We start from the raw sequence: 117,237 nt of genomic DNA, 5'->3' as shown, positions 1-117,237 counted from the left end.
CTGATGAATTAAATGGCTATATGATGGGGCAAACTATCTATGTTAAGGGTGGGGCAGATCCCGTTCTTATAACTACTGTCGTTCTCAGCAGTATTCAGTACCGTTTTGGTTTACTCTCCCGGCAGAGGTGAGCAGGGGCTCCCACACAGGCTCCCCCACTTCTATAGCTCTTATTCCACAGTCCAAGGACCTGGGCAACACGGGGCTAATCCCACCTGCTAAGTATGTCCATTTCAACTGTGCGTTTAAGGGCTTGGGAAATGACCACCAGGTGGGTCCGTACACTCAGGGGACCTAACAAAATCTAAACAAACCTACAGCTAACTGAAGCAAATCTTGGCCAGGACTTTATCACTCGACCCCAAATGCCCTCCCTCTAACAGGGGCCATGATGACGCTTCAGGTCCCCAGGACCCTGCGTCCAATATTCCTTGAAATGGTTGTGTGTACCCCGCCCCTGTCCCCCCAGTGTAGGGTTACCCAGATGAGTGACCTTAGGTCTCTTTGGAGAAAGACTGGGGGAGATTATGACTGTATACAATGGCAGCGATGTCGGGAATCTGGGCTTTCCTTCAGTCAGTGGGGTCCAGGTCTGAACAGTGAGTAAGGGGTAGAGGCATTTTATTGGGGGCAGAAACCCTCAGCCTCTGGATTATCTTTGATTTCTTTAAACCTCACTCACTGCCTGTGCATCTGGCCCCTAGGAACACTGTGTTCTATCCACCATCTTCATGGCTGTCTGCATGTCACCTCCTGCTGGCTACCACGCCAACCTTGCCACTCTTTACTGTAACTGTATCTACCCTGTTTCTGATCATTAGGCACCGCTGCTTGGCCTCTATTATTCTGAGATCCTGTTGTCCCCATTGTTACCAGGGAGCTCAGACTCACAACAGCATCTCCCTACCATGAGCCCTCGCCGGGCGCACTTCTCACCAGTCACTGCTTTGGTAAAAGAAGTGATCCACCAGGACCCCCCATGGAAGCAAGTTGGCTGGTGGGTTTGCTGGCGTTACATACTGCATCTACTCTAGCAGGACTACTTCTCTGAGCCTTTGACTCTTTTCTCCACCATATCCCGTGGCAGGGACGGCAGTTTTCCTTCATTTAGTGAAGGCCACAGCGTTTTGCAGGCTTTCAAGAACCATACTAACAACTAAGATGATTAGTCCCGTGTCCCTGGGTCCTTGCCAGGGTCGTAAATCCTATACTGTATGGCAGAAGTTCTGCCACAGTGACTAACTCTCTCTCATCCAACTTTTCATTCTATCCCCTGCTGATCCAGCACGTTGGGATGCCGTCCCAAATACGGCCTCCAGGCTCTGCTGGGCCCTACAGCTCCTGTGGGTCTAGTGCCTTCTTCCCAGCAGGTCATGTCATGACTTGACCCTGGTGACAACTCTGGGGACAGGAGGGGGCTAGTGGGGAGGATCCCGAGAAAGGTGAGTGCTGTCTTGCGTGCAATGACCTCTATATTGTCTTCGAGAAGCCCTTTACGGGGAGGAGTGGACCACTTCTGTAAGCCCAGAAGATTCAGGGGAATGTGGGGATTCTAGATTTTTGAGTACATCAATCCAGATGTCCTGTTCAAATCTCAGTCCCAGGGCTTCCCAGTCACACGTCTCATCTTGGCAGAACAGACTTCCTGGAGTTGAGAAATAAACCTTCTCTGGAGCTCCACTGCCCTTAAAATTAATGTTGAGGCTTCCCTGGTGGCGCAGTGGTTGAGAGTCCGCCTGCCGATGCGGGGGGCACGGGTTCGTGCCCCGGTCCGGGAAGATCCCGCATGCCACAGAGCGGCTGGGCCCGTGAGCCATGGCTGCTGAGCCTGCACGTCCGGAGCCTGTGCTCCGCAACGGGAGAGGCCGCAACAGTGAGAGACCCGCGTACCGCAAAAAAAAAAAAAAAAAAAATTAATGTTGGACCTGATCCTCAGCTATTTCTGATCTTTGGCTGCAGAGACAAGGGTTTCTTTACGACCTGCCAAGGAGGTCCTCTGACTCTCAGCCTCGGCCTTCATTGTCTTTATCCACTGCCCTGGCAACCCCACAGCCACCAACTGACCCCATGGTTCTTTCAGATGCTGAAGATAGTGCCCTCTTGCTGGCCTCCCATCCCTCCAGCGCTGGGGAGATTTTTCACAGTTGCATCCCTACTGCACCAGGTGCTCAGTTCTCCCACTCTTATATTAATCATGGGGATTTCAGTTCAGCTGGCCAGTGGGTGATTCCGCTTCAAAGTCTCAGGTTAGAGGCTGCTTCCCCAGACCACTCCTGATAGCAACTATATTAGGTGGCGGTCCCTGAGAAAGTGGGTTTGTAGCCCCAACTCGAATGGGGACTCCCCGGGGGGAAGAGGGGGGAGATAAGCCGCTTTGGTTGAATTTCCCCAGAGAGGAGCTTAGCTGGGAGCCAACAAGGACCAGTACTCCTTGTGGAGTGGGCTTTGGTCCGAGAAGCATCGGGGTGGCCGTCCACAGCATCCGTGACAGTGGTTTCAGACTTTGGCTCATTTAGCCAAGGTGCACCGTGTGTACCGAGGAGACAGCAGAGCAGGCTCCTGTCTTCCTGGAGCTTGCGTTCTAGCGAGGAGGAGACACTGTACATCCCTTTACACAATTTCTCGTTTAGGTGCAGCCCGGAGGAAGCTGATGGGTGGCCGTGGGCCACCTGGCGAGGCACCCGGAGGTGCAGGTCAGGGGAAGCTCCCCGAGGAATGACCCACAAGCCTACTGGGCTTGCAGGGGTGGCAGGCTGGCATAGTTTGGGTGGAAAACTCAGTTTTTACATGATTCAGACAGAAGCTGTGCTCTGAAACTCCGCTCTGAGGCGTGGACGGTGTGTGGCTCACGGTGTGTGGCTCACGTGGACGGTGTGTGGTAGGTACTCCGGAGGGAGGGGCTGGGCCCAGCGAGGCGGAGGGGCAGCGCCAGGCAGCGCTGAGGCCTCGGAACCCGCCCGCCTGCCCTCCTGTGACACCTACTCTGGCAGAAAGCGCCAAGTCCATGTGTGTACCTTGTCCTCATGCTTTCGGGCAAACCCTGACTGACTTTGGACACTAGTTAACCAGGCTTTCCTGGAAAGGGCTTGCTTGGGTCTCTGACAACAGATGATTCTTGCCCTTTGTTTGAGAAACAGCCCCTCTGTTCAAATAAGAGGAAAGCCGTGGACGCCCCCCTCCTCCACTCCAGGAAGGTGCCCTGAACAATTATTCTGTCTGTGTCTTCATGGATGTAAGGGCCCTCCATCAGATCTCTAGGTCCCGGGAGATCCCGGTTTAAGAAAATCCTGGTGGAATCTAGCTCAGCCCGGATTCTTCTGCGGGGCGTTGCTCCAGGGGCTTGTCTTTAGGGATAATTATTGGAGGAGGCGTCTGAGCTTATCTCATTCAAATCCCTCGCTTTCCTGGTGAAATAGATGAGGACTAAAAAGGCCAGAATTGACCAAAAAGTCACACAGCTGGTTACAGGTAAAGTGACAGCTGGTCACTGCTAATTTGGGGAACTCACAACAGTACCAGGTAAACTTCAGTCTCCTAAATGATCCTGTTAGATGCAGTTTTATATATATATATATATATATATATATATATATATATATATATATTTTTTTTTTTTGCTGTACGCAGGCCTCTCACTGTTGTGGCCTCTCCTGTTGCAGGGCACAGGCTCCGCACGCGCAGGCTCAGCGGCTATGGCTCACGGGCCCAGCCACTCTGCGGCATGTGGGATCTTCCCGGACCGGGGCACGAACCCACGTCCCCTGCATCGGCAGGTGGACTCTCAACCACTGCGCCACCAGGGAAGCCCAGATGTAGTTATATTTGAATGGGGTATAAATGGGCACCCAGAACATTCACCAACAAGGCATCAATACTGTGGTTTTTCCTAAGTGGGGGCTTCCTCTGACAACCTTTAACTTTTGTTTTTGATTGAAAAGTTATTATTTATTGAGAAATAAATCTAAATTACAATGAGGTATAAAGAAGCAGAGAAATGTCCCATTATCCCAACTCCAAGATCATCTCTGAAACCTTGGGACTGCTGGACTTATTCACACACTCAAACACACTCACACAAGTACACATTTAACATGACTGAGATCATATTGTCCACATAACATCATAGTTTGATTTTTTCATTTAAACTTGCGGTATAAGTGAACCATGTTACTAAGAGCCCTTAGGAAAGAGCAATTCTACTAACTGCATAAGCTAGTCAGCGTTTGGCATATAGGTATTGAGTATCGTATGCATCTGACAATGTTGAAGGTATAGGGGATTCAGAGGTGAGCAAATCAACCTGTACTCATGGAACTCACTTTCTGGGGGGCAACTGGGGTGGGAGAGGAGACAGAAAATGAAAAGGCAGATATGAATTTTAAAAATTACTTCCAGAGAGTGATCAGTACTTTGAAGAAAGTAAAGATAACAGGCTGGAGAGTTCAGATGTGGTTTACTTTTGACATCTCTGAAGATGTCACATGTAATTTGAGACCCAAATATTGGGAAGGATGCAGCCATATGAAGATCTGGTGGACCAGTGTTATTCAGCTGAAAGGACCAGCAAGTTCAAAGGTCCTGGGGCAGAAATGATCTTAGCAAGTTTAGGAACAGATAGAAGGTTTTGTCTTCTAGGCTCACTTGGAGAGGAGGGGACAAAGCCTTCTAGGCAGACCCCTCAGATTTCACAAAATGATGTCAGTTACCTCGTGGCTTAGATGATGGAGTATACAGCAAGGCACTTTACTGGCCATACAGACTGATACCTGCCCTTCTGAGGCTGTCCCCAGGCTCTGGCCACTTCTCCCTCTCCTGGTGCCTGCTTCCCAGCCCTTCCCTCTGACTGACCTACATTCTGGGCTCTTCTCAGATGTGGAGCTCAGGATTGGGCCTCCCCAGCCTCTGTGGGCCTTTGTCTCTAGGAATGTTCGCCTCTCAGGCAAGGGAAGGTAGGGCCTGGAAGCCACCTTGCTTTGTGGACTTTCCCTCCTGGGGTGAGTCCTGGCCACGGTTACTTGGTTCATTCATTCATTCAGAAACTGCCGATTTCAAAAGCATCTCCTGCCAGGCTTTTATGTTTCAAACACTTTCTTTGCTGTGATTTTCTCTAGTTATTCAATCAATTATCTTTTTTTATGAATGACACTTTTTTATGTGCTCTGCCTTTTTCTCTAATCCTTTCATGACTCTGAGGAACTTAGGGGCATTCAGGGTACAGAGCCCCCACTCCCTGCAGCCAGCCCCCAGAACTGGAGGCCCCAGGCTGGCGCCCTCCTCCCGTCCCGACTCCTGAGGCCCTGGTGCCAGGTCTCTTTCCTGGAGGCAGGAATCCTTAGCTGCATGCACTAGCCCTGCTTTCCCAGGCCCCAGAATGCCTGCCCACCTGCCTTCCGGGTGGGAGGCGAGGACTCACCTAGGGACAGTGTTAAGGACGTGACCTACAGGGACTCATGTCCGCTCGACAGTCACCTCCGCCCAGACAGGCCCTCAGTGCGGGGTGGTGACCCTGCTCCCTTGTCCCAGATCTCAGATCTCACACCCTCTCTCACGGTCCCGCAGAGAGGGGCCAGGCCTGTGCCCTCCGGCCTCCACAGGGCCTCCTAAGCCTAGAAGTCCCCCTACTCCCCACAGCTGTGGGAGAAACACGATTCCTCCTCGTGCGGCACTGGCTGGGGTCCTCGGTGGACCCTCGGGGCCAGAGGACTCTCCACAGCCATGCGCCCTCCCCCACTGCTCACAGACAAGCCGGTTACTGGCCACAGCTGCCCTGGCTGCTCCGGGCCCAGAGGAGGATTCTGCCTGGCGTGAACTTTCTGGGCAGGAGGCTGGGGAGCCTCTGTTGAGAAGGCCGGGTACTTGGGGGTCAGAGGCCAAGGTCACTGACCTCCCTGAGTTCCCCCTCTGCCCCTGCTCAGGCCAAGCCCAGCCAGTGTTCAAAGCTCACAGGTGGGTGCCCCTGACGGGAGACTCTGGGCTCCCAGCTTGGCCACGGTGGGCAGGTGGAGGAAGAGGTCTGGGTGGGACGCTCCGGCTCTCAGACTCCACAGCATCTTCTGCATCTGCTGCAGGCCCCGGGGGCCTGGCCGCCCTGGGCCAGTGAGTTCCCCTTCCTTCTCTCCCTAACGCCTGGAGGGCAGGAAGCTGGTGCATCCTCGTCTAAGGGCTTAATCACCGCAGAGCTTTGGGCCAAGCTTCATGAACTAAGGGCCCAGCCATGAAGAAGTACACAGTCCCATTATGGCCCCCCTTTTAATAGACTTCCAGGGGGCCTGAGGTGGGGTCGGGTGGTGGACGGGGAGGGGGAAGGGAGTGAATACCATTCTCCATCGTGACTGAAGTACTAGCGTCAGCGTGGGTGAGGACGCTCAGAAATGGCGAGGCAGTTGGAAAACTGTTTTACGCTTCTTTATGGCGTTTGATGGACGGTTTAAGAACGAGTGTTTGCTCTTGGGCAACAGGATACATGTGTGATAAAGATAAGTGTGTGGACGACAAGGAGGATAACAGGAATCTGAGAGCCCTGGAAGGAGCCTGGTTCACAGTGTCCACCATCACCCAAGGGACCAAGGTGCCAAATGCCACAGGGGACTGTCCTACCAAGACCTTGGGTTGTGAGTCTGGACGGGAGAACCCAGACTCTGGGAAGTGTACTGCTGGGCGAAAGGGAATGGATGGGAAAACAAAAGCTCCCATGGGTAGAGTGGGGTTCCCAGAAAGTCAGGAAGATTTGATAAGGCGGGGGCCAGAGGATGGAGGTGCTCTGGCCAAGGGGTGGACTTGGAAGTTGGGAAGCAGGGTTAATAGCCGAGGGCCACCCGGGAGGGAATCTTAGAGCACGATTCTCCGGGGGCTTTCTTCCTCATGGACCGTGGAAGAGCTCTACACAGTGAGCGTTATCAAATGCCTTCCCTCACAGGTTGTCACCTCTTAGGCTTCTCTCAACCTCTCAGTAAAGTCTCTTACAGCCAGCCCACCTGCATGGTGAAGTGTGGAAAGAAATGAGGTTGGCACTGCTGGAGGGAGATGAGCTCTGGCCGTTCACCTGGCCTCTGGCTAGATAACCAATTCTCACATGGTCCTGGATGCAGTTAGCAGCAGAGAGAGCTATGGTCCTAGGAGCAGTGAACAACTGCTGTTGTGGAAGTTGCTTACTAGAAGGTATGTAGTTCCACAGAAATCCCCAGCACCTAAACAATACTCAGCATACAGCAGTGATTCAATAAATGCCTGAATGATACTTTGTAGGCTATCCTCACCAAATATATATGAATGCCCGTGAAAATGAAAAGTGTACATGTACATAAAAAGTGCTTGAAATCAGTAATTACCAGAGAAATGCAAATTAAAACCATAATAAGATACTATTACATACCTATTAGAACGGCTAAAATTAAAAAGACGGACACATCAGGTGTTGCCAGGGGGTATGGGGCAACTGGGAATCCCATACGTTGCTAGTGGGAATGAAAACCGATGCAGCCACTTTAAAAACAGTATGGTTGTATCTTGTAAAGTTAAGCATATTCTTACCATACAATCCAGCAATCCTATTTCTAGGTATTTATCCAAGAGAAATGAAAACTTATGTTCATACAAAGACTTGTATGTGAATGGTCTTAGTAGTGTTATTCATAAATAATAAGAAATAAAAGCAACTCAAATATTCATCAACTGTTGAACAGATAACCAAATTGTACTACGGAATACTACTCAGCTGCAAAAAGGAATGACATATGGATGAATCTCAAAACATTAGAAAGGAAAGAATTAAACACAAAAGACTATGTACTGTGTGATTCCATTTATATGGAACTCTAGGAAAGGCACGGTTGTCATGACAGTTGCAGTTGCCTGGGGCTGGGGTGGGGGAGGAGATGAACTGCAAATGAGCACGAGAAAATGTTTTAGGGTACAGGAACTGTTCTGTATCTTGATTGTGGTGATGGTAGCATAATCGTGTAAAATTACCAAAACGCATCAGGCTGTACACTTAAAATGGGTGCATTTTACTGAATGTCGATAATAATCGGGGGCTTTCCTGGTGGTCCAGTGGTAAAGAATCCGCCTTCCAATGCAGGGGACACGGGTGCAATCCCTTCGGGGAACTAACATCCCACATGCCGCGGGTCAACTAAGCCTGAGTGCCACTACCGACTTCTCACGCCTCAATTAGAGAGCCTGCGTGCCGCAAAGTACAGAGCCCCTGCGCTCTGGAGCCCAGGCCACAACTAGAGAAGAGAAAACCCGCACGCACGACACAACTAGAGAGAAGCCCGCGCGCCGCAAGGAGCGCCACAACGATAGATCCCACATACCGCCAACGAAGATTCCGCGTGCTGCAACGAAGATTCCGCGTGCTGCAACGAAGGCCTGACGTAGCCAAATAAATAAATATTTTAAAAAGTCAAATATAAATTTTAAGTTAAAAAACTCCACATCCAGATACATCTCGAGCAAAGAACACATAAAGAATGGAGCGCATTGAAAATGGTAAAAATGAATGTAAATAAAAATTACAAAGGTATCCAATAGAAGAACTAAAAACAGACCACAAAGCTTCAATATTGATAGAAGTATCTGCAGTGAGCCTGTGCGTGGCGGATGGAAGACAGATGGGACAGAACCACAGACACCTGGCAGAACAACAAGGGAGCGGCTTCATCCTGGTTACAAAGCCCTGAAGCATCGTTTGGTCCTCATCTCCCTGGGAGTTAGGGAGGCTGGCACATATTATCCCTGCTTTATAGGAACAGAAACATAGCCTCAGAGAAAAGGAGTTACTCTTCCAAGAAGCCATGTTAAGTAACAACAGGATAAGGTATGTGTCTTTCGAGATAACTTAGTCCAGTCCCCCTGAAATGAATCTTGGAAGCTGTGTTGCTGCTATCCAGTCCTCGGGAGGGCTCCTCTAACGCGGGGCGAACAGCTTTTTCCCGAGGCTGCTGAGCGGTGGAGGGGTTCGGCGCTGTCACCGGTCAGGGACGCTGAGGCAGCCCCACCGCAGACACCGCCCGCGTGCGCGCGCAGTCGGACAGGGCCCGGGGCGCCGCCGCCGGTCCGTTGCTAAGGCCGCGCCGCCCTGGCGACCGAGGGCCGCGGCCCCGCGCACGCGCCTTGGCCGACTCCGGTGCACTGTGGGATGGAAACCCGAGCGGCGCGTCTAGGCCGGACCTGGCGGCGGCGGCGGGGCCGGCGGCGGCCGGGTAGCGGAGTTTAGGCTCGGCGGCCGGCGAGACGCGGGCGGCGCCGCCATGAACGCGGCGGTGGTGAAGCGGACGCAGGAGGCTCTGGGGAAGGTGATTCGGAGGCCGCCGCTGACGGAGAAGCTGCTGAACAAGCCCCCGTTCCGCTACCTGCACGACATCATCACGGAGGTGAGCGCCGGGCCGGGGCGGGGGTCGGGGTGCAGTCCGGGGTTCGTCGGGGTCGGGGCCGGGGTCCCGGTGCGCTGTCTGGGTGCAGGCCGGGGGTCAGGGCCCTTGTGGGGCTCGGGGTGCGGGCCGGGGGTCAGGGCCCTTGTGGGGGTCGGGGTGAGGGCCGGGATGCGGGTCGGGGGTCACTGCCGGGTTGTGGGTCGGGACCAGGGCTGGCGTCAGGGTCGGACCTCGCGTCGCTGAGCGCGTCCCCTGCCCGAGGAGCCGGGCTTTGGCCGGATTCCGCGGCGCCTCTGCTCTCACCCCTGTGCTCCCCTTCGCGCCAACCCCCTGAGCCCCCTCTTCCGGGGAGACTCCCGGCCCCTTGGGGAGCATTCTTATTTCTTCCCATCCTACCCATGTATCTCTCAGAGCACATCTTCCACTCTACCTGGCAAAGCTGTTTCTGTGATTTTTTTTGCTGCGGTGTCTAGCATGTGGAGAGTGCTTACAAATCCCGGGAGAAAAAAATCATTCTTTTTTTTTTGTATAAACTCCCTCTCCCCAAGTTTTCCTCCACCTGCTCCACTGTGGTCACCACATACTGGACGCTTAATCAGTACCTGTGGGTGAATTGATTGAAGGTGGTTTAGGGGACCTGAAAAGAAGACGCTATAAAAGAGCAGGTGAGTATTTGCTGATAAACGACAGAGCATGTCTTGAGATTGGTCGTCTGTAAACTTTTCCCCACTGGCTGGTGAATTCCTGAGTGACGTGGACGGTAGCTTGTTTGTTGGCATATCCTGGGTACGGTACACAGAAGGTGCACAACAAACATTCATTGTTGAATGGAATCAGTCAAGGCTCCTGTAACTCAGGGTGGCAGCGCCCATTTCCGTGGCACACCTGAGTGCAGTGTTGACCTTGGAAACTCGGGCATGCTCTTGGGGAGTTAAGAGCTCAAACTTGCAGGTGTCCAGGGGCTCAGGCTCCCACTCTTGCCCCATGTTTGTCCTTAAACTTCACTTCTCACTCTTTCCAGCAGGTGCTGGAAATTACACAAATTTTGCTTTGCTTGTTTTTGCTATCTCAGCTTAGCTTACAATGTGTGCCTCTCTCTGTTAAAAACCCTAATCGTGCTTACAGCTCTCTTGAAACCCACCCACATCCCAAGGGCTGCCTTGACTGGCCTCCCGCTCCTCCTAAGCTGGTGCAGCACTTAGACCTGCCCTGGACAGTGTTTGGGGAAGGGACGTGGCTGCGTGGAGAGCCTGCGTGGAGAGCTGGGCCTTGAGCTGCATCACCCCCGCCCTGTGAAGTAGGCAGGTAGCGTCCTCTAACCCAGGAGGGGTCACGTCACTTAGCCAGGAGGTAAGTGGCCAACTACAGCGGTTGCCGCCCAGCCTCACACTTTCATTTCCTGTGTTAGTCCCATCTCTTCACTGAAACAGAGCCAGGAAGGAGGCTGGGGCCATACCTCGTCCTGTGGGTCTTGGTGTGGCCCTGGGCTCATGGTGGCTGCTGTCCCCACCTCCTGGAAGGGCAGAGGAGGAGGAAGGTTCGGGCAGGAATCGGCTTGGTTGGCCAGGTAGCCAGGGTGTGGGGAAGGAGTTCCGTGTTCCCAATCGGGATCCACTGGTCTGCTTTTCTTCCTCAGTTTTTTCCTAATCTAAGGTCAAAATTAATTTCTCTACCTGTGTAAAGATAAATACGTTAATTGTCACCTACTCAATAAAGATGTTAGGACAGTTGACATCTGGAAAGCATTTTCAGATAATAGGTGCAGATCCTTGTACGCAAATTCTTCACTGCCCCTGAGTATTGTATTCAAATCTCCCTGTTAGTATTTTAGCTGCTGCTAAACCAACTCTGCCTCTTTCATAAATTGAAGCACTGATCCTGCGAAATTCATGTCTCTTGTTGGTTAAAATGACTGCTCACAAGTTTAACTGTCAGCACACTGGAAAAAACTCCAAAGGTTTTTCCTTTTGAGGATGCAGAAGTTCCAGGAATATTAAATGCAGGATACTCCTAAGATTCCACCCGTCTTGTCAGGAAGAAAACCAGCACAGCTGTTAAGTAGTTTGAGGAATGAAAGCTAGCTTAATTAATAGCTAGCTAGTTGTAGCTTGGTCTCAGAGAAGGAGCCTAATATTAGTGTGGGACTGTCTTTTTTTTTTTTTAAGGTAATAAATACTCTTTATATCTGACCCAGGACACACACATATAGGCAATATTCATCCTAACTACATACAGTGCAGTCTGATATTTTCTTATATGTTTTATTAAAAAAATGCTTATTGCTACCCATTACATTGACTTTATAGTGACCTGCCGCATTTTGAAAACCTCTGGTCTGAGAGAAGCCAGGGCCCTGGTGTGTCTGGAGGTGGGGAGGAACGGAACACATCACCACCCCCAAAGCCTGACTGAGGGGTAGCTGGGAGGTCCAGGTTGACTGAGGAGAGGAAGGGGTGGGGAGAGAACAAAAGTGATGTGGCACAGAGCACCCCTGTGTCCCAGGACGTGAGTGACACAGTGGTGAGGAGAAACCCAGGCTGGGAAGTCCCTCTTCTTTCCAAAGTCCACGCTCTCCACTGCCCTGAGCCGTCCTCACAGGAGGCCGTTTCCTGTCTGTGCACCTCTCGGGGCCTCCTCGTGGTCGTGAGGCTAAGTCCATATTCCTGATGGCTTCAAAGGCCATCCAGTCAGGCCCGTGCTGACTCCCTGGCCTCAGGCTCCTCTTGTCGAACTTCCTCTGGCCCCGTGAACAGGACCTAGTTGGACCTTGTGGGACTGTTTCTTTTGCCTGTCACGTGCTTCCTCAATACTCGCTCCCCCAATTCTTCTCCCGTAAGCTTCTGGTCTTAGTTTAGATATGATTTGCTCTGGGAAGTGTTCCCCGACTCCCCGGGGCCTCCTGCACCTGGACCCGTTATAGCCCCACGGGTCCATTGTGTTCACCTGTTGTCACAGCCAGGCTGAGTTCTGTGAGGACCAGGCTGGCTCCTGCCGGGACGAGGCCTGGCACATGGCAGACGCTCAGTGCTCATTGCGTCAGTGGATGAATGACGTCCTGGGCGTAGACAGATCCAGGCGGCCCTTAGCGTGGGCAGTGGGTGAGGCCAGGGCACGGGCTGTCCCGTGGGGCGCTGACCATGGCCTCGCTTTATCTTTTGAAGGTGATCAGGATGACTGGTTTCATGAAGGGCCTCTACACAGACGCCGAGATGAAGTCCGATAACGTTAAGGTAGGTTTGAGGCGCTGTCCCTGCTCGCCTTCGTGAACAGGGTTTTTGTGAGCGGTGCGCTGTGGTGGCCCCTCGCTCACGGCTGACCTGTGGCTGGCATGCGAGGCTGGTGGCTCTGGGCGTTGCCAGGTTCCCTTCCTCACTTCGTGGTCTTTGCGGCAGCTGCCTAGCACGCTAACGTTATCCTGGAGAAATGGAATGAGTGTTCCAAAGGTTAATGATGCTAGCCCACCACCTACAGCTAAAAGCTTTACCGAAGATTTTTTTTGGTGGTTGTTGTTATAGTCAGGATTTCTAAATTTAACACACATCTAAAAATAGCTTTTTATCTAAACGGGAACTGTGCCTGTTGGACATACTGAAGATAATGCAAGCTCTTTTTGAAGTATTTTAATATTTGTGTTTTAAATGGAAATCTTTCAGGATAAAGACGCCAAAATTAGCTTCCTTCAGAAGGCCATAGACGTGGTGGTCATGGTCTCCGGAGAGCCACTGTTGGCAAAACCGGCTCGGATCGTGGCCGGGCACGAGCCTGAAAGGACCAACGAGCTGCTCCAGAGAATCGGAAAGTGCTGTCTCAACAAGGTAGCGCCGCCCCCGAGCTGGAAGCTGCCAGCGCGGGAGGGATGACCAGACGGGGAGGGCAGGCCACGCAGCGGAGCTGAGGTGTTTAAGGAGGGGGTTTTAACCCTGTGCTTGCAGTCTGACCCCACCTCTCCTGGAGCCTCAGAGTTGCAGAAGTAGTTTAAAGCTGTACACTGAAACAGATAAGGCAGTGCTACGCACAGGGTCTACGAGCTGTCAGCATCAAATAGGGACTCCACAGGCACTTTGCTCGTGGGCACGTGGCTGGAGGCTGCGTGCCCAGCCTGCTGAGCCCTGCATCCTTTCTCCTTTTGGGCCTCCTTTCAGGGCAGGTGACTGTTTCCAACCGGGTGGCCGGAGGAGCTGCTTTTCTTCATCTTTGGGGCTTGTGGGATGTCCCTGTTCTCTGCCCGCCTTTCCAGCCTCTTGGGTCTGCTTCCCTCCCTCTTTCCCTCCTCCCCTCCATCCCTCCCTCTCCCCTGGTGGGTGTTTGCAGAGCTGTGCTGCCTTCAAAGAGATCCCGTTTCACTTGTGCAGGGACTGGATTTCCTGAGATCCTCACCAAGGGCTGGAATCTTGGCTTCTCCCTCACAGTCCAGCTGGGCCGTAGGAGCAGGTCATCCCCAGGGCCTGCCTTCTTTGTGGGATCTGAGTAGCCCCCAGGGGAGCGGAGTTGGACCTTTATCAAGGGCATGACTAACAGAGCCCTTCATGGACCTGATGGGCTGAGGGCTCACCTTCCATGTTACCAAGATGGGAAAGGTGGGCTTCAGCTCACACAGCAGCAGTGGGAGATGGAGAGTGGGATCAGACTGGCCCCCGGGGCCTCAGGGTAGCCTCGCCCTGGTGTGCTGGGTCCAAGGCATGGAGACGCAGAGGCTCATCTTCCAGTGCGCTGACCTCTGTCCCCCGCCCCCACCCCCAGATCCTTCTCGTTGCTCATCTTTCCAAAAAGCAAATCTGACTAGCCTTCCTGCTGAATCCCTCGCCCCCAGCTCCGTGCACTGCTCACGAAGCCCGTCTCCTCTGATCCTTTTCTCTCATCTCTCACCTTGTGCCTGCAGCCCTGAGGGCTCCTGCCCTGGTCTCACTCCCTCAGTTGTGCTGCTGCTTTCTCTGTGCGGAGCTGCTTCCCGGGAGCCGTGTGGGATTGGCTGCTCTTGCTGGAACCCCCGTCGTGTTCCCCCAGCGCACTGACTTTTGGTTGTTGTGTTTGGCGGCCTCGCTGGTGTGCAGCGTGTCCTCGGCCCGCGGTCTAGTGCCGGGCGTGTAGCAGTCACTCAGCGCAGGCTTGCGGAAAGCGGGAGTGTGTGGCCAGTGGGATTCCTGACCCGAGGTGTTCAGAGACTCTCGGGGGCGGTCAGGGTTGCTGCAGAAGGGATTTTGGCATTTGATGGGGCTCCGGTTAGATCATTCCTTAGGCCCTTTCGGTGCTGGGCCTCTGTGGCCCCGTGAGAAGCGAAGGGTGTCGTAGAGTCGTGTGGCCAGCTTTGGTGTCCTTGAACAGCACACACGTCCACGCTTGGCACCTTGGGTAGAAGGGACCCAGGGTTCATTTAGCTTGAGTGGACTGTGCGGTTACCGCAGGAGTGCTGGAGGGCTCGGTTAGAGGAGATGCTGTACGTTGTCTGTGGTAACGTTCATTTCCTTTTAATATTTTATCCTTTGAAATCCATTAGGAGACAAAGATTCCGTTTAATGAGCAATCTTTGAATGTTGACATTCATGTTTATTAAATGTACTAATTTCATCGCAACCTTGCATTTTATTTCCTCACGTTGGGACAAGCTCTCCAGCGACGATGCGGTGAAGAGAGTGTTAGCCGGAGAGAAGGTGGAAACAAAAGGAAGGTCCTCACTGACGTCGAAACCTCAAGAATTGGATAATAAGAACGTGAGGGAGGAAGCATCCAGGGTTCATAAGGATAAAGAGGTGAATGCAAGTTACGTGCATCTGAAAATGAAATAATGAGGCTTTTTGTGGTTCAGGTAGACATTTATAAGTGATATTGTCATCCAGCTTTTTTTTTTCCTAGGATAGAAGAAACTCCGAAATAAATGAGAGGAATACAAGCGGAGGTCGAAAACAGAAAGAGGAAGAAAGCAAACCAAGAGAAAAGGAAAGGGACAGGGAGAAGCCCAAGGAGAATGAACGAGACAGACACAAAGATCCCGAGAGAGACAAGTGCCACGAAGGGGAGAGCGAGCGGGCCAAGAACAGGGCCCGGCCAGAGAGGGCCAGGGATAAGGGCGCAGAGCGGGAGAGCGAGCGGAAGAACGAGGGCGGAAAGGAGGAGAAGTGGAAAGACCGGGAGATCGAGCGCGAGCGACACAAGGGCCAGGAGCGGGCCCGGCAGAGGGTGCGGGACGGGCAGCGCTCCAGGGACCCCGACAGGGAGAGGAGCCACGAGCGCGAGAAGCCGGGGAGAAAGGTAAGTCCTGTCGGAAAACCTCTGCCTTTAACTTAGAAAGGGTTCGTGGTGTTCTCCACAACGACTCTGGTCTTGGTTGTAGTGTGATTAGGAAACTGGATTTCTTTATCACCAATTTAAAATTCTGACAGTCGTGGATTCCTAGGAGAACCTTAAAGCGATACTGGTTTTTGCTTTTCCTGTCTGCTGTGTGTGTGTGCCTTTGGGCGTTCTCCTGGAGACTGGGGATCAGTGGGTCCCGTGGCTTTGTGAGCAGCGTTTCCAGGCAGCCTCAGTGTGTGGGGTCCCCGGGGTGTGGGCATGGCTGCGTTTATTAAGGATTGGGGATACTTTCTAAGTCTCTGAAGCATTAGCAGATGAGTAAAATGAGACCTCAGTTTACTGAATTCTTGTTTAATTAAATTTTCAGGTAAATTTAGGGTTTTCCAGAAAATTCTTTTGGTTTCAGACACTGTTTTCTAGAGGTGCAGGTTATTTCGGACCTGCTGTAAATAGGGTAAGTCTCCTGGCAGGGCTGGCATTGCAAATGCTGGTTCTTGCAGGGACATCAGATAACTGTAAAGTGTCCTGGGCAGGTCCTGGAAATCCTCTGGTCTCCAGCTGCTAGAAAGGAGGAAGCTGAGGTCTGGGAAAGTACAAGGTCTGCTGAGTGAGGCGGCCAGGCGGTGAGGGGCTAGCTTGCTCTTTCCTGCTGAGCCGGCCTCTGGTTTTGTGGCCTCGCATCCCTGGCACCGGGAGGTGAGCGGGCTCCGTGGGACGGACTGCACGCCAGGCCTGGCAGCTGGTCTGCTCGGTGGTTCTGTTGGCTGTCGGTATGCTACCTGGGACCCTGGGGTCTCCCAGGGACACCCTGGAGTCATGTAACCCACCACGGCGTATGTATCATAAAAGCCTGGTTTCCCGTAGGAGTTTTAGAAATAACAAAGACCTTCCCCGTCTTTTGCTTCTTTCTAGAGGTCTAAGAAAAGTCTTTTTCGCTGAGCCGGTTTTAGTGTGGTGCTCGAACATTCTAGTGCACTTTACTGTGCACGAGGCAGCCCCTGCCTGGGGCACCTTCTCAGCCCTCCAGGCCTTCAGACCCAGTGTCCCACCCGTGATGTTCACTGAGGTTGCTGGTGGTATGACTGGTTTTTTAAGTAGAGAGACAGTTCCAAAGAGAACTTTTATAGGTGGATATATGGGATGTATTGGAGCCACGAGCGAGGCGTGCTTTTGTTTAAATGTGTGAGACCAGGGTGAACGGACTGCGTTCCTGCTCCCAGCTGGCCGTTGTTGGCCGAAGGCAGGTGTTCATAGACCTGTCGTGGTGATTTTGCTGGACTGGCCCTTCTGTGTCCATCTGGGGCTCCTTTGTGGAACAGGGCTCTGGGGGCAGGCTGCTGTCTCCCCCAGGAGTGGTGGGACCCCCAGAGAGCCGAGCCTCGAGGCTTCCGGGAGGGCAGCTCCAGGGAAGAGGAGACTCAGCTCTCACCTGGGCCCTGCCGGGCAGTCTGCAGCCTCCAGTCGAATCCCATGACTTAGAAGAGACGATGGTGAGACATTCTCAGCCTGTGAAACAGCAGGTATGAAGGCACTCTGAGAAGTCACGGGTGTGTCCCCGTGTGGCGGTGGAGGATGAGTCTGAGGTCAGAGTGGCCACGTGTGGGTGCTGCCCTCCTCCCATGTCTGCAGGGAACTGAGCACTCTGGGCTGGGGGGACCCCAGGCACAGAGCCCGGCCCGCACAGGAAACTACTTCGGATATAGTCTGCTACCTTCATAGTTAAGTCGTGAGGACAGTTAATTGTTGAAGTACTCAACAGGCATCCACTGCTTTTCATGGAGGAAAATCTCAGTGATCGTGTCTCTTCTACTCCTTATGTCGAGATATGTCTTTCTGAGAGTTGATTTAAGTGTGAGGTTTTTTAAGGTGTTGATTTAACATGCTTACAGTTTTCACGTCATTTTTGTTTTGAGAGTGCTTTCCTGATGTAGCGTCTGGAGACTTTGCTCAAAAAGAACCGCTCCATTGGGAGGTGAGAGTGGTTCCCTCACAGAAGATAGGAGTGGGCGACTCCCTCGTTTCCAGATTCCCTGTGTGTCCCTGGAACATCTCCGAGAAGTCTGGCCTGGCGTAGGGACCGCGTGGGCCTGGGAGACGCTGCTCCCTGTGGTTCCCTGCGAGGCCCTGCCCCTGCTGCCCTTGGCCTCCTGGTCAGCCCCCAGTGGGCGGAGATCTTGGATAGGCCTTTGGAGGTCCAGGCCACACAGTGACCACCGTGGGGCGGGGCTGGGATGTGACGTGGTGCTCCCGTGTGAAGGGTTATCTTGTTGGTCAGCGTTAGAGAAAACATCTCGGCGCGTTTTTAGATGTTACGGACTTGAGTAATTCTAGAGTTTGAAAAAAGAAATTTTTTTTTATAGTCCTCAAGCTCAGGAGAGATGTCTAAAAAGTCGTCAGATGGATCTTTCAAAGACTCCAAAGCTGAAACAGAGGTAAACTTGAAAAAATAATTTTGAGAGACATAAACCCATAAACCCATAGCTGTGTTGAAGTAGTAAGTGCTGTGTGTGGTCCACCCCCAGTCCACGGAGGCACGGGGTGGGGCGTGGCGGAGGCTCACACACAATAGGTCCATATTTATTTTGTCGTAAAAGTACCGCTTTAAAGGGTTTACTGCCTGCAAGGTAGGTGGGGTGTGTTTATTCTCTGCTTCTCTGTGGTGACTCTTGGGTCTCCTCGTACCTTTATGTGACAAGTATGATGTGCGGAGTACAGAGGGGTAAGGCAGTCATTTGGGAGAGGATGGAGGTGGCACTTTGGAGGAGTCTGGGAGAGGATTAAGTCATGAGGCAGGCAGGGACCGGAGGGCTGGCTGGAGGGACCCGTCCAAGCTCTGCCTGGCCCGGTGGGACCCTGCAGTGCAGTTCCTGTGGGTGAGGTCCAGGCCAGGCTGGGCTGTCTTGGGGAGGTTAGACTCACCCCAACTTCATCGTCCAGTTTGCATTTCAGAAAGTATATCCGGGCAGCCACAGGCAAGATGGACAGGCGTGGAGTGGAGGCTGGGAGGCTAGTTAAGAGGCCCTCGTGGCAGGTTGAGGGAGGGGTCGGGCCAGGGAACTGAGCCAGCGGTGGGAGGGACGGGATGTGCTGTTTTCTCTGATTTACGCTCTGTTTAAACACACTGTGTACGTTTTCACTCTCAGAATTGTTCACAAATGCATTGAGGTAATTAAGCATTATAGCGACAGAAGTCGAGTCCTCATAAACTCATCTGATGAGAGTGATTCTCAAGGTATGGTCAGTGGACGGCTGACCTTTTTAGGGCTGTACCAAAAAGTGGAATTCTGCATTTAGAGTGAAAGAGCTTTCGGCTTCCTTCTAATCCACACTCTTAGGTCTTAAGTGCTTAGCTGCGCTGACTTGGAGTCAGTTCCCCTTTGAATGCGTAGCGTACGGATGTTGTTGTGTTTCCTGTTTGTTCTTCCTTGAGCTTGAATAATAAATCTGCTCATGGTGTCGCTCTGTGGTGCATCAATTAATTTATTTTTTTCATTCTCTTTTCTTTAAGACTGAGATTTCCACTAGAGCATCCGGGTCAGTGACAACAAAGACATCAAAACGGCGATCCAAAAATTCAGTGGAAGGTACTGCAAAACTTATCATACAATGTAGCTGAAAATACTAGATTCTTTTTTCTTAATTTATTTTATTTTTGGCTGCGTTGAGTCTTCGTTGCTGCGCACAGGCTTTTCTCTGGTTGTGGCGAGCGGGGGCTACTCTTCGTTGTGGTGCGCAGGCTTCTTATTGCGGTGGCTTCTCTTGTTGTGGAGCATGGGCTCTAGGCGCGCCGGCTTCAGTAGTTGTGGCACGCAGGCTTAGCTGCTCCGCAGTATGTGGGATCCTCCTGGACCAGGGCTGGAACCCATGTGCCCTGCATTGGCAGGCGGATTCTTAACCACTGTGCCGCCAGGGAAGCCCAATACTAGATTCTTTGCTTTAGTCACAACATCTAGTAGGAAAAAGCTTCTGTGACTAGAAAGCGGATTTGCCTTTGGAAGGAACAAAGACTGTGAAAATGATGAAGATATATGGTTTTCACACCCACATGCATGTGCATGCCCTCGCACACATGTGTGAGCTCACGACACCAGGGGCAGAGTACACCTGCGTGATCTGTGTTCCAATCTAAAAGGTGTGACTGAATGTTAATTTTCCAGAAATATTTATCAGTCATCCGTGTCTCACTGACTCTTCTGAATGGGTAAGCAAGTTTAGTCCTGATGCAGGACGGACATCAAGAGCGTCCTGCCCTTAGACAGGTGATGTTTATGCATTTAAAACATAGCAGAAAATGTCACTGGCAGTCATGCTAAAAGCCGAAGCTGAAGCAGACGGGCCTGGCCTGGGTTTGCCCGAAGATGTGTCTCCTTGTGACAGACCAATAAGTAGGGAAAGAATGTCAGTCCAATGCAGGGAAGTACAGTTGGAGGCTGGCAGTGTCGGAGGCTTTCAGTGGAAGCATGAAGTTACTTTGAATGAGCGGTAGTAGTTCCTGAAAAGTCATCCTTTTCCTAAATTGTAAAACTTAAAGAAGTATGGCAAGAATGTAGTAGTTGGAATTTTTCACTGAGAAATTGAACTTAGGTGGTAAGTTCCACTCTTTGACATTGATAAATGCTTTAGTGAACTTCTTTGTGACAGAAACTTTCTCTTCCTTTTGGGCGATCTCTGTGGGATAGGTTCCCAGGGTATAATTACTGGCACAGAGGGCCATTATGGACATTGTAAGGTTTTAGCTACAGTGGACACTGTCCGTACCCTCTACCCCACACCTTCTCTGGGGATTTGTTTGAAAGGCTCGCTGATTTTGATAGATGGAAAACACTCAGAGTCTGAGTGTTCTTAATTTGTGTGAGCTCCCTGTATGTTAAGGACATCTGCCAATTTTTTTTAAAGTATTTATTGTTTTATTTTTTTTAATTGGGGCATAGTTGTTTTACAATGTTGGGTTGGTTTCTACTGTACAGGGAAGTGGAGTTCCCTGTGCTAACAGCAGGTTCTTATCAGGTATCTATTTTAGGTATGCATGTCAATCCCAATCTCCCAATTCATCCCACCACCACCCCCCTGCCGATTTTTAAATAAGTATTTGTTTCTTATATTTTTTTTCCACTTTTTTAATTCTAATTTTGTTTGGTTACTGACTTGCCTGGGTGTTTAATTTTTTTTTTTTTTTTTTTGCGTTATGCGGGCCTCTCACTGTCGTGGCCTCTCCCGTTGCGGAGCACAGGCTCCGGACGCGCAGGCTCAGCGGCCATGGCTCACGGGCCCAGCCGCTCCGCGGCATGTGGGATCCTCCTGGACCGGGGCACGAACCCGTGTCCCCTGCATCGGCAGGCGGACTCTCAACCACTGCGCCACCAGGGAAGCCTAGGTGTTTAATTTTTATGCACTGGAAGCTACCAGTCTTTTTTCTGTAGTTTTTCCAGAGATTTGAGAGATGAAGGTTTGTGTTTTGTCATACGTTTTAATATTTAATCTTTTTGGTTATCTCTTATTTTAATTCATGGTATAAAATGAGGCTCTGAATTTATTTTTTCATAATAACTCATCAGGTGTTCCAGGGTCACTTACTAAATTGTTCCCTTCCCTCCTGCTCTGTGATCTCCCCACATGCCTTTTGGAGTCTGGAGTCTGGTGTTTCTGTTTTTGTTTTTTCTCTACGGTTTTCTGTTTCACTACTAGTTCCCTATCATTTTTCTTTTCAAAGACGTTTTAAGCCCTTTTATTTGCTATTCTTCCAGATGTATTTTGTAATCACTTCATGAGTCAAAGAATCCCACATCCCACAAAACAAATGGATGAGGATGTAATTGGACTTGGGTGAAACTTAGGCTTTCGTTATTCTGGGAAGATTGGATACCTCTACTTTCAAGTTAGACAGGGGTCTCCTCCTCTCCCGAGATGTGTGTTGGGTGCTTGGGTGTGTCTGTCAGTCAGGGATTGCTCGATTGTTTGTTTTGTTTTCAGTTTTTTTGGAAATGGTATCTTTCTTCCCCTCATTAATTTTTAGTGATCGTTGTTGGAATATAGAAACTTCATTGATTTTTGTAAATGTATCTTAAATCTAGCTTGTATTGAATCTTAACCCATAATTGTTCCATTGATGTTTTGATTTTCTAAGCTGATGGTCGTATCATCTGCTTTTCTTTTTTACTAACTCAGGATGTTAGCATCTGAGTTAACCGGTAAGCTTGAACTGTAGGGTTCCTTGTATTTGATCTTTGAGAGATTTGGTTATCAGAGAGTTGCCAGCTTTAAGACACTAAGGTTTACTGAGCTGTTGACAAATTGGTGAACTCTTTCTTCCCTGCCTCTGCTAGTCGGGCACTGACCTCACCCCGGGTCCTTGCCCAGCAAAGCTGGCGCTGCGCCCTGTCGTGCTGCCTCGCTTTAGCGGGTAGCATTAGGGGAAGGGTCCGGCACCCAGGAGGTGTGCGAGACACAGGTCCTCTGTGTGCCCGCCGAGGAGCGAAGCCTTGCCTTTACTAGAGAGGGAGGGCATCACGTTTGTTAGACATACTTAGAATCTTAAGGCCACACTAGAATCCCTATAGGATCCAAAAACCATTCTGAATATGATAATTTTTGCTTATTCTTAACCAGTGGAGACTAGCAGAGCAAATCACTTTGAGTTAGTGGGTGCATTTTAATTTCATTTGTTTGATAATATGCAGCATCGTAAATTAAGTTTAATACGTATTTTCATTGTGCAATTTCATGTTAGGAAGAAGGGATTCTAGAACCAGTGAAAATAGTCTCTCCCCTGAAAAAGAACGTAACTCTTCCTGCAGTAAAGCTAAGAAGGAACACGCCGGGAAACAGCTCGGTAAGACTGAGCGAACCCCAGGGAGGCTGCGAGCGAGGGTTTGTGACTCGAAACCTTTAGCCGCCTGATCCCTTGCTTCCGTCTGATCGTTGAACAGATGGAGCCCCGTGGGTGGTGCAGGGGAGATGCGCGCTGTGCTAGAGACGCGGCCCGGGTGCTAGAGCACTGTTCTTGGGGCCCCAAGGGGAGCAGGGGCAGGGGACCAGTGAGCCCCCTTGTCTGAGCCACGGGGCTGCCCCCGCCGTGCATGGATTCCCGTCCGTGACCCCCTCACTGGCCGAAATCGTCCATGTGAGCCTTCCTTTCTTAATTCTGCAAATATCTGTGGAGTACCTGCCCTCGTGGAGAGTATGATCTAGAAGGAGAAGACAGATAGTAAAGAGAACTCAGGATGTATACATTCGTGTTAGTTAACCATGAGTCTTTTGAAGGGAGGTGAAGCCGAGAGAGGTGGAGGGGGTGCGTAGGCAGGGAGGGCCACTGAGGAGGGGGTGTCTGGACAGAGTCCACTAGCGTCACAGAGCACATGACCTGTGGGTGTCCAGGAATGGCCAGAGGCCCCGAGCTGGGGACAGGCCTGCCTGTTTGAGTGACTGGAAGCCAGGTGGTGAGGCTGGAGCAGAGAGAGGGCAGGTGCCAGGAGAAGGGGCTCGTGAGCGGGCAGGCTGGGGGCAGTGGAGTAGGTGGGAGCGAAGTCCCGGGGTGCCCAGCAGGACAGAGACAGGCTCTGGCTTAGGTTTGAGAGGCGCCCCCCTTAAAACTGCAGGGGCGGGAATGAAGGCCGGAGAGCAGTTAGGTGGTGCTGTGGCGTCCAGGTGAGAGGCTGCGACGTCTGGGACCCAAGGTCACTGCTGCGGAGATGGGGGGTGGGGGTGGGGCGGGGTAAGCCGCTCTCACGGAAGGGATGACAGTGGCGCCAATGGACTGCACGGCGCCTGTTAGAGAGGAATCACAGGTGGGATCGGTTGGGGGTGTCCGGCACCTCCGTGGTGTCATTTATTGAAGCGGGGAAGGCTTTGGGAGAAGCTGGTTGGCGGATCCGTTCTGGAGGCGTTAAGTTCAAGATGCCTGTGAAACAAGCAGGTGGAGGCGTTGGGACAGCGGGCGGGCGTGTGGGCCTGAGGTTCAGGGGCAGAGCTGGAGAAGCTGACGTTAAAATGAAGAACTTGGGGGTTCCCAGATTAGCGCGCGGGCTTTCATGCAGTAATGGCCTCCGGGGAGCGTGGAGCCCAGGATTCGAGGGTCGGAGAGGAGGAGAGGCTCTGGCAGAGGAGACAGAGGCCAGCAAGTTGGGGGGTTGGAGAGCCAGCACCCTGAAAGCCAGGGGCTTCCGGAGGCGGAGGGGCTTATCCAGCGCTTCCGAGACAGGTCCCGTGGAGGCTGAGGGTTGACCGTTGAGTTGATGGGACAGTTAGTTGGTGACCTTGGCATAAAGCCTTGTAAATCCCAACCAAAGCAACCAAACGCGAAAACCTTTGCAATAGTTTAATCTGTTGTTCACTGTTTTATGTCAGGAAGAAAGGAGGATGATATTTCAGCTAAAATTTTAGACCCCATAGTGTCTGGATTAAATAATGAACCAGATCAGGAAACTACAACTTCAGAAATAGGTAAGAAAAATATATTCTTTAGTTTAAATTCCTCACCACTTTGGTATGAAATATTTACATCTCAGTGGGGTTATCATTATTCTTTATTTTTCTAACCACTTTAATGTTCATCAGATTTCTTTTTTCCCACAGTGTACCGAAGAACAGAAATGACTTGATAGTCTGTTTGCTTTAATTTGCTAAGTTTTATGATAAAGAAGATGAACTTAGCTCTAAGTTAACCTTTACATGCTTTGTTATGTGTAACATCTTTGCATCTAAGTCAAAATGCTTTCTTCATCTTACTCCTGGAATTTTAAAAAGTGTTGTGGCTAGTTAGAGAAATTATCTTTCAGTTCTGCGACGTGCTCTGCTGTGTTCTGTTAAGAAAATGCTCCACAAGAACTATTTTCAAGTGCTTGCTCGGAGCACCCGGGGAAGGTGTCCCCGTGGCACACCTTTTACATTCGAGGCTGGCAGTGTGACGTGTGTGCACATCCTCACCCTGCTGATACCGGCTGATTAGACGTACGGATATGGAATTTCGGTGGGATGATCCAAGGTTGTAACTGTATGGAGTCTTCTGTGATGTTTAACTAAATTCTTCAGAAATACGGCAATTCTTGAGTGACATTTGAGGGGAAAAATAGTGTAAATCTTGCCCCCGGGGAAAGATAAAGATTTTTCTAGGCTGAACTTGCCTCGGATCTACCTGGTTTTTTAACATTCTGTAACTGTAGCTAGAATAACAATAAGCCCATCTTTCTGCACTTGCGTTCTCCCTTTACTAGTTTTTGCTTTTCTAAGAGGGGTGTGTTTGCAAGCCGTCTGCTCCATCGCTGGTTCAGCAGTGATGGTCTGTGGTTATTCTGTTCCAAGTAGGTCAGCTCTGTGTGGTTTATCTGCGTCTCTAGCAGTGTGGGAGGACCGAACGACCTAAATTGGGACAGAATGAGTTCTTACGGATGAAAATGCTTTTCTCAGTGGCCACGCCCGTTGCAATTCAGCTGCATCTTGTGATGTTTTATTTCATTTCTGCAGGAGCTTTTCTCAGCCACAGGCGGGTCCTGTGGGGGGCAGCACAGGGCAGTCCTGGTACTGCAGGAGAGGGGAGTGGGCGGGGCGAAGCTTGAGTGAGGGCTTGCCTTGCGCAGGCCCTGGGCGGCCCACGTGGGCACACCTCGCATCCAAACCCAAACCTGCGTACCTGCTGCCCTGGAACGAGCCGCACAGGTGTGCTCTCTGAGCCAGTGCCTCCTCGTGGGTACACGGGTGTGAGAAGACCTGCCTTGAGGGTAAATGAGGTGATGATCGTGAAGTGACTGGCTTGTCACAGACATGTCGTGCACCATTGCTTTAGTACCCATCACTTTATATATAAAGTTTACTCGAGAGCCCCAAGTCAGGGTGAGTCAGCGCTGTCCTGAGATGGTATGCTGGATTTAAAATAAATTGGGGTAGTTCTTTAGACATATGTTAGACTTTATGGATCTGTATAGATCTTTATCTGCATGTGTGAAAATAATAAAAGCTCAGTGTTTAAGAAGCACAGAACATTGCAGCAGGCGATTCTCAGTTGAGCGCTTTGTGGAGATTAGAAGGAAGCCTGGCGCCACCTGGTGGCCGCCAGCAGAGTCCTGTGCGCTCCCTGTCCCTGGGTGGCCCTAGTGAGCCTCCCTCCCCGCAAACCCTTCCTCCCTTGAGTCCTGTCACTGCACACACCCCGGGTCCCTGTCATCACAAGTGTCGTCCTGCACTGGCAGTCATTTTGCTTCCGGAATTCAGGGTTTGCCAGCAGTCGTTAGGGTTCCTTAAGTTTCCAGATTGATTATGGCTTCCAGATCCAGGCCACTGGGTGTGTCCTCCCAGCCCCCTTCCTCTCCTGGCCAGCGCTTCAGACCAGCGCCTGGCCGGCCCGCGTTACTGTTGGGGTGTCCCGGGACAATGGTTGGGCTTGGTGGTTCTCATTTGCCTTTGCCGGTGGATTGGAATTTATCCATTTCTTTCTCAAAACATGAACGTCTTCTTCCCCTGCTCACGTTGTCACACAGGCTGTCTGAGGAGACTCGCTCCTTCTACAGCTGTTTGGTCGTCTTATGTTTTCCCGGAACCTTACGGCATCCATGTCTTCATTTTGCTCGGGTTCGCTCATTTCGTTTTGTTTCATTGTTTAGACATTTTCATTATGAAAAATACGTAGAAAGAGTAGAATGACTCGCACCCATGTACCTCTCATGTAGATTCAATGGTCCTAACGTTCTGACACATTTGCTTCATCTATGGTGACATAGTTTTATGAAATATTTCAGAGTATTTAAAAAATATTTTAATACTTTAAATAATTCCATTTAAATACTTCAGCATGCACCTCAAAAAAAAAAAAATGTTCCTACATAACCGTAAAATTATTGTTGCACCCAACAGACTTGTCATTCCCCAAGAGCATCTAAAACCCAGGCTGCATTCTTATTGTCTCAACAATGTTATTTTAAAAAAAATCAGGATCCAGAACACACTGTATGTTTTTTATTATTCTTTTTGTGTCTTTAACCTCTTGAATGTGGAACAGCCCCCCTTCCCCCACCTTCGTTCCAGAGCATTGACTTTGTGCAGAGGTGAGGCTGCTTGTCCTGTACATTGTTCCCTCTGCCCCTCTTCCCCCACCTTCGTTCCAGAGCGCTGACTTTGTGGAGAGGTGAGGCTGCTTGCCCTGTGCAGCGCTCCCTCCTCTGTGTTTGTCTCATCGCTCCCGTGCTGTCATTTAACTTATGGCGCCACCCCCCGCCCCCGGTATTTCTGTTAGATCTAAAGGCCTGATCAGATTTGGGTTAAAGAGATTGCTTCTCCCTCACCCCTACGTAGGTGATGCTGTGCCCTTTACCTTGTGTCCTGTCAGGATGCACTTAGTGTCTCTGCATCCCATGATATGATGCTAAGGCTGGTCACTGGGCCAGGCAGATCCGCCCATTTTAAACCCTGGTTATTTGCATTTACCCTCAGATGTAGTCAGCACCTCCGTGCAGCTGAACTTTGCACAGAGGCCTGGCAGAACGGCAAGCTGCTTGTGCAGTGCTGTGGGCTCTGCGCTGCTTGGTGAGTTTCAGGGAGAGTGACTGGTGCAGACTCCGTGGCCCCAGCCGGTGCCCCCAGCTTTGCGCGGGTGATCTTATTGGGATGAGAACCCCCTCAAGGCGCGGTGCTCCGCCCACGTCCTTACCTGCAGGGCTCAGTAATGGCCGCTAACTCAGCAGATTGTGCTAATGCACTGTTTTTTTTTTTCCAATTCATAGTAATTTTAATTTCTTATGGGTGCGTTATTGTTTTAAAAGCTGTTGTTGGCAAGTTGGTTAACCTGCCCTCTGATTAGGAATCGATTGTAGTATTATTAGTGAATGATAGTCTGTTTTTATGTTCTTTCTGTTTGTGTGAATTTGGGGTTTAGTAAACCTTACTTAAGAATACCACTGGAAACGTTAAAACAACCATCATAGGCCTCTCAAAAAGGTAAGGAAAGAAAGAGCTTCGAGGAGATAAAATTGTGCAGAGTGTCATTGGTCTCCTCAAGCTATGGACAGAAGTAATGCATTTGTAATTTACTTACTGTGCTGGTGGGTTTTGTACAATATAGAAAATATTTGATACTTTCAAATAGCATATGACAACTTAAAGTTATTGGGGTGTTTTCTTCTAAAATTGACAATCTACAGCTGCCTAACTTACACTTATTTTTAGATTTGTTTGTTTTAGAACTTAATGGTATTTCTTGTTGGTCCTATGAGATATCATAAATAATTAACTGTAGACATGAATCAGGCTGTTTAAGTCAGCATCGTTTTTGCAGATCAAAAAAAAAAATTTCCTCAGAAAATTATATGTTGTCTATTTTATGCAGTTGCACTACATAAAATCAAGCAGTTCTCTGATAGTTAGTGACAGTTTAATTCTGACATAAGCTATTTCTTTGAGTACTTTTAAGAAATTATAAGATCGTGTTTCAGGAAAGGGAACATTTTCCTAATTTTATTTTTGCCTCCGGATCCATTTCAGAGAGTGTGTGGGAGGGTCCTTTAGTAACGGGTCAGGTTTCCTCCCTGGGTCCTGCCACAATTCAAAATCTGTTCCCCCAGCACCCATCCTTTTGTTTTTACTAGGAAAAAATGTTTTATTTCTCAGGTATTTGGTGTTTTTTTCTATTTTTATAAACATTCGCATATAAGTCAGTAATCAGGAGGCAAGCGTTTGGGAGCTTTTGACACGTCTAGGACTGTGCACAAGGCCAGAAATATTTTTCCTTCTCCTCCTGCTTTCCTGAAGTTGCAGCCTATTTGCAGCTTGTGACTCCCAGGCCTGGCTGTCGTGGGGAGATGAGGGGAGACTGGTAGTGTCGGGTGGTCCTGGAAATGGGGGGCCAGGGTGCTTTGGCTGTGGGAGCCCAGGCCTCTGCCTGGGCCACGTGGGCGGGGTCTGCTCACGTCTGGGTGTCCCTTCGTGCTCTCCTGATCCCAGAGCCAGGCCTGGGAGGGGTGTTCTAGGTGCGTTTTCTAGAAGCTGCCCTGGGTCATCCTTGGGAAGCTTGTGGTGGGGAAGCACAGATGAGTAAGGTGCCTGATGACCAGTTCCGTCTTAATAACCCATTTAACTGTCTTACATCAGGAACAAAGGAAGCTAATACTAACTCAGCTAGTGTTTCAGATGCTAATTCATCTAGTCTGCCGCGAGAAAGTGCTGAGCCAGAACCAGCAGTAAAGCAGAAAGGTGAGAAAGGGGCCCCGTGTCAACCACTCCTGTCCCGTGAGGGAGACCCGGCGCCCTGGATGTGGCGCGCTTGTGTGGATGCCTCTCAGCCCGAGGCCACGGCTGCAGCCACAGGTCCCTGAGTCTCTAACACCCCCAGAGAGTCCAGGCCCTCGTTCTCCGCACCATCAGGACCGAACGTGGCAAATGGCTCACTTCTGCCTTTTTACAGAAACTAGAAAGCGTCTTCTAGTCACTGCCTGATGGCAGCAGACTGTCCTGTGTCCCCAGTGTTCCTCCTGAGATACTGTGGGAAAGCCCGGGGTGTCGGGACGACAGGAACAAGCCTCAGTCGCTGCTGGGGGTCCCAGAGGCCGAGCTGCATCCCCCAGGTTTCAGGTCCAAAGAGGACTTTTAAGCAGCTCAGAGCGCTGTCACGACTGTGACTTTTCTGTCTGTGACATTCTCTGAGTGTCTTAAGTCCCACCTCAGTGGGGTTCTGCTTTTGGCATAATTTTTCTCAGCAGTTAAAAAAAAAAGTCGTGGTAAAGTCCAAGTTCAGCATTTGCTTTTTAAGGCCCTGGAGCTCCTTCGAGCATGGAGGGGTGCACGTGCCCCAGTGCCGGGCCTGGTGCAGGGTGTTGGGACCGGGGCAGCAGGGGCACGGCCAGGTGAGGGCCGACATTTGTCAGTTTGTTCCAGTAGAAAATGTTGGTTGAAGGCCTACTGTGTGCTAGGCCCTAAGGCAGTGAGTGCATGAGTGGGCAGAAGCCAGTAGGTGCCCTAAGGGGTGCTGGGGGTGGTCTGGGGGGAGGGACTCTGCACTCTCTTGGGGAGGGTCAGGGAGAGCCTTTGAGCAGGGTCAGGGGTGAGAGCTGGGGCCAGTGGCCACGTCAGGGAGCTTCGCAGCAGGAAGCTGATGGCATTTTTACGATGAGTGGCTAAGCCCTACTCAGATGGCCTCCACGTGGGCAGAGCAGCGCGTGGTCCAGAGGCGAGAGCGGCCTGGGCTGTGGAGTGGCGGGGGAGGGGGGGCGGCAGAGTCTCGAGGCGCGCAGACACCTGAGGGCAGGCTCCCAAGCTCAGAGGGGGGCGCGGACGGCTGTGAGGGTGCTCTCACCTGGGACGAGGGATCCGAGGGGGACAGAGCGCCTGCACGTCCGGGCCCCGGGATCTGGGGAGGAGGTGGAGCCGCAGAGGACCTGGGCATCCGTGAGGACGGGGCGCCCAGGGGCCGGGCCGATCTGTGGGCGGGGCTGCCGTGTGCCCTCACCGCCTGGGCATCAGCTCGTGACTCAGCCACCTTTCCGGGACCCACGGCCTGTCCCCAGCGACACCGAGGGCATGGGCTTTGGAGAGAGTCTGGAGGTGTGGCGTCGGGGCCCCGGGGGCCCAGCGGCTCTGACGCTGGTCTCTTTCCCGTGCACCAGGCGACAGGGCAGCAAGGAGGGCGGCTGCGGCCGCTGTGTGTCCTCCCGGGCAACCCCCGTCACCCCGTCTTCCAGAGGCTCTGTCTGGAGCCACGCTCCCCAGGCCTGTCCTCACCTTGTCCCTCTGTGGGGCGGGACCTCCGGGAGGCTCTGTGTCCCACACAGATGGAGTCCTGGAGGGCTCCCGGGTCCCCCCGATGCCCTAAGCGGGCCCCCGCACCCCTAGAGCCGCCCTCTTTGGAGCAGCATTTCTGTGGCTCTGACCACGGCGTCCACAGGCCACCCAAAGCGCTCGAGGTCCCCCCCGCCGGTGCACAGCTCCGGGGTCTGAGGGACGCTTGTCTGTCACGTCTGTGTGTCCTGAGGGTAAGCTGGGCCCATCCCCGGGGGGTGTCTGTCCAGGCCCTCACCTGAATCCAGGGAGTTTTGGGTCTTCTGCACACGTGTTCATGCATTTTAGGAGTGTAACACAGAGACCTTCCTGGGTCCACCCACCCCTGCAATGCTTCACTCGTTGACTGTGGCCGCGTCGGTCACATTTGTCCCCATAAAGTGGCACTTGAAGGGTCCTGGGGGAAGAGTGCCAAGGCAGGCCTGTGTGGAGCAGAGACACTTTCTTCTAATTTAGGAGCCGATGGAGAAACACTCGCTGCTGAGTTATGTAAGACGGGCTCTTCTTTGCTTCCATCCAGAGCCTGGAAAATGCCCCAAGGTGTGTTCGCCAGTTCACCCCTGGCTCGTCCCACACACATGGAGTCGGTCCATCCGTGGCTTCGAGGCTCTGTCACCTTCTCCCTCTTCTGTTTCTTTCATTCATCCCTTTGATGGATACACTTTCTTCTCATCGCTGCTTCCTGTTTCCATGTAATAACATGTTCTGATTCATAGTTTTGTTTGTTCTCTCTTTGAAGATAAAGCAGTGGCAATAGGAAACTAGAAAAAAGGCTATGAGGAAATGACCCCTTTTTTCCCCAATAGACATCCAAAATTATTAATTATGTATTTCTCTCTAATCCTGTTCTGCTCATTTAATATACTGAGGTTTCCTAACACAGAAGTTGATTTTCTGATGTACCTTTTTTTTTTTTTTTTCCAGGTGATTCTCCTAGTGATGCAGGTAAGGAATAGCCTTGAGTAAATCTGTTTGGTGTAACTTGTGTACGTGTGTATAGTTATTAACATGTACTCTCAGGTTTATGTTTTACAAACTGTATTAGTGAAAGTAACTTAAGGAAACATAACTACACCAAGTTAAGATTTAATTTTCATATTTTATGAAAATATGTTTCAAAAGAATACATTTCAGAATTTCTTCCTGAGTGTAAACTGTATTTCCAATAATCAAGTTCTGATTTTATTATTTTCTAATGTATAAAGTCCTTTTACTTTAAAAAGTAAGAGTAAATTTAATTGTCTTAATATTATAGCTTGGGCTTATTATTTACTGATTAAATATTTATCAAAATGAACAAAACTTTATTCAGATTATAAAAACAATATGGTACAGAGCCAAAGTGAAAAACCTTAAAAATGCAGAAAACTATGGAGAAGAAAATGAAAAGCAAGTGCCCCTGCTCGTAACTCTAACGGGTGTCCTTCTAGAGCCCACCTGTGTGTGCAATGATCAGATACGTTACCCTACTCTACTGATGATACGTACATTAACATGACGACTGTTTTATACGAGGGTCTCACAGACCGCAGCTCCCTGAAGCTTCGTAGTGTCTGTCACTGTTGTAACTGCTGATGGGTGAGCGTCTTGACACGAGGTTACACGTGTCCGCTTCTTTCCTTAGCTTGTATTTCCTTTAAGTTAAATTGCTGACTTGATTGACCTACCTTTTGAATTCTGTTTCTGGAGAAGTTAAACCAGTTTGTATTCCCAGGGTTTGAGTGTGCCCGTTTCCCCAAATCTCCCCCCAAATTTAGATATCAAGTGTCTGTTTGAACTTCATCAAAATGATAGATGAGAGACGTGTTGCGATTGGTGGCCGCATGGCTGTGCCCATCTCGGGCCGTGGGGCCCGGAACCTGCTGCAGTTCCTGCGGCTGGTGGGGCAGCTCAAGAGAGTCCCACGTACTGGCTGGGTATACAGAAATGTCCAGAAGCCAGAGAGCGTATCAGATCACATGTATAGGATGGCAGTTATGGCTCTGGTGACCAAAGATGAACATCTTAACAAAGACCGATGTGTACGCCTAGCCCTGGTTCATGATATGGCAGAATGCATCGTTGGGGACATAGCACCAGCAGATAACATCCCCAAAGAAGAAAAACATAGGCGAGAAGAGGTTTGTTTTGAACTCTAGTATGCTTATGGTTGAAATTCATGTGGGCATCTTGCAATTCATCCACAAGATGTAAAATCCATAAAACTCTTAGAGGAAAACATAGGCAGAACACTCTATGAAATAAATCACAGCAAGATCCTTTTTGACCCACCTCCTAGAGAAATGGAAATAAAAACAAAAATAAGCAAATGGGACCTAATGAAACTTAAAAGCTTTTGCACAGCAAAGGAAACCATAAACAAGACCAAAAGACAACCCTCAGAATGGGAGAAACTGTTTGCAAATGAAGCAACTGACAAAGGATTAATCTCCAAAATATACAAGCAGCTCATGCAGCTCCATATCAAAAAAAAAAAAACAACCCAACCCAAAAATGGGCAGAAGACCTAAATAGACATTTCTCCAAAGAAGATATACAGACTGCCAACAAACACATGAAAGGATGCTCAACATCACTAATCATTAGAGAAATGCAAATCAAAACCACAATGAGGTATCACCTCACACTGGTCAGAATGGCCATCATCACAAAATCTACAAACAATAAATGCTGGAGAGGGTGTGGAGAAAAGGGAACCCTCTTGCACTGTTGATGGGAATGTAAATGGATACAGCCACTATGGAGAACAGTATGGAGGTTCCTTAAAAAACTATAAATAGAACTATCATACAACCCAGCAATCCCACTCACTACTGGGCATATACCCTGAGAAAACCATAATTCAAAAAGAGTCATGTACCACAATATTCATTGCAGCACTATTTACAATAGCCAGGACATGGAAGCAACCTAAGTGTCCATCGACAGATGAATAGATAAAGAAGATGTGGTACAGATATACAATGGAATATTACTCAGCCATAAAAAGAAACGAATCTGAGTTATTTGTAGTAAGGTGGATGGACGTAGAGTCTGTCATACAGAGTAAAGTAAGTCAGAAAGAGAAAAACAAATACCATATGGTAATACATATATATGGAATCTAAAAAACAAAAAAAGGTTCTGACGAACTTAGGAGTAGGACAGGAATAAAGATGCAGATGTAGAGAATGGACTTGAGGACACGGGGAGGGAGAAGGGTAAGCTGGGACGAAGTGAGAGAGTGGCATGGACATATATACACTACCAAATGTAAAATAGATAGCTAGTGGGAAGCAGCCGCATAGCACAGGGAGATCAGCTCGGTGCTTTGTGACCACCTAGAGAGGTGGGATAGGGAGGGTGGGAGGGAGATGCAAGAGGGAGGGTATATGGGGATATATGTATGCGTATAGCTGATTCACTTTGTTATACAGCAGAAACTAACACAACATTGTAAAGCAATTATACTCCAATAAAGATGTAAAAAAAAAATGATAGATGAAAAAAAGCTCATTTATATTTGCAGTTGTTTGATTGCTGTCTCTTCACATATTTACTAGTTGTTTGTTTCTTTCTTTGTGAACTGCTGGTTGGCTTGCTGCCTGTCCAGAAGGAGACGTTGGACCTTCTGGCCAGGAGAAGTGTGAGGTGCCGGAGAATTCCGAGCTGCCAGGCGAGCTCCCAGCCGCCGTCAGGTTCGTGTGCTCTGGTTCCCACCCAGGCAGCTGCCCTGCTCCTCTCCGTACCTTCCACAGCTCATGTAATGCTTGGGCTTAATTGTGAGGAAGTGTGTGTACAAAGAAAGCAAAAACTGTTTTTCTTGTACCTGAGGTGTAACTAGCTCACGTAGAATGTTTTAGAGATTTAGGGAAATTCGTACTTAAGGCTAAATTATGTCATGGTTTGATTCCTGATAGTTAGGTTACTACTTTTTGTACCTTAAAATTAACGAGAATGTAAGATTAGAAGATGGATACTTTTAGACTTGTCAGGCTAATGGAACGTTCTTAATATTCTGCAGGCTGTGTCCTAACTGGCATATTGATGGTGGCCTGGAAATTAGCATTAACGTTAATGTGGGTTTTCATCTGTCCACTTTGAAACGTGCAGGTGTTTTGTATCCCTTTTCAGGAGGATACCTCGGCCCGGGAGCGCACGGCCCGCGCCTCCCCGGGTCAGGCGGCCGGAGAGTGCGGAGGTGCCGACGACGGACAGGTGAGGCCCTGGAATCGCGTTGGCACCGAGGGGCAGGGCTTCCCTGGCGCTGGTGGGACAGGGACGGGTGAGGATGGTGCGTGTGCTGAGAGATGGGGGCGGAGCAGGCAGCAGACGGCGCAGGGAGCACCTGCTATTGAGTAGAAGAGAACCCGGGGTAGAGCGTCACCTCAAACCTCGTGCGTGCCACACACTTCAGATAGAAGTGAGGGAAAACACAGGTGTTCGTGCTCGTACAGTTATGTCTTTACAGTTACAGGGAAAGTGGATTGCCCCCATCTCTACATAGAGGATTTTCTGAGCATGAAAACAATTAGGGGAAAAATAGGATAAAAAAATTTTAAGGCTTAATTGCACAAAAATTAAAAAACAAAAGGTGGTCAGAAAGTCATCAGCAGTATAAAGACAAGCCTCAGGCAGGGCTTTTATAAATTTTACAAATCTACCTGTGGATCCAGTACAGAAAATCAAAACAAAAAACTAGGAAGATGAGAACAGGCTGGTCGGAGTGGGCTTCAGATGGAACGGGAGGCAGGGCCTGGAGGCGGCGTAGACGTATGGTTGCCGGGGGAAGCGGAGGGATGCGCAATGTCAAGGGAAGTTAGGGGTCTCTGTTTTTAAGATGAGCCAGCTAGCACATTTTTGTGGTGCGGGGGATGGTCCAGTGGAGAGGGGGAGACTGGAGATGCCGGCGTTGCGGGATGGGGAGAGGGGACTGTGGGAACAGAGCCCCTGGGTGGACCAGGACGTGTGGAGGGAATGGCCTCAGCGAAGGCTGGGGGGCTGGTGGGTGGGCGAGATCCCAGGAGGTGAGACCCTGGCTCTTCATCTTTCTCCTGAGCCAACAGCGAGTCTGGGCGAGGAGGGGCAGGGCTCAGAGGAGAGAGGAGGTGGTGGATAGTGTCCTCCACGAGAGGGGCTGGTGAACGGGCGAGGGCAGAGGTCCTACCCGGGGGCCGCCCCAGCCCGGGGCCACATCTGGGGGCGTTTTGTAGCACCGTGATTGGGGAGGAGGTGCAGGGGAGGCCCTTGGCCTCTAGGTGGGGCTTGGAGCCAAGGATGCTGCTGAGCATCCTGTGGAGGACAAGCAGCCACACCCCAGAGGTCTGTGGCGTGCCTCCCAGGGCACGTGGGGTGGAGTGATGGCTCAGCATCGCGTGGACTTTGTTCTCCGGCCGGAGCTGGGAAGATGGGTGGGGGAGGCCACAGAGTGCGTGCTTGGATCCGCGGTTAAGCATTTGCTGTCAGTGGCAGTGACTAGGCATCACTCTGGGAGTGATTTCTCAGCCCTTGAAATCCTCAAGAGTGAAGCCAGGAGCCTGGAGTGCGGGGTGAGGCCCGGGATTGGCAGGTGGCGGCACTCATGATGGGGTTCAGGACGAGACTCTGATTCTCGGGGAATCTCTGACAACGTGAGATTCAGAGTTGGGAGATTTTAGGGAGAAAGATCTGGAAGCCTCCATAAGCCCAAGGAAAACCTCGATCCTCCTCGGGACCTGGCGGTCGGAGGCCAGAAGGAGGAAGGCCTCGCAGGGCAGGCACGTGGCGGCAGCGTTCGGGGGCGAGGGTGAGGGTGGGGAGGGTTTGCTGAGGGGAAGGATGTGGGGAGGGTTTCGGGAGCTGGAGGTGGTGGGATGTAGGCCGGACGGGGTGTACAGAGGGCGTGGAAGACCAAGGACGAGACAAGGTCGGTCCTGGTGGGGCAGGACGGGCGGCTGGGAGTGTCTGAGGACCCTGGGGGTGGAGCCGAAGGTGTTAGTGGGAAGCGGGTGTTGTGTTGAGAGCTCACACCCAAGTGCAGGGACTGCTTCCGGACCTCCCATCCCACTGAAGGGTGTGTGTGCACGCGTGTGTACATGCGCTGGAGAGATAGTGGCAGGGGCTGAAGGGTATTTGTTGAAGCGTAACTGTGTCAGGTTGGTAGGGAAGAAATGAGGGCAGGAGGGGCTGGTGGGGAGCCATGGAGTGTTGGGGTCCGGGGGCTGTGGTCCAAGTGCACGCGCAGCAGAAGTCAGTGCCTAAGCAGCAGGCAGCTGGTGGTGGTCTGCCGCGGGGTGACAGTAGGCGGGGCAGTTCCGGCGGTGGCCACTGGAGGCAGGAGAGAGCCCTTGGATGGAGGCGGTTACCAGGGAGACCAGGTCAGGAGCCCGTGGACATCGGACTGGTCCAGAATGATGGCAGGCCCTCGGGGAGAGGCAGTGTGTAAGTGAGGGTGCTGGGCGGGGCCGTAGGTCAGGGACAGCACCCAGCAGCCAAATGAGGGACCTCGAGGAGGCTGCTGTGTTCCCGCGAGAGACCAAGGATCAGGGTCTGGGGTGGCACTGGCCAGCAGGGCCACCAGTGAGTGCCACCCCTGCCCTGAGATTTGCGACTTGGGAGACCGGGCTTCTCCTGGAGAGGGGCTGCAGGCCCAGGGCTGGTCCCGCAGCGAGCTCGGCTGGGAGGAGGGCACGGCGCGGGGCGGGGTGGCACAGTGGGGCGGGGCCTGGCGGCTTTCCCCCAGACTGCACGTTCGCAGACTGCGTCTCAGCTCCGGCCTCCTCTCAGGGAATCTCAGACACAGTTCCGGACGCTGGGATTGATGAGGACGTGTGACCTGGAGAACGTTTCTAATTTAATCTGATTTCTTTTCATTTAGGACAGGAAGTGGTAAAACCGTCTCAAATGTGATCGTAGAGTCACAGAATTCTGACAGTGAGGACGCCGACCAGTTTGTGGTGGAGGCCGCCCCGCAGCTCTCTGAGACGTCAGAGCTTGAAATGGTTGGTCAGCCACAGCGTGTGTTTAATAATCACACTCAGACAGCACTGGAATTAATTCTCCAACTTAGAGATTTGTGTAGACGGCATTTTCCTCCAGCGTTTCAGTTAGTTCTCTGCCATCTTTAATTTTGTCACCTCTGCTGAGATGCATGCAAGCATGAGTTTGAGATTCCAACAAATCTGAATCTCCTTTTCTTCTCCTTCCTTTCCTGCTCAGGTACAGGCGGTGGAATTAGAAGATGAGAAGCACGGTGAGTCGTGGGGTTGTGTGTGCACACGTGTGTCTGCTCTGTGTGTTGTGAAAGGATCTGGTGAAATGAGCTTTGTCTGCCAGGGTTTGGTCAGGGGTCTGAGTAGCAGTAGATGGGATGCCGTGGGCACGGATGCCTCCTCCATGTGTGGGTTATTCTGGGAGGCGATGGAAGCTGCTGGGGGGCGGGGGGTGGCCAGGACCCCAGAGGGCAGCCGTAGGCAGTTGTGGGGATGACATCACTTCTTTTCTGCACGGTTAGACTGTGGGATTGGATGACCCCTGAAGTCCTTCCCAGGTCGACAGTTCTGTCATATTGTTTTCTTCCCAAGCACAATGTCTTCCTTGATTTCAAACATTTATAGAAGCAGAGAGAATAGTCTCGTGAGCCCCTGACGGTCGTGCAGCTTGTGCGGTGAGCGGTCATCTGGTCTGACCTCAGTCTCCACCGACTGCTTTCGAGTCCTGGAGAGCATCATTTTTGCCATAAACATGTTCTTTTTTAAAAGGCATAACCGTCACTCCATTACTATATATAAAAAAAGCAGTCCTTCCTTAATATCATCAAATGCCTGTTTTTTTTCCCAGTGGTTTTGTGTGTTTTTCTTCTGGTTTGTATGAGTCAGAATCCAAATAGGGTCCCTGTGTTTGCAGCTGGTGGATCTAACTCTGAATCCGCTCTTAGCCTTAGGTCCCCTACCACCCCATCCCCCTTGTAGTTTATTTGTTGAAGAGGCTGGTCGGTTGTCCAGCAGAGTTCCTCACCGTTGGGTGTTGCTTGTCACACCCCAGTGTTGTGGGTTTCTTCCATGTGCTTCGGTTCCTGTAAATTGGTTCTAGAGACTTGGTCAGATTCAGGTTTTTCGGGCAAGAACACTTGACAAGTGGTGTTGGTTCTTCATCACACCTGCCCGTCTCTGTGCTTGTTGGTTGGTCTCAGTCTGTTGTTTCATGAGGGTTGTGGGGACGGTGACCATTCTCGTCCCGCCCCCTCGCCCCTCCAGCACGTTTTGGTGGGCAGTCTCCACACTGCGAGGCTTCCCTCTGCAGGAATTCGCCGCTCCGAGGCCCAGCTTCGTGCTTCCCCTTCATTGATCAGTTTTCTTAATAGTGCATTTGTCTCCTGGCACCTTCAGGGGTGACTAACGAGGGCTTTGGTGGTGGTGGTGGGTTTTTTTTTTTTAATATTTATTGGAGTAGCTGATGTACAAGAATATGGAACGAATTTGCATGTCATCCTTGCACAAGTGTCATGCTTATCTTCTCTGTATCGTTCCAATTTTAGTATATGTGCTGCCGCAGCAAGCGCTTGATGTCTGTATGATGTCATGGTTTTTAACACGCTTGACGTGTTCCATTTCAGTCCATCTCAGTTTTCTCCTTGATGTTCTGTTGTCCAGTGTTTGACCTTGGGGGCCTTTTGACACGTCCCAGTGGACTTTGTAGCTTCCTTGTTTATGGTAGGACAGATGTTTCAGGCTCGTTTTGTGTATTTCCTGCCCGGTGTCTCTAAGGAGCCTGGCTGCAACTTGCTTCTGGGTTGGTCATTGTTTCTGGGGGTTTTCTAATTTTTTTGTAGGAAAGTATATCCTGAGTTTGTACTGGTATTTCCAACTTAGATTTATGATTGCAGGGTTCTTCCTAAGTTTATTTTTGCAGGTACGTTCGTTCCTGTCTCGTGCCCCAATCCTGGCTCCCAGCAGCAGTAGCTGTTTGTGTCTTTACCCTACATTGTGCACTCACAGCAGTTCAGAGCAACACCACTGGTGGTTAACAACGACGTGTTTACTGGAAACACCTGAGGATCGTTTTTGGCAGATCTGCTTGCCTTTTTGTTCTCAGTGCACATCCCATTAGGGACGTGCAACCGATTCTTCTCTGTCCGGTTATGCTTGCCAGCATGATACTATTATGTTTACTTTTTATTTATTTATAAAAAATTAAGAAGCAAAAGCAAAAAACCAAAATGAAAAAGTCACCATCGCTTCTGTCCTCAAGGAGCAATTAGAAGGGACTCTTTCATGATATTTGCTTCATGGTCCCTCAGAACCGGAAAAAGGGAGGCATTTGCTCCTGTGGGTTTTCTCTGATGTACCTCCAGGGTCTTAGGGCTCTGGTTGCAAGGCATGATGGGAGAAGGTGGACGTGATGATAAGTGTGTTTGGCCTGCATAGCTGTAACGGGGGGTGGGGCGGGAACAGGGTCAAGGGGAAGGAGGCAGGTCTGATTTCAGGGTTTCAGATGAACCTCTTCTTCCTCGGGTCTCAGTCCTGCAGAGCACGGATTGTGACACTGCTCCAGCTTCTGATTCAGTGGATACACGATTTCAAATATGAGCTAACAGTTCATGATGCTTCAAGGTTTCGATACTGTTACGTTTATAGTTTCATTTTGCTTTCAAGTTTTAGGCTTTGAAATTTTTGATTTAATTTTGTTTTACCTATGTAAAATATTCCCTTATGTGAAATATTCACATAGTTCCAAGGTCAAATGTACCAAACAAGATATATTCAAATGGTTTTTCATATGATCTTTATGCCCCGAGTAATCCTTTTAAAAAAAAAAAAAAGTTGATGACTTGTCCCAATATAAAAAAAGTATTCGTACTTAGTCTACAATAGGCTGAGAGAATTGCTTTGACCTTTTATCATACAATGATTATCTGAAGCCGTTTCAGTATAGAGAGAGAAAGGATAAGAACTAAGTATCCCTCCTCACCCCCAGCCCCCCACCCCTTTAGAACAGGATAGCTTCTTAGGGCAGAGAATCACTTTAACATAAAACCACTGGTTTTCAACAGGAGGACTTGTCAAAAAAATTTTGGAGACTAAGAAAGATTATGAGAAGTTGCAGCAGTCACCCAAACCTGGAGAGAAGGTAACAAAATGATTTTTGTCAACAGTGGCATTTTAGCAGTCTGTTTCACACATTTACATTTGAAAACTAGAAGCATCTTTCAAATGTTGTGATTATCAGTAATGTCTGTTTACATGTTTACAATCCCCTTCCCATCTCCCCCACCCTCCAGTTGGGAGGATAGAAGATTTGGGGCTTTTGGGGGGCGACGTTGCTTCCCTGGACCCACATCCAGTCCCGTCCTGGGTAGGGCAGTGGCCTTGCTTGGGAGCTCAGGAGTCAGGGTCCAAGGCCTGTTCTGCTCTGACCCCCTGTTGACCCCTTCCTGCCGGGTGCATCCCTTCTCCCTGCACAGAGTGGGCAGGCTGTCTGCATGGCCCTGGCTGATGACAAAGTAAGAGTCGGGGGACGTTTTCAGGGCTGGCTTGTAAATACACGTGCTATTTGTATGTGGCCTCCAGCCGTCTCCCTTACAGGTGTGTGATGTGGCTTTGTTGGAACCCACGGCCTCCTACCAGCCACTACCCTTGGGCACGTGACCTGGGGTGAATACCTGCAGGCCGGGTAGTGGGCCTCAAGTGCCACGGGAGGTTTCCGTTACCGCGCCTTAAAAAAATAAGAATAGATCTTCATTTTGTTTTTTTGTTTGTTTTTTTTTGCGGTACGCGGGCCTCTCACTGCTGTGGCCCCTCCCGTTGCGGAGCACAGGCTCCGGACGCGCAGGCGCAGCGGCCATGGCTCACGGGCCCAGCCGCTCCGCGGCATGTGGGATCTTCCCGGACCGGGGCACGAACCCGCGTCCCCTGCATCGGCAGGCGGACTCCCAGCCACTGCGCCGCCAGGGAAGCCCTGTTTTGGGTTTTTATCGGAAGTTTCTTGGTTAGTTGCTCTGTCAGCAGCCAGCAGTTCCAGTAAGTTTTACACACACTCCCACAGACACTTTTCTTTCCTTGCAGTTGAATGAACGGTTATTTGTTTTAGATAATTTTGCTTAAAATGTCCTGGTTTGGCACGCAGATACGGCCTGCAGGATTGATAGCTACTGAGGAGAGCTGCATGGTAGAGCCCGCCGTTAGAGGGAGCCCTTTACAGCAGTAACGGGAGAGTAGCGTAGCCTGAGTTCTGCCGGCAGCACCACCGCCAGCTCTTCTGAAAGAGAAAAACTCTTTCTGCAGTTTATTGTCTGTTGCTGTGGAATTTTAATATGTCATAGTCCTTTTCATAGGCCTGAGGACTTGTCCCGGTGTCCCTGGCAGTGTTTCTGCAACCCTGTCAGGAACCTCCAGTGTAGGCCTCGGGCTGTTACTGTAGGTAACCTTTGAAGCTTCAGTTGCTTTAAATTTTATAGCTATGTTTTTCTGCAAAGCACACTAGGCCTGTGTTTCAGTTTCCTCTGAAGAGTAGATTTCAGATTAGTAGATCTTCTGACTTCAGAAGATAAAAGGGAAGAAATTCCCTCGTTTGGTGAACATTTGGGGCTTTAAAGGAGTACAGTTTGTGAATGTTCTGAAGTCAGGGGCGATGTGTATTACAGTTGGGCGGGAAAAGTCAGCAAGTTTCTCTGCTTTTTTTCCTTTGGTATGTTATAGACATCAGATTTAAATTTAACTTGTGGGTCTTCTAAAAACGTTTTAATTAGATTTTCAAAAATAAGTTAAAATGTATTGGGAAAGTTGAAGTCCTTTCTGTCCTCGCTCTGATCCTGTTCTCACGAGGGCAAAACCACTAAGATGCGTTTGGTGTGCTCCTTACTTTTACGTGTATCTGCATTGCTTTGTGAGTTTGTAACTTTATCCTGTTGTTGATTTGTCGTGCAAGTTGCTTTCTTCAGACAGCGTGATGTTTCTAGTTTATTCATTTTAATTGATGAATGGTATTCCAGTGTTTGTCAGTAATTAATTCCTTTACTGATGGACATTTAGGATTCTTCAACCTTTCGCTGTTTGTGAACAGTGCTTCCACGGGCTCCTTAGCGTGTGCCCTGGCACACAAGAGCCAGTGTCTCTCTCCAGCAGTGGTCAGGAAACGTCCTCTGTAAAAGGCCAGATAGTAAATATTTAAGGCTTCAGAGCCATACAGTGTCCATTGTAACGTCTCATCTCTGCTGACGAGCTTGCAAACGGCTGTAGCATAGATACCAGTAAACAGATGTGTGGCCGCGTTCCAATGAGACGTTATTCACAACCGCAGAACCAGGCCTGGGCCTGTGATTTGCGACCCCCGTCCTTTAGAGGCCGTGCCAGACCTGGAATCGCTCGCCAGAGCGCGGGCAGAGCTGCAGTTTCACCAGGTGCTGTCAAAGGCTGTACCGATTTGTTCTCCAGATGGAATGAAAGCCTCTGTTGCCACACAACGTGCAGCCACAGCCAGGATGACGGACGTGCCCACCGCCCTCAGAAGTGGCCTTGGGCATCCCTCCCACCCACTTCTCTCCATGCGCCCCCCCCCCCCAGTCCCCAGCAGCTGCTCATCTGCCTTCTGGCACTTTAGTTTGCATTCCTAGAACTGTATATGAATGGACTCAGTTGGTATATACTTTTTATTGGGTCTGGCTCCTTTTATCCATCCTGATTGTTTTGCGATATCTCCACGTTGCATCGTGTATCAACAGTTCACTTTTTCTTTTACCGCTGAGTAGTGAGTAGTCGGCGGTGTGCGTGTACCGCCGTGCGCTGACCCACGTAGCAGCCAAGGAACATCTGGGTTGTTTCCGGTTTGGGACTGTTGCAGACAGAGCTGCTGTGAACAAGTCTTTGTGTGGACAAATACTTTCATCCCACTGGGTAAGTACTTAGGAGTGGGACTGCCGGGTCATGTGGTAAACGTGTGTTCACCTTTTTAAAACACTGCCGGACTGTCTTCCAGGGTGGCTGCACCACCTCCCATTCCAGCCAGCAGTTGAGTTCCAGTTCCTCCACACCTTCATCAGCACTTGGTGTGGCCAGTCTTTTTAATTTCCTGTGGTTTTGATTTGCATTTTCTTAGTTGCTAATGATGTTGAACGTCTTTTCTGTGCTTATTTTTCCATTCTAATATCTTCTTTGGTAAAGTGTCCAAATTTTTTTGCCCCTTTTAAAATTAGGCTGGTTGTTTTCTTCCTGTTGAGTTCTGAGAATTCTTCTTATATTCTGGATACGAGACCCTTATCAGACATGATGTGCAAATATTTTCATCCAATCTGTGGCTTGTCTTTTCCTTCTCTTAACAGCGTCTTTCAAAGAGCAGAAGTTTAGGATTTTAAAGTAGTCAAATGTAGGGGTTTGCTCTTTTGGTTGGTTGTGCTTTTGGTGTTGTGTCTAAGAAGTCTTGCCTAACCCTCAGTCATAGAGGTTTCTTCATATATTTTCTAGAGGTTTCATAGTTTTAGGTTTTATATTTTGAGTTAATTTTTGTATAGAATGCGAGGTATATTGAAGTTTATTTATTTGTTTCTGCATATGGTACCCAAATGTTCCAGCATCATTTGTTAAATTGTCACCCTTAACAAATTTTTTGCCCAATCTGAAGGATGTACGATTGTATCTGCTTGTTTCTTTAATTTAATACTAATAGCAACACACACCTGTTGCCTCCCTCTGTGCTAGGGGCTTTGTATTGATTGCTCTGGCCTCATATCAACCGTCTGGTGTCAGTTCAGTCACAGTCCTGTATGCAGAACTCCTGATGCCAGAGGTATTTGGTTTTAGAAATGTGCTGTGGTACATATGCTGTATATCCTCTAATCCCTACTGAGGTCAGAGGTAATCAAATGCATGAGCAGTTCCACAGCAGCATGGATTAGGAGTCCCACTAAGGGGGTGGGCAGAATGCTAAAAATAACCTCACATGAGTTTTGGTGCCAAGTTTATGAAAAATCTTTCCATTTTCAGCACTTGTGGCTTTTGGAATTGACACTGTGGTTTCTTCTCGTGTGTTGCCTGTTCACATCTTTGCCCATTTTCTTTAGTGGTGTTTTTCCTTTTGTTATTGGGGTGTGTGTGTGTGTGTGTGTGTGTGTGTGTAAAATGGTTGCATATGTCATATATCCTATAATAATAAATATCATATATGGTATATGTAATGGTTGCATATATTACATGTGTCATGGAATAATCCCTTGTGTCTCATGCTGTAAACATCTTCCCAGTCTGTTACTTGTCTAACTTAATGTCTTTTTATATACAGAACTTTTCTATTTTGATATAAAATTTAATCAGCCTTTTTCTTTATAAGTTGTTCTGCTCTTGCCTTAAAAAAAAAACTGTCCTATCCTGGTAGTAGAGATGGTCTCAATAGTTTTCTTAAAATAGTTTGTTTTCTTTTTTACATCTAGGTCTCTAATCTGGAGTTTTTGTTTATGTCGTGGGTAGGGATCTGCTTGTTTTCTCCTTGTGAGTGGTGCTGCCCTCTAGTGAACCCAGACCCCTCGTGTGTGGGTGTATTTCTGGGCTCTGCTGTTTTAAGTCCTATGTTTCTATGTCTGGGAAAGACGTTCTAATTGTTCCCCTCCACTCCTCCCACACCCCAGGTTGTCTTGGCTATTACTCCTAAATCTTTCTGGCTTTGCATGAGCTTTAGAATCAGTCTGTGTGGTTCCATTGGAAGGTCCTGTTGTGATGTTGACTGGAACTGTTTTCATCCTTCTTGGTTTTGCTGTGGCTGCTCCCCCTTGCTCCATTGCCTGCCTCCCCACATAGCGGAGCTCCGCAGTGGAACTGGATGTGCTCACCAGCTACAGTTCACCCCTTCCCATCCTCTTGTGAATGACTCTTCTGAGTTGCTCTCGTCAAGGTCACCTGCCGTCCTGGTTGGTAAATCCTCCTCGTGATGCTCAGTCCTCATCTTACTGGAATTAGCGGCAGCACCTGGTTCACTTGGGCGCTCTTCCTGGATGTGCCCTCTCCCTTTGGCTCCCAGGACAGCAGCGTGCCTCTCTGGCGCCCTGCTCGGTGCCGGTCACCCCTGCTCCGTGCCGGTCACCTCTCTCTGTCTCCACTGCGGGTCTTCCTCCTCTCTCACTCTTCTTAGTATTGGCGTCTCTGTTGCTGGCTCGTCTGTTCTCTCAAACTGGTCCTTTCTGTTTGCTTTACCAAGTCACTTTCCTAAGCGAGTCTATTCCATCTCCTATTTCTTTTTGAGTTTATTATGGTAATTAATATTTGAATCAGTTAGGATTAGGGTTACCTGTGGGTGCAGGAAAGATCTGAAGCAACAGTGGCTAAAGTGGGCTGGAAGGTCCCGAGTCAGTCTGGAGGCGGTGGTGATCCAGACCCTTCTGCCTCCTTCCTCCATGCGTGACTTCCATTCCTCAGGGCACCTCGTGGGCCACAACGGCTGTTGGCTCTAGCCTTCGCGACTGCGTTCCAGCCAGCAAGAAGGAAAAGGGAAGTAGGAGAAGGGCCCACCTCTTCTCTTTTAGACTATTAATGGAAGTGATGCACACTACTTCCATTTACATTATATTGGCCAGATCTTTGTCACGAAGGGGTCTGTGAAGTGACACCTTTATTCCAGGCATCGTTTGCTTAGCTAGCAGTCAGAGGTTCCATCACTACAGACCACAACTTGCCAGATTTTCTCATTGCCTGGCATGGTCAGAAAATGATGATTTTGCAAGGCACTTGGGTAAGTGGCGGAGGCTGCCTGCCTGGCTAGGGGCCGAGGGTTCTGGAACCAGCCCGGCTACCACATGTGGGCTGCACACAGGGCAGGAAGCTTTGCTATAAGTAGGGAGGTCAGACACGGGGTCAACCAGCAGTCCCTTCCACGGAGCTTCTCTAGGAAGTTGCTTATTTCATGCACATTTTACGGAGTCATGGCAAAAAGATCTTTCGAGATACTTTTATGATTTAAAAAATATATCTACGGTTATAGTTTTCCTTTTCTTCCAAAATTTTTGCATCTTTTTTCCTTTGATAAGACTTTGAAAAAACTATTGAAGGAGACACCCTCTAGCAAAGAATCAACCTTTGGTTTTGTAGATATTCACTTTTATTTTCATTTCATTGATATCTACTCTTTATTCTTCCTCTTAATTTCTTTGGGTGTTTAGTTTTTCTAGCCTCTTGAGTAAAAGACACAACTCATTTATTTTTCGTCTTTATAATTTTAAACAAATATATTTAAGACTGTACATCTCCCTTTAAGCATGCTTTATATCCTTAAGTTTAAAATTTTTTGAATACTAAAAACTCCTTGAATTTTAATATGAAGTAGTTGGTTGTTATTTCTTCTTTAACATGTGGGCTATTTAGGAGTCTGGTCTTTAGTTTTTTGCTCCTTTTTTTCTTTTTGTGGTATGTGGGCCTCCTAGTGTTGTGGCCTCTCCCATTGAGGAGCACGGGCTCCGGACGCGCAGGTTCAGCGGCCATGGCTCACGGGCCCAGCTGCCCCGCGGCATGTGGGATCTCCCCGGACTGGGGCACGAACCCGTGTCCCCTGCATCGGCAGGCGGACTCTCAACCACTGCGCCACCAGGGAAGCCCTGGTCTTTAGTTTTTAAACATAACGGTTTTTAAAAAGTTGTTTTTTTTTTTTTAGCAGTATCTAACATAGTTGCATGTTCAAAGAATTTGGTCTGTATGATGTTGATTATTTGGAATTGAGACTTTCTTTGTGGCCTAGTTTGTGGTCAGTTTTTATAAATGTTTCAGAGTGCTTGCAGAGCATGTTTACTTTCTCTCTTTGGTGTCCACACTTCAGTGCACACTGCTGATTTCACGGAGAGGTGATTGGACGACTATGTGCAGACCGTGTCTATCTATGATTTTTGTGTATTAATCATAATATTAATTGCTTATCTTCTCTACCTTATTCAGAAATTCAAATAGTAGGTGTTTGCTCCCACGTAACTTGTAGTGTGCCCTTAGTTTCGGTACTTTTAATTTTTTTGGAAGGAGCACTTTTTTCAATGCTAAGGAAGTACATATTTGTAATCTGGGCATCTCTCCAGCCTGTCTTTGAAGTTGTGTTGGAAGAAAAGCCGTTCCTTATTGTGCTAATGGACTTGAGGAATACATTATAGAATAAATATGTGAGTCAGATTGCTTTGAGCATTTTCTTCATCATCCTGACTTACTTGCTCTCTTTTCAAGAGGAAATATAAACTTTGTTAATAGTACGATATTAGCCCATGCCAAGTATTTTTTTCCTTCAGATTTATGAAGTTTTTGAAAAACAACCAGAAAAGCAGTTTTATGGCAGTGTTCCTTATGCTTTAAAAATGCTTGCTTTTTCAGCTTTATAAATGAAGATGCTTGGGAGAATAACCAGCAGTGTCAAGGATGGTTCACTCAGTTTAAACTACCATTTAAAGATTTCTCACTCCTAATTTTTCAATCTCCTTTTATACAGTCTTCTCTCGGGTGTTTTTTCATTTTATATCTGTTCTGTGAATGTTAAGGTTCAGATGCTTTTTCTTTGCATTTAAATTCTTTATTTTGAAATGGACTCAGAGAGTCTATTTCTCTTCGTAGATTTCTTTCTCTTCGTTTATTTAAAGTTTTGGTGATCTTACTCTCTTCATCTTCTCAGTCACATAAACCATGTGTTGTACTGGGACTGCTAGAGGTCATACATCTCTTCAGATGGGAACCTGAGCGTGTGTTGAATTGGACCTGCATGTATGTATTTCACTGCCCTTCTGAAGGAAAGCTGTCATAAGGACCTAGGGTAGCACCCACACATCATAGAGATTATGGATGACTGTCTTAGAGAAGCACTTATTTGGGCATATGAGAACCTCTTGTATCTTGAAATGCCTCTTGATGGATAAAATGATCTTATCACAAACATGTTATATTTTAATTGTAATAAGTAGAATATAGCTAATAGTAATTACCTAAATTCTTATATGAAAGTCAGGGGTTTCGGTCGTGTTCTCTTTTCCTTTGGTGATCTGGATAGATCGTCAAGTTATTTCTTATTTTGGTAGCTAGGTGGTGCAATTTCATTACAAATTTCTTAACCCTGTTAGAAAACTGCTATTCCAAATCCCTGCTTAACTGAAATCCTGCGCCTGATAAATGTATTCTTAGTTTGGAAGTTCATGGTCCTAGTATTATTGGATGTTCTTTTGCTAAGAATATTGTTCCTGTTTAAATTGCTATGAAAGAAATAAAAGGGAACGTATGCTACGATATTTCTTCACTGGTGAGACTTTAATAGCTAAACTGGGGAACCCCTGAAATTGATTGTAATCATGAAGAGTTACAGGGTTTTTGTATTTCTTTCTTTCTTTATTTGGAAATAAGGGGATAGTTTTACATTCCCAAGTAGTGCAGTGTTTTCCAATACACAGGCTGGGGATTTGGAGTTTTGGATATAAAATTAAAACAGGGGCTTCCCTGGTGGCGCAGTGGTTGAGAGTCTGCCTGCCGATGCAGGGGACACGGGTTCGTGCCCCGGTCCGGGAAGGTCCCACATGCCGCGCAGCGGCTGGGCCCGTGAGCCACGGCTGCTGAGCCTGCGCATCCGGAGCCTGTGCTCCGCAACGGGAGAGGCCACAGCAGTGAGAGGCCCGCATACCGCAAAAAAAAAAAAAAAAAAAAAACTTAAAACAGAATTATCAACAGTATCACTTCAAAATACTTACAGATAATATACCATGGATATATTATAGACCACAAAAGTGGTTTAGGAACCATCAAAACATTGTCTGTATCTGAACTTTGTGAAGATAATTATGAGGACGTAGGCCTTCTCTCTATATCCTGTGATGTGGTTTGTTATGTGGATGAGGAAACTTTACCTGAAAAAATATATATGTGACTTAACAACTTGGATTATAAGAATTAGCTATAGTCCTATAAACATTTCCAAATTGAATGGTCATCATCTCTTTAATATGTTTACTCAGTGAATGATGTGACAAATATTTTTACTCAAAATGTCAACTTAAAATTCATATCAGATTGTATCTATACTTTCCTAGATTTTAGTTCTGTCACGCTAAGTAATTTTGGCCTCAATTCCAAAGTTCTGTGCTTTGCATAAAAAATACCTTGAGTTTGACGGATCTTGACAGCCTGAGCCTGTAGGTGGACATCCAGTTACGGGGTAGTGTGGGGCCTGGGGTTAACTGTACTCACTGTGATGCGTTCATGAAGGCAGGAGGGGATTGTGCTGTGGAAGCCACAGGGTGGACGTCAGTTGGTTAGGGTTAGGATTCAGAGTGAGTTTACACAAACTGACTGTAGAAAAGTGCAGGGGGTAGTCTTGGGAGCAGAAGGTAGACAAATAAGAGAGATTTCGTCACACGTCACAGAAGCTCCAGCTGCCAGACTCGGGCTCGGTCGACAGGAAGAGACTGCAGGTGCGCTGCCCTGACTGAAGGGTAATTCTCGCTAGTTTGTGCAGGTAGGAAGACTAGAAAATATCCATGAGATGTCATGAAACGGTTTTTTAAGAAAAAAAAAAAAAACACATTAGAAATCAAGGCTTACAAGGAGTGGCGTAAAAATGATCTAGCTGAGCCATTGCCGGCTCAGCCTGCCTCGGCTGGCCTGCTGGTGCAGGTCTGGCCTGGTCCCCTGAAGCCCAGCACAGAGCAGCCTTGCAGGGCGGGTCTCCAGTTGTCTCTGCTGGTCCAGGTGGACTGCAGGTCCGTGGGTGACAGAGGTAGGAGAGTCACGTTCCCCATGCAGCATCTCCTGTAACCTCACCACCTTGTGCAGAGCCCTGCCCGGTACCATCGATGATTTACAGTGGGCCCTCTGCACCCGTGGGGTCTGAATCCACAGATTCAACCAACCTCAGACAGAAGATATTTCAAGAAAAAAAAATTCCAGAAAGTTCCAAAAAGCAAAACTTAAATTTGCAGTGCTGGCAACTGTTTACATGGCATTTACATTAAATTTACAGCTATTTACGTAGCATTTATACTGTATTAGGTGTTATGAATAATCTAGAGGTGATTTAAAGTATACTGGAGGATGTGACTTGGTTATATGCAAACACTTCGCCATTCTATATAAGGGACTTAAGCATCCGAAGATTTTGGTGTCTGGGGTTCGGGGGTGGGCCTGAACCAATCCCCGGATACTGGGGGAGGACTGCACTGCTGAGGAAGTTGGGGTCCGGGCGTCTCCGTACCTTGCTGAGGTCTCACGCCCAAGGCCTGGGGCCCAGCTCTTATTCTGCTCCTGGGCAGAGGGTCTTAACGCAGTAGGGCCCGTGGGCTGCTTGGGGACACATCTCAGATTCACCAGAAACCTCCCCCTCCCCCACCCCCCAGTTTGCAGGGGCAGAACCTGTGCTGTGTGGATTGGGTGGAGCAGCTCTTTCCTAGAACTGGTTTAATCCTGAAATCCATATGTCTTTGTCTTCACTTTAAACAAAGACATTTATTTCCTGGTAACTATTCTTATTCTTAGTTATTTTGGTCCATCCTGAAACATACCCATTTGTGCTTACTGTTTTAAGTGAGAAACACGTTTATTTTATTTTGCTAGTTCCCCTCTCTTTATTGTTCCTATGTGTTTACTTATGACTTGAAAAGCAGCTTCCAGGGAAGCTCTGTTGCTGGAAGGACCAGACCTGGATGAATAAATTAGGTTTCCTTGAGCTTCTAATGTAATCTGGGCCACATGGCCATGTCAGCGAGACCGAGCTGGAGGAACCAAGGGCACGGCCCTGCCGCTCTCCTGGGGTCCGGGTCACAGCGGTGCTGTAGTCGAGGAAAACTGAAATGCTTGGCATTGAAATACTTGATTTCCTACTTACAGCAGTGACGCATGTATAATTTTTCATATTGGAGCATTATCAAGGTTTTCTAATCAAATCTCTAAAACATTCTCTCCCCAGCAGGCGGAACCCTTTAATGACGAATAAAGCCTTTCCATAATCCTTGTCACAGAGGCCAGGACTGATGGCCACTTAGTGAAGGGCTTGTTTTATGTCAGCGTTTTGCTCTACATAAGCTATAAATTTTAGAGAATATTCTTAAATCCCTTAAAGAAAAACAGATCTTAAAATAAAGTAGAAATGTGTATTTTTTAGACATTGCTATTTATAGATTATTTACAAATAAATACACTGTATCCTAATACTCTTCCATGGGTACCGCATATTACAGACAAGGTGTGCTATAAAAGTTTTATTTGTTAGGTTTTGAAACTCAGGAGTAATTTCTGCATATTAATATCTTTGAGACTGATTAGGTTTCCAGGTAGCTTTTAAAAGCTTGACCGTACTACAGATAGAGTCACTTGCAGTGAAAAATGATAGACAATTATGTTGTAATAGTAACAGCTAAACAAGGCAAAGAAAATACTTTTAAATAATTTTAAAAGCTACTTTTGAAGAAAAGCAGATTTAGAAGACATTTAAAGTTGTGAGGACCACTTTTGAGCACTTTCAGATACTTCAGAGATGACTGATGGGGATGTTTAAAGTGAAAAAGGAGTGTGTGTCATGGCCCTCCTTCCAGGGCCGCTCCCGCTCTGCTCCTCGGGTTAGTCTGGGCTCCACATTCAGCCCTCGACTGGGTGAAGCCGGCTTAGCTTCTAGGGAAGGAAGGCCTTCTCCGAAGCCCATCCTGGGGTGGCAGCAACAGTCATCGTGCCCCGGGGTTGGTGAGCTTCTGTTATGGGCCAGGCCCTGAGCCACGTGCCTGGATATGTTGCCACAGTTAATTCTCACAGTAATCTTACACTTAGAGAAAAGTTGCACGTACAATACAAAGACGTTTCCCCTCTGAACTCTCTGAGAACAAATTGCTGTTATCACTCCCGCATACTTTCCTGAGTAAGTTCTCTGAACAGGGGCATTCTCTGCACTACAACAGGGCCACCTTCCCCAGGAAACGAGCGCTGCTACATTGTTACCATTGTTACCGTCTTGGGCGGGAATAGCCCAGAAGCAAGGCCCTGCTCTTCTCACTGGGTCCCGTCACGGGGCATGTGTTTTAATCTGTCCCGTTCTGCCTCGGATCTCACGGTGTCTGCCAGGCTTCTCCACTGGCAGGTTACTTTTTGTAGTAAATAATACTTTGTGGGGAAGCGCTTTGGAACCACGTAAGTATCCTGTTCTTCACTAACTTTCATTTTAATTATTTATATCACTATGGGCTCATGGTTTCCAATTTAGTTTTATCGTTATTTTAACGCTCAGATGGCCTCTGATTTGGCCAGTGGGGGCTCCTTCAGACTGGCTTCTGTGTCCTTTCATTCTGCCCCTGTCATTCTTTGAGTTCTTCCTTTCTTGGCCTTGCCTGTACTTTCCCTGCCTCAGCCCTGGTTCCGTGCAGTGGAGAAGGGTCTTTAGAAACCACGATCTGCTCACTAGGTGTGCTCACTGCTTTTGAAGTGTTTCTGCTCTCAGGCCCTCTCGCTGGTCAGAGCTAAAGAGGAAAAGTGTGTGAGTGAGTGTGTGTGTGTGTGTGCCAGTTTTCTGCTTCTGTATTTGTATTTCTCTTTTCCAACAGTGTGAAACCTGGCTCTCGTTTTCCTTTGTAGATGAGCTTATACATGACTCCCCCTTGCATGTAGCCGGTCCCCATTGCTGCTGTCACCCCTGGCCTGTGTGGCTGCCCTCTTCACCCACCTTGGGTTCCAACAGCCCTCGCCAGAACAACAGTGTGACTGCTGCCCTGTGGACGAGCTCTCCATCACTCCTGGACTAGCCAGGCTGCCCTCTCTGCAGCCTACGTTGACTGCTGCCCGCTTCCTCCCTTTCCCCTCCCCACCCTGGGCCCCCGAGGCTTCCCACCCCGTGCAGATGCTTTCCTTGCTCTGCCCACCTCATGGCTTCAGGGCTGAATGGTTCAGGAGGGAAAGGAGCCAGGAAAGGCCACTTACTGGCGTTCCCTCGGATGGGAATCTCATAAGGTGAGGCATCTCATTTCCCCCTCCCGTGGCTCGCATAGTATTGGACATAAGTGAGTGATCATTACCTGTTGACTAGGTGAATTTCAGAGCTACTGAACAAAAGTTAGGAGAGAAAGAGAGACATGGAGGAGAAGGAATGCTAACATGTGAGGAAGCCCTTGGCAGAGATGAAATGAACAGGAGGGGCTGCGGCCTCGGGAGCCGCATACTAACTGCTGGCTGGTGCTTCCAGCCCCTCCAGTGGCGCTCTCCTGGCGCAGAGCCCTGGATGGCCTGACCGCCGGCCGCCGGGTGGTGGAGAGCAGGCATACAGCCCCCTTGCTCTGCGGTTTTCTGCCACAACTTGGAAGTTTGCAGTTTGAACAGTAATTCAGATTTCCAAGTAAAGTGTGATAGGCATGACACTTAAATGGTTTTCTGACCTAGATTAATGTGATGTTAAACATAAAAGTATGCTTTTTAAGAGGTGCTTTGGTACTTTCACAAAAGCAAGAAGCTTAACCTGCGGTGGGCCTGCACTTAAAAGGGCTGTTATGTTCTGGGTAAAAAGAGAACTCACAATATTGGCAGTATTGTTGGGATTGAGGTTTTGTTTGTTTGTTTGTTTTTAAACTATTCTATAGGTATACTGTAGGGCAAGAAACAATAGGTCCTTTTTTTTTTTTTTTTTGGCGGTACGCGAGCCTCTCACTGCTGTGGCCTCTCCCATTGCGGAGCACAGGCTCCGGACGCGCAGGCTCAGCGGCCATGGCTCACGGGCCCAGCCGCTCCGCGGCACGCGGGATCCTCCCAGACCGGAGCACGAACCTGCGTCCCCTGCATCGGCAGGCGGACTCTCAACCACTGCGCCACCAGGGAAGCCCCAATAGGTTCTTTTCAAAGGAACCAAAGTCAGATTTGCTTTTACACTTCTCAGCAGCCCTAAATGCCCGAAGAAAATGGAATAATAATAGTGGTTATAGCATTTGGAGAGAAACAGATTGACCCAAGGTTCTTATTATTTAGTCAGGTTGGCGTCTCATATGCAGAAATAATGAAAGACATACCCAGGTAATGCGAGGGCTCAAAAAATATTGCTCTTGGATTCTTCTTGGAAAAAATGATTGCCTAAAATATAGTCTGTCTAGATAACTAAGAGATCAAAAAAGCAGCCCAAGCCCACCCCTCTGGAAAGGGGAAGGTAGGCCTGACCAGTGCAGGAGCCACTGGTCAGATGCATTTGGGCACCCGGAAGTGGCTGGTCTGAACTGAAAAGTGTGCTGTAAGCTTAACAGACGCAGCGGGTTTATAAAAGACATAGAAGGAAAGAAGACAGAAACCATCTCGTTAGTAATTTTTATATTGACTGCATGTTGAAACAAGATTTTGGACAATGTTAATTAAAAATTCATTGAAGTTAATTTCACCTATTTTCCCTTTTTTAACGAAACTAGAAGAAAATGTTAAGTTACATATGTGGCTCACATGTTTGTAGTGGGTATCGTTGGTGTGAACAAAATGAATTAAAATTGAGCATTAAAACCAGTTAAGCAAAGAGAATTTGAATGGGCTACAGAATTAAATGTGAAATCCTTAAGACAGCTTTCAAAACATCAGCTTTATAGAAAAATAACACAGTAGCAGGTAGTGGGGTAGAGAGTCAAGGGAGGTCAAGTCGCATGAACGGCGTCATTTACTCACTTTTCCTTGTCCTTCTTCAGTGTCTCTTGATTACTCAGTTCTTAATTTTAATCTAGTCAAATTCTTCAGTCTTGTCCCTTGTCATTAGTGCTTTCTGTGTCTTCGTTAAGAAATCCTTGTCTCTTCTAAGGCCAGAAAGGTATTTCTTCTCTTTAAAAAACTAATGCTTTCTTATGACATTTAAGTCCTTGATCCATGTGGAGTTGATTTTCCTGTATTCCTTGAGGTAGAGCTACAATTTTTCCCCCCAGTTCTTCCTCCTTTCCACACTGATCTGCGATGCTGCCTCTGCTGTATATGACGGCTCTTCCTGGATTCTCTACACGAGAGGCTAGCAAACTTTTTCTGTAGAGGGCCAGGTAGTAAATATTTTCGGCTCTGAGAGCCGTGCAGTCTGTGCCCAGTACTCAATGTGGCCATTGTAGTGAAAGCAGCCGTAGACAACACGCACATGAACGTATCCGTAAATCAACTTTTATTTATGGACACTGAAATGTGAATTTTATAGGACTTTCGTGTGTGTCACAGAGTATTATTCTTTAAATATTTTTTCAAGTGTTTAAGAAAGTGAAAGGTCACCATTCTCAGCTCATGGGCTGTATGAAAAGCAGGCGGTGGGCCAGGCTGTGGGCTGTGGGCTGCACTGTCTCGCTGGCCCTGCCCTGTCCACCCTGCTTCAGTCCCTGTAGCTTTACAATAAGACCCCACGTCTGGGAGTTTGGCTATTACTGGCCCTTTCCACTGCCGTGTAAACGTTATAACCAGCTTCTTGGGTTCAGTGGGTGTGTTCACACACAAGATGCTGCGTTTACTTAGCCTTCTTTTGGGTCTTTCCGTGAATGTTGAGGATCTTCTCTGTAGAGGTTGTGCACATCTCTTGTTAGATTCTGTCTGGGTTCTCCAGAGTTCGTTCAGTTATTGTAAGTGCTGTATGTTCACAAACTGTTTTCTGTTTGTTGCTGGTAGGTAGGAGTGCTGTTGATTCATAACCAGCTTCCTTGATAAACTGATTACGTTCAAAATGCGTCTGTTGATGCTTTTGTGGTCTGTGCTGTAATAGCCACTGGATACTAAGGTAGATGATATTGAGATGCAGACGGGGGGGGGTGGTCCAGGAGGCCAAGGGACTGGTCAGCGCGCAGCGGGGACTCCCACCCAGGCCTTCTGACCCCAGCCCATGTGCCACCTCGAGTCAAGGCGGCTTCACCTCCTTTCCTGTCCTCACGGTTTTCTTTTTAGGGTTTAATTGCTCTGGCTGGGGTAGTAATGAACTAGTAGTCGTGAGAGTGAGCAATCTTGTTTCCTTCCTGATTTTTAATGGACATGCTTCTAGAAGCTACCCCTTCCTGATATTGTTGTAGCAAAAACAAGTTGAGAAAGTACGATTTTTCCCAGTATGGGGCTTTTATCTTGAATGGGTATTGATTTTATTAAATGTTCTTTCCGCATTGATTGAGATGATTCTGTTGTCTTCTTTTAATTTGATAAATGTCACTTATAGCTTTTCTCCTATTAAACTATTCTTACGTTCCTGGTATACAACCAGCATTGCTGTGATCTGCTATCTTTTTTATCCACTGCTAGATTCTAGTTGCTGATTAGTATTTTTCCACTTATATTCGTGGGTGAAATGGGCCCCTGATTTTCTTCCTCATGTGGTCTTCGTCTTGTTTTTGTCCCCAGGTTAAGAATGAATTGGGGAGCGTCCTTTTCTTCTCTCTGGAAGAGATTGTAGATGATAGAATGATATATTTCTTGACAATTTGGTGGGACTCACCTGTGAAACCATCCGAGTGTGGTGTTTCTTTTGTGGGAAAAATTTAAACTACTGCTTTTATTTTTGTACTAATTATGGGCGTATTCAGGCTTCTATTTCTTCCTGAGTCAGTTCTGGTTATTAATTTCTTTTAAACTATCAAGCTTGGGGCTTCCCTGGTGGCGCCAGTGGTTGAGGGTCCGCCTGCCGATGCAGGGGACGTGGGTTCGTGCCCCGGTCCGGGAGGATCCCACATGCCGCGGAGCAGCTGGGCCCGTGAGCCATGGCCGCTGAGCCTGCGCGTCCAGAGCCTATGCTCCGCAATGGGAGAGGCCACAACGGTGAGAGGCCCGCGTACCGCAATAAATAAATAAATAAATAAACTATCAAGCTTATTGCAAAAAAGCATTTTAAAAAAAATTTATTTATTTTATTGTTTTATTTATTTATTTTTCAGCTGCGTTGGGTCTTCGTTGCTGCGCACGGGCTTTTCTCTGGTTGTGGCGAGCGGGGACTACTCTTTGTTGCGGTGCGTGGGCTCATTGCGGTGGCTTCTCTTGTTGTGGAGCACGGGCTCTACGCACACGGGCTGCTGTAGTTGTGGCACACGGGCTCAGTAGTTGTGGCGCGCAGGCTCAGTAGTTGTGGTGCACGGTCCCAGCTGTTCTGCGGCATGTGGGATCTTCCCGGACCAGGGCTCAGACCTGTGCCCCCGGCATTGGCAGGCAGACTCCCAGCCACTGCGCCACCAGGGAAGCCCGCAAAAAAGCTTTTGATAGAACTCTTAAACATCTGCTCTATTTGTAATTTAGTTTTTTTTTTTAATTAATAATATTACTTATTTGTGCTTTTTCCTTTTATTTAAAATCACTTTTTACAGAAATTTGTCACTCTCTTAAAACCACCGAATTGTGGCTTTGCTGATCTTCACTTTGTATCTTTGATTTTACTTTTTACTGATATTTCAAGTTTTCTTTATTTCCTTCCTTCTACTGTTTGAGTTTTTTCTGTTTTGTTTTTTAATTTCTTAAGTTGGACACTTGTTACTAGTTTTTATTTACCCTTAAAAAAAAAACCTTAATATAAACTTGTTTTATGATTATAAATTATTTTGTTTCAGAAGTCAGTATTCGGGACTTCCCTGGTGGTCCCGTGGTTAAGACTTTGCGATTCCACTGCAAGGGGCATGGGTTCATCCCTGCTCAGGGAACTAAGATCCCACACAGCGCATAGCGCAGCCAAAGAAAATCCAAGTCAGTGTTCATTCACTCACCAGCCGTTTATTGATCACCTGCCATATCCTGGGCACTGTTCTAGGCATCAAATCAGAAATGGACGTTAAATGCTATCAAATATCTTTTTGGCAACTGTTGAGATTGTCATATATTAATAGAATTCCTAATGTTGAGCAATTCTTTCATTCCTAAAATAATCTTTGCTTGGTCATAGACTATTATTTGTCCACTGCAGAACTATATTCAATTTACTACTATTTTAAAATAGAAGTTTGTATCTTTATTCAAGTGAAATTAACCTGGGGTGTTTGTTCGAATGTGTCTGTGTATTGTCATTAGGTGTTACGATCAAGATTATGTTGGTTTTATAAAATTCGCTTTTTTCCTGTGCCCTAGACAGTTTAAGTCAGAGGACTGATCTGGTTCACAGAGGTTTCATGGAGCCTTGAGGCTGGGTGCCCTTCCTTCCTCTCAGACAGAGGTTGGTCCCCTCGGGGGCTCCTCTCCCCAGGGCTGCTATCAGAAGCAGGAGCTCACTTCCTATCTGACGACAGCTTGAGAACAAGTAGCTCGGAGCTCACAGGGTTTCCTGGTCCCCAGCTGCTGACAGTCACAGGTTCCCATGCTCTTGCCTGCGGGGCACATAGGTCGTGGGCAGTGAGGCCTGGGTAGGGGTCCTTTTCCTACACACGTGGGTCAGCTTGCCACCCCCCACACCGGGAAGCCCTGGGAGGGACACTGGGTGCAGCTGCCCTGCGGGAGCTCGGCGGGATCCCAGAGCTGAGGTTTGTCCCCTCTGTGCTCCCTCTGTCCGTAGGAGGTGGGGCGGGGCTGTTGTCAGGGTGTAATTAGCGGCTTGCTTTCCTGATTGCTTTCCTGCGGGGCAAGCCGCCTCCTCCCCTGGGTTGTGCTGTGGGCCGGCGGCTTCCGGCCTCTCGGCTGGTGGCCAGTATCAGGACCTGTCACAGAAATCCCCGCTCAAGTCCCCGCTCACATGTCGCCTCTTCAGAGGCCTTCCCTGCCTGCCGGCTACACCAGTCCTCCCTCCAGCCCCTCACCCACGAGAGTCCGACCCGACTATTCTCTTCATGGCATCGGTGGCCACCTGGAATTGTAGAATGTGTTTTTGGACTGACTTGAGTGCTGGAGGAGCGAAGAATAATGAGTCCCGGTTTAAGAAGACCTAATTGTGCCATCTGTGTCTGCAGGGCACCTGCAGCACTCTTGCCACTGTCCTCAGCGCCCTCAGGGTGTCTGGGACCCAGCGTCCTTTATTTGCATTTCCTTTGCTCCTCCTAGCCTTGGGCACACTGCTTATGCTGATCATGAATTCTGCGGAATGTATTTTCTGCTGAAGACCTCTGATATCCGGGTACTTCCAGTTACAGGCTTGAGTGTTGATTTCTTCTCCATTTCCCATGCCAGCAGCTGTGAAATTCACTGGGGTCATAGCCCAGTAACTGCCTTCGGGGGTTAATGGTTAATTTGGGTGTGATTATTGTATCTGGTATTTTTAGAGCCATTAAATATGGTAAGAATTTAGAAGTCGAAATATGAAAAAATAAAACTGGAGCCAGAATTATAAGCACAGATTGGAGCAGTAGGCTCAATAGAAAATGATAAATATTTTAGCAAGACATTTAAAGTAGCAAATTCAGTTAGTTAATAAAGGGATGGAAAGGAAAAGCAAAATAATTTAAGGATCCTAATGGGCATTTCCAGAGATGATAGTGAAAAGAGAAAAGCACTTCTAAAGTGTATTTTTAAACCTAGATTCATTTGCTTCCACTGCCTACATCATGGGAGGTGATTATAAAGTACAGAGCAAGTGAACTTTAGAACCCTGTATCCTTTGAAATTTCCTTAAGGTACATCTGCTCAAACAGTCTGTGCCTTAGCCCTGTCCAAAGGGTCTTGTTAAATGTTGGTGCTGGGTCTGCCCCACACCCCTAGGTCAGTCTTCGGGCAGGATCCTGGTGTGCGTATGTTTAAAAACTTCCCCAGGTGATTCTGATGCACAGCCAGGAATGAGACGGTGCCTTCAAGCTTCTGCGCCAGGTGGTCGCTGACCCCTGGAGGGATGAGGTAGGAGTTGCTTAGCCTCCACTTCTGGTTCCTGTGCACAAGGGCTGATCCCATTAAACCCTTAGAAGACCTGGGGTCAGTGCCCGGGGAGGAAAGAGCCTGTCCACTCCCTCCATCCCTGGGTGGTAGCAGTGGCCTTCTTGGACCTGGCTCATTTGGGTGGGGGGAGCCGTGGAGCTATGGACTTGAGGCAGACCTAAAAGCATCGTCCTAACCAATAGGGAACATGCACTACCTCCTGCCTGGTGGCCTGTGTGCTCCAGTTATAGCTTCTTCCTCTTGCTGACATGCAGGGAGTGGGGCCTGTTCCTCGCCGGTGCGTCTGCCCAGGTTGCTGTTTCAGGAGCAGGGACTGTTTCTTGCTGGCCCTGGCTTGCATGAGCCTAGCCACTCCAAGCTTACTCACTTACCCCATGGCTCTCCCCCCTTCCCCAAGGTGAGATCATCCTAACAATATTTTACAAGAAATGCCTGCACACACCTTTTTAATCTTGAGCTCCTGAGAAATCTAAATAACAAATATAGACTTGTAAAAAGATGAGAGGAATGTGAGATGTAATAAAAATGACATAAAAGGATATTAATAACTTTGATGTCCCTGAAGATGTATTAGTTGATGCTTAAATGTGAATGCTATAGCCATAGAGATGCCATGGAGATGCCTTGGATGGAAAGCAAGGGTCCTTCCTGGGAATGTCTTCTTAGATTTAAGTTCCTCTGAGTGCTTGATACCAGTTTTCTCCATCTGTTGAGCCTGGCGCCTCCGGTCTGGTCGTCTGAGGGAACTCCCAGAGCCATCCATCCTCTTTACAGAATGGCCACTGGTTTTCTTGCCTTGATGACGGGACTCAGTAGGAGGCTTGATACTTTTTCAGAATTCTGTTTCCATGGAACTTCTAGGTCAGATGGGGCAGCTTGAGCCCAAGAGTTTATCTTCCTCTCTCCTATTAGTATTTGCTTAGTATACCTAGGTGTGCTGATGTTGAGTGCATATATATTTATAATGCATATATATGCATATATATTTATGGTTGTTTTAAACTCTTGATGAATTGACCCCTTTATCAGTATATATAATGACCTTTTTTGTCTCTTCTTAAGAGTTTTTGGCTTGAACTCTATTTTGTCTGATACAAGTATAGATACCCCTGCTCTCTTTTGGTTTCTAATTTTGTGAAATATCTTTTTCTATCCCTTCACTTTTAGCCTATGTGTATCTTTAAAGATGAAGTGAGTCTTTTGCAGGCAACAGGTACTTGAGTCTTGTTTTTCTTTTTTTATCCTTCCAGCCACTCTATGCCTTCTTTCTCCCAGTTTTATTGAAATATAATCGACATATAGCACTGTGTACTTTTAAGGTGTACAGCGTAATGATTTGACTTAAATATATCGTGGAATGGTTGCCATAACAAGTTAGCTAACATCCATCATCTCTTATAGATAAAAAAAAAGAAATTTTTTCATTGTGATGAGAACTCTTAGAATCTATTCTCCTAACAACTTTCATATATACTGTACAGCAGTGTTAGCTATAACCATCGTGTTGTACATCACATTCCCAGTACTTATTTGTCTTATAACTGGAAGTTCGTACCTTTTGACCACCTTCCTCCAGTTCCTTCTCCCCTTACCCCCATCATACTGTATTTGTCTTTCTCCGCCTGATGTATTTCCCTTAGCATAATGCCCCAGGGTCTACCTGTGTTGTTGCAAATGGTAGAATTTCTTCCCTTTGTGTGGGTGAATAATATTCCACTGTGTATAACTATCTATCCATCCATCCCACAACTTCTTTATCCATTCATCTGTTGATGGACACTTAGGTTGTTTCCACGTCTTTTGTGAATAGAGCTACAATAAACGTGGGGCTGCAGATGGCTCTTTGACATGTGCTTTCATTTTCTTCAGATATGTTCCCAGAAGTGGAATTGCTGGGTCCGCTCTGTGCTTTTTGCTTGGAGAATTTAATCCATTTACATGTAGAGTAATTACAATAAGTAAGGACTTACTAATGCCATCCTGTTGTTTTCTGATTCCCATGTTCCTTTCTTCTTCTCTTTCTGCCTGCCTTTGTGAATTCATGATTTTCCATAGTGGTGTGCCTTGATTCTCTTCTCTTTATCTTTTGTGTATCTACTGTAGGTTTTTGCTCTGCTTTTTTTTTCTTTTTTTTTTTTTTTTGCTTTGTTTTTTTCTGAGGCTTACATAAAACATCTTACAGATATAACAGTCTGTTTTACACTGATAACAGCTTAACTTCAATTGCATACAAAAACTCTACCCTTTTACTCCCCCTTATGTTTTTGATATTGTGATCTACCTCTTTTTATATTGTGTATTTATTAACAAATTATTGTAGCTTTAGTTATTTTTAATACTTTTTTCCTCGAACCTTTATACTAGAGTTAAGTGGTTAATACCTCCATCACGTTACAGTACTAGAGTTTTGTTGTTGTTGTTGTTTCGTTTGGCTTTAGCAGAAACGCTAGACATGGATAAGGCTTTGTGACATTTCTTCTCTGTCTGTGACACTTTAGAAGGCACGATTTACACGGGATTGTCTACAGTTAACAAATATGCTATTTTTGAGACTTTATGGCTTCTTATTTAACAGCCATAAATCTAAGAGTAACTATATGTCATGACGTAAGAACTATGAGGTCCCATCTTGAGATTGCTTCCTTAAAGATCAGCATTTTGTTTCAGATGAAATGTTTTAAATTTGGTTAATACTACATTTCAAGAAAAATAATTGCATTTATACATGCACCTATTTATCTATTTATTTTTAAAGCGAAAGCAGGTTTATTCAGGGAGATACACACTCCGTAGGCAGAGTGTGGGCCATCTTCGAAGGCAAGAGGCCAGTATTAGAGTATTTTGAATTTGACAGTATACTTATCTTCACCAGTGTATTGTATATTTTCATGTTTTCATGTTACTAATTAGTGTCCTTTAGTTTCAGCCTGAAGAACTCCTTTCAGCATTTCTTATAAGGCAGATCTAGTGGTGATGAACTCCCTTAGCTTTTGTTTATCTGAGAAAGTCTTATCTCTCCTTCATTTCTGAAGGACAGCTTTGCTGGATAGAGTATTCTTGGTTGGCAATTTTTTCCTTCATCTCTCTGAATATTTTGTCCCCCTCTTTCCTGGCCTGTAAGGTTTCTGCTGGCAGATCTGCAGATTGCTTTATGGGGATAGCTGGAAGTTGCAAGCTGCTCTTCTCTTGCTGCTTTAAGAGTCTCTTCTTGTCTTTGATTTTTGACAGTTTCATTATTGTGTGTCTTGGAGAGGATCTCCTTAGGTGAAGTTTGTTTGATGAACTGTGAGCTTCATGAACTTGGATGTCCAAATCTTCTTCCAGATTTGGGAAGTTCTCAGCCATTATTTCTTTCAATAAGCTTTCTGCCCCTTTCTCCCTCTTTTCTTCTGGGACTCCAGTAGTTTGTAGATTGCTTCTCGTGATGGTGCCCATTGATCACATAGGCTTTCTTCACTCTTTTTCATCCATGCTTTTCCCCCCAGACAGGGTAATTTTGAAGGTCTTGTCTTCTACGTCACAGATTCTTCTTCCGCTTGAACCGTTCTGTTGTTGATGCTCTCGTCACATTTTTCATTTCATTGGTTGTGTTATTCAGCTCCAGAACTTCTGTTTCTATCTCTCTGTTAAACTTATCATTTTTTTCTTATGTTATTTTCCTGATTTGTTGAACTGTCTGTGTTTCTTTGCAGCTCATCGAACTTCCTTAAAATAGCTATTTTGGGTTCTTTATCAGGTAAATTGGAGCTCTCCATGTCTTTGGTATTGGTTACTGGAAGAGTATTGGTGGTGTCATGTTTTCTTGATTTTTCATGTTCCTTGAGTCTTTTTTTTTAAATTTATTTATCTTATTTACTTATTTTTGGCTGTGTTGGGTCTTTGTTGCTGCACACAGGCTTTCTCTAGTTGCAGTGAGCAGGGGCTACTCTTTGTTGTGGTGTGCCGACTTCTCATTGCGGTGGCTTCTCTTGTTGTGGAGCACGGGCTCTAGGCATGTGGGCTTCAGTAGTTGTGGCATGTGGGCTCAGTAGTTGTGGCTTGCGGGCTCTAGATCGCAGGCTCAGTAGTTGCGGCGCATGGGCTTAGCTGCTCTGCAGCATGTGGGATCTTTCCAGACCAGAGCTCAAACCCACGTCCCCTGCATTGGCAGGTGGATTCTCAACCACTGCGCCACCAGGAAGCCCCCTGTTGCTTGAGTCTTATGTTGCTGTCTTCACGTTTGAAGTAGCAGCCCTCTCCTCCAGTCTTTACTGACTGACGTTGGGTGATAAATATTTCCACCAGCCCTGCTAGGGATTCTGAGGCTTTCTCATCTGCTCTGCGTACGCTCGCCCCATGTTTCTTGCCGTTTCTTGCTCCCTCCTCCAGCAGAATTCCTCAGCTTCTGTGCCGTCTCTCTGCCCCGTAGCTCCCGGCTGGGTGATGACAGCCTCTGTTTCTTTTCCCAGGAGTGGAGCTCAAGCTGAAGGTTGTGGTCTCTCCCTCCACAGACTCAGGCTGGCTCTCTGCACGTGCTCAGTAGCCGTCCGTCAGAGCTTGCTCTCACCACGTGGGGATCACACACAGGAGTGGCCGCAGGGTGGGAGTGCGTGTGGGTGAGGCACGCTGAGCGCTGGGGCCACCCATGGGCCAGCTGGGGCTCCGTAGGTGAGGCGTCCCCAGCGGCTCGTATAGGTGGACTTGTTGGTGGAGTGTGCAGTGGGGGCAGTAGGGTCTGCATCAGTTTAGCTACCTGCCACTCTCCCCGCCACTCCGAGCCCCCAGGCATGCAGCCCACGGCTCTGGATGGGGCGAGAGAGAAAGGAGCCTCCTTGGCAGCTTCCCGCACAGCTGGGGAAGCGGAGTGCCCACCCCGGCGCTCTCACTGTCCCCCTCGGGGGAAGTCAGCCATGGTGGTCTCTCTTGGCCCTAAGCTGCTCCACCTCGGGGAGGAGTGACACCGTGGGTGAAGTCAGGCTGTTTCTCTTTCCCTCTCCAGTGCATCCACACTGGCTTGTTTTGCTCTGGTGGTGTGCTGGACCTCTCCAAGGGCTCCCTGCCTGCAGAGTCAGCACAGCCGCTGCCTTGTGGTGGAGTCTCCAAAGCTTGGTGACCCCCTACTCTGTGCCGCGGTTGGGAGACTGTCCCCACGTGGAGAGCGGAGCGAGAGTGGGCTGGCTGCCCGAGCGTCCTCCTGTCCAGCTCTGAGCCGTCCACTGCCTTTCTTCATCTCCTGAGCATGGTTGCCTCTGACATTTTGTTCTGTTTTATGGTTGTTCCCTAGTTCGGTTTCAGTTCTGTTATTTGGGCAGAATCTACTTGCTGTAGCTTAAAAGAATTGCAGAATCCTAAAAATCTCTAGCTAGAATGAATTTTAGAGATTTAAACAAAGATAAAGAAATACAAAAATAAAGGTTCATGGTTACGAATTCCTAATCTTATTTTTTTCTAAAGCATATATTTGATTATGTGATTAATAGTGAAATAGAATACACTCTAGGAATGGAAACCCTATTCCCTAGTGGATAAATATATTTTTGTCCATTTTCTTTAATAGTCAGTGTTTCTTCTTCTTTTGGGCTGCCACATCCAGGAAAGAGTCAGTTGTTTCAGTCAAAAGAAGTTCAAGTCAGCCGTTGTAGCATCCTTTGAACTTAGCTTACTTACGGTACATTTAACCAAGGAATTATTCTTGAACCAAATAAAATCACTAGTGAGTGTGTTGTGTCTCGGGTAAAATCACTGGTGAGTGGGTTGTCTCTCAAGAATAAATGGCACATATAAAATTCAACATCCATTATTGCTACAGGCTTGCAGTGAACGAGGGGTAGGAAGGTTCCTCTGGCCACAGGAGGGAGAGTTCCTGCAACGAGCAGTCAGCAACCTACACAGCAGGGAGGGGCTGCAGGTGTTTCCGTGGAATTCAGGAACAAGGATGTGAAGTGAAACCTGGCTGAGATATTCTGGAGGGTCTGTCTAACTGGTACAAAAAGAAATGAGGTTGAATTCTGGAAAGGAGACAGGGTCACCATCATTTGAAGATGACAGCAGTCTACCGAGTCAATCAACCCCCTAAAAGTTAAAACTATTTAAAAAATTTATAAGGTGGCCAGTGACAAAATAAATACACAGAAGTCAGTACTTTTCCTATATGTCAGCAATAACCGGTTGGAAACAATGTATATCAAGTCCCCCATCCAGAACTGGAAACAAAAATGTAAGTTTCCAAGGCATGTGTGCATTTAATAAGAATTTATAGTAACTGTATTGAGAAGCCACAGAATTTTACCAAGAAATATAAAAGGTCTGGAAAAAGTCGAGAGAGACATTGTGTTTCTGGGTGGAAACTCAATATTATAGAGATGTCACTTCTCTCAAGTTAACTTGTAAGTTTAATGCAATTCCAGTAAACATTCAATGGATGTTTGGGAATTTGGCCGGGAATATTCTGAAGTTTTTCTGAAAGCATAAATATATGAGAATAGCCTTCCATAAAAATGTTTGAAAGGACCAGGTTTAGGCCAGTAATGTCACATTCTTAACTTACTTTCATTACTTTAAGCAGAGAAGGGATCACTGTGGCTGGGGACCTGAGCTCTACATTGCCCTGTTGCCTGCTTTGTTAGTGTCATTATGGTCAGTCCTGCATGTGACAAGATGATTTTTTAAATTCTTTCCATTTTCATGTCAGTCTGAAAGGCCAGGCTGAAGGTACGTCTTCTCTGTTCCGTGCAGTAACCTTTGGCTTCAGCCGCAGTGACCCCACGCCAAGCCTCTGTACTCTTATCTTACACACCGGCCTTCCGAGGGGGTTCCTCGTTCCTTTCCAAGGACGTTAATGTTTGTAGAAGTAGCTAACATTTAATGATCTTTTGATTTCTCTCTGCACCAGGTTCTAGGTAGTTCCTTATATGCATTTCTTCTCCTGTAGAAGCTTACCCATCGGATAGTCTCAGTCGTAGACAACATAATTATAACAACAGCTGACGTTGATAGAGCACTTACTATCCCTAAGGAGTTGCATACATCACTTCATTTAATCCTCCCAGTAATTTATGAGATAGGTGTCATCCCCATTTTCTAGGTTAGGAAACTGAGGCACAAGAGTTATCTTGCCCAAGATTATGTGGACAGTCGCACAGGTGGGACATCAGTGAACCTCACACTATATAGCTTCTCATACATACGTTCTAAAAGCTTCCTGCTCGTGTTTATTTCTTATCCGTAGTGGCTGCAGCGAGCAGATTTTACCAGCTGGGAGGTTTTTTTTAACAGCGTGTCCCTGACTTGGACTGGCGGTTTTCTCTCTGCTGCCAGTGTTCAGTAGTTACACCTGCAGCTGTCAGATTGTGGAAATGCCATCGGAGTCGATGTTCTTGTATATGCACAGAAGTAAAATACTGGCTTGTGAAAAATATTTGATGTAAATTGGTACAAGCACTTTGGAAAACTGTGTGACATACATACCCGTTGACCCAGCAGTGCCACTTCTTGTTGCATGCCGTGGAGAATCCTGTGCCTGTGTGCCTGTGTGTATTAGGACAAATGTATAAGGTTGTTCCGAGTGGCCTTGTTTGTCATGGCCCCAGACCAAGAATCACCCAAGTGTCCACCAGCAGTGGGGTGGTTGGATAAATCATGGTGTATTCATATGGTGACATAACCATTCAGCAATGCAGATGAACAGAACGCGTGTGCTCGTAATTACATGGTTGATTCTCAAGTACAGCGTTGAGCAACAGAGTCCAACACATGCAGATACATGTGTGACTCCATTTGTCCCGTGCACATAGGACCGGCACACGGGTCAGCAAACAGCAGAGCCCGTCATGCAGACCTGGGACTTGAACACCAGGGACGGCAGACTGACAGTGACCTTGGGCTTTGGGGACCCTGGCAGGGTTTGCTTTCCTCACCCAGATGTTGGCTGCAGGTGTCACTTTATCATTTTGTTAAACCGTTCATTTGTGTCTTAGATGCTTTTCTGTGTGTGTGTGTAAAGGTTAAAGTGTTTGATTCCAGACTGTTTTACTGTGCGTTCAAGATACCAGTTTGACCCACACTAGAAATGAATGTGTGGTTTACAGAGAAGTTTGGTGATGGAATATTTCTGGATGAACAGGACGCTTGGAATCATCATTCCGTGGGTCTCTGCTTCTCTCATGTAACTTGGATGCAGGCATTCCTCGGTTTACGAAGACAATGAACTTTTGACAGGTTGTATATAAATCGCTTCCTGAAGTCATGGGCGAGTATGTTACTTAAAGCAAATACTCACACTCTTTGATTTATTCCCCCCCCCCAATTAATCAGGCCTTTGTTTATCGGGTTGGCTTCATGTAGGGTGGAGCTCTGCTCACGAGTGTCCGTGACCCCTCAGATCAGCGGCAGAGTGGAGGGCAGTGTCGTACCCCAGATCTGGCTTCTGAGAGACTTCTAGCAGAATCTAAGGGTCAGGCTTTCAAGCATTATTTTAACAATAGTACTTTTTTGCCCTGAAGCATTGTAATTGAAATTTAAAGAAACAAATCTTGGAGGTCAGCAGTTTTTATGTGTATGACTTATAATAATAAATCATTATAAATTTAAAAAGCACTATAAACACAAATGCCCACAGTTCTGGGGACAAGTGTGTGTGTGGTAAATGCAAATAATATTAAGTCCCAGGAGTAACTCTTCACCTGAAAACTCTTGGAAAGTCACTTTTTCTGAAGCGCCCGTGCGAAGTGGCCGGCCAGACGCTACCAGCTGAGCAAACAGTCTGCATGCAGCCTGCGGCAGGCGGAGGGCCGGCCAGGCGGGAGGGCGGGCGGGTGTGTGTGCCCGCAACACACAGCTGCCGCCCCTCTGTGTCACCTGTAGCAGCTGATCCCGTGGCAAGCCACACGCAGGAGCTGCAGATCTCCGAGCTCAGCACTGCAGTCTTTCGGTAAAGATTTTTAAGGGCTAATTTCATGGTTTGGGTTATTTATGAAGTGGCGATGGGGAAGGGGATGTGTCAGGAAGGAAGGCAAATGATTTTTTGGTGAAAGAACTTGTCCGCCTGCAGCTGGGCACACAGCTTGTCGGTTGGTGTTGACAGTACAGCAGCGTACCTGTCAGCCTGTCGCCTTGCCTGGAGCGGCGGCGCCCGCACTGAAGCAGGGACTCGCCTGCTCCCCCCGCAGGCCTTGCGGCTTCGTCCCTCATGGTGGATCAATTTATAATGGTTACCGTTTACTGAGGGCTTACTCTGTGCGAGGCACTGAGCTGCTTATTTTATATTACCCCACTTAATCTGACCTGCAGGGTAAATATTATTACTTCTGTTTTATGGTGAGGAAACCGAGGTACAGAGAGGTCACGTCAAGCTCCCAGGGCCGTAAAGATGGGAGGCGGTGAGGCGGGCTGGGACCGGCTGGGGCCCTGCAGAGCACACGCTCCCGACCGCTCGTGCCTCACCCACAGGCCCTCTTGTGTTCTAGGCGGTTTTAGGTGCTATTTTGGATCATGATACAGTTTTGTTACTTTTTGCTCTTCTGTTTTCAAAACTTAAGTATATTTCATGTGACTAATTCCTGTATGGTGAGTATGGTGGTGGAGTCTCCAATTCTACCGTACATATTAAAAGTCTATAAAACAAGGGTTTATAATGGTTGTATTTGTCTGGAAAGTTGCTGATATAGCAGTAGAAGCTCTGCGTAAATCAGAGGCTGTCGTCAGAGGAGTGTGCTTTCAAAGCACATGCTCAGTGCTCGACTTATCCACCCCACCTGCCACTTTAAGTGAAAGTTTGAAAAATGCCAGAACTTTGATATTTTGCAGCAATAATCAAAGCCTCTCCCGACCATCATAGTCCAAGCCCACATGTGTCTTGTTTAACATTCTGAGGCTCTTAGAATTATGACCTTTAAGATTAGCGTTCCCGGGCTTCCCTGGTGGCGCAGTGGCTGAGAGTCCGCCTGCCGATGCAGGGGACGCGGGTTCGTGCCCCGGTCCGGGAAGATCCCACATGCCGCGGAGCAACTGGGCCCGTGAGCCATGGCCGCTGAGCCTGCGCGTCCGGAGCCTGTGCTCCGCAACGGGAGAGGCCGCAACAGTGAGAAGCCCGCGTACCGCAAAAAAAAAAAAAAAGATTACTGTTCCCAATCCTGCTTGGTTCTGTGCCGCAGAAACATGAAGGATTTTGACAGATGACCCCTTATTGTCTTCATCCACGTTGGGACTTGCCAGTTTGGCAAGACGTTGTGCCTGTTAGTCTCCATCCTAAGTTCTGTGCCCTAAACAGTTTTGTGTTAGAGACAACGTGATGCCAAATACATAGGAATTACTTAATAATCATTATGAGTCGGTTTAAATAGAATTTTAAATGTCTCAACTAAGTAAGTAGTCAATATAATAAAGACAACACAGTTTTTCCTGGGAAGTCGTTTGTCATTGTATTGATTCGTTTTAGTCATTTAGCATTGTAATTTAAAAGCATTTTTATAGCTACTACCTTTTTTCCTTAATTAAACTTATTTTGCGATAACTGTAGATTCAAATGCAGTTGTAAGAAATAACAGAGAGATCCCAGGGACACCTTGCTCAGTTTTTCCCACTGATAACATCTTACAGAACTGAGTGCAGTATGACACCCAGGATGCTGACCTTGATACAGTCAAGATACAACATCTCCAGCATCACAAGGATCCCTCTTGTTGCCCTTGTATAACCACAGTCCATTCTCTACCTTCCACCCCACCCCATCCTGAACCCCTGGCAACCACTAATCTGTTCTCCGTTTTTATAGTTTTATCATTTTAAGAATGTTATATAAATGGAATCATGCAGCATGTAAGTTGTTTTTTTTTTATTTTAAAATGTGTATTTATTTTTGGCTGTGTTGGGTGTTCGTTGCTGCGCGCGGGCTTTCTCTAGTTGTGGCGAGCGGGGGCTACTCTTTGTTGCGGTGCGCAGGCTACTCATTGTGGTGGCTTCTCTTGTTGCAGAGCATGGGCTCTAGGCGTGCGGGCTTCAGTAGTTGCAGCACATGGGCTCAGTAATTGTGGCTCACAGGCTCTAGAGCGCAGGCTCAGTAATTATGACGCGTGGGCTTAGTTGCTCTGCAGCATATTGGATCTTCCCGGACCAGGGCTCGAACCTGTGTCCCCTGCATTGGCAGGCAGATTCTTAACCAATGCGCCACTAGGGAAGCCCGCAGCATGTAAGTTTTGAGACTGGCTTTTTTCACTCAGCATAACTCTCTCAAGGTCCGTCCAGGTTGTTGTGTGAATCAACAGTTCGTTCCTTTTTTATTGCCAAGTAGTATTCCACGATACAGATGTAGCATAGTTTATTTAACTACTCACTCCTTGAAGGGCATCTGGGTTGTGTCCAGTTTTTGGCTCCTTGAATACAGCTTCTGTAAACATACCTATACAGGTTTTTGTGTGAACATGTCTTCTCTTCTCTGGGATCAGTGCCCAGGAGTACAATTGCTGGGTCGTATGGTAGCTGCACGTTTAGCTTTTAAAGAAACTGCGAACTGGTTTTCCAGAGCAGCTGCACCACTTTACATTCCCACCAGCCGTGAATGGGGGATCCACTTTCTCTGCACCCTTCCCAGCATTTGGCGTGGTCGCTGTTTTTTGTTTTAAACATTCTGATAAGTGTGGAGTGTTATCTCATGGTGGTTCTAATTTCCATTTCCTTAATAGGTAATGATTTTGAACATCTTTTCACGTGCTCGTTGGCCTTCTGTATATCATCTTTGGTGAAATGTCTGTTCTTTTGTCCGTTTTCTAATTTGATTGTTTGCTTTTTTTGCTGTTGACTTTTGAGAGTTTTTACATTCTAGGTACTAGTCCTTCACCAGGTCTGTGGTTTGAACATATGTCCTCTCACTCTCTAGGCTTTCTTGCATGCTCTCAACAGGGTTTCTTGCCCAGCGACAGTTTTTAATTCTGATGAAGTCCAGTTTATCAGTTTTTCCTTTAATTGATCGTGCTTTCGGTGTCAAGTCAGAACTCTTTGCCTGGCCCTAAATCCCAAGGATTTTCTTCTAGCTTTTTTTGTAGAAGTTTTATAGTTTTCTGTTTTACATTTAAGTCTGTGATGCATTTTGAGTTAATTTTTGTACAAGATGTGAGACTTAGGTCAAGGTTCACTTTCCCTGTGGCTGTCCAGTTGCTCCGGTGCCTTCTGTTGGCTGGCTGTCTCCCCCGCTGGATTGCTGTGCGCCTGCGTCAAACATCAGCTGGGCGTATTTGTGAGGATCTGCTTCTGGGTTCTCTGTTCTGTTCCATTGACCTGTGTGTCCATCCTGCCAGTACCACCCTGTCTTGATTACTGTAGCTATCTGGGAAGTCCTGAAATTGGGTAGCCTGGTTCTTCCCTCTTATTTCTTCTTTTTCAAAGTGTTTTAGCTATGCTAGTTCCTTTGCCTTTCTATATAAGTTTTAGGATAATCCTGTCCATGTCTACAGAGAATTTGGGATTTTGGTAAGAATTGTATTAAACCTACATATCAGCTTGGGGAGGATTGACATCTCTACTATGTTGAATCCTGCAGTTGATGAACAGGGTATGGCTCTCTCTTTTTAGATCTCCTTTGATTTATTTCATCCACATTGTGTAGTTTTCAGTATACAAGTTCTGTACATATTTGGTTAGATTTACACCTAGTATTCCTTTTTTTTGAGCAATTATAAATGGCATCGTATTTTTAATTTTGGTATCCGTGTGTTCACTGCCAGTAAATAGAAACACAGTTGATTTTCGTATGTTTCTCTTGTATCCCGCAGCCTTGCAGAGCTCACTTATTAGTTCTGTGAGCTTGGCCTTTTATCTGTAGTCCTGTGTACTTAACACTGTCTGTGTGCCAGGCATTATGTTAAGGCTTTGCGTGTGTTTGCCAAAGGCCAGGACGTAGCGAGGCTAGGATCTTGACTCAGAAATTACTTGCTCACTTCATCTATTCATTTGGCAAATATTTAAGGAGCACTTATATGGACCAGATGCAGGGTTCCTGCCCTCCTGGGGCCTACGGTCTGAAACCGGAATTAGAAGTGACACAAGTGGTTCTCTAACTTAATACAAGAAGTTTAAAGATAAAACAAGACGTTGATTAATTATAACCTACTGCATCTGACTCAGTGTCAGTGGGTAAAGCAGGGACCTTTAGTCAGCCTGTGTGGAGTGGGGGCACCCAGGGGGGACTTGCTAAACATTGTTCATTTCCCCAGGAAAGGTTTCCCGACCCAAACTGCTTGTTGATTCTTACACCAGTTTTTGCAGTTCAGAGACGTCTGTGGTAAAACCTCATATGAAGGGAATTAAATATTTCTTGTCCAAGAGCCCAAGAACTCCTGGCCAAAACTGCATGGAGCTCCCTGGTCGCCTCCATCGTCACCTCCTTCGCCTGCTGTGCATTAGCCCCTCCCCCGCCAGCCCTGCACCCTCGATGCCCGCCGGGGCCCCAGGCCCCGTCGCCTCTCCACCGGCCAGCCCAGGCCAGCCCTCCTCGACCTCACCTGCTGCCCCCGTGCTGCCGAGGGCCGCACCCTCCGTCCGCACACCGCACCTCCCTCTCTCCACCTCGCGGCCCTCCTCTCCTCAGCTGGCAGCTGCCCTCCGCTGGCCTGGCAGGCCAGGTTGCAGAGTCGTTCGAGCTGGGAGGGTGGTGCAGAAGGAGTGAGATGCAGGGCCAGGTCCCCTTCCCGCCGGACGGTTTGGGAAGATCATCAGTGGCCCTGCCTGAGCTTTTGTAACAAGAGCGGCAGTAAGTTTCTGGCCAGTTGGGAAATGAAAATCTTACCCCACAGAAATGTGCCCCTCGGGCAGCCTTCCAGGGACAGGGCCTTACGGGGCGCTGTTGACGTGCTCACACAGGGCCTGGCACCCCGGGCCACTGCTGACCTAGTCTCGCGGTCACAGGCGTGAAGCAGTGTCCCATAGCCCGGTGGGTCCCGAACCGGCACCGTCCCCATGCCCACGCCCCTTCCGCCCTTATTAGTCCCTGTCCTGCCTTAGGAGTGAGGCTGTTGCTCTCTCTTCATTCTCTTCCCACTCACTGTAGGAGAAACTGCTCGTCTTTGAGTCGGCGTGGAAGAAGGAGAAGGACATAGTCTCCAAGGAGATAGAGAAGCTCCGTGTGTCCATCCAGACCCTGTGCAGGAGCGCACTTCCCCTGGGCAAGATCATGGACTACATCCAGGAGGACGTCGACGCCATGCAGAACGAGTTGCAGCTGTGGCACAGCGAGAACCGGCAGCATGCTGAGGCCCTGCGGAAGGAGCAGAGGTGGGGGCCGGGCGGGGGGGGGGGGAGCCGGGGCGGGGGAGGGGCGGGGCCCGGGGCCCACGTGTGCCCGCAGCCCAGGGGGAGGGCTCCCGAGAGCCCACGGCCCCTCGACCCTCTCTTTCTTACCTCCTCCCCCGAAGGAAACACATTTCTTTTTCTTTTTCGTTCCTAGCATAACGTGCATTTCTTTGTAGCAGTTAGAGAAGATCTACAGTCAGTGTTCAAAAACGAGATTTAGACATTAAAACAGACAGCAAACTTTGCAGTTTGGATACCATATTTTTCATGTATCTTATCGAAATCCCCAAAGCTTTGTGACTGTAATTTGAAAGTATTTTAATTTTTCACTCTAAAAGAGTACGTTTATGTTTGTACCCTTTTTCTTTGGATGCAATGACTAATTCCCCTTTTGTTGTCTTCCACTGTTTGAATTAAGAAGCAAATGTAAAATGTGAAAGATATTTATGAGCCCCTGGCTTTGCTTTCCGTCAGCATCACAGATTGTGCCCTGGAGCCCTTGGAGGCGGAGCTGGCGGAGCTGGAGCAGCTGGTCAGAGACCAGCAGGACAGGATCTGCGCAGTGAAGGCCAGTATTCTGAGGAATGAAGAGAAAATTCAGAAAATGGTACACAGTATCCATCTGAGTTCCAGGAGGTGAAAGCGCAGACTGTTTCGGAGACTGAAGGTCGCCCTCAGTTTGCACGTCGTTACTCCTTAAGTTTCCGTTTGAAGACAATGAACAGTTTACAATGTTATCCAACTGATTTTCAGAGCTTTACAAGCGTGAGGCATATTCAGTGTGTGAAGACCATGTGTTCCTACCTTCCTCCGCTAGAATACCTGCTAGTTATAAATAGCTCTTGCAAATGCCTGTGTGCAAAGTTTCTTTACAAGCCTGTCCTTTGTATTTCCCCCGTAGGCTGTTCAGTTCTGTGCCAGATTCGCCAGCAGGTGAGTGGTGCTGGCGCAGCCAGGGATGCAGGCGTCCGTGATTTCAGACTCTGAGTCTAGTGACAGGACTTCTTGAGTCAAGCACTGAGTGAGATGGCTGTACATTTTGATAGGAGCTTCATAAATACAAGGAAGCCTGAAAATGAATGAATTATATTTTTAGCTCATTTCCACTTGAAAAGCGTTAATTTCGGCCCGTATCTTTATAAGGTACGCGTGAACTTTAATTTTTAACCTCTTTGTAATTGCATACACGTTATGTAATTTTCTTACTGGTCCCTTTTATCTTTTGCTTATATTTCCAGCCCTTAAAGTTCATACATTTAAAAAGGAGGTTTGAGTATGGCCTTCATGGACATCATCTGGACATGAGATTGTCACAGGCCCTTTCCTCACTTTCTTTAACATTTTGCCCCTGGGTTTTCGCCACGTGCACACTTGTGTCACTTGCCTCGTTCTCTCCAGAAGAGGGGCTTGCTCTCCAAGGCATCGGCATCATGCCTTTTCCTTCGCACAGGTGTAAGCACCTGTGCACCTGAGAGACAGGTAGCTTAGGGAAAACTGCAAAAGGAAGACTTAAAAGGATACATGGATTTGCAAAATTTTTTAATGTTAGCGTTTTTTTGGAAATTGTTTTTTTAAAGCAGAAGTTTTTTTTTTTTAAACATGGTTTTTATTTAGTTTTTCACTGCATATAATATTGTAAATACTTACTAAAGTCTTCAATTTGTGTATAAAGGATTTCACTGTTTGGAGACATACTTACGGGTCTTAAGGTCTGGGTCCTGATACTTTTATTTCTAGATACTGTATTTATTATGTAACCCAAGGAGGGCCATTTTAAGTGTTAGAATTTGCCTGAGAAAGTTTTGTTTCTTTAAAAGACTAGCACAAATGGCACGGTTAAGTTTTTCTTAGTGTAATTTCCAAAATAAATCTGTTACAAAGGTAGTTCTATGACTTTCGAAGCTGAGTAAGTTCAAGGTCAGATTATTAAGATCTGCCGTCATGAAACATTGGTCTTCTTCTCCTTTCCGTAGTTTACCGTAAAATTCAGTTTGGCGAGGCTCCACTAATGCAGCACTGCCGGCGGGCAGGTGTGTCAGTCCCCAGCCCTCACATGCTCATAGTCTCTTTTCCACTGACTTGGATGGCAGCCACCGTCCTAAAGGGACCCTGTTTTGCTTCAAGTGAAGGTGTCTGCCTTTAATGAATTTGTACATAAGACTAGAGATTTTGTGTTGCAAAAAATTACATACATTGTGAGTAAAATTTTGTATGAAGTAGTCTCTCAAATTGTATCATAAAATTTATTTTTCTTTTATACATAAATCATTAAAAATAATCAGATTTTTTTTCTATCAGTGTATGGGTTGTGCAGTTCAGTTCACACCTGGAGAAAAGCATTTATAAGCATTTGGATTTTTTTCAGTTTTCAAATGTGTGCAGTTTGTTTTTCTTTGAAGAAAGTTCAGGGAAATTTATATTTTCACTCATTGTGACACCCCTTTTCTGTATAAATTGAAGTCTTATGTATGGCAGGTAAGCATTTATCAGAAATTTTAAGACCATTCAGGAAGCTTTAGAAAGTCTCTGCATGTAGTTATTACTGTAATTTATCACAAACGAATTAAATCCTGTGATTTATTATTTTGATAGAATACACAAAAGGGGTTATTAAATGTTTTTCTCTGCTTTGGCTTGTAAGTTTTCAAGACGTGCTGGAGTCATACTTCAGAAATTTTAATTTAAGCGACTTCCCTGGCGGTCCAGTGGTTAAGACTCTGCCCTTCCACCGCAGGGGGCACGGGTTCAATGCCTAGTGGGGGGAACTAAGATCCCGCATGCCGTGTGGTGCGGCCACAGAAAAAAAAAAAAAAAGAAATTAAAAGTTGAGCCGACATATTTATATTTAAAGGAAATACATAAACCTTTGAAAAAAATAACAAGACTAAAATTCAGGCTTTCTACTTTGACATTCATGCTTATTTTTCTTAATAAGCAACTTAAAAAATGATAACTGGAATCTGTAAAGACAGATGATGTTATTTAGTGACAATATAAGTGCAGTTTAGGATTGGGGGTTGGGGGTCTGGAATTCTCAGTCTGTTGACAAGTGCCCCTGAAATATTCCCAGACTTCTTTTCCAAGCTGCCCTGAACTGACCGGGATGTGTCTTCTGCTGACTTGCGCAGCCCTGGGGCACACGAGCGAGAGGAGAGGTAGCTGGACCTTTACCAGCTTGGTGTCACCAGTCACGGGCTTAGGACGACCAGTCTGCTTGAGTTCCCACAAGAATCGGGTTCAGGATGAGGCCGCACGCAGGACCCTGTGCTCAGGCGGCTGCCCTGAAGGACCGGTTTCCGCACAGACCCAGACCCCCTCCTAGCTCCGGGGTCTTCTGCCTGCTCCCAGGGGGGCAGAGGCAGAGCGCCTCGCTCCTCATGCCCTCCCTGCCCCCAGGAGCCCACCGCCCGAGCTGGGAGGAAGCCCCAGGCCCGTCCACTCCCGGGGTGTGCTCTTGCCTGGCGGGGCTGTGTTCACCTCTATCCTGTGATGCACTTCACTAATCGAAAGGCCTCATGTTTTCCTAAAAAGTGTTTGGGTGAGTACGGTTCACACAGGCTCTGCAAGAGGGCAGGAGGCCCCTGGAAGAGTCCCCTTCTGCCGCCTACATGTGTTTTCATAAAAGGATTTTGGGAAGGACTTTTATTTTTTTAATTCAGTTAGAGAAAAGATGTTTAACTGGCTTTTTAAGCTGTAAAACTAGTGTTTACGTCCATGTTTAGAGCTGAGTTCCAGATTGATGATCGGCCTCTTAAACCAAGCAAGTTGGCCTTTCTGGTGAGAAAATGGGCTTCAGGGACTTCCCTGGCCGTCCAGTGGTTAGGGCCCCGCACTTGCACTGCCGAGGGCGCGGGTTCAGTCCCCGGTCGGGGAACTAAGATCCCACAAGCTTCGTGGTGCAGACCCCCGCCCCCCCCCAAAAAAACCCAAAAACGGGGTTCCGAAGGAAGTCAAGGCCTGAGTCACGGAGGCTGTGCCGGCCAGCTGAGGCGCAACCAGGGCTTTGTAAGCCAGTGTGGTGGGTGCGCTCGGTGTGCGAGGTTCCCCGGCAGCCCCGCCCCCTGCCCCCGCACCGCTGGCTCAGCACACCCCGCAGGCGCGCGGCCGGCGAGTCAGGGCAGCTCAGAGGATGCTAAGCCCGCACCAGTTTTCAGCCACAGCCTGTCGGCTAATTCGCAGCATCTGTCCTGTTCCTCACTGCACTCTCGGACTTCCCGTTCGATTCTCGGAAAAGGCTCTTAGCGTTGCTGTCGCCGTGATGTAACAAACCAAAAAACACTTAGGTCTGCCGTTTACGGTCCCCGTCAAAGACAGCACTTTGCCGGGTGACGGCGGCCAGCGATCGCGGGCCTCGCTTGCTGGACCCCGGCCTGAACGCCGGGTGCGCGGTGCCTCTTGCGCCCTCCTGTACTTGGGGCGCGACGCGCACCCCCGGGAGCGGAGCCATAGCCCTGATCTGCTCAGGACGGTGGCAGCCGTGCCTTTTCTTGAGGCATAATTATTAATACATCCCTTCCCCGCCTGCAGGAGGGTTCTGGTTTGGATGACAAATGACCTTCTCCCTCTCCCTGTTTGATATCTAGGAGTGGTGACACATGGCTGTGAAGGGGTGACGGGGCCCCTCTGAGCGACAGGAGAGCCGTGTGGGTCCCACCGTCGCCACAGCTCTGCCGCAGGTCGGGGGCGTTCGTGAGGCGTCCACACTGCAGACAGGTGACAGGGCCTCTGCTTGCCCGGGGCGAGACGCGGACGTGTGTCTTGGCTTCATGACTGTTGCAGGGCCTTCCCCAAACGCTCCCGTCTGAGCTGATGTTGCCTGAAGGGAATCGCAGGGGGCCTGTTGGATGCCCTTCCAGCTATCTGGATGGAGCTGCAGGAGGTGGGTCTGTGCTGTGTGCAGCTGGCATGACCTTGACCGGGCAGGACAGAGGCCCCGGAGAACCTCCCCGGGCCGCGGCAAGATGGGACCAGGCAGACCCTGCCTGGAGGAGAGCGGCAGGAGGAACCCCGGGGCTCCTGGCACCGCAGTCAGGATGCGCTGGGCGCGCGGAGACGCCCCCCGCCCCGGGGCGTTCCGTGGTGAAGCCGGCACAGCGCGACCTCAGGGGATGCCCGTGGAGGCGAGGCCCGGCTGGTCCGCGTGGACGGCAGGGCTGGGCCATGTTCCCACGGAGCCCGGCGTGACATCCGATGACAGTGTTATGTGTATGTCTTTTTAAAAAAGAAAATGACCGTTAACTGCTCTCCCGTATCCGTATTCTTAGTCATTCCACATTTTTACATATGGCATAACTATAATTTTAAAAACATGGCTTCCATATTTTTATTTAAAGTGCTTTTTTAAGACATAGATTACATATTAACATGGATCAATAAGTGGCGCAAAAGGTCCGCACCGAGCGGCCCCCCATCCCCGTCTGCCCTGTTCCTTCTTGCCCCTGCAGGCAGCCTCTTTTATTAGATTCTCCTTTATCTCCCTGTGTCTTTAGGGAAATATGAATACATATTTTTATACTCCCACAACACACAGTATTGCAAAAGGTAGAACGCTATATATATGCCATTCTGCATCTTGGTTTTTAAAATGTTCCCAAATCCTGGGGACTGCGCCCTGCCAGTCCTAGAGGCCGTCGTCATTCCCTGCAGAGCCGTGCGGAGTGTCCCAAGCACGTGCCCGGTGCGTGTGGCCCAGTTCCCTGTCGCTGGCCTCGGGTGGTTTCCAGCCTTGCGCAGTGACCGACCTTGTTTTGCTTCGTTTTTTACGTGTGCAGGTGTGTCCGTGGATGGACACCCAGAAACGAGGTTGCCGGGTTGCTGGGTAGACGCACCGTAATGTCGGCACCTCAGCTTCAAGGCGATGGTTGTGGGCTGTGCTGTTTGGTCTCCCGCCAGTACAGGTGCAGGCGTGTCTGCTTTGCCACAGCCTTTCCAGCGGCGTATTGTCACACGTTTGGCCTTTTGTTACTCTGACAGGTGAGAAAGCAGATCTCAGTGAGGTTTAATTTGCACTTCTCTTTTTTCGAATGGGTTCGAGCATCTGGCCGTGTGTTTAAGGACTGTTTGCTTTCTGTGAACTGAGTCTTCTGATCAGCTGCCCTTGATTCTGGTGGACTCTTGGCCTTTTTCTTCTGATTTGTTTCTAGAAGCCCTTTGTGTCTTGCGTTGTAAATTATTATTTTCCACTTTGCCTTTCACCCAAAATGTTGCTAAACAAATAATGATGCTAATCATCCTCCTTTTTTTTTTTTTGCGGTACGCGGGCCTCTCACTGCTGTGGCCTCTCCCGCTGCAGAGCACAGGCTCTGGACGCGCAGGCTCAGCGGCCATGTCTCATGGGCCCAGCCGCTCCGCAGCATGTGGGATCTTCCCGGACCGGGGCACGAACCCGCGTCCCCTGCATCAGCAGGTGGACTCTCAACCACTGCGCCACCAGGGAAGCCCCATCCTCATTTTGTGACCGACTTGACGGATGGTCCCTCCGGTGCCACTGCTCAGAGCGGTGTTGACCGCTGCTTTACGGTACTTTTTTACCACATTGAAAACACGTCCTATTCCCGACTCACAAAGCGCGATCAACACGAATGGATGTTGAATCGTTCTTTTCTGTTAGGGAGAGTGTACCTTTTTCTCCTTTGGCCTGGTGATGTGATATTCCAGGTCACCTGATGTCAGAATATCCTTACAGTCATAGATCAGATCCTGCCTCATCGGGATGGATTATTCTTTTGCTCTACCAATTAGTTGTGTTACGTAGTCATTATTCCAGGATTTCCTGTTGCCAGACGCTTGTGGCCTGGCTTTCAGGGCTGCAGGGGCGCCCTCTGTTGTTCCGTTTACCCCAGCCCTCTGTGGTTCTCTGTCCCTGGGGTGCGGCCCCCCAGCACTCCTGCCCGCCCTGGGCTGCAGCTCCGGACCCAGCACACTTCCCTGCCTGCAGTGCCCTGAAACGGACAGTGCTTGTCGCTGCCCCACAGAGGGGGAGGGGGAGAAGGTTCCAGTAGGAGGTGTTGCCCCTCCAGTGGCTGCTGCTCCCTTTCCCAGGTCTACACCGCGAGGGATACATGGTGAAAAGCTGTCCAGCATCTTCTGGGAGGTTGTGGAGAACACCCGCAGGAGGGTGGCCCCCGCTCCAGGCTTTCTCCTTCTGGCTTGGGCTCTGCCCTCTTTTGGGTTCTGTGCCGCGTGCTTGTCCTGTGGCCTCAGCTCCCAGCTCAAGAAAAGTCTCAGGCTTGTGCAGCCTTTTTCCCCAAGTGGAGGAGGACGTCCTCCTCTGCCGGTCCTGGGGGCTGGTTCCCGGGTCTTGCTCTGAACTGTAGACTCAAAGCCCCCGATGGACCTGAAAATCAAAGGTCGGGCCAGATAGTGACTTGCTGCCATCACTGGTCTCTGTCGTGTCCGTGGATCACGCCACAGTGTTTCAAAGCCCAAACAAGGTTCATCATCAACAGTAAGGGGCAGACGGGTCAGTATCTGAAGGCTGAGGGTGGCGTGCTGGCTGGGGGCACGTCTCACTGGCCGCCAGGGTTACAGATGAGATGCGCCCCCCCCCGTGACCCCTGGACCTTTCCCCCAGCCCCCCAACCAGGACTTGAGCCATGTTTCTCCTCCGCTGGCAGAGAAGAACCAAGGTGCCTCACGGGGGAGTGCAGGTCCCTCTCCCTGCCGGACCCCACCTCTCCAGGTGAATTCTGCTCTTGCCGAGGTGGTCTCCTCTGGTGACAGATTCGTTTCTTTCCCTTAAACCCCACAGGCAAAGGCAGACCTGGTGGGAAGGAGGCCAGTGGCCTGGGGAGAGCTCGGGACTTGGAGGCTGTGTGGCCTGGGTGTCCCCGCACACCATCTCTGAGCTGTAGATGCCTGTGGACGGGGTCGCCACAACCCCTCAGCATCAGGGGGCTTCTCAAGAGCGTTCTGGCTCACACAGGGGCTCCTGGGGGCTCCTCAGCTCCTTCATCCTTCAGGGCAGGTGGGCTGTGTCCCCATCTTGCTGGAGGGTCGCACATCTCCTTCCTGGCTCGAGGAGAGAATGTGCCGCAGACGCACAGTTAAGTCCAGGACTGTCCCCTCGTCCGTGTTTGGATCGCTGTCTACGAGCGTTTTCCTGTGAGAGAACGGACTGTGGTCTGAGCTGAGGTCTTAGGAGAGGCCTTGGCCTGAGGACACCCAGAGCTGGACACAAAAGGGGCAGCTTTGCCTCGGCCTGTGGCCACTGAGGGGACTCGGGCCTCCTGGCTGGGGGCACCGAGGAGCGATATGGTCCCAAAGCCGGGCATGGGGCCCCTTGGGGCTGAGGGCCCTGACGGTTCTGGGAGGCGCTGTCTTCGTAAAGCACATGAAGCCCTCTGACCTGGGCAGTGAGGGGCCAGCCCCGCCCTCCCAGACTCCCAGCTTCCTGAGTGCAGACGTGCCCACCCTGCCCAGGGGACAGACAGACGGGGCTGGGTGGGCACAGGTCTCCCCGGGGCTCCGGCTGTCGTCCTGGTCGCGAGCCACAGGGCGCGTGGAGGGGCGGGACCAGGCAGGGCTGGCTGCCGGCTCCCCCCAGGACAGGAGGCCCAAGGGTGGGCAAGTGGAGGACAGCCCGACACGGGACTGCACTCCAGCCAGCACGGCGGGCTGCCCGGGTCCAGCTCTGCTGTGTGGACCCTTAGCTTCCTCTGCCCGGGGGGTGGAGGAGGGGTGCCCAGGAGTGTGGGCAAGGGCGCGGCACAGGGAAGGGCCAGGGAAACGGCGAGTCTGGGTTCCCGGGGGGTGCAGAGCATGGGCAGGGTGCAGGCCTCAGGGACGCAAACAGACCTTTCTCCCCGAAACATGGAAATTGAACAGTAAAAATTCAAATCCCAGTGACGTTATTGAAGAAATGTAAGCTGATCACATACGATGAAGCTCTAGTAATTGTAACAGAGTGGAACCGGTGTAGGAAAACATGAACCACTGAAATAGCACAGGACCCCCCTCCAGACACATAAGTCTAGGAATTCTGATTTCCGATAAATGTACTTCAAAGCAGAAGTATTTCAGATTGGTGTCCAAATAAATGGCATTGGAACGTGTAGTTTTCCATATGGCAAAACTATTACATACAAAAATAAATTCCAAGAAGTTAAACAGTTCAAAACATATGAGAGTACCGGAAGAAAATAATTGGAGAATATTTTATATTGATAATATGTATAAATGTTTATATAATTTATTGATATATTTATTATACTATTAATACATTTGTTATTTATGATAGTTCTGTTTTGTGAGAGGCAGTGTAACGTATCGGAATAAAGCACTTAGAAGAGAGGGTACTAAGTGCTAAACATATTTTAAGGTGAAGAAGAACTTCCTAAAAAAGACATTTTCAGAAGCCTTAAGTGAAAAAAATTATATATACTTGGCTGTATAAGAAATAAAAATTTCTGTATAGCCAAGCAAAAGTGAAAAATGGTTCACTGGGAGAAATACTTGCCGTGTCTCTAACAAAGAGTTAATATTCATAAGAGGCAAAGACTCTCTCATTAATAAGAAAAATACTTATGGTCCAATTGAATGATGGAAGGAAGTGACAAAATAGGCAGTCAATTCATGGAAGGAGCCAGAAACCAGCGTTTGGCCTTATCATCAAGGGATAAAGGGGCAGAGAGCTTGGGAGTCCAGGCTGGAGAGAGTGACTCGGGTTCAGACCCCAGCAGGTCAGGGTGCCCAGCCCTCAGCCTGAGGAGGGCTCCTTTGTTAGCTGGTGGCTTTGGGCAAATGGCCTAAGCTTTTGCCTCACTTGCCCATGTGTTTGATTGGGTTAATCCACATGGCACCGGCTTCATAGTTTGTCGTCAGAGGATAAATATGTTACTGGTTATAAAGTACAAAGATCAATAATTGGCACGTAGTACGGGCTATATAAGTATCGACTAGTATTCACGTAATGTAACGTGAGCATCACACTGGCACAAGTTTTCAGCTGGCAGAGGTTAGAAAGATTAATAATGCATGGTGTGGGGCTTCCCTGGTGGCGCAGTGGTTGAGAGTCCGCCTGCCGATGCAGGGGACGCGGGTTCGTGCCCCGGTCCGGGAAGATCCCACATGCCGCGGAGCGGCTGGGCCCGTGAGCCATGGCCGCCGAGCCTGCGCGTCCGGAGCCTGTGCTCCACGACAGGAGAGGCCACAACAGAGAGAGGCCCGCGTACCGCAAAAAAAAAAAAAAATGCATGGTGTGGTTGAGGATGTGGTGTGTAAGTCCGTCAGTATTTTTAGAGGGCGTTCTGGAAGTACTTCTCAAAATTAAAAACAGGAATATTTGGCTGACTGAAGAAAAAGCTGGAGCAGGGAGATGACCACTGTCTTCAGATAAAAGGTCCAGTGGGTGGAGGAACCTTCAGATAAAAGGTTCTCTGCGGCCCTAGCACTGACCTGTGGATGCGAAATACAGGGAGATGGCCTTGGCCCTGTGTAAGGAATAAGTCTCCATTCAGACAGAGCGGTCCGTAGGTGGTGTGGATAGCGAGCTCCCCGTCTCAGGAGGTGTGCAAGCAGAGGCTGGTTGGCCACTTCCCAGGGATGCCTTGGGGGGTTCGCTGGAGGCTCCCTCTGCTTCTTCAGGCCTTGCCCACCACAAGGAATGACCCATCCCACTAGCCCAGATCTCCACCCACCCTTCTCCCTGCTCTACCTGCCAACTCTGCCAGGTCAGCAGATGTGGTCTTCAGGAGCCCCTGCAGGCTGAGCCCGGCTGTGCTTCCTGCCCCCCTGATGGACCTGCAGCCTCCATTCCCCTCCGCTGCTCAAAGTTTGCCGGGAGAGGCCTCGCTTTGCCCTCCTCCAGCCAGGGGTGGATGTCATCGTTCTCTCCTGAATACAAACCGCCTTTCAGGAGGTTTCATCGTGGCCCCAGGAAACTGGGGGCGACGGGCAGGCAGCTTCAGGAGGATGTGCCTCTCAGGACAGAGACCGATCGGGACAAGAGCATTTGCTAATTTTTCTGTTTCACTTTCAAGCAGCCTGAGACCCTTCCAGGGTGTTCCAGAGTTTTCATTTAAACCCCGGGGAAAGCTGTCTTCTGTGATCGCGTGCCTGGCACTGGCTCTCTGGGTTGGCTGTAGCTGCCCTGGGGGTTTCCAGGGCTTGGCACCTTGGTCAGGGCCTGGAATTCCCTCTGTCAGGGAAGCCCCTTCCGCTCTTTTGTTAGAGATACAGGGAAAAAGAAAGAGCCCTCCTGGCATGGAATTGTTTACAGAGATCTTTCCCTCCCACCGTCTCATGTGAGCCTCTCTGGGGCTGGGAGTCAGGCCTTAGCTACCCATTTTACAGATGAGAAAACCGAGGCTGTGTTAGCAAGTCTCAGGCCTCTGCCAGGTCTAAGCCCCAGGCATGTTGTCCAGCTGCCTTTGAGGTGAGCAAACCTGGGCTGAGTTGAAGAGCGTGGAGGCCGGGTCCAGGGCTGCTGGCCTTTGAGCTGAGAACACATCGCTTGCCGGTCCCCGGGGTGGGTTCCTTGTTCTGTCATCTGGGTGAGCACACAGCTAAGAAAGGGCGAGTCAGTGATTTCTAAAAGCCCGTTTGTTGTTTTGGCTGGTGCCCCAGCAAGGACGCCTCCCCGCCCGAGTCTGTAGGATGACGGTCACCCCCTGCCCGTCTCAAACCGCACACCTGAGCCAAGACCTTGATACCTGGCCCATCAGCCCAAGGGCCACAGCCACTGGGCGCATTGGCAGGACCCACCAACCCACCGGGCACAGCAGGTGCAGCACTTTGAGGGGCCCGGGAAAGCGTTGTAACTTTTTATAATTAAAAAAATTAACAACAGCATTGTGACATGTCATTATCCCCCCTTTTATTCTTATTGTGGTAAAATACACATAACATAAAATTCACTATCTTAACCATTTTTCAGTGTATATTCAGTGACGTTAAGCACATTCACATAGTTGTGCAACCGTCACCACCATCCATCGCCAGAACTCTTGCATCTTCCCGAACGGAACTCTGTCCCCATTAAACCCTAACTCCCCACCCCCTCCTCCAGCGCTGGCGACACTCATTTTACTTTCTGTGTCGATGAATCCGAATCTTCCAGGGACCTCATATAAGTGGAGTCAGGCACTATTTGTCGTTTGGCGACTGGCTCCTTTCACTCAGCACGGTGTCTTCAAGGTTCATCCGTGTCGTAGCCTGTGTCAGAATTTCGTTTCTTTTCAAGGCTGATACCATTCCGTGCTGTGGATGGACCCCACTTTGTTCACCCACTCACTTGTCAGTGGATCCCTGGGCTGCCTTCACCTTTTGGCTATCGTGAATAATGCCGCTGTGAGTGTGGGTGTGCAAATATCTATCTGCATACTTGCTTTCCATTTTTTTTGGATACATACCCAGAATTGGAATTGCTGGATCATATGGTATTTCTCTGTTTAATGTGTTGAGGAACCACCATGCTTGCCTACACTTGTTCTTCTCACGTTATTTTGAAAAGAATCTGTACTTTCAAATTGTTGCATACGATGTTGTATCTATATTTGCCCATCCTGTCAAGCTTATTTTGAGTGTGGAAATAACCCTGCAAACTCACTAAAGGTTGCCCAGAGAGTGAGTCAGTGGGAACCACTCTGCCCTCACCCACTCTGCCTTCTTTTCATGGGGGGGGCAGGCCTCACGCCCAGTATCCCTGGTGTCCCAGGCCATGACATCACCATCTCTGGGGCTGTTGGCAGCCTTCTCGGGCCCCTGTCTTTGTAAAAAGTTGTACTCAGAGTGGGACTTAAACTAAACAGGCTTCCTGTAGGAAACACACACAATCACACTGCTGTGAAAGTTGCTTTTATGGACATTTCCCTGAGAAATATTCCTCTCTGGAAGAATAAATTCACAGGATGTAATTAAAACCATTATATGTGTATGTTGGCCTGGGCGTTTCTTAAGTGCTTCACCAAATGGGCCACCAAATAAAGAAATGAAGGCCGGCTTTGTTCACATCCAGTAACAATGACCTTTATTAACTGTAACCTAGGACGTTCTTCTGTTACCTTATGGACTCAGAAGTAGCCTTTCATCGGGCCCTTGTGCAGGGCATGCACCCTTGGTCCTGACCCCGGTGTGACCGACCACTGCAGGGAAAAGCAGAGCAGGTGGTGCGGTGTCACCTGGATGAAGGTGACCATCTCCGTGTCCACTGACAGTTGAATGGCATGTGTTTTCTGGCTTTCGACCTGTGAGAAAATAAGATAAATTCATGTTGTCTTCAAACATCATAAGTTCTGAGAAGGAAAGTGACCAAAGCAAGGCGCTTTGAGCAGCGCGGCTTAGAGGAGCTACTGTGCTGTGTTGGCTCCTTTGGTCACCTTCTGGCTCTCCTTTTCCCAGTTCTCTGCAGAACTCCTCCTTCACCCCAGTGCCCTGGCGGAGGACCCAGCCACGGGCTTGCACCGGCCTTTGTGTCGGCACGTGGCCCAGCAGGACAGTCAGAATACTCTTTGGGATGGACATGTGATGTGGGCTGAGAGGTTTCTCCTGCAGTTACTGAGCGAGGAGCTTGAAGGCCTGTGGTGATGCAACACAGAAGAAACTGTCACAGTGGAGACTGCACACGGAGGAAAGCAAGTCTGGAGGTGGGTGAGACCTAGGGCCAGACTTTGAGCTCCTGGATCCAGCTGTGCCTGAAGACCATCCCACCTTTGACATCCCATTCTGTAGATGACTTGGTAGGTGTGATGGTTCAATTTTATGGGTCATCTTGGCTAGGTTATTGGTCAAACACCTGTCTGGGTGCTTCTGTGAAGGTATTTTATAAATGGAATTAGCATCTACAATTCACTGACTTTAAAGAGATTACCCTGGATAATCTGGGTGGGCCTCAGCCAGTTGAAAGCCTTAAGAACAAAACCAGGTTTCCCTGAGAAAAAGGAATTCTGACTCAAGACTGCAGCACAGAAAGCCTGTCTTGAGTTTCCAGCTTGCTCGGCTGCTCTACAAATTCTGGGCTCAAGGTGACACCACCAGCTCTCGTCTGAGTTTCCAGGCTGCCAGCCTGGATCTCACACTTGCCAGCTTTCTCAGTTACATGCGCCAACTCCTTGTTCCCTGGGCAGACCCTAAGGCAAGGATTTGTGTGCAAGTGATTTCTTAAGGCAGTGGCTGCCTGGGGAGGGGGGCAGGGAGTGGCAACGGGGGACGTGGAAGAGTGGAAACAGGTGGAATCTGATTTCAGGCCTCAGCTGGATCCCGTGGGGGGCTCTGAGGTAGGAATTACAGTCAGCGTTTGCCCTGCCTCAGGTAAGGGCTGTCACTCCCAGGTCCTTCTCTCTCTCACCTCTTGGCAGTGGTTCCAGGGCACCTCGGTTGGTCACCGAGGGTCAGGCTGGAGTTTCTGACTCAGTGAGACTGAGGGCTGCCAGGGGCAGTAGCTGAGAGACGGCCGGGCCGAGGAAGTCCATCTGCAGAGAGGGGATGGGCGCACGCACAGGACAGGCAGGGAGAGGGACAGGGAGGGTGCTAAAGAGACAGAGGGAGAGAGGGGGACAGAGAAACACCAAGGTTCAGGGCAACAGTGAGAGACAAAGGCAGAGACAGAGAGAGATTGAGAGAAAGAGATTGTATTACTCAGAATAGCTGCAGCAAAATATATCCCATCTCGCATCCTTTCTTTGGACGTGACATTGATGTTCCTCCACAGAGAGATAGGTGGGGTCCATGCTGGCATCTTGAACACGGGCGGACCTTTGTAACTTCTTGGACCAACAGACCGCAGCGGGAATGATGCTCACGGCTTCCGAGGTGTCGTAAGACATGCATCCCCTTCCCTCGCTCCCTCTCTCCTCTTTGTCTCCCCTTCTCTCCAGATGCTCCCAGTAGAATCCGGCCACCACGTTGTAAGGAACCCTAACCACGTGGGGAGGCCACACGCGGGTGTTCCTTCCGCAGCCCCAGCTAAGCCGCAGCCAACAGCCAGCATCGGCCTGTGTCCCTTCAGATGGCCCAGCCCAGCCTCGGGGTCTCCTGGCTGAGACCTCAGTCATGAATCAGAACCAAGCCGTTCCCGCCGTGCCCGGGCCAGGTTCCTGCCGCACAGCAACCACGCGGGATGACGTACGACGACACCTGGTGATTATTGAAGCCACTGCTTTGTCACCTGGCGACACAAAGAGACACACATGGCAGGTCAAGGAGGGAAACAGAGCAGAGAGGCTGCTGGGTCCCGTGCAGCCAGCCTTCCAAGCTCAGCTTGGCCTGACGCCCTGGCCACCCCGTGTCCCCAGACCAAACCAAAGGCTCCTGGTACTTGAACCAGCTTCTGGGGATGCCTGGTCTGTGTTCGTTTTGCCTCCTGACTGTCTCTCACAGGACACACTCTTAGCTCACAGGGGTGCACAGGACTGTTCAGCGCCGGACGCGGGGACACTGGACCCATGAAGGCCAGCGTCTTCTGTCCCCTCAGCCGGTGCGGGGACGGGGTTGCCCGAGTCTCTCTGGAGTCCTGCGCCCTTTTCCCCTCGATTTCCCACACACGGGAGCCAGCGTGGCTCTGTCCAAACCTGGGTCTGATCACCACACTGCTTGGTAAAACCCTGTGGACCTCCTGTGACACAGCACAGGACCCGGCATCACCAGGTCCACAGGGTCTCCCCTCCCCTCCCAGGCCCCAGAAGGGCCTTTGCCCAACTGTCCGGTGCCGCGGTTGCGATGCGTCCTCTCTCGTTGTGGCTAACTTCTCACCCTCCCTGACTCCTGCAGACGTCCTCTTGCTCCCCGGCCCCGCTCCATCTCTCGTGGCCCTCACTCCGCGGGTGATCTGTGATTCTGGTCTATGGCTGGGTGTGAGTTTCCTGTGGCTGCCGTGACAAGTGCACACACCGGGAGGCTTCACCCAACGGACACGTACTCGTGCTCGGTTTAGAGGGTAGAGGTCTGAAATCAGCGTGTCAGCAGGGCCACGCTCCCTCTGGAGGCGCTCGCGCAGGACCCTTCCTGTCTTTTCCAGCTTCTGGTGGCTCTTAGCTTGTGGCCGCATCCCTCCAGGCTCTGTCTGCTCACGTGGCCTTCTTGCTCTGTGTCTGAGTCTCAGATCTCCCTCTTCCTTTCAAACCCAAAGATCTGTCATTAAATGCAGGATGATGGAGATCGTTTACTTAATTACATCGGCAAAACCCCGTTTCCCAAATAACGTCCCATTCGTAGGTTTCAGGGGTTAGGAGGTGGACTTTTCTTTTTGGGGAACCACTATTCACCCCACCTACTGGACCACAGGCTCCATGGTAAGTGTCCACTTTGGCTCACCCTGCACCAGGCTCAGTGCCCAGCCGAGGTGGCTGTCACTTCTGGCCGTCTGTTCAATGTCAAGTCCCGAGCGAGCTCTTGTGAGGGAATCTAAATATCTTTGTGAGCAGAAGCAGCTTTCGAGGAAGCCGCACCTCTGCCAGGAGAGATAAGACACCTCCTCCCGCAGCTGCAAGTCAAGGTGAGAGGAGATGGGGCCCAGAACCACGGGTGGAGGCTGGCAAGGAGCCCAGGCGCCCAGCTGGGTGGGTGGGGATGGGGGAGGCACCTGCTGAGCTGGGAGGCAGGTCCCCTGGCTGAGGGCGTGGACGGGCCTCCGGGTGTGTGCAGGTTCTAGGTGGGAGGTTGGAGTCTGCATTGTAAAGGGCCCCAGATGCCCAGAGAAGGAACATTCCGGAGTTCTGGGGACCATTTAGGAGTTTGTGGGTCAGAGCGACAGAGCCTGAGTCGCAGGGCACAGAATCAACCTGGTGGGGCCGGAGGGAGGGAGGGTGAGGCAGGGTGGTTGGGAGCAATCCTGCAGGGTGGGGAGGGTCCCAGCTCACTCCGGTTTGAAAACTGGGGTCCTGCGTTCTGGGAGCCCCTCAGCCTGGGGCAGACTGGGCTGGCCTGGGATGGGGGAGTCGTTCTCTGAGAATCTGCCCCTTCTGCTCCCTGGGGACGCAGGTTCAGGCTTCTCCCACGTCTGGACCCCGCCCCCCACCCCCAGGGGCCAGCAGCGCAGTAGGTGCCCCGGGCGGGTGTTGGGTGGAGAACGGAGCAGGCCGTGGCACTGATGCCCGTTTTGTTCTGAGGCTCTCTCTGGACCGGGAAGCAAGTGCACTTCCTGAGGAATTTCGTGTCTTTACAGTAATCCTGCAGACAGGGGTCATCAGCCCCGTTTCACAGGAGACGCAGGCCCGGAGGAGCTGCGCCCTGAACTGGTTGCTGGGCAGAAGGACTTGGCCCCCGGCTCCTGGCGGACTCCAGGCTCCGCCCCCTTTCGGAGGGTCGGCACCTCGGCTCCGCGGCGGCGGCGGGGACTCTGAAGGGCAGAGGCAGGGTCTGCAGAGCAGGGCCGGTCAGGTGTTTCCAGGGCAAAGCCGAGGGTGAGGGCTGCCCTTGCTCATGGTCTCCTGGGTAAACGTGAGGAGTGAGTGGCCCTGCTTCCTCCTTGGAGGCCAAGGGCAGGGGGGGAGGGGAGCAGCAAAGGAGATCTCCGAAAGGGGGTTGAGGCCCGAGGCCCCGAGAGCAGACGCCCCAAACACAGGCCCAGGGGCCCAGGATCAGGAGAGCTGCCTGTTTCCCACCCTGCGGGGTGGCCGTCTGCTGCCCCGTCCTGGGCTGGGCTCCGGGGGTCGAGCTGCCGACGGCACCAGCACCCCAAGCCCGGGGCAGGAGCCCTCCCCCCGCGCAGCTGGGGGCTCTGGCTTCTAGCTGCCCCAGCACCTGCAGCGTTTCCAGAGGAGGTCCTGGCTCCCTGCAGGGGGGAGGGGACTAGGGGCTGGTTAAGAGAGGAGTCCTTGCCCCTTCCCGGACCTCCTGAGCCAGAAAGCTATTGTTGGACATTTTTTTCTGTAAACATTATGCTTAATGAGCAACCCTGTAGCAACATCTCTCACGCATCTGATTATTTCCCGAGAATAAACGCTTAGAAGAGCAATTTCTGGTCAAGGATTATGAACATTTTATGCCAAGTTGCCCTCCAGAAAGACTGGTCCAGACTCCAAGGAGGGATCATTTGCGGACATTGGGTGTTTTGTTTTGGGGACACAGATAAGTGAGCTGCTGTGGGGCAGGCCTGAGCTGTCAGATGGCAGCAGGAGGCGACAGGGGATTTTGGGGTAGGAGGAAGTGACGGGATGGGAAAATGCCAGGGTGCCCCTGGGACTTGGAGGGGTGCGGGGACAGCCCCCTACTCTGCCTGAAGGTGGCACTGGCCCTGTGTCTGTCCAGGGCTGGTGCTCCCAGAGCTGTGGCAGCACCAGGGAGTTCCTGTTGGGAGGGGGTCGGTCACGTGATCTGATGAATTCCATCTGTTCCATTCACTCACAGCCCTTTGTCGGTGGGTGTTTTGGGCTTAAAGGACCTGGAGGGAAGGTGAGACCTGAGGAGAGCGGCTGCCCGGCTGGACGGTCCTGGGTTTGAGTCCTGACTGGGCCACTGTATGTTGTGGGCACGGTACCAAGGCTCCCTGACCTCAGGGTCCTGAAAACAACAGGGCGAGCGTTAGTGCTCCCTCCAGTACCTGCTGGTGTTGAGAGCATTGACCCATGCCCAGTGGGCAGTTAGGAGGAGGGGTGGGATGCCTCTGACCCAGTGGGGCCTCAGGTCTTTCTAGAGAACAGATGGGATCCCCAGGGCAATATCAGAGCCAGGCGCCAGCAGGGAGTGACACTCTGCTCAGGCCACTTAACCCCTGGTTGCAAAGGCCCTGATATTGGGACGGGGGGCAGTGCAGCTGAAGCTGGCTGGGGCAGGTGTCTCAGCCTGGCTGCATTCGAATCACCTGGGAGCCTCAAAAATCCTGACGCCCAGGCCACATCCCAGATCGCCTGCATCAGGATCTCTGGGGTGGGGTGGCATCAGGCTTGCTTTTTTTTTTTTTTAAATAACTGTGGTTAAGATATACATAATAAACTTTACCATTTTAACCTTAAGTGCACAGTTTTGTAGTGAGTACATTCACTCTGTCGTGCAACCAACGGATCTCCAGAACTTTATCATCCTCTCAAACTGAAACTCCAGGCCCATCAAGCAACTTCCCGCTCCCCCTCCCCCAGCCCCTGGCACCACCATCTACTTTCTGTCTCTATGACTTTCACTTCTTTAGGAAACTCATGAGTGGAATCAAACAGTATTGGCCTTTTGGTGACCGGCTTCTTCCACTCAGCTTGATGTCCTTAAAGGTTCACGCGTGCTGTAATATGTGTTAGAATTTCCTTCCCTTTTAAGGCTGAATGATATCCCACCGTATGGCGGGATATATATATCTACCCGTAGATATATATATATATCTCTACCCGTATGGGTAGACTACACTGTTTACCCACCCATTCATCGCTGATGGACACTTGGGTGGTCCAGGCTTCTGAGTTTTTCAAGCTCCCAGGTGTTCCCGAGGTGCAGGTCTGGTGGAGGGCCAGTGGGCATGGCAAGCCCCTGGCTCCCTGGAGGGCACGTCACTCCTGGCTTTCCTGCCGGTGGTAGTCTCTGCTGTTATCAAGCCCAAACAGAGCTGCAGGAAGCTCCCTTCCCCCAACAGACACCCCTGCAGGGCCTGCTGCCCAGGTGGTGCCCCCCACTGAACTTGAACACTCCTCCTGGGGACGCGAAGCCCCTCCGTGTGGCTCCGCCTACGCCAGGCCGGTCCTGTGATTACAACACAGGCCAGGCCAGCGGGTCACACGCACGCTTGTTGGGGGGGGTCTCCAGCCTCACACGCATCGGTCCCCTGCTGGAGCTCCTTTTCTCCACCTGTAAAACTCGGAACCCGCTCTTCACCTGGCCTCAGTCCCCCCTCCCTGCCCGTCTGCTGGAGACCTCCTCCTTCTCCTGCAGAACCCTACTCCCCACCCGTGGGGAGCGTGGAAGGAGCCTAAGGAATCCACGCTTACAAACCAAAACTCAGTACACATGGTCCGACGTTATTTTAATAAGCGAGTGGGCAAGAAAAGTTATTCCTTCGTTCACTAATTTATTCAGTAAACGCTTTGTGTCAGGCACTGGGCTACAGTAATTTGATAGACATGATCCCTGACTTCATGGAAGGAATTTCGGGGGGCCTTCACCTAATACCACAGTAATATATGCCCAGCCGTGCCGTGCCTCTCCAACAGAATCTGTTGCAAGGACAGAGCTGAAAGTCCCCCACCTTCACGTCCACGCTCTCCCGGGGCTGCTCCCAGCCCCCGGCTGAGCGCGCGAGGACACACTGGCGCTGAGCCATCGCTGCCCGGCGCAGGCCTCCTTCAGCCGGCACTCCCCGGGGACGCCCCATCAGCCCGGCTCGGGTGGGATTCAAACACCGGCGCGAAACTCCCGCGGCCCCGCCCACACCCTCCCGGCAGAAGGCCTCGCCCTTTCCGTGGGGGCGGGGACGGGCCCGACCAACCAGAGTTCCCAGAACATGCAAATTAGCTCCGTCCCCCAGGTGAGCGTGTTTTCCCAGACTCCTCTACTTCTTCTGTGGCGAAACAGCCCCGGTGGGGCCCGACGGCGCGCGCCCCCGACAGCCCGCACCCCCGAGCACGCGTCTCCGACAGCGCGCGCCCAGCGCCGGCGCTCGTTCGTCCTCACATCGGGAGCGAAGCGGGAGGTGGACGCCCTGGCGCCCTGCTAGAGGCGCCAGAAGGGCCTGAGGGAGGCGCGCGCCCGCCGGAAGCCGCGCCCCCGACGCGGCCCACAGCCCGAGGCGCCGGAAGTGGTCGCGGTCGCGCTGCTTCCGGTCTGCGGGAGGCGCTCCGGGCGGGGGCCGCGGGGGAGGCGAGTTGCCGACTGGCCGAAGGCCGGCACCTATGGCGGAGGGCGGCGGGCGGGCCGGACCTGGGCTCGCAGGTAACGTGCGCGCGGCCGCCGGGCCCCGGGGCGGCGGGGGGCCGGGGCGGCTGCCCGGGCCGGGGCCCTGCGTGTTGCCCTGCGGCCGGCCGGGGCCCACGGAGCCGCGCCCCGCAGCCGGGGGTCGGTCAGCGCGGCTCACGGGGTGCCCGGCTGCCCGGCTTCGCGAGACCAGCCCTCGCGCCGATTTCCCGTCCTGTGGAACTTGCACCGTAACTGCCAGCCGGCTGGCCTCTAGGGCTGGGTGGGACCCCAACTGTAAAGAGAGGACGTGGGTCATTCTCCAGCTGTGAGCGCAGCGGTCGGGAGAGCCCCCAGAGGTCAGCTCCCGGGAGGGCGGGTGCCTTCTCTCCATCCTGGCATCGGTTGCCCTCAACAACCGCCCCCCTCCCCGCACAGGCCAGGGACAGCGATAACGCCACCCCAGCGAGCTGTCAGTGACACAGCAGGTCCAGGGGCCCTTGCCCACCGGCAGAGGAGGCAGCCGTGCCATAGTTCGGTTTAGGCGGCTCGAAAGGCTCGCGCCCAAAACAGCCATCTGACTGAGGGTCTCCACCTTGAAATATTCCTGCCAAACAAATGTGAATGTGCGGGGAAGTGCGTTTGCCCGCCTTCGGGAGAGGCTTCCTCTTAACCTGCGGGGTCGGGGGGTGGGCGGAGGTTCCCTCCTTGTCTGTTGTCTCAGTTTTCCCCGGGTACCAAATGCTTCTATGTGCTCTGGACTTTACATGCTCATCTGTGTCTCTGGAGAGATACCCCTCCAAAGAGTTTATTAGTTAGTAATAAACTAAGGAGCTTATTACTCTTAAATGTGCCAAAATTTAAGGTATAATGTTGATTTGGAGACGGGTGCAAGTAGTGCCTTTCATCCCTCCCTCCATCCATTCATTCATCCAACAAACGGTTTATTGAGGACCTGTTATTGGCTGGACCTGGCTGGGGGTGGGGATACTGCAGTGAATAAAAATACAAACAAAGCCTTTTCTGTCCTGGGCTTTGGTTGGTATTGACTTTGACCCCAGGGGCAGCCAGGACCTTAGGGTCTGGGACATCACTTCATGTGAGAGTGCGGGAGGGACTGAGAGGTGTTTACCTGGGGGAAGAGGACTGGCAGCTGCTTCCCAGTGTGGAGAAGAGTCTTGTGGCAGGAAGACCGGCTCTGCCTTACACAGAGGCACTCTTGTCAATATCCAGGTGGTGCGGTTTTACTGTTGAGTGTGTTGCAGGCCTGGGAGTAGAGGGGCCACAGTTAAAGCTTAAGTGCTTTGTCGAGTAATTGTGTTGTCATTGGAGAAGCTGATCAGAAAAATGCAAACTGAAAGATATCTTGGAGCTGGAGCTGGGAGAGAGGAGGCTGTGTTGAGCTGGGCAGGTAGTGGGTCAAAAAGAGGCCAGCAAAGGGAGGCCTAGAGGAGAACTTAGCAAAAGTTTGTCAGAGTCTCCTTACACCTTCTGAATCTTACCCCTACTTTGAACTTTCTCAGCCTGTGCAGTGAAACTGTGGGATAACTACAGTGGAGGATAGCTACCGAAGGAGCATTGGCATGGGGGCCCAAGGGGTCCTTGATGCCTGCCTGTTGGCTGTGACATGAGCTCGAGTGACCCATGCGTTTGTGAACCCCCACTGCTCTGCCCACCTGCCTGTGGCCTTTGTGTCTTACCTCTGCCATTGAACTATCAAATCTTGGAGTGTAAGGAAACGTACGCATCACCCCTGTTGTCCTATGGCCCAGCCTTGTATACAGTAGGTACTCAAAAGAGATTTGATTTGAATATAAAAAGCAACTTCAGCATTGGAGAGAGTCCACCACTAGGACAGCTGGCACGGTGGGGACTTGAATGAAGGCCGTCTGAGTTCATGCTCTTTTCTTATGCCCCTCTCTGTGCAATTATGTTTATAAAGAGATATTTTGGGCTCCAGTGTGAGGTGAAGAACTCAATTACAGTTGACCCTTGACAACACAGGGCATGGGGGTTGCCAAACCCCTGCACAGTCAAAAATCCCCATAAAACTTTACAGTTGGTCTTCCATGTTCAAGGTTCTGCATCTAAGAATTCAGCCAGGGACTTCCCTGGTGGCTCAGTGGTTAAGAATCCGCCTGCCAATGCAGAGGACACATGTTCGAGCCTGGTCTGGGAAGATCCCACATGCTGCGGAACAACTAAGCCCGTGTGCCACAACTACTGAGCCTGCGCTCTAGAGCCCGTGAGCCACAACTACCGAGCCCACGTGCCACAACTACTGAAGCCCGCGTGCCTAGAGCCTGTGCTCTGCAACAAGAGAAGCCACCGCAGTGAGAGGCCTGCGCACAGCAACGAAGAGTAGCCCCCGCTAGCTGCAACTACAGAAAGCCCGTGCAGCAACAAAGACCCAATGCAGCCAAAAATAAATAAAATAAAAAATTAAAAAAAAAAAGAATTCAGCCAACTGCGGATTGTGTAGTGTAGTATGTATTTAGTGAGAAAAATCCATGTGTGAGTGGACCCACATAGCTCAGACCATGCGCTTCAAGGGTCAGCTGTAGGTATCTAATTGTACAAATTTGTTGACTACTGAACAACTTGGGGGTTGATCTGCATGTAACTTAGTCGGTCCTCTGCATCTGAGGTTCCTAGGCATCTGTGGATTCAACCAACCACAGACTGTGCAGTATTGTGCTGTTTACTGTTGAAAATATCTACGTGTGAGTGGACCCCTGCAGATGAAACCTGCGTTGTTCAGTGATCAATGGTACTTGTTCTAGTCCATTCAGGATGTAACAACAGAATAGACTGGATGGCTTATAAACAACAGAAATTTATTTCTCACAGCTCTGGTGGTTGGAAGGTCCCAGACTAAGGCACTGGCAGGTTGGTGGATGTCTGGTGAGGGCCTGCTTCCTGGTTCCTAGGCGGCTGTCTTCTCACTGTGTCCTCATGTGGTGGAGGGGGTGAGGGAGCTCTCCAGGGTCTCTTTTATAAGGGCACTCATCCCATTCATGAGGGCTCCACTCTCATGACGTAAAGGTCCTACCTACCAAAGGTCCTGCCTCTTAATAATCACCTTGGGGGTTAGGACTCCCAGCATATTATTTGGCAGGACATTTTGGGGGACACAGACATTCAGTTTATAGCAGCTACTCCTCCCATTCCTCACTGATTTTGTTGCCCATTTCTCACATACCAAGTTTTTTATACTAAGCTCTTTTCTGGGCAGTTGATTGTTTGATTTATTTATCTTTTTATTCTGATGAGAGAGAATTTCTATTATCTAGTAGGATAGATCTCCTCTCATACATACAAAAAAAAACCGAAAAGTGATTCTTATTTTTATTTCCAAATAAACTTCTAGAAGATTTTTGTCACATCTCATATAAAAACCCCAAAGAGATTTGTTAAACCTCTTAATTTATTTGGTATCACTTAAAATTTTCCTAGCATTGACTCTCACTCAAGTACATGGTATGGTTTTCACCATTTATTCTAGTCTTTATTGCTTTTTTGTTTTCTATCTTCATTATATAGGGCTGGCTTTCTAGTTGTATGCATGTATTTAAAAATTTTCCTTTTTACTGCGGTGCAGCTTATATTCAGAAAAGTACACCCATCTTAGGTTACGTCAGACTTGTCACTCGCGGGGACTGCCGCGTGGCGAGGCCATTGCCCAGATCACATGGCAGAGTCCTTCAGGTTTACAAGCAGCAGTGTTTTTCTGGCTGTTGAGTTATGCCGAAGTCAGGTGTCCTTTTGTAACATAGCAGCTGATTATGTGGTTTTTCCCAACACTAAGACATTCTTGGAATACATGAGAGTAATTTTACGGTGACTTTTTGGATACATATTTTAAATTTCGCTTTATTAATATTTAATTTAGGATCTTTATCCTTAACTAGTTTGGGCTTACTATCACCCACCCCATCAAAGTTTTAAAACCTCGCCAGGTTTGGTGTCAGGAGTGTGCTAGCTTCATTAAGGGAAACTTTTTACATTTTCCTGGCTCTGGAAGCTTCTGGAGCAGGGGAATGATGTGTTCTTGAGAGTTGGAGAGCACCCGTGTTGGGGAGAGGCAGGGCTGGCGGCCGAGGGCGGCCCCTCACAGTTGGTGCTGGTAAGGCTTCCCTGAGCTGACAGGCGCCCCTCTCTTCAGTGCAGGTCCGAATCTGAAGGAGTGGCTGAGGGAGCAGTTTTGTGACCATCCGCTGGAGCACTGTGAGGACACGAGGCTCCACGATGCAGCCTACGTGGGGGACCTCCAGACCCTCCGGAGCCTGCTGCAGGAGGAGAGCTACCGGAGGTGAGCGCCGCTGCCCGCCCCGGGGCTGCCCAGGGTTTGGCCTGTGGGTCTGCACGCAGCTAATGCTCGGGAGCTGTGAGGGAGGCCCAGCGGTCTCCGATTTGCAGGTGGAGACCCTGAGTGTTTCCACTTTCCGAGGATGGGATAAAAGGGGACTGCCGGAAGCGTGGTCAGACTCGTAGGCGACAGCCTGATGGCGAGGGCAGAGAGACCCGAGTTCAAGTCCAGTTCTGTCACCTTTATATGTTCCAGCAACTTCTGGTGCTCTCTGGGCGTCAGCTTCCCTGACGTTACCCTCGACGACAGCGTCATTACTGTCTTCAACAGCGGCCCTGCTCCCTTGCGAGTCTCTTCTGGCTCTTTATCCTAAGGCGCATGCATAAATTCTCCTCCCTTAATTATTGCATCGTTATCCCCCTTTGGGTCCGGACTTCCCGATGGAGCAAACCTGTACAGAGTTCCTGACGCGCTCTCCTCTGGCTTCTCAGGGCCTCAGTCATCTGCCTCCAGGGCCTGGGGCTCAGCCTCTGGCCAGCGGTCTCATTACCCAGGGACACGCTCCTTTTGTTGGTAGCGCCCTGCCTGTTGCCTTGCCACATCCTGCTAGCTCCTCCAGACCGGCTCAAGCCCCTCATGGCATCGGAGTCTTGCTGTTACTTTTCCCCACTCGAGACACCCGGGGAGCACAGAGCCTGCCTGTTCTCCGTGTGTCTAAGGTTGGAGTCTCAAGTAGACTTGAAACTCACCTGCAACCAGAAAATCCTTCAGCCTCTTTCTGTGTTTCTGTTTCCCCTCCAGGGCTAGGATGCCAGTGAGTTGATAGAAGAAATGCCTGTGTATTGATACTGAAACTTATACCACTTTTCGTGGACAGTTCCCAAGAGAAGGATTTCTAACAATACAAGAATAGGTGTCTCTTCTTTCCCTTCTAATGTCTTAGCATTATTTCGTTAGAATAGATATTCATGTTAAAAATAAAAAAGCTCCAAAGAGCCAGAAAGGATCGTCATAAAGAGAAATGATATGGATTGCACACGAATATTTAACATGAATGACTCAAGTCCAAAGAAAACCTTAAATTTGCAGATATAACAGTAGAATAGAGTTAAGCTACTAAAATAGACCAAGTATGTTCACATTGCTTTTTCAAGTACCGTTTTTCTTTCTTTCACTCAGGTTCAGTGAATCTGGTTTCTTGACGATATTTTGCTCTTGCTATGTAGTTCTTCGGTGATGAGTCCTTGGAGCGTTCCTTGGCCTCCTTGGCTGGTGGAAGCTAGTAACCAGCTGAAGGAGGAACCCTGACCTGTTGCATGTTTCTGGGTCACTGCTTTAGTGATCTGTATTCCTCAGCTTTGTTCAGAGCTGCGCTGGGAGCTTGAGGTGAAGAGCCTCAGCTGGTGACATGATGGATCCATGCATTGCATGACCCTGGCATCCCTTGATGGGGAGTTGTGGTCTGAGTGTCACTTGCAATGAGGGCTGAGCCTGGACGGTTTCCCTCTGCTGCTGCTGGCCAGGAGTGTGGTGATTCCTGCAGGCTGTCCTTTGTGCTGTGTCAGAGGTAGAGGGACCACAGTGGTCACCTAGCCCCAGTGAGGATACCGAGGCCCAGAGAGCAGTCCAGCTTCAGGCCTTCACAGGTAGTAGCTGGTGAAGAGGGGCCTCGGGGCCCTGACCCAGGTCCCGAGCAGGTATGCTGTCCTCCATCCTGCGCTGCCTCCCGGGCAGGCCCTTCTCCCCTTCGTGGAGCAAAGAGCTTTGGACGCGAGTCAGGAAATTGGAGATCTTAACTCTAGTGCTCAGCAGTCTTACCTGCGCCTCGAATCTCCTCATCTGTAGAACTGGGCTCTTAATTTATTGCCTGTCTTGCCTCAGGCGTGGACCCAGCAGGGTGGCTATGTGAAAGCATTTCATGAAACGAGCACCTGGAAGCACTATTAAAGCGAAGGCTGCCCTCCTGCTCCCTGTCTCAGGATCCCACCTGAGAGGAGCTGGAGCGGCTGGCCGGTCTCCTAGCACCCCTCCCAGCCTGGCTCCCTGTGCTCTCTCTCAGCCGCATCAACGAGAAGTCTGTGTGGTGCTGCGGCTGGCTGCCCTGCACACCACTGCGCATCGCGGCCACTGCAGGCCACGGGAACTGCGTGGACTTCCTGATCCGGAAGGGGGCTGAGGTGGACCTGGTGGACGTGAAGGGACAGACGGCCCTGTACGTGGCCGTGGTGAACGGGCACCTGGAGAGCGCCCAGATCCTTCTGGAAGCCGGCGCCGACCCCAATGGAAGCCGGCACCACCGCAGCACCCCTGTCTACCACGCCTCCCGGGTGGGCAGGGCAGACATCCTGAAGGCCCTCATCAGGTCAGTACCACAGGGGCTGGGCCACCATTGCCCTTGCGATGGCCACCACGGGGAGCGTGGCCGCATCAGCACGTTCTCGCAGCCACATTCTCATTTCTTGTTTTCTGCATTTGCCTTTTTTTCCTCTCTCTCTCCAATTAGACTTGTTAGAGCATTTGTCTATTTTGTTAGTCTTTCTAAAGAGCTGCTTCTTAGCTTTATCAGTTCTCTTATTTTTTTACTTACTGATTAATTTCTGTTTTTATCTTTATTTTTTCCCATTTTCCTTAATTTTAGTTAATATTTTCCCTAATTTTCTGAGTTGCATGCTTATTCATTTTTTTCTTGATTAATAAGGTAAACTTTCAAGGTTATGAATTTACCTTTGCCTATAGCTTTGGCTGTGTCTGCTAAGCTTTTTTCTTTTTCTTTTTTTTTTTTTTTTTTTGGCAGTATGCCGGCTGCTCCGTGGCATGTGGGATCTTCCCGGACTGGGGCAGAAACCTGTGTCCCCTGCATCAGCAGGCGGACTCTCAACCACTGCGCCACCAGGGAAGCCCTTCTTTGGGCTTTTTTAAAGTTATTTTTTAATGTCCAACTACGTTGTTGTGGATACTTGTAACAAAGTATATAACCACAGGGTTTTATTTGTATAGTACAAGATGACAGCCTCAGTTATGTTATTCAGACTTCCTCTCTCTTTTGTTTTTACATCTTTAACCATTGGATCTTCCCCAAATTCAGAGAAGTCTGTTAGTCTGTAAGTACTGTTGTGATTTGCCAGTTTCCCTTGTATTTCTAATAATTTTGCTCACCGTATTTTGATGCTCGTTGGGCTCATGGAAGTTCTTGCTTATGGATTGTGCCCTTTATCAAACCAAAAGGAAACCATTGGTTTCATTGAGGCTCATTTATGTAGCATTCTGTAACTTTTAGTTTTCATCTTAGTGGGTTTAAGTTATTCTTTGTGAGCTCACTTTTACTGTTTGACTGTCTGGGATTCTTTTGTTTTTTTAGGTGATACAAATGAACTTTTATTTCACACTTCAGGAAGTGGATAGTCTCCGAGAACTGCAAAATGGGGTGAAAAGCAAGAAGCTTTTGTAGGATAAAGGGATTCTTTGTTTTTTAATACAGTTAACATTGTTGCCATAGCTGATGTTAGGTCTATTACTGTTGTCTTTCTGTGTCTTAACTGTACCTTTATTTTATATCTTTTTTCCATGATCTGTGTTTTCTTTGCTTTCCCTTTCTGTGGTTTTAGACGGTTTCTGGTCTTCTTTTAATTGTACTAACGGTTACCTTTTTAAAAATTTGAGCCGGATTGCATTTTCAGTCTCAGTCTCATGTCTCCAGTGACTTCTTTCTACTAAAGATGCTTCCCTGCCCAGCAGCCCCCGCCACCCCCACCACCGCCCCCCGGCTCTGGAGGCTGTTTGTTCTGTGGCTGGACTGAGTGCAGTTCAGGTAGCCCGTTGTCGGTGTGGGAAAGTATTACAGGAGAGGGTTACAGCATCATTACGGGCTGCACTGGGGGTGTTCTGAGGAGCAGGGACCTGGCGTCCCCCGCGCCCAGTGCAGGACATCGTTTTTTAAATTAGGTACTGAGAATATATTTATTATATCAAAAGGACTTATATATTAAATGGCTATGGAATTGAGTTTTGGAAAGATAATTGAGGATGGTATGGTGGTTATACTGGAGGGTGATGAAGACGTGATGATGCTTTTTTCCCCTTCTTTTGAAGGATTTCCAGCCTGATAATCTAAATCACCTCAGTCCCGTATCTTTGCATCTTGGAGAATGTAAGTCATTAATTTGGAAATGTTTTTCAGTAGGATCAATCCATGAAATTTCATCTTGGTTCCAGAAATCCCATAGGGCATTTCAGTCAATTCATGATGCGCAACTGCTTTGAATTAACTGCAGGCTTGACTTTCAGAGATATTTACAGGTGCCCTTCTTGAGGAAACGTTACTAAGACATTTTGCTGCCCCGCTGGAGTACAGGACATTACTTTTACAGTGAGGTACCAAGAGCATATATTATTCTGTTGAAAAGTTTTCTGGATTCTAAATTACCAGATAATTGACTTTTGGAAAATGGGGTTAAGTTACTGAACAGCTAATACAATCTAAACACAATCTAAACGCAACTCCTGCCTCTTCCCTGTGTCATTGTCCCTCATAGGCAGGGCTCTCTTCTGTCACTGTTGTGATTTGGTGTCCCTCTGCAAGTAACCTCCATTTTGTTACTTCTCATTTCCCTTGATATATATTACTGATGTTTTTTTAAAAAGGTAAGGAGTGGTATTTCTGTATGTGCAAAAGTTATACTGATTTATTGAGTCGTCCCAGTGGTTCCTTGCCAGTGATACTAAAAGCAGTAGGGGAATTTTGGAAAATATTCAGGATTAAAATTAACTGGATCCCATCCATTATATTTTTATGAGTGGATGAAGGACTGTCTTTCCCACAGCTCAGCTAATACCAGATTGTCATATTGCCCCAAATTACAAACATTCTAGAAGACATATCCGTAAGAATAAGGAGGCAAAACAATGTCACTGCTTGAAATCTAGTTCTCTTAATTGATTGAGTGTGTGAAATGAAATATCGGCTTCTGCTTGGTTTGGTATGTGTTTTAGAATGTTTCTCTTGTCACCCCTAGGATATCTTGGAGAACACTGGGTGATACTTGCATTTGTAGTGGCTGACGATGCTGCATGGCGTCAGTGGGGAAGCAGGTTGTCATGTGAGCTCATTGGTCTGTATGCTGTCCTTTGTCTTCCTCAGCTCTGTGCTGCTGACAGGCAGCAGTGTCGCTTCTAGGGGCAAGTTCCTTCGGATGCTTGCAATAGTGCTGAAGAGACGGGTGATAAAACATGATTGCTGGCTGTGAGTGTTGGCCAGCTATTTCTATTAAGGCATGGAAAACGATGCTCTCCCCTCCGCCCGGGCCCCTGCGTGTCAGGCCCCATCATCATTACTGCCTACATTTTGTCATTTCCTAATTCAGTTGAAATATGTGATGACAAAATTTGTGAGGCATTGCAGCACTGTCTAGGGCAGTGGAAGCTCAAGTACACGGGTGCTGGCTAATGTTTCCTCACGGAAGAGGTGGGTAACGCCTTTTGGGTAGCAGTCTCACGGAAGTGGGGCTGTGCTCTTCTCATTACATCCTCTCAGGCTGCACATGTTTCAGTTGGTCCCAGTACTGCTGCTGTTCACTTTCGTCTTCTGGTTAAGGTGGCGTCTGCCAGGTTTTTCCATTGTAAAGCTCCTCTTTTTCCCTCAGCGATTAAAAAATATTTTTGTGGCTCGGTACTTTGGAACCATGTATATATCCTGTTCCTCATCAGATTTTTAATTTATTCATTTATTTATGTTAGACTCATGGTTTCCTGTGGAGTTACAATTATTCTAGGCTCTTGTGTACTTTGCCTGGTTCACCCCTGGAATTAGTTATTTCTCCAAGGAATCCTGGGTTCTTTTTGTGGTGAATGCTATTTAAAAGCCAAGGTGTGGACACTAGGAGTGCTTATTGCTTATGGGGTGTCACTGTTTTCAGTTTCTCCTGCTGGACAGAGCTAAGGTTACTTAAACATGCTTCTGTCTACATTTCTGTATCTATTATACATTGACAGTTGAAGAGTTCACCCTGATGCCTCTAATCCAATCCAGCACCACAGGGTTCATCCTACTTTTCTCCCTTTCCAAATTTATTATTCTTTTGCAACATTGAGAGACCTGGTTCCCTTACCTTTAACATGTTAACTTACTTTGCCAATCCCCCATATTGAACCAGTCTCCTATGCTGCTGCCCCTCCCACACATGCCTCCTCCCCCGCCGCGGGCTGTAGCACCCTTGCAAGGCAGCATCCTTAGAAGCACCCTCTTCACTCGGCCAGGACTCCAACAGCTTGAGCAGGCCGCCCTCCCTGCTGTAGTCAGCGGCCCCCGCTTAGTGTAAAATGACCCAGTTGGTAGTTTGTGCTTGGCCTGGGAGAACCCTAAATGTCCCATAGAAAGCCATGTATTTGGGCGTCCTTGGGTGCAAGGACAAGGGCAGGTCCCTTGAGGGGATCCTGAAGGCTCTGCCTGTAGAGTCGTTTAGAGATTGGCTCTGCTGGAAAAGGAGGCTTCCGGGTCAGGCGGCCCCTGCGTCGGCCTGTGTGAGATTCATCCTCACATCTGGGCTGTCTCTGGGAGTCAGAAGAGGAGAGCTCCCGGGCAGCCATACAGATCAGCTCAGGGACTGTCATCAACGCTCCCACCTCTGGCGGCTGCGCGAGGCTGCCTTGCTGTGCATCCTGTCCTGGGTCCTTCTAGGTGACTCTGCTGGGAATGGGCTGGCTCCTCTGGAGGCTCAGTGCCTGAAGGGAAGAGCCGCCCTGGCGGGCAGCACACAATGGCACCAACTGGGTACATGGTTGCGGTAAAGTATTTCTTTCTGCTTTGCAGTTTCTAAGGATTGCTGTTTAATTTTCTTTTTTTTTCTTTTTTTTTTTCCCGTATGCAGGCCTCTCACTGTTGTGGTCTCTCCCGTTGCGGAGCACAGGCTCCGGACGCGCAGGCTCAGTGGCCATGGCTCACGGGCCCAGCCGCTCTGCGGCATGCGGGATCTTCCCGGACCGGGGCCCGAACCCGTGTCCCCTGCATCGGCAGGCGGACTCTCAACCACTGCGCCACGAGGGAAACCCCTAATTTTTTATAGTATGTATTTACATGGTTCCAAAGTCAAATCTATAAAACAAAGTATATTAAAAGCAGTCTAGCTTCTATCCTCATCTGCTTCGTCCCTGCCCTATAGATAACCATTTAAAAAGTTGTGTGGTTTATCCTTCCATCATTAAAAATTAGGCAGGTATGTGTCTAGGTGTGTATCATGTGCACATTGGTATTGCAGCCTCCTCCCCAGGATAAACAGTGGCATACTTCCCGTTCATCGTCCTGCGTTTCTCACTTATCAGGGTGTCCTGGAGGTCACTGCAGAGCAGTCCTTAGCCCTGGTCCTCACTCCTTTTCAGATGGCACAGTGCTCCTTTATGTGCATGGGCCAGGCCCTCTTGACGAACCTGTGGCTCGCTTCCTGCCTTTGGCTATTACGGGTACTGTTTTAATGAATTGCCTTGTGTGTGCATCTTTTCAGAGTTTTGCAAATGTGTGTTGGGACTAGATTCCAGGAGTTGTGATTGGTGCGTCAGAGGGTACATGCATAGGTAAGTTTGCCAGCTATCACCAGATTTCCCTCTGCAGGGATTGCTGCATCATGCCTGGCCCCCAGCGATGTATAAGACTTCCTTTTCTTTAAAGCTCGGTCAATAAGTTCTTGGATTTTTCCCAATCTGATAGGTGAGAAGTGGTGTCTCCGAGTAGTTTGAATTTGCATTTCTGTTATGAGCGAGGCTGAGCATCTTTTCATCTGGTTGAGAGCTGTTTGCACGTGTCTGTATCCATCTCTGGCTCATTTATCTATAGAGCTGTTGATCTTTTCCTCTTAGAAGGTCTTTGTATATTAAGGATGTAACATTTCCCCCAATTTGTAACTTATTGTTTTACTTTACTTATGTTAAAAATCTTTATTTTTATATCTTTTCCTGATCTTCCAAATCAACTTTATAATCAACTTATGTAGCTCCAGGGATGTTATTTTTATGTAGTTACATTTATAGTCAACTTATTTAGTTCTGGGGAGGGTATTTTCATTTATATAATAAACTTAGGGAAAATGACATCTTAATGATATTGAGTCTTCTTGTCTAAGACTACGGTATGTCTTTCTGTTTCCTTAGGTCTACTTATGTGACTTTCAGTAGTATTTTATAATTTTACTCATGCAAATTTTGGACATATACTGTTAAGTTTATGTTTAGATATCTCACTTTAAAATTTATTTTGCTATCAGAAATGAGGTCTTTTTCATTTTATCTTTCAACTTGTTTTTGTTTGTATATAGAAGGCTGTTGGTTTAAAACTTGCTACTTTAATAAATTCTCTCATTGCTTGTTAACTGCATTTTCATTAATTATTTAAGGCTTTCCAGACAGTTATATTCTCTGTAAATAGGGAAAGTTTTACCTCTTCCTTTCCAATTTTAGTCAGCTAATTGCTTTCTCTTGTCTAATTGCACTAGTACTTAAAAAAAAAAAGTCTTTAAAACGAGTGGGCTGGAAAGTGGGGCTGTGTACCTTGCTCCCGACAGAGCTGCTGCTTGTGTTTCCCTGCTAGGCGAGAGGCTGACTTCTGGGTTGAGGAAATATTTTTTATCATGTTAAGGAAATATCCCTTACTTTCTTTTTTATTAAGTATTTGCAAACATGCTTAAGTGTTGAGTTTTGTTATATGCCCTTTTTTTTGCATCTATGGACATAATCATGGATTTTCCCCTTAGTTCTATGAATATGATGGATTATGTTAATAGAGTTTCTAATTTAAGAACTACCCCCTGGAATAACCCCCATGAGGTCATTGTATGTTGCTTTCTTAATGTTTTTAGATTCTCTTTGCTAACATTTTATTGGAGGTTGTTAAGGTGATATTCGTAAGTGCAGTTAGTTGGTAGGTTTTCTTTATGGTGAGGCCTTTGTCAGGTTTGGAGATTATTGTTTTGTTAATTTCATAAGCTGAATTTGGAAGTTTTCCTTCTTTTTCTTTGCTTTGAAATAGTTAAAATAGCCATGGGATTGTTGGATCTTCAAAGGTTTGAAAGAACTCCCTTACGAGTTCTTTTGCGTGAGTGGATTCCAAGGTTCCTAACTACCGTGGTACCTGCTGGTGGTCACGGGACCACTGTGACTGGGGGGCTCTCTGGTGCTCCCAGTGCTCCTGGAGTTCGGGCCCATCTCCACCGGGTGCCGTGGGGATGCGTTGACTGCGGTTGGCCTGCTGTGAGGTCTCACTGTCCGTGTGTCTACCCTGCAGGTACGGGGCCGATGTCGACGTCAACCACCACCTGACTCCTGACGTCCAGCCGCCTTTCTCCCGGCGGCTCACCTCCTTGGTGGTCTGCCCCCTGTACATCAGCGCAGCCTACCACAACCTCCAGTGCTTCAAGCTGCTCCTGCAGGCTGGGGCAAACCCAGACTTCAACTGCAATGGTCCCGTCAATACGCGGGGCTTCTACAGGGGCTCCCCCGGGTGCGTCATGGATGCCGTCCTGCGTCACGGCTGTGAGGCGGCCTTCGTTAGCCTGCTTGTGGAGTTCGGAGCCAACCTGAACCTGGTGAAGTGGGAATCCTTGGGCCCAGAGTCGAGAGGCAGAAGGAAGGTAGACCCTGAGGCTCTGCAGGTCTTTAAAGAGGCCAGAAGTAAGTGGTCTTAGTTGAACTCTGACTGGCAGTCTCTTCAGGTCAATTGAATGAACCAAGTTGTAGCAATTTAAAAAAAAACAACCTCCAGCTAAGCACTCGGTCACCGCCTGCAGCGAGGACTAGGAATTTTCTAGAACGGTCTTCCAGATTGGTCTTCTCTAAGTTCCCAGACACTAAGATTTAATACCAAGAAACCTATCAAAGTGCATGTTCTCAGAGCTCCTAGAATTATGTTCTCTTTACCCCTTTGCGCTGCTTTGTGATCCCAAATTCTTTCACTGCTGTTTATGGCTTTTAAGTGTTTTTGCTTTACAACAAATCGCAAGCCCTTCCTTCTCTAGGGCGCCTCATGTCCCCTTCTTCGGTTCCACTCAAATACCATTGTTCTGCATGTGTGCTAAGTATGATTTTTGTTAGAATGAGGCGTACAGTTTGCTTATTCATGAAGAAGGATTTTGCCAGTGAATTAAGTTGATGGCCAGGGAGTTTGCAGTTGATCCGTGGCTTGGTACTTGTTGTCGTTCTCTCTCCAGGACCCAGAAGTTGACCCTGTGCGCCCTCTGACCTGCCCACACCCTGCCCCTTTCCCGTCTGGGTCTTGAGGGCATCTGGGTGACCACCTTTTCCCCAGTCCCTTGGCTCTCGCAGAACTTATGTTTGTTGTGTTCTTGTTACTGGCTTTCCTTAAACCAGTCATTAAAGCATGGTCCTGTTGAGGCTTCCCCAGAAGAGTTGCTGGCTGGTCAGTTGGAGCCACGCTGACAGAGTTAGGCTCCCTGTGTTCAGGCCTGTTGCACAGGCAGAGACACGGCGAGGCTGTTCTGACCCAGAGCAAAACTGTCAGCCTGCCCTCCTCCTGTGTTGCTCGGCCCGTCCCCTTCAGACCCCCTTGGAGCTTCTGGGAGGGACCAAGAGCAGAGACTGACAGAGGGCAGAGGGCAGTTTGTCACACCTGCTGGGGCGTGCAGTGGCCAGCTCTGTTTCTCTGTCTAGGGAGTTCCACAGAGTTGAGCAGATAACAAGACCTTTTTCACCAGGGCCTGCTCTTCTCTGGAGGTGGGAAGTGGCAGCGAGCGTTGGCGCAGCCCCGCTTGTCCTCACAGCCAGCCTTTGGTGTGTAGGGTTAGGAGAGGCGTTTAACCTCTCCCTCTGTCTCTCCCTTTCTTCCCATGCGTTCCAGGTGTCCCCAGGACCTTGCTCAATCTGTGCCGTGTGGCCGTGAGAAGAGCGCTTGGCAAATACCGACTCCATCTGATTCCCTCGCTGCCTCTGCCAGACCCCATAAAAAAGTTCCTGCTGTATGAGCAGAACTCACGGGCAGCGGCTGACTACAGCGAGGAGGAAGCAGTCTCCAGAGCCAGTCGACACCGGTTCCTGCCCCTGTGACCACGTCCTGTGCTGCTGACTAGATCCCACCTGGCTGCTGGTGAAGCGGAATCAGCCTCGTCCTCATGGATTGTATCCCATCTCAGGTGCTTGGGGCGTCGGACAGTCCTTAGGTCGGTATCAGCCGAAAGGCTCGTACAAAATTAATTTTGTTCTTCCTCAGTGTCTGTGTTTTGGAAATTAATGAAATGGGCCTCGAAATGTGAGCAAGTTCGGGCTGAGCTTGGAGGCCTGCTGACTTCCCCAGGAGGGGGAACTAGCACCGTGCAGGGCTGTGCTGCTGCGTTTGCCTCTCAGCTTGATTAACGCGAAATGAAAAGGAGTCTTGCTATAAAAGTACGGAGATGCACTTCCTGAACTTACTAGTTTGTTTCCCCTGCTGCTGGGGTAGACGTGTGACATTTATCATGCGCACCCCGTTTCCTTGCCGCTTCACTGTTCTCTCCTTGTGGCGTAGGCGCCATATTAATTGTCTTCATTCAAGGATGGTTTCCTGGCCACATGGATGGGCTTTACTGCCTCAAAGTCAATACTTGCATTTGTTCACAGCCTCTTTAGGTAACGCTCAGAGCTCTGCAGCGCTGCACCTGTCTGATACCCACCTGTGCCTAGCATCATGCCAACAGGTCTCATGAGTTCTCTGCCATTTCACTTTGGGGAGCTTCCAGACAGTTGATTGATTTTAGGAGGCCAACGCTGAAATAGCCAGTAATTGACTGCCTACATTCGGACCAAGGACTGTCCAACAGCATTCACTGCCAGTTCTAAAAGAGGAAGATGCCTGTGGCGCTGTCTTCTCGTCGCTGCACATACCAGAAAGTGCAAACTTTAGTCATCTTCTGGATGGTTCTAAGCTTTCAGTTGCTTTGTGTTCAGTGGACAAAACATCTGCTGTTTGGTTGATTGATCTTCACTTTTTTGGACCTAATGTCTTGGTAGTTGCTCCTAGAACCGAAGAAAGGGGATAGCAGTGAGGTCAGAGGGCTTCCCCTGGCCTGCCGGGGGTGGTGAGAAGTGAGAGGAATGAGCTGGCTTGTCACCTGACGGACGGCTCGGCTGTGGGCAGGGCTCACTCACACCTGGGCTGCGTGGCCAGGTGTGTGGCCATGTCGGCACAGGTGGGCCAGAGGCTGCCTCTTTGGAGCATCCAGGTGCTGCTGTTTCCAGGGAAATCACATCTGGTAATTTGAGGCCTCAGGGCCATTGTGTGGATCTGTGGTGATTCTGACCTTTAGAAGTGTTTAGAAACGGGCAGATTTCAAATCTGAGTTTGGATTTTCTGCAATAAGAGAAATCTAATTTGTAACAATTGAACTAATGATAGGGGTTTATTTAATTATTAGCGTCATTATGTGTCTTCACCGACCAGACAGGCAGTGTCTGGCCATTGTCGTCTGTGGCTCGAGGATGGAATTCTGAACGCCACCTCCTGTGTCATGGATGGACGTGTGTTGGAAAGCCAGGCTGGCCCATATATGAACGTATGAGGTCTGAGGGGGGGCCGTCGATGATTTGGGGGGGCCAGCGTAGCCGCTGGAGGCTTCACCTCATTACAGGCGGTGGCCAAGGCGTAAGTGTTGGATGGCGTCTGAGGCCCGAGCCTGGGCTGTGTGCTGCTTCTCAGGACGGGGAGCCTGCTTGGCTGGTCGCATTCAGAGCTCGGAGTCAGGAGAGGCTTCCTGAGAGGAGAGGCGCTGCGGGTGGGCGGCCGATGGGGCCCTTTGCAGCCGGAGCTGAGTGCTGCAGGGCTTCAGCCCGGGGCCGGGCATCAGCTGCGTTCCTGTGGCACGTGTGGTGGGACCACACCTGAGCTGGGCTGCGGCTGGGCCAGGAGCTGCGGGGAGCTGGGGCTCTGCCTGCACTTAGGGAAGGGTTGTGTGGAAGCTCGAGCCACCCAGAGGTGGGCTGGGCCGCTGGAGGGGACTTCGTGTCACTGGGGGTGTGTCAGCGCTGGCTTGTCACCTCCATGGTCGGGCTGAGAGAGGTGTATCAGGAGTGGTTAGCTCCCCTTACTTTTTTTTTTTTTAAGAAGATGTTGGGGGTAGGAGTTTATTAATTAATTAATTTATTTTTGCTGTGTTGGGTCTTCGTTTCTGTGCGAGGGCTTTCTCTAGTTGTGGCAAGCGGGGGCCACTCTTCATCGCGGTGCGCAGGCCTCTCACTATCGCGGCCTCTCTTGTTGCGGAGCACAGGCTCCAGATGCGCAGGCTCAGTAGTTGTGGCTCACGGGCCTAGCCTCTCCGTGGAATGTGGGATCCTCCCAGACCAGGGCTCGAACCCCTGTCCCCTGCATTAGCAGGCAGATTCTCAACCACTGCGCCACCAGGGAAGCCCCTCCCCTTACTTTTAAGCTCTTGCAGCTGCCCTTTGGCTCGGGATCCCTGCGGGTGAGCCTTGCTGCAGGCTTGCAGGACATTCTGAGTTTGCCCTGCTTGGTGTTTTCTTCAGGGGTCTGTTAGGGACAGAGCCTCCCCAGCCCGGCCCTGGGTAGGAGGGTGTCTCTGTTCTCAGACCTTCTGGAAAGCCGCATCTGGGAATGCTGCCAGTGCGGGGGTCCCAGCCATGCCGATGCGACCTTGGGGCTGCACCAGCAGAGTGGGCGTCAGCCTCCTTTGCAGGTGAAGTGAGTGCAGGGCTTGCTTCTGGGGGTTGGAACCATTTTTCTGGGATCTCTCTGGAAGGAGTGGACTGAGTCGACGCTCATTGTTGGGCCTGGCCCAGAGCTGACCGGGGAGGCAGTGGGACTGGGGAGAGGTTGAGCCGGGGAGTGGGGCCCCCGAGCATGGTGTGCTCAGGGCCGGTCCGCAGGGGCCAGGGCCTCAGCTCTTCCTTTGCAGAGAAAGGTTGGCTTTCTCTTTGTGCAGCCAACTTTTAGAGATTTTTTCACAATCCCAGCAACTTCGAGGTTCAGGCTCTAGTTTGACATTTCACAGCTGCCAAACCTGAATCTGAGCATAACGTAGATAGCTGCTTAAGGCCGTTCCTGCTTGTTTTGAGTGGCGCTTTGCTAAAGCTCCCTTTCTCTTTTGTTGGCAGTGATAGGATCCAGAATAGGCAAGAGTCACCCCCTCCATCAGAGCACTTTATAAAATCATGTTTCTGAGCCCTGGGGCCCCAGCCCCACACAGCCAGGAAGTGTGGTGGTACTTGATGAGGCGGCGGCCCCAGAGCCCTCCGCAGGGAGGGGCATGATGCACCAATGGGAAGGAGCCCGAGGTCCCCCCAGCCTAGTCCCGGCAGTGTCCTGCTGTTGTCCCTGCTGGGGTGCCTGCCGGCCACTGAACGGAGTCCTGTGCCTGGGCCTTGGCTGCTGCGGACGGGCGGGGGCGGACGGGGTGTGGTGGAGGCAGCGCTGACACCTCTGAGAATTCAGCTGTGGCATCCTGGGTGGCGTTTCTGCATGTATTTCCAGAACCATCAGTGTCATACATATCTGTGCCTTTTCATATTACTTATGCTATTTATGTATTTATTTACTTATGTATGCCCTACCTTGTTCCAGAAAAGGGTTTAAGGCAGTGATGCTTATTTTTTGATGTTCTCTTTTGACATTTGATAAGTTGTAGTCAACATGCACTTGTTGTTAAACAGGTAGTTTTAAAAAAGGAAAGGACAATTAGCAGTTTCCTGATGTTGAATATGTTTCTGTTATCAGGCCTGAGTGCCATCATTTTAATTTTTTCCTCTTGCTTCCATGAATTGATTCTTCAAATAAAAGGTTCACGCGTAAATAGAAAGAGAGGAACTTGCAGCCAAGGTCAGGCTGAGCAAAGGAAAATCGGCCCTAGAGAGAAGCGCTCTCCTGTGCTTGCTGCCTCCTGCCTGGCCTTGAGCAGGTCCTGTTCCCAGGGAGGCTGCTCTCTTACACGGGCCGGGTCTGGCCGTGCCTTTCCCATGGAGCTTTTGGGAGGGCACGTGAGAGAATGTATGTGAAAGCACTTTGCACTTAAGCCGTGCCTGCGACGTGTACACTGCTGTCCTTGTGAGTATGGTCCCTCTTCTCAGTGGATGGGTCTTCGAGGCCATGATGGTGCTGGGACAGCCTGTGATCTTGGTGGTCAGCTGGGCTTGTGCCCCAGGGGGCAGCAAGAGTCACGGCGCCCACGGCATAGGCCTCCTGTGCAGGTCGAAGTACAAGGACACATGTTAAATAATATAGGAAGTCAAGTTCATTCAATTTAAAGGGTTGTCTTTTATTCTAAGATTACGTCCTTCCTAATTTGGGTGATAAAATGTCCTCTTATATAATGAAGGTGATACTAGAGGGCAATATTTTCATTTTAAAATGCTCTTGGTTGCAGAATAAAACGTCAGCTGCCCTTTTGTCAAAGCACAGACTTTCTTATTGAGTTTGCCTGTCTCTGAAAGCCAGCGTCGGGGACCCGCAGTCTCGCTACCGTGTATGTTTACGTGCCGAGGAATTTCTCTCGGAGTCTTGAAACAGCCTGTACGTGGTTGAAGGAGAGCCCAGCGTCTGCTCTGCCTGGTAGTCCAAGAACAAGCCCTGAGATCACTGTGTGAGCTGTTAGGAAGTGCGTGCTTGTGTCCTGCCCACGGCAGAGCAACGACCCTGGGGTGATGGGCCTCTGGCCTCCCCGAATCCCCTAAGAGACACTCCTGGGAGGTTCGTGTGGTCTCCTCAGCGAGGCTGCCCCTGACCTCAGGCCTGGGCACCTGAGGCATCCCCGAGCGCTGGCGCTGGTGCTGGTGCTGGTGGTGAGCCTTCTGGCGCCGGGGCTGCCGGCTTCTGCTTGTGCCCCTCTCAGCCGCCTGCCACTCAGCGGCCAGTCCCGAGTGGTCTGGATTCCCCGCCAGCTTGGAAGTGCCTCATCTGGCCCCATGACCTCTCTCTCCCTCGCTCGCTGATGCCTCACTTCCCTCCTCATCCCCCGCCCCCAGCCTGACTCTCTTGATGTGGAATAAAATAACTGATGTGCACACATGAGTGGTTAGTGGGATCATGTCCTAGGAGAATTCCACGGGGGGGACGTGCAGAGTTTGAAGTGCAGTGACGTGCGGAATATATGCTATAAATTCTAGGAAGACAGTCGGATGGAAAAGAGAGGCGGGGGGGAAGGGTGACTTCTGTTGCCTTAACTTGTAATCGCTCAGTGTCTGGAATGCTTGGGGAGCTTTTCTTTTTTAAGTTGCTTGGATTTCAGATCTCTCCCAAGTGACGTATGCGTGTGCCATCCATGCAGTTTAGTGTGGTATTTGTGGGCACGGTTCTCCTGTGTATAACATCAGTTTGCTGCTGTGATTTAGCCAGCAGTGCCCCTGCTCCGCCCCGCGTGTTTGCACAGCTCCCGCTGCTTCTGTCTGGTGTCGGGCACGTGAGGTGTGACACGCGCTGGGGCCCGTGTGCCTGCACGCGTGCTGAAGGGGAATGCTGACCGTCAGCCCTCAGCTTCTCCTTCTCCTCTGGTCATGACTGCGTGCTTGCCCGCAGCAGCTGGGACCTGACTGTTCTTTGCACTTGTGCCTGGTTAAGAGCTTTCAGAAATACAATGGACATCTTTGATGTGTTATTGTAACTTTAGTAAATGCTTTATTCCCCTTTAATTCCCCCCAATGCCTTAATTTAGTGCACTGTTTATCTCATTGGATAGAAGAATTGACCATGTGAAATCTTTGTACATGAACTTCAGGTAGAAGAAGCTGGCTCTCTGGAGAGTTCCTAATTCGCAGAGAAGGGCTTATCTAACACAGGAGTTTTAAACTGCTCTGGGGGACCCTGGCGCTCTAGGGAGGCACCCAAAATGTTGCACAGGTTTAAACTGATGGATGAGCCTGTTTTACTTGGTGGGGTTTCTAGTGTGAAGAGAGTGTGCTCCTAAAAGTGTGTGAAACACATGACTTTCAATCAGGGTGACACTGTCCCTGCAGTGCTCTGTCGGGTGGGGAGGTGGTGGAGACTGCGGGCCCCTGTTCTTTGTGACTTAGTTTGAAAGTGGGATGGTGTGGTGTGAAGCTTTGGGAATGAATGAACTAAATAAAGCATTTATTCATGTCTCAGTGACTCCCTGGCATGTCTCTCTGTTTGCTGTTTCAGATGTTTTCTTTGTTCCTCACACCGATGCCCAACCCCCTACCCGCATATGTACACTTCTCCTGCTCTACTGAAAGATGGCCTCACTTTCAGTCTACCTCAAAACCAGCTGCATCTGTGTGGCAGAGATTGCTGGTTTTCCTTCATTGTCTCCATCTGTGATAACAGACCCACAGTTCTAGCTGGAGACTTGAATTCTCTGAATAGGTCTTCATTTCCCAGACTTCTTACAGCTCGATGTGGCCATTTACCATAGCTCCTTCCTGAAATCCCATTAAAGTTACAGGGAATTTTAATTTTTTTAAAAGGCATAAATCCACTAGGATGACTATAAATAGCAACAAAATTTTGGAACCTCTCAAGAAAACAGATGAATGGTAACTGACTTAGAAATACCCGAGGAGACAACGTTGTAAAAAAGAAATGAGAGCATCTGAGAATCTGATTTTATTGCAAAGCTCCCAGAGGCTCTGGGATTGGCAGTTCCAGGTGCTTCTAGAAGTGGTTGTGAAAGAGTGAAAGCAGGAGGGCTGGCTGAAGGCCCTTTTCAGAAGCAGTTACAACTCTCCACTCCACACAGTTGAGCAGTTGTTCCTGCCCCAGCCCGGCGGGAGACTGAGGGAGGCGAGACATCGGCCTTCAGTATGTAAAATCCTCAGCTCAGAAACAGGCTGTATCCTCCAGGCAGGAAATAAAGGAGAAAGAGACTTCTTGAGAGATCTCACCAGCCTAAAAGGAAACACCTAAAGATAC

At 49.3% G+C, this 117,237-nt stretch overlaps 2 protein-coding genes, 1 long non-coding RNA gene and 1 pseudogene across 10 annotated transcripts; 2 read left to right on the top strand and 2 right to left on the bottom strand.

Moving 5' to 3' along the window:
- The first annotated feature begins 9,139 nt into the window (after positions 1 to 9,139).
- Positions 9,140 to 76,638, top strand: TRAF3IP1 (TRAF3 interacting protein 1). 7 transcript variants are annotated; one of them, XM_067740036.1, is made up of 18 exons: positions 9,140 to 9,374; positions 12,536 to 12,604; positions 13,028 to 13,189; positions 14,978 to 15,121; positions 15,225 to 15,620; positions 18,023 to 18,094; positions 19,171 to 19,246; positions 22,390 to 22,491; positions 24,006 to 24,101; positions 28,734 to 28,835; positions 31,341 to 31,361; positions 34,009 to 34,093; positions 34,530 to 34,613; positions 37,252 to 37,375; positions 37,593 to 37,626; positions 40,426 to 40,502; positions 74,100 to 74,323; positions 74,816 to 76,638. In XM_067740036.1, exons 1-18 carry the CDS (start codon positions 9,252 to 9,254, stop codon positions 74,979 to 74,981), a joined length of 2,157 nt encoding a protein of 718 aa, XP_067596137.1. In that variant the 5' UTR covers positions 9,140 to 9,251; the 3' UTR covers positions 74,982 to 76,638. The 7 variants fall into 7 exon arrangements, with proteins under 7 accessions (XP_067596137.1, XP_067596132.1, XP_067596131.1 ...); XM_067740031.1 differs by lacking the exons at positions 22,390 to 22,491; positions 24,006 to 24,101 and adding an exon at positions 30,873 to 30,956; XM_067740030.1 differs by lacking the exon at positions 28,734 to 28,835.
- On the bottom strand, positions 38,835 to 38,934 carry LOC137226915 (U6 spliceosomal RNA; annotated as a pseudogene).
- Positions 76,639 to 86,221: 9,583 nt separating the features above from the next.
- LOC137226031 (uncharacterized) lies at positions 86,222 to 94,813 on the bottom strand. The gene is made up of 5 exons (XR_010944124.1): positions 94,683 to 94,813; positions 93,622 to 93,765; positions 90,195 to 90,406; positions 88,916 to 89,444; positions 86,222 to 87,525 (listed from the first exon to the last, which is right to left on the bottom strand). It is a non-coding gene; the product is annotated as an uncharacterized lncRNA (long non-coding RNA).
- Positions 94,814 to 94,940: 127 nt separating this feature from the next.
- ASB1 (ankyrin repeat and SOCS box containing 1) lies at positions 94,941 to 116,450 on the top strand. 2 transcript variants are annotated; one of them, XR_010944123.1, is made up of 6 exons: positions 94,941 to 95,125; positions 99,257 to 99,398; positions 101,455 to 101,757; positions 108,661 to 109,046; positions 110,230 to 110,548; positions 114,737 to 116,450. XR_010944123.1 is itself a non-coding variant. In XM_067740028.1 (5 exons), exons 1-5 carry the CDS (start codon positions 95,086 to 95,088, stop codon positions 110,433 to 110,435), a joined length of 1,077 nt encoding a protein of 358 aa, XP_067596129.1. In that variant the 5' UTR covers positions 94,941 to 95,085; the 3' UTR covers positions 110,436 to 116,450. The 2 variants fall into 2 exon arrangements, 1 of the variants encoding a protein (XP_067596129.1); XM_067740028.1 differs by having other exon boundaries at positions 110,230 to 116,450.
- Positions 116,451 to 117,237: the final 787 nt, after the last annotated feature.

The sequence above is a fragment of the Pseudorca crassidens genome, chromosome 6 (assembly GCF_039906515.1).
Source record: "Pseudorca crassidens isolate mPseCra1 chromosome 6, mPseCra1.hap1, whole genome shotgun sequence".
Taxonomy (NCBI): Eukaryota; Metazoa; Chordata; class Mammalia; order Artiodactyla; family Delphinidae; genus Pseudorca; species Pseudorca crassidens.
Note: the sequence above shows the minus strand (reverse complement) of the source record. Positions and strands in the feature narration are given on the sequence as shown.

Bases quoted from the DNA above. Each gene is read 5' to 3' on its own strand.
- TRAF3IP1 (XM_067740036.1), top strand. From the start codon at position 9,252: ATGAACGCGGCGGTGGTGAAGCGGACGCAGGAGGCTCTGGGGAAGGTG. The intron at 18,095-19,170 runs GTAAACTTGAAA...CTTTTCTTTAAG, and splicing joins ACTCCAAAGCTGAAACAGAG to ACTGAGATTTCCACTAGAGC. The intron at 34,614-37,251 runs GTGAGGCCCTGG...CTTTTCATTTAG, and splicing joins GAGGTGCCGACGACGGACAG to GACAGGAAGTGGTAAAACCG.
- ASB1 (XM_067740028.1), top strand. From the start codon at position 95,086: ATGGCGGAGGGCGGCGGGCGGGCCGGACCTGGGCTCGCAG. The intron at 99,399-101,454 runs GTGAGCGCCGCT...GCTCTCTCTCAG, and splicing joins CAGGAGGAGAGCTACCGGAG to CCGCATCAACGAGAAGTCTG. The intron at 109,047-110,229 runs GTAAGTGGTCTT...CATGCGTTCCAG, and splicing joins GGTCTTTAAAGAGGCCAGAA to GTGTCCCCAGGACCTTGCTC.